This window comes from Heterodontus francisci, chromosome 37, assembly GCF_036365525.1.
Source record: "Heterodontus francisci isolate sHetFra1 chromosome 37, sHetFra1.hap1, whole genome shotgun sequence".
NCBI lineage: Eukaryota > Metazoa > Chordata > Chondrichthyes > Heterodontiformes > Heterodontidae > Heterodontus > Heterodontus francisci.
The window spans coordinates 41,076,875-41,221,053 of NC_090407.1; the positions used below are offsets into that span (position 1 = coordinate 41,076,875).

General features: G+C 43.8%; 1 protein-coding gene across 1 annotated transcript; it reads left to right on the forward strand.

The window, feature by feature from the left end:
• The first annotated feature begins 62,332 nt into the window (after positions 1 to 62,332).
• Positions 62,333 to 120,757, forward strand: si:ch73-206d17.1 (tyrosine-protein kinase STYK1). The gene is made up of 9 exons (XM_068016811.1): positions 62,333 to 62,372; positions 63,971 to 64,111; positions 71,260 to 71,493; positions 83,676 to 83,857; positions 88,614 to 88,697; positions 97,895 to 98,112; positions 106,028 to 106,068; positions 106,837 to 106,933; positions 120,586 to 120,757. The coding sequence occupies exons 1-9, from the start codon at positions 62,333 to 62,335 to the stop codon at positions 120,755 to 120,757; spliced, it is 1,209 nt and encodes a 402-aa protein (XP_067872912.1).
• The last annotated feature ends 23,422 nt before the right edge of the window (positions 120,758 to 144,179 follow it).

Genomic DNA, 144,179 nt, shown 5'->3' on the forward strand with positions numbered 1-144,179 from the left:
TTTTGCATCAAATAATAAGTTTATTTGTTTAGCTCATTATTGATTATAGTCATCTAAAGAATGGCTCAAATATGCTTGATATAGTAATTCTTGTGATAGGGTGCTGGATTCCCAGTTCAGATGTGAGTTAGTGCACTGAAGAAGCTTAGATGGACAGTCCCTGGAACAGTACATGCTGAGCAATGTTCTGTGATGGCTACGTCTTAGCACTAGTCACTGCCATTATTTACTGCATTCCTAAGACAGTTTTTATTTGGGACATTAGAACATTTAATTTCTTCCTGAAGATATAAAGAACCAAAGGCGTGAACAGTGTTCTGAATCAGTGCCAACTGAAATAAAAGGCTGAAAAAGTGAAACTTGATTTACCTGCTTAAAAAATATTTGTTGCCATTAAAAGCTGACTCAGGGAGGAACTTCTGACATCCTCTGCCACTTTTAACAGTATCTAGACCCTAATTGTCTCTCTTCACATTTGATCCCTCTATACCTCCATCCCCCCACCACGATGGCTCTCCGCTGCTTCCTTGAACAAAGGCCCAATCAGACGCCATCCACCGCCATCCTCCTCCTCTGCTTAGCTGAACTTGTTCTTCTTTGAACAACTTCTCCTTTGACTCCTTTCTCAGCCATTCGTGCCTTTTCATGGGGCATTTGGAACATTCTTTGCCCCAGTCCTACTCAGGTGCCCTCCCTCGCTTCTTTCTCTGATACATTGGTGACTGGATCGGAGTAACTTCCTGCTCTTGTCCTGGTCAAGAAAATTTCATCACCTTTGCTTGCAATTGTCCTCCCTCACTTTCGCATGCTCTACCTGTGATGAAACATCGGTATAATAGGCTTAATTGGGTAGAATTTAGATACAATTAATACATTATACCTTTTAAAATTAAAGATTGAATAAATGATCAGTTTTCAAGACTCACTGAAATTCCCTCTTAAGGGCAGAGTTAAAAATCCATAAACATCCCTGTTACAATAGAATGTGAACCAGAAACACATTTTAAGTTAAACAAATCCAGTCCAAGGTCTCTGTGACAATGGAATTAGAAGATGAACTACACTGAGACATGCTATACATGGTCCATACTGATAATTATAATAATTAGTTGATAGTGTTAGTGATGTAGACAGACTGACTGACTGAAGAGGATGGTACAAGGTACCATCACAGATGATCAATCACAAAATGGAATGGTACTTAGAAAAACAGATGCCATGTAAATCCAATTACAAACATTTTGAAGAGATGTGAATTCTCAGCAAATAAATTAAGTGGGAATGGTATTACCATATATGGATAACAAAAGTGGGGAAAAAACACACACAGAAAGGTAACACCTGCATTCTAAAAGATGAGATGATAGATTAGAAACAGTATAAACGTGAGAGTTTTGAATCGAAAGACCAGAAGTATTGAATTCCTCGTCAATACTTCTCAACCTATGGTAAGAACGGCTGACTGCATGACAAGAGAATTCTGCTCTTAACCGAGAGTGTTTTGTCTTGTTAAGTAGGAGGATTACTCTGGGAATTTAAGGTAACAGTTTACTTTGAATTTTGATGGATATTCCAAGATATTTTGCTGTAACATTGTCAAAGTTGAACGTTTGGATTCTATTTTAGAAATAAGATTATGTTTTACATCTACCATAGCAATCTTTGATATTCTAGTATACTTAACCACTTAAAGTGTATTGCATGTTCAATTCTTTAATCAATATATAAAAGTTAATAAACCATCTCATGTAGCATTCTGTATACAACTACACGAACCCCTTCTCTGTGTCTCCTTCAGTGGGGAGATACTTACTGGAGAGTTTCCCAGACCCTTATAATATCTGGGATATTTATGACAGCTGTAATTATTTTTTAAATAGGCTATCCAAAAGATAGTAATATTCTCTGTTAGTTTTCTTTCTTTGAGAGACTAGTTCAGTTCTTCAGACCCAAACAAGTGTTTGTTGGAATCTGTCTAGTTTGAACTTAAAGGAGACTCAGGAATGTACGCTTGATTTGGTTTAGTCCCTATATGGGGTTAAAGTCATATATCACTTTATGCCTTCCCTTCCTCTACTTCTCTATCTTCCTTTCTGTGTATAGGCAGTCAACCATTATCTACTGTAAGCCCACCAGCTTCCTCCCACCCTGCTTCCTGAAAAAGACTTCCATTATCCTAGATTTCCCATCTCCATCACATCTGTTCTGACAATGTCACCTTGTATGACAGTGCTTCCGATATGTCTTCCCATTTCCTCAACCAGGGATTCCCCTGCACCGTGGTTGACAGGGCCCTTGGCTACATTAATCCCATTTCCCGCACTTCTATCCTCATTCCTATCCCTCCCTCCCGGAGCCACACTAGGCATTCTCCTGTCCTCACCTTCAACCCCACCAGCCTCCACATTCAATGGCTCATCCTCTGCTCTTTCCACTATGTCCAGCATCATGCCAGCACCAAACACATCTTGCCCTTTCAGAATTCCAAAGGGATTGTTTCCTCCGCAACACCCCGATACATTCTTCCACTACTCCAACCTTCCCATGCAAGTGCAATAGATGCAACAACTACCATTTCACCTTCCCCCTTACACTGTCCAGGGCCTCAAACACCACATTCCAGGTGAAACAGCAATTTACTTGTATTACTTTCAAGTTATTATACTATATTTGGTGCTGTGATGTGGTCATCTCTACATTGATGAAACCAAATAGAGATTGTGTGATTGCTTTGTGGAACACCTCCATTCAGTCCATAAGCATGATCTTGAGCTTCCAGTCGCTTGGCATTTTAATTCTCTGCCCCACTCCCTCTCTATTCTCAGCCTCCTATGCTGTTCCAATGAAGTTCAAGAAACAACACCTCATCTTGCTCTTAGAAACTCTACCCCCCTCCTGGTAATTCTGTTGTTGCAATTTACAGCTACTCTGAACCCATCTTTTGTTTCTTCTCTTGTACCATTAACATCTTTTTCCTTGTACTGTCATCCCTTTTGTCATTTAATCTCTCCAGCCCTCCACCCTATCACAGACCTTCCTTTTTGTTCTTTCCTCCCCTCCCCCTATCCCTGCCACTCCTTGCTTAAAATCTGTTACATGAAGAACAAAGAAAAGTACAGCACAGGAACAGGCCATTCGGCTCTCCAAGCCTGCGCCGATCTTGATGCCTGCCTAAACTAAAACCTTCTGCACCTCCGGGGACCGTATTCCTCTATTCCCATCCTATTCATGTATTTGTTAAGATGCCTCTTAAACATCGCGATCGTACCTGCTTCCACCACCTCACCCGGCAGCAAGTTCCAGGCACTCACCACCCTCTGTGTAAAGAACTTGCCTCGCACATCCCCTCTAAACTTTGCCCCTCGCTCCTTAAACTATGTCCCCTAGTAACTGACTCTTCCACCCTGGGAAAAAGCTTCTGACTATCCACTCTGTCCATGCCACTCATAACTTTGTAAACCTCCATCATGTCGCCCCTCCACCACCATCGTTCCAGTGAAAACATCTATGACTTTACCTTGAAACATGAATTCTATTTCTCTACAGATGTTGCCGGACCTGCTGAGTATTTCCAGCATTTTCTGTTTTTCAGATTTCCAGTATCTTGCATGTGTCTGTGTGTGTGTGTGAATATGTCTTCTTTTTCGGTCTCCTTGTCTCGGGAGACAATGGGTAAGCGCCTGGAGGTGGTCAGTGGTTTGTGGAGCAGCGCCTGGAGTGGCTATAAAGGCCAATACTAGAGTGACAGACTCTTCCACAGGTGCTGCAGAAAAAATTGGTTGTCGGGGCTGTTCCACAGTTGGCTCTCCCCTTGCACTTCTGTCTTTTTTCCTGCCAACTGCGAAGTCTCTTCGACTCGCCACACTTTAGCCCCGCCTTTATGGCTGCCCGCCAGCTCTGGCGATCGCTGGCAACTGACTCCCATGACTTGTGATCCATGTCACAGGACTTCATGTCGCGTTTGCAGACGTCTTTAAAGCGGAGACATGGACGGCCGGTGGGTCTGATATCAGTGGCGAGCTCGCTGTACAATGTGTCCTTGGGGATCCTGCTATTTTCCATGCGGCTCACATGGCCAAGCCATCTCAAGCGCCGCTGACTCAGTAGGCTGTTTTAGCTGGCGATGTTGGCCGCCTCGAGGACTTCTGTGTTGGAGATACGGTCCTGCCACCTGATGCCAAGGATTCTCCGGAGGCAGCGAAGATGGAATGAATTGAGACGTCGCTCTTGGCTGACATACGTTGTCCAGGCCTCGCTGCTGTAGAGCATGGTACTGAGGACACAGGCTTGATACACTCAGACTTTTGTGTTCTGTGTCAGTACGCCATTTTCCCACACTCTTTTGGCCAGTCTGGACATAGCAGTGGAAGCCTTTCCCATGCGCTTGTTGATTTCTGCATCGAGAGACTGGTTGCTGGTGATACTTGAGCCTAGGTAAGTGAACTCTTGAACCACTTCCAGAGCGTGGTCGCCGATATTGATGGATGGAGCATTTCTGACGTCCTGTCCCATGATGTTTGTTTTCTTGAGGCTGACGGTTAGGCCAAATTCGTTGCAGGCAGACGCAAGCCTGTCGATGAGACGCTGCAGACACTCTTCAGTGTGAGATGTTAATGCAGCATCGTCAACAAAGAGGAGTTCCCTGATGAGGACTTTCCGTACTTTGGTCTTCGCTCTTAGACGGGCAAGGTTGAACAACCTGCCGCCTGATCTTGTGTGGAGGAAAATTCCTCCTTCTGAAGACTTGAACGCATGTGAAAGCAGCAGGGAGAAGAAAATCCCAAACAGTGTAGGTGCGAGAACACAGCCATGTTTCACGCCACTCAGGATAGGAAAGGGGTCTGATGAGGTGCCGCTATGCTGAATTGTGCCTTTCATATTGTCATGGAATGAGGTGATGATACTTGGTAGCTTTGGTGGACATCCGATCTTTTCTCGTAGTCTGAAGAGACCACGTCTGCTGACAAGGTCAAAGGCTTTGGTGAGATCAATGAAAGCAACGTAGAGGGGCATCTGTTGTTCGCGGCATTTCTCCTGTAGCTGACGAAGGGAGAACAGCATGTCAATGGTGGATCTCTCTGCTCGAAAGCCACACTGTGCCCCAGGGTAGACACACTTGGCCAGCTTCTGGAGCCTGTTTAAAGCGACTCGAGCAAAGACTTTCCCCACTATGCTGAGCAGGGAGATTCCACGGTAGTTGTTGCAGTCACCGCGGTCACCTTTGTTTTTATAGAAGGTGCTGATATTGGCATCGCGCATGTCCTGTGGTACTGTTCCCTTGTCCCAGCACAGGCAAAGCAGTTTGTAGAGTGCTGAGAGTATAGCAGGCTTAGCACTCTTGATTATTTCAGAGGTAATGCCGTCCTTCCCAGGGGCTTTTCCGCTGGCTAGAGAATCAATGGCATCACTGAGTTCCGATTTTGTTGGCTGTACGTCCAGCTTATCCATGACTGGCAGAGACTGGGCTGCATTGAGGGCAGTCTCAGTGACAACATTTTCCCTGGAGTACAGTTCTAGGTAGTGCTCAACCCAGCGGTCCATTTGCTTGCTTTGGTCAGTGATCGTTTCCCCTGATTTAGATTTGAGGGGGGCGATCCTCTTGATGGTTGGCCCAAAAGCTCTCTTAATGCCATCATACATTCCTCTGATGTTTCCGGTGTTGGAGGCCAGCTGAATACGACTGCATAGGTGTTGCCAGTAGTCATTTGCACAGCGCCTGGCTGTTATTTGTGCAGCACTTCTGGCTGTTTTAAGTGCTACGGATGTTAACTCGCTGGGGGCTTTCTTGTAGTTCAGCAGTGCAATGTGCTTAGCAGCCATGACAGGTTCCAGCTCTTCAAAATGAGATTGAAACCAGTCTGCATTCCGCTTCACACGTTTGCCATAGGTGGTCAAAGCTGACTCATCGATGGCGTCTCTGATGTGGGCCCACTTGGTCTCAGTATCCCCTGTGGGAGTGTTTTGAAGGGCTTTTTCAAGTGAATTTAGAAATTTTTCTAACAGCTGTGGGTAAGAAATTCTGCTAGTGTTGATGCACGGGTGGCCCTTCTACTAGGAGTGATGCAGCTTCTTTGGTTTGAGGCTAACCTTGCTGCACACCAGGGAGTGGTCGGTGTCACAGTCCGCACTGTGGAAGCTGCGTGTGATTTGAACGCTGTTTAAAGAGGCTCACCTTGTGATGATGAGGTCCAGCTGGTGCCAACGACGTGATCTTGGGTGCCTCCAAGAAAGCTGGTGACAGGGTTTAGTGTGAAAGAACGAGTTGGTGATGCAGAGGTTATGATAGGTACACAATTTAAGCAGTCTCTGTCTATTCTCATTGATCCTTCCAATGCCATAGCGCCCAAGGCAGGAGGGCCATGAGTCATGGTCGGCCCCAACCCTGGCATTAAAGTCCCCCAGCAGGAACAGATGTTCGGTATTGGGGATGCTACTAATGGTATTATGGAGTACCTCGTTGAACTGGTCTTTATCTTCAGGTGGGGAGCAGAGTGTTGGAACATAGATGCTGAGTAGGTGTACTGGACCAGAGGCGGTGAGCAGTCGGATGGACAGTATGCGTTCCGAGCCATTTGAAGATGGCTCTATCATGCTGAGCAAAGAGTTTCTGATGGCGAAGCCCACTCCATGCTGTCTTGGTTCTTCAGGATCCGTACCCTGCCAGAAGAAGGTGTAGTCTTGCTCTCTTAGAGATCCGCTTGCAGGGAGGTGTGTCTCCTGAAGTGCTGCAATGTCTACATTGAGTCTACTGAGCTCGTTGTTAATGATAGCGGTCTTCCGAGAATCGTTGATTTGTGTAAGGTCTTCCGACAGGCCAGGACACATAGTTCTGTCGTTCCAGCTTGCAAAACGAAGGGCTGGTACCTTCTTTCCTTTTTTCTTGCTGTTTTTTGCAGTGTTGCAGTCCGCTTTTCGGGCAATGACCCTGAGCTCCAAGCACCCATTGAAACAGGTGGACTGTGGCGGGACAGAACCTTATTGACCGGGGGCTACCCGGTTTGAGGCGGGCGGTAGCTGTCCAGTGAGTCGCGATGACCTCTCCCACCGACAAAGGCAACCCGTGGCGCCCAATCTCTACGCCAATTGAGCTGGACTTATAACCCGTAACTGCTGCCTTCCGTGTTGTTTCGGTTGCTGTGAGGCAACTATGGAGTGACCTCTCCATGGCGCATGCCTGGGCGAATGTATGGAGGTTGTGAGTTGCCCAAGCGTCAAAACCCCCCTCTCGGTCTTTCTGGTGGGGTCCAAAGGAGTGCAGAGCACGACGTCTGGCACCGGTATGGCTGCAGGAACTGCCAGAAACATGCCAAAGGTGACACGTGACCGCCTTCGGGGTTCCGCTCCGGATTATCTGTTAGGGTTTACTCCCTGAGCCTTGGACTCTCCCAAGACGCCCACAAGGCAGTGGGGTTGTTAGGGCCCCTGCTCAGGGATAGGTCGATGCCGGTGGGATCCACCTATCCCTGAGCAGGGGTGTGAATATGTACATCTATTTTATTCCTCATACCTCAGAATCACCCTGGACATATAACTTCTTTCCTCTTCAGTAAAGCTCTAATTCTTGGTGGTAAATAACACTGCGGAAAGTGGTGCTTTATCTTTTCCATTACTTCAGCTGCCTGAGCAGAATATCATGAATACAAATTTGTAACCCTGGGGAAATCTCAGCTCAACTCTGTGGAAACTCCTTCGATAACCCCTGAGACATATTTTAGCAAACAGTAGAGTCATAGAGTCGTACAGCATAGAAACAGGCCCTTTGGCTCACCGCATCCGTGCCGACCATAATGCCTATACTAATCCCACCCGCCTGCATTAATTCCATATCCCTCTATGCCTTGCTCATTCCAATACCTGTCCAGATGCCTATTAAACATTGCTATTGTTCCTGCCTCCACCACCTCCTCAGGCAGCTCATTCCAGATACCCACTATTCTTTGTGTGAAAACTTTACCCCTTTGATCCCCTTTAAACCTCCTCCCTCTCACCTTAAATCTACGCCCTCTAGTTTTAGTCACCCCTACCATAGGAAACAGACTCTGGCTATCTACCCTATCTATGCCTCTCATAATTTTATATACCTCTATCATGTCCCCTCTCAGCCTCCTTCGCTCCAGGGAAAACAGACCCAGCCTGTCCAATCTCTCTTTATGACTCAAGCCCTCCAAATCAGGCAACATCCTTGTGAATCTTTTCTGCACCCTCTCTAGCTTAATCACATCTTTCCTGTAGTGCGGCGACCAGAACTGCACACAGTATTCCAAATGCGGCCTAACCAACATTATGTACAACTGTAACATGACATCCCAACTCTTGTACTCAATGCCTCGGCCGATGAAGGCAAGCATGCCATATGCCTTCTTCACCACCCTGACCACCTGTGTTGCCACTTTCAGGGAACTATGTACTTGCGCCCCAAGGTCTCTCTGCTCAACAACATTCCCCAGGGCCCTGCCATTCACTGTCTATGTCCTGCCCTAGTTTAACTTCCCAAAATGCATCACTTCGCACTTGTCTGCGTTAAATTCCATTTGCCAATCCCTTGCCCACTTTCCCAGTTGATCTATATCCTGTTGTAACCTTAGACAGCCTTCTTCACTGTCCACTATACCACCAATTTTGGTGTCATCTGCAAACTTACTGATCATGCCCCTTGCATTCACATCCAAGTCATTAATATATATGACAAACAACAGAGGGCCCAGCACCGATCCCTGCGGCGCACCAGTGGTCACCGGTCTCCAATCTGAAAAACAACCCTCCACTACCACCCTCTGCCTCCTATCACCAAGCCAATTTTGTATCCAATTTGCTAGCTCACCCTGGATCCCATGTGTTTGAACCTTCCAGACCAGCCTACCATGCAGGACCTTGTCAAAGACCTTGCTAAAGTCCATGCAGACAAAGTCCATCACCCTGCCCTCGTCAATCCTCTTGGTCACCTCCTCAAAAAACTCAAACTCGTAAGACATGATTTCCCACGCACAAAGCCATGCTGACTATCCCTGATCAGACCATGCCTTTCCAAATGCATATAAATCCTGTCTCTCAGAATCCCTTCCAATAACTTTCTCACCACTGATGTAAGGCTCACCGGCCTGCAGTTCCCTGGCTTATCTCTGCTGCCCTTCTTAAATAAAGGCACAACATTAGCTATCCTCCAGTCTTCTGGTACCTCACCCGTAGCTAACGATGATACAAAAATCTCTGCCAGGACCCCAGCAATCTCCTCCCTTGCTTCCCATAGCATCCTAGGATACACCTGATCAGGCCCTGGGGATTTATCCACCTTAATGCACTTCAGAATCTCCAACACCTCCTCCTTTGTAATGTTGATATGCTCCAGGATATCGCTGCTCCCTCCCTTGAACTCACTAGCTTCCATGACCTTCTCCACGGTAAATACAGACGAGAAGTATTCATTTAAGACCTCACCCATTTCCCGTGGCTCCACACATAGATTACCACACTGATCCTTAAGGGGACCTACTCTCCCTAGCTACCCTTTTACTCTTAATATACTTATAGAATCTTTTAGGATTCTCCTTTATCTTATCTGCCAGGAAAATCTCCTGGCCCCTTTTCGCCCTCCTAATTTCCTTAAATGTAGTCCTACATCCCCGATACTCCTCAAGGGACTCGCTTGATCCCAGCTGCCTATACCTGACATATGCCTCCTTCTTTGTCCTGACCAGACTCTCAATATCCCTCGTCAACCAAGGTTCCCTGAACTTGCCAGCCTTGCCCTTCCATCTAACAGGAACATGCCGGCCCTGAACTCTTCCTATCTCACTTTTGAAAGCCTCCCACTTGCCAGACGTCCCTTTACCTGTAAACAGCCTCTCCCATTTAACTTTTGAGAGTTCCTGTCTGCTGCCATCGAAATTAGCCTTCCCCCAATTTAGGGCTTCAACCAGAGGACCAGTCCTATCCTTTTCCATAACTATCTTGATGCTAATAGAGTTATGGTCACTGGTCCCAAAGTGCTCCCCCACTGACACATCAACCACCTGCCCATCCTGATTTCCTAAGAGGAGGTCGAGTGTAGCCCCTTCTTTAGTCGGGCCGTTCACATGCTTCAGAAAACTATCCTGGACACACTTAAATCCTTCCCCATCTGAACCCTTAGCACTAAGGCAGTTCCAGTCAATATTAGGGAAGTTAAAATCACCTACTATTACAACCCTATAATTCCTAAACCTATCTGTGATTTCCCTACATATATGCCCCTCTGACTATTGGGGGGGCCTATAGTATAATCCCATCAAAGTGATCACCCCTTTCTTATTTCTAAGTTCTACCCATATGGCCTCGCTGGACATTCCCCCCGGGATATCCTCACTAAGTACTGCCGTGATGTCCTCTCTAATCAATAGTGCAACTCCCCCTCCTCTCTTACCTCCACCTCTGTCACGCCGGAAGCATCGGTCACCCCGAAACATTGAGTTGCCAGTCCTGCTCATCCCTCAACCATGTTTCCGTAAAAAATTCCGATAAGAAGGGTTGTAAGTGCTGGAGGAAGTTCAAGAGATAGGGAGTGTTGTCGAGGCTGGAGGAGGTTACAGAGAATGGGAGTGTTGTCGGGGCTGGAGGAGGTTACAGAGATCGGGAGTGTTGTCGGGGCTGGAGGATGTTACAGACACAGAGAGGGTTGTCGGGGCTGGAGGAGGTTGCAGAGATAGGGAGGGTTGTAACGGCTGGAGGAAGTTACTGAGATAGGGAGTGTTGTAGGGGCTGGAGGATGTTACAGAGATAGGGAGTGTTGTCGGGGCTGGAAGAGGTTACAGTGATAGGGTGGGTTGTTTGGGCTGGAGGAATTAACTGAGATAGGGAGTGTTGTAGGGGCTGGAGGATGTTACAGAGATTGGGTGGGTTGCAGGGGCAGGAGGAGGTCACAGAGATTGGGTGGGATGTAGGGGCTGGAGGAGATTACGGAGATAGGGAGGGCTGGAGGAGATTACAGAGATAGGGTGGGTTTTGGGGCTGGAGGAGGTTACAGAGATTTTTGTCTCTCTCAGTGGAGCCTGCCCTTATTATTCAACGAATTCTGCACTTACACATGTAGCAAAGCTGTGCTGGTGAAGACAGGGCTAATAACAGCAGTGAAACGTAACACACGATCAGTATCACATTTTTTGTGTTGTGGGACCAAATAAAAACTAGTTTACTATAATTTTAGTTAGTATGATCTGGGACCTGAGGCATCACATTATCAGCCTTGAACCTGCACCTTTCCAAATTACTTTCAACTCACAGAAGTTCAACACGATATGTAAACAACTTAAACCTAAGCTACCTCTAATTGGTTACAAATTATTTTACGTACTTGTCCATAAAAGCAGTAATTGAATATCTGTTCTGATGATTTATGAAAGGAAACTCCTTGCTATGCCAGCCGAACTCAATGAGATTACTGGTAGCCACCCAGTATACAGCATCCAAAATACTAATCAGTCTTTTCCTGTTAATTGTGTTGGAATCACTGGATGTTTGAGAAACAGCTAGATTCTTCTCAATGATTGATTTATCACTCAAAGTATACCAGAACTGCACAACCAGCCCAATATTTCTCAGTGCACCTTCATTAAAAATACTCAGTTGGCTCCCAGTATTATTCGCACCCTTTATCTGAATCAATCTCTCTCTCTCTGGGTGGTGGGCAGAATCTAGTGCTACTGCAGCAGCTGATGGGGTATTGAGCAGATTCACCAGAATGATACCAAGGGTTAAAGTATGAGGACCAGATACATAAACTTGGCTTGTATTCCCTTGAGGTAAGAAGGTTGAGGGGTGAGCTAATCAACATGTTTAAAATGATAAAAGAATTCAACAGAACCAAAGGTAGATTGAGCGACCGTTTTGCAGAACATCTCTGTTCAGACTGCAAGCGTGACCCTGAGCTTTCTATTGCCTGTCGTTTTAATTCTCCGCCTTTCTCCCGCTCTGAATTTTCTGCCATCCTCTGGCAACGAAGCTCAAAATAAGCTCCAGCAAAAACACCTCATCTTTTGATTAGGCACTTTACAGCCTATCAGACTCAATATTCAAAGAACAAAAGAACAGTACAGCACAGGAACAGGCCATTCGGCCCTCCAAGCCTGCGCCGATCTTGATGCCTGTCTAAACTAAAACCTTCTGCACTTCCGGGGTCCATATCCCTCTATTCCCATCCTATTCATATATTTGTCAAGATGCCTCTTAAACGTTGCTATCGTACCTGCTTCCACCACCTCCCCCGGCAGCAAGTTCCAGGCACTCACCACCCTCTGTGTAAAGAACTTGCCTCGCACATCCCCTCTAAACTTTGCTCCTCGCACATTAAACCTATGTCCTCTAGTAACTGACTCTTCCACCCTGGGAAAAAGCTTCTGACTATCCACTCTGTCCATGCCGCTCATAACTTTGTAAACCTCTATCATGTCGTCCCTCCACCTCCGTCGTTCCAGTGAAAACAATCCGAGTTTATCCAACCTCTCCTCATAGCTAATACCCTCCAGACCAGGCAACATCCTGGCAAACCTCTTCTGTACCCTCTCCAAAGCCTCCACGTCCTTCTGGTAGTGTGGCGACCAGAATTGTATGCAATATTCCAAGTGTGGCCTAACTAAGGTTCTGTACAGCTGCAGCATGACTTGCCAATTTTTAATACTCTATGCCCCGACCGATGAAGGCAAGCATGCCGTATGCCTTCTTGACTACCTTATCCACCTGCGTTGCCACTTTCAGTGATCTGTGGACCTGTACGCCCAGATCTCTCTGCCTGTCAATGCTCCTAAGGGTTCTGCCATTTACTGTATACTTCCCACCTGTATTATACCTTCCAAAATGCATTACCTCACATTTGTCCGGATTAAACTCCATCTGCCATTTCTCCGCCCAAATCTCCAACCGATCTATATCCTGCTGTATCCTCTGACAATCCTCATCGCTATCCGCAACTCCACCAACCTTTGTGTCGTCCGCAAACTTACTAATAAGACCAGCTACATTTTCCTCCAAATCATTTATATATACTACAAACAGCAAAGGTCCCAACACTGATCCCTACGGAACACCACTAGTCACATCCCTCCATTCAAAAAAGCACCCTTCCACTGCTACCCTCTGTCTTCTATGACCGAGCCAGTTCTGTATCCATCTTGCCAGCTCACCTCTGATCCCGTGTGACTTCACCTTTTGTACCAGTCTGCCATGAGGGTCCTTGTCAAAGGCTTTACTGAAGCCCTTCCTTCATCAATCATCTTTGTCACTTCCTCAAAAAACTCGATCAAGTTAGTGAGACACGACCACCCCTTCACAAAACCATGCTGCCTCTCGCTAATAAGTCCATTTGTTTCCAAATGGGAGTAAATCCTGTCCTGAAGAATACTCTCCAATAATTTCCCTACCACTGACGTAAGGCTCACCAGCCTGTAATTTCCTGGATTATCCTTGCTGCCCTTCTTAAATAAAGGAACAACATTGGCTATTCTCCAGTCCTCTGGGACCTCACCTGTAGCTAATGAGGATACAAAGATTTCTGTCAAGTCCCCAGCAATTTCCTCCCTTGCCTCCCTCAGTATTCGGGGTAGATCCCATCAGGCCCTGGGGACTTATCTACCTTAATGTTTTTCAAGATGCCTGACACCACCTCCTTTTTGATATTTTGATATATATTCAGTTCAACAATTTTAGACCAGAATCTCTGCCCCCACTTTGTTTCCTTTTTCTTTGCTGGTTTTGTTTCTTCTCGCTCACATTTCTCTTGTTTTTGCTTTCGGACAGCAGTTGTTCATGATTCTGCCGGTCACACCTCCTCTAGACACATCTTTAGTTTCTTTATTTGTCTCATTACCATTCCCTTGAACTTGCACCATGAACCCTTTTGTCATTTAATTTCTCCCACCTTTCACCCTATCACAGACCTTCCCTTTTGTTCTCCCCCTACCAGCCCCCCACCCCACTCCTTTTCACTTGCTTAAAACCTATTACATTTCTAACTTTTTGCAGTTCTGATGAAAGATCATCGATCTGAAATGTTGCCTCTGTTTCTGTCTCCACAGATGCTGCCAGACTTGCTGAATACTATGAAGAATTTGACATGGTAGTTATGGAGAAACTAGTTCTTCCATTGGGGGAATCCAGAACATTAAAATTAGAGCTAGGCCATTCATGAATGAAATCAGGAAGTATTTTATCTCATAAGAAATAATGAAAATCTGGAACTCTCTGCTAAAAAGGGCTGTGGATTCTAATCATATTGTCATATAACGAAATATTGGACAGTAAAGTTAAACTTCAGATTGTAGGGGCCATAGGGTCTGTTTAGGGGTAAGACTGGTACTCCAACAGGAGTAGGCCAGTTAGCCCCTCAAGCCTGCTCTGTCATTCACTGACTGATCTGTGACATAACTCCATATATATACTTTAATATGTACTTTGTTTTAAAGCCATGTGGATGTTCTTATTCAGAAAGGTAAAAGTGATATTTAAAAATATTGATATCATGCTGATTTTAATTAATAGGTGTTGTTCAGCTCTGAATTGTCACAAACAGGCACCAATACCTTTCTTTGAGGCATTGGTTCTATCAGCAGATAATGAGGCATCAGGAAAATGAAATGGAGTCTTGCTGTTATTCGCTCCCACCCCCAGTGGGTAGAGAGATACATAGGGGGTATTAGGTGAGGTCAGAGTAAGAAGGAATACAGTAAGGCCTAAATTAGGTTTACAATGCGTGTATGTAAACACATGGAGCATGGTAAATAAAGTTGATGGGCTGCAGGTGCAGAAAGCCACATGGGAATATGATGTTATGGCGATAACAGAGATCTGGCTCAAAAAAAAGGTAGGACTGGATACTAAATATTTCTGAACACAAGGTGTTCAGGAAACAGAAGCAAGGAGGAGGGGTTGAAGTATTGATTAATGGGAATATTACAGTGCTGGAGAGAGAGGATGTCCTGGAGGTGTCAAGGACAGAATCTATTTGGTTAGAGTTAAGAAACAATACACAGATGGGTGTATTCTATAGGCCACCTATTATTTGGAAAGGGGTAGAGGAGCAAATTTGCAGGGAAATTAGAGAGGTACAGAAACTAGAGTGTAGTGATAATGGGGGACTTTATCCTAATAAAGACTGTGATAGGAATACTGTAAAAGGCAGAGAGGGGGAAGAGTTTCTGAAATGTGTTCAGGGAAATCTTTCCGGCCCAATGAGGAAGGAGACATTGCTGGATCTGGTTCTGGGGAATGAGGTGGATCAAGTGTCAGGAGGGGATCATTTCGGGAACAGTGATCATAGTCTCATAAGGTTTAGGCAATGGAAAAGGGCAAGTAACAATCAACAGTAAAAATATTTGGAGGAGGGCCAATTTCAACGTGGTGAGAGCAGATCTGGCCCAGGAGAATTGGAATCAAAGATTGGCAGGCAAAACTGTAATAGAATAATGGGCTGCCTTTAAAGACGAGATAGTTCAGGTACATTACATTCCCACAAAGGGGAAAAGTAGGTCAACCAAAGCCAGAGCTCCCTAGATGTCAAAAGAGAAAGAGAGTAAGATGAAGCAGAAAAAAGGTGTGTCTGACAGATACCAGGTTGATCAGATCAGTGAGATCCAGGCTGAATATAGACAATTCAAATGGGAAGTGAAAAAGGAAATAAGAGGCAAAGAGAGAGAATGAGAGGAGACTGGTAGGGAATCCAAAAGTGTTCGATAGGCATATAAATATTAAATGGGTAGTAAGTTGGGGGGGGGGGGGTGAAATTAGGGATCAAAATGGGGATCTATGCATGGAGGCAGGGGCATGGCTGAGGCACTAAATGAGTGCTTTGAATCTGTCTTTCCCAAGGAAGAAGATGCTGGGGAATTGCAAATGTTACACCCTTATTCAAAAAAGGGTATAAGGATAAACCCAGCAACTACAGGCCAGTCAGTTTAACTTGAGTGTTGGGAAAGCTTTCAAAAACAATAATCTGGAATAAAATTAACAGTCACTTGGACAAGTGTGGATTAATTAAGGACAATCAGCATGGATTTGTTAAAGACAAATCATGTTTATCAAAACTAACTAGTATTTTGATGAGGTAACAGAGAGGGTTGATGAGGGTGATATGGTTGATGTGGCGTGCCTGGACTTCCAAAAGGTGTTTCATAAAGAGTCACACAATTGGCTTGTTAACAAAGTTGAAGCCCATAGAATAAAAGGGACAGTGGAGGCAAGGATGCAAAGTTGGCTGAGTGACAGGAAACAGAGTAATGATGAATGGTTGTTTTTCGGACTGGATGAAAGTATACAGTGGGGTTCCCCAGGGGTCGGTACAAGGACCGCTGCTTTTCGTGATCTATATTAATGACCTAGACTTGGGTGTACAGAGCACAATTTCAAAATTGGCAGATGATACAAAACTTGAAAGTATTGTGAACTGTGAGGAGGATAGTGATAGACAAGAAGACATAGGCTGGTAGACTGGGCAGACATGTAGCAGAAGACATTTAATGCTGAGAAGTGTGTGTGATGCATTTTGGTAGGAAGAATAAGCAGAGGCAATATAAAATAAAGGATACAATTCCAAAAGGGGTGCACGAACAGGGTGGTCTGTGGGTATGTGTGCACAAATTGTTGAAGATGGCAGGGCAGGTTGAAAAAGTGGTTAAAAAGGCATATGGAATCCTGGGCTTTATAAATAGAGGTATAGACTACAAATGCAAGGAAGAGCTGAACTCCAGAGGTGTGGTGAGAGTGACTGCCTTTGACATCAATGCAGCATTTGACCAAGTATGACATCAAGGAGCCCTAGCAAAACTGGAATCAATGGGAATCAGGGGGAAAACTCTCCACTGGTTGGTCATACCTAGCACAAAGGAATATGGTTGTGGTTGTTGGAAGTCATCTCAGTCCCAGGAGTTCCTCAGGATAGTGTCCTAGACCCAGCAATCTTCAGCTGCTTCATCAATTACCTTCCTTCAATCATAAGGTCAGAAGTGGGGATGTTCGCTGATGATTGCACAATGTTCAGCACCATTCGCGGCTCCTCAGATAATGAAGCAGTCCATGTAGAAATGCAACAAGACCTGGACAATATCTAGGCTTGGGCTGATAAGTGGCAAATAACATTTGTGCCACACAGGTGCCAGGCAATGACCATCTCAAACAAGAGAGAATCTAACCATCTCCCCATGATGTTCAATGGCATTACCATCACTGAATTCCCCACTATTAACATCCTGAGGCTTAAGTTAGTTCTGTGCGTTCCTGGAACTTTGCATGAGAGAGAGAGAGACAGAGAGAGGGAGTGCTCTCCTTGAAGTTCAGTCTCTTCCAAATACTGTTCTGTGAGCACAGTTCAATTAACTCCAGGTTGGCCAGCAGGTTGGCTCCCTTTTGGAAGAGCCTCACCTACAAGGTTGTGGATTCCTCACAGCTTACCAGACACTCCCAGTGGGGGGTGGGGGGGGGGAGCGGGGGAGGGGGGGCAGTGGGGGGGAATGCTCACTTCACAGATCGACTAACATATCATTTAAAACTTTCCAAATTAAAGAAAGGCCCAGCCAAATTGTACCATCTATTAACACCCCGAATGAGGCTAACCAAACCAGTTGTCTTTAAATCAACAAATTAACTCTTTAATTAGAAGAACTAAATTCTTAAACACTATGATGATATAAACAACATTTAAAATAGAAAATAGAGTCCGAAAATTTACAGTCTGATGTTCCTTGAAGTCCTCACAGAATGTTGCTTGAAGTCCACACAGAATGTTGCTTTCCTTCTCCAGCGAATTTCAACAATTAACGACTTGCAAACCCTTTCAATAGAATCAATCTGACTTTAGAGTTCTTGAGGGATAAAAGATTGTCACAGTCTAACTTCCCTCCCTTCAGTTTAAATTACCAGAGATCTCTGTTTTGGCTTGACTTTTTTTTAGAATTTTGAGAGATAATAATTAAACAGACTAAATTCCTATTCGTTCAGTTTAAATGGTTGCAAGCTCTTTTTCCAGATGCTGTCACCACAGCTGTGTCTGTGTGAGCTCTGTGTCTGTGTGTTCTGTTAGAACAAACTGTCTTCAACTAAAAGCCAGTTCAAAACTGAATTGTAACAAATGTATTGCATGAGGCTCACTCCCAGTGGCTGTATCTATGGTAACGAGAATGCACCCTTTGAATCGCAGTCTCCAAATGGCTGTTTCTAAGGCAACCGAAAATGCACCTTCGTATAACTCCTGAGGCTTGCTGGTTCTTAAAGCAATACTGATCCTTTGCAAGCCTTAAAGGCAAACTGCATATTGTGAAAAAAAACTGCAGGACCATGACACATATGACAAAATTAATATATTTCCATCTGGCAGGTGTGGTTTCTCTCACACAGGAGTGTGATGGAATACTCTCCATTTGCCTGGATGGGTGCAGCTCCAACAACACTCAAGAAGCTCGACATCATCCAGGACAAAGCAGCCCACTGGATTGGCACCCCATCCACCACCTTCAACATTCACTCCCTTCACCACTGAAGCACAGTGGCAGCAGTGTGTACCATCTACAAGATGCACTGCAGCAACTCACCAAGGCTCCTTTGACAGTGACTGTCAAGACAAAAGAATGTCAAGCCGATGTGACTGTGGAATTTACACCTGCTTTCCCTTGAAAATCACACCACTAGAAACCCCCAACTTATCTCGGTATCGCTAAAAGATTCTAAGTTCTGCAGGAACTTCTTGTATCGTCTCAGGCCGTCCTTTGACAATGATTTGGCATAGCTCCATTAAGACTGGGTCTCTAGGAGTTTCCCCCTGTAGTTCCTCACACTTCCTTTGTCCGAACTACATCAAATATATCTGGTGTACGTCTTCCAGCTCTATGCTGACTTCATCAACCAGGATGCCTAATGGAATGTCTTCACACTTTCTGGGATTGGGTAGTTAACTAAGGGCGTCTGAGGTCACCATAAGATTCCCAGGCTTATATCTGACCTCACAGTCATACCCTTGCACTTTTATCAATAGCCATTGTAGATGGGGTGGTGCACCAGTGAGCAGTTTCTGTCATATCATAGCCAGTGGTTTATGATCCGTCTCGACTACGAAACGCTTCTGAAAAAGGTAAGTGTGAAAATTGGTGATTCCGAATACCAGAGCTAATGTTTCCCTTTCTATGTTGGAATAACTTGCCTGTGTGGGTGACAAGCTCTTTGATCCAAAAGCAATTGGATGACCCTCTTGCAGCAAGCATGCTCCCAAACCATTCAGCAAAGTATCTACTTTAAGAACGGTATTCTTATTCGAGTCATAATACTGTAAACATGCCTCTGTTGACAGTGATTGCTTCAGCAAATCAAATGCTTACTGGTGATCCTTGTGCCACAGATAAGGTGTATCTTTTTTAGGGAGTTTCCGTAGAGATGAGTACTTGTCTGCCAGATTTGAGTTGTAGGGAGCTAGGAAATTAAACAGACCAAGGCATCTCTGCCCATCACCGCTATATTGTCAGCAATACAGACACCCTGGAACATGCTTCGTAATATGATCCATACATTGCTGAAACAAATCCCGGCTTACTGATAAGCCAAATGGTAGGCACAAAAAACATATCTCCCAAACGGAGCCCTGAAAGTCATTAACTCTTGTGAACTTACAGACAGATTGACTGACCAATATCTGTAATTTGCATCAAGCTTGGAAAAGAATCAAGCCTTTGCAAACTTTGGATTAAGTTCCTCCAAGGTGGGGATTTTATGAAGACATCGTTTTAATGCCCGGTTCAGCCCTTTAGGGTCTAAGCATACCTTGATGTTGCCATTGTTTTATGATCATTGTTATAGAACTGCACCAAACCACGTGCTGCTGAACGCACCTGATAATTCCTTGCTTCTCCATAGTATCCAGCTCGGCTTTGAGTTCATCCTTAATATGGACGCTACGTTTCCTTGGTGGATCTACAGAAGGAATGACATCATCCTTCAGATGCAAAGTGGCTACTCCTTTGAAACGTCCCACTGTATCAAAATGACCCGAGTACATTTGCTGTAAGTCTTGGACAGATTCAATGGGATCTACCTGTCCTTGGCATAGTGCTAATCTCATGGATTGTCACCATTCGAAGCTCACTACATGCTGGTAGCCCTGCAACTGCTGTACCATTCATATCGACAATGTAGAATGTTTGCTGTGACCACAAAGCATTTCTATACCTATATTCCAGCTTAGTGTTCCCATACATTTAATTGGGGTACCATTGTACGCAGTAAATCTTGCATTTGTAGGTTGCTTCATGGCTTCCCATCTTGCCAGGTATATGTTCTTCAGTATCCTCGGTGGCAAAATATTTGCACTTGCCCCTGTATCAATCTTGAGTCACAGTTTGTGCTGTCCAGCTTTCTCTGGGCAGATGATGTCAATGGTGGTGAATGCTTCCTGCTGAGTAACCGAGTCCATCTGGTAGCAATTGTTACTGTGTGAAAAAGTTGCTCATCATCAGTGGTCTCTGTCTTACACAGGTCTATGTCAATCTCGTGGACTTGTCTGCATTTAGACTGGTCTCTTCTGAATGTATCCCTGTTCCTCTCACAAGATGGTGTTTGTTTCTGGTCAGGTCGTGGTCTGTTTTTTTTATTCGTTCGTGGGATGTGGGTGTCACTGGCTAGGCCAGCATTTATTGCCCATCTCTAATTGCCTTTGAGAAGGTGGTGGTGAGCTGCCTTCTTGAACCGCTGCAGTTCTTGGGGTGTAGGTACATCCACAGTGCTGTTAGGAAGGGAGTTCCAGGATTTTGACCCAGCGGCTGTGAAGGAACGGCGAGATAGTTCCAAGTTAAGATGATGTGAAGGGGAACTTGCAGGTGGTGGTGTTCCCATGCATCTGCTGACCTTGTCCTTCTAGGTGACAGAGGTCACAGGTTTGAAAAGTGCTGTCCGAGGAGCCTTGGTGAGTTGCTGCAGTGCACCTTGTAGATGGCACACACTGCTGCCACTGTGCGTCTGCTGTGACTTCTGGCCAGTTTTCCAGAACTAGACCTGTTGCACAACCTTGTCCAGTGCCCTTTCTTGCCACACACCTTGTAGTTGTCTGTGTAAGTGGGACAATTTCTCGGTTAGTGCACTAGTCTGCACTTGCCACATATCTTGCCTTGCTGAGGTGATCTGGTTACCTTGCCTATGATCGTTGTTCCAAGTGCTCGTACATACTGCCTCCGTGCAGCAATGACCTCAAATTTCCTGACTCTCTCAGGACATTCTATATTATACCCTTTTTCTTTGTCTAGTAGCTGTTTCTGAAAAGCGTCTATCGGAGTACATGCAATGACCAGTTTCATGTTCCTTTTGGATAACTCCATTTCCGAAAAATCACAAATGTTCTTTTATCATGGCATCAGCTTACATCGATGGTCTCCATTGATTGCTGCCTGTACACCATTAGTTTAAGACGATGAATTCGAAAATCAATCATGATCTTCAGCTGGTCCTTCAGAGTAATCCAGAGCCTTGCTGCTCCCACTAGTCCACCTCAGATAATCCCGAGGTGTTAATACGATGCAGCCCCTCGTTGCCGATTGCGATTTTTATTTTGATCGTTTGCTTGTCTAGCTCAGTGACAGCAACATCCAAGAAATACAATCCCATGCGTTGCCTGAAGAGTTGGAATTCATGGAGAAGGTTTTGGGCTTTCCAATTCATTGACGGGTATTTGGTAGTCATAGTGCCAAATTACTAGTCTGCAAGAATCCTTGGCTGGAGCTTTCCCCTTTAAATAACTCCCTCTTTTTTTTTCTTGAGGCTTTCCCTGAAGGGAAAAAAAAATCGCAGGTCTCCTGTGTGCACAGCATCAGATTTCAGACACACGCAGTGTTCAGTGCCTGCAGTGTGAGCAATCAGGAGGCTCTGCCCATGAAACGGTTATGACAGGAAAACACCTCTGATTCCCCGACGTGAACCGACTCTGCTCGCCTTTCCTCAGCACGATTCTTGCTTTTTCGCACCGACAACCTTCGAAGTAACAACCCGCCTTTGTGCACACACTTACTCTTGAGCACCAAATTCAGCAGCTGGTCTTCGAACCCGACAGTGTCATACCGTCACTGCTACCTCTGATGGACTTCAACGGGAGAAATCGCTGTTCCCAATGTACACCGCTGCTGAGCCTCTCTGCTACTTCAATGCGTCTGCTGCCTCCATGCTGTGGTCTTCAACTACGCCTTGACGCAACTCGATGTGGTTGGTGTGCCCAGATTTCAAAAAACTTCGAGCTGCCACCATTTTATGTTATTGCCTTCTTCAGTAATAAGGTGCCAATCTTGAGTTGAAAGGTAATGAAAGAGTGGGTTATTTATTATTAAGTAGCAGGTTTACAAGAGAGCTCAATAATGCATGTGTGACTAGATGACTGACACAACTCCAACTGAACTATCACATGTTGGTTAATGTCACTTCCTGTGATGATGTGTGAAGTCCTCAGACTGTTAAAGTGGTATCACAACAATTCCTATTTCCAACTAATTGAAATATAACATCAATAGCAAAGGTCCTAGCACTGTACTTGAGCATACTCCACTGGTCACTCCCCTTCCCTCACACAGAGCTCCAATGCACCACTACTGTCTGTCAATCTTGATGCTGACACACTTCAACAACTACTCACCCAATCTCTGCTTTTCTACTTTATGGAGCAGCCTCCCATGTAGCACGATATCAAAAGTCTTACTGAAATCTAGATAAACAATGAGTTCCTTTTATCTGCAAGCACTGATAGCCCCTCAAAGAATTCAAACAAATTTTCCAAACATGATCTTATTATAATGAGGCAGAAGGAAGCAGTTCGGGACTTCATTGTCAGCCTGTAAAGCCACGCTGACATTTCCATAACACTTCATCCTTCTTTACATGTTTCATAATCCCCTTCTGTAAGATACCTTCTACCATTGTATTGAGGACAGATGTCAGCTGCAAAATCGTCTCGTAAAATTACCTTCATCTCCTTTGTAGATATGATAATGAATGAGCTGAGAGATAGCCTACAACAGAAACACTAGTCTTAAAAGGTTTCTTAGTCTAGGTTTTGACAAGCAACGGAAAACCTACACCAATGACCACAAGTGTGGACCAATGCAATGTAGGAAACAGTAAACAGCTCAAGGGCGCAATGAATGAAGACTGGATACTGCAAAATGTTATGCAATCAATGAAGTCAAGTCAAGGAAAGGGTGCAAGGTTCCAAGTATAATTTACAAATAGGTAATAGGCACAGTCTACCAGTAACAAGTAAAGAGTAAGATCAAGAATTTTAATTGTATGAGTCAAACACACAAGCCCAAATTCCGGCATGACATTGAATGTGGAAAGAGAGGCCAATTAAAGGTTTATAATTAGACCTTTAGAGAAATGACACAAACATGCTCAATTCAGTTCAAATACTGGAAAGGATGATATACTAAAATGAATAGAAATTAATTAAATGGATTTCAGTCGCAGGAAAGGTTAACTGATGTGGAAGTGGAAAAGTATAAGTTTATAGAGATAACATTAGGGCTCAAAGTTGTTGAAGATCTTGCACCTGTTGGAAGGCAATTAGAAGAGCCAGACCCTCAGAAATCCATTATAAAAACAAAATACTGTGGATTTTGGACATCAGAAATAAAAACAGAAAATGCTGGAAATACTCAGAACAAACACACGGTGCAGTCAGTCCTTGCCAGTAGGTTCCACATGACCCTCCTCCCACCTGAAATCTTTCCATTCCTTTCTCCCTCATGTGCTTATCCAGTTTCCTCTGAACTGCATCTATGCTATTCAGCTCAACCAGTCCCTGTGGTAATGAGTTCCACATTCTCACCACTCTCTGGGAAAATAGATTTATTCCCGAATTCCCCTATTGGATTTTATTAGTGATTATCTTATATTGATGGTCGATAAACAGAAAATACTAGAAATACTCAGCAGGTCCGGCAGCGGGTGTGGAGAGGAACATCAAGCTAACATTTCAAGCCAGTGACCCTTGGTCAGACCCAGAAAAAGGTAAGGACGTGACAGTTAATCAGCACCAGGAGCCCTGATTGATTTTGCTCTCTCTAATCAGGAGCAAGAACCCAGGCTGATTTCTCCCCTCTCTTTATCCCAGGATCTCAGTAGACAGTTATTTTTTGGTCTTCCCTCCTCTGCCTCTCCCCTTTCCCTGCCTCTGTATTTTCTTAAAACCTGTGACATCTCAACATTTTCCAGCATTTTCTGTTTACGTTTCAGATTTCCAGGGTCTGCAGTGTTTTGCTTTTGGAATTAAGACCCCCTAGTTCTGGTCTCCCCTACAAGTGGAAACATCTTCTCTATGTCTACCCTGTCGAAATCCTTTCATGATTTTAAAGGTTTCTTTCTTGCTATATATTTATGAGCTAGTCTTGGGTGTGCAAGGTACAATTTCAGAATTTGCTGATGACTCAAGACTTGGAAGCACTGTGAACTGTGAGGAGGATAGTAATAGACTTTAATAGGATGTAGACAGGCAGACATGGGCTGATGAAGTTTAATGCAGAGAAGTGTGAAGTGATACAATTTGGTATGAGGAACGAGGAGAGATAATATAAACTAAAGGATACAATTCTAAAGGGGATGCAGGAACAGAGAGAGACCTAGGGGTATATGTGCACATATCGTTCAGGTGGCAGGACAGGTTGAAAAGGTGGTTAAAAAGGCATACAGGATCCTGGGTTTTATAAATGGAGGCATGGAGCACAAAAGCAAGGAAGTAATGATAAACCTTTATAAAACATTGGTTCAGCCTCAAATGGAGTATTGTGTCCAATTCTGGGCACCGCACTTTAGGAAGGATGTGAACGCTTTGGAGAGATTGTAGAAAGGATATATGAGAATTGTTCCAGGGATGAGGGACCTCAGTTACTTTGATAAATTGGAGAAGCTGGGGTTGTTCTCCTTATAGCAGAGATGGTTGAGAGGATTTGATAGAGGTGTTCAAAATCATGAGGGGTCTACGATGGGCCAAAGGGTCTGTTTCTGTGCTATAAAACTCTATGACTCTCTGACTCTAGACATCGTGGATAGAGAGAAACTGCGCCCGTTGGTGGCAGGGCTGAGAACCAGAGGACACTGATTTAAGGTGGTTGGCAAAAGAACGAAAGGCAACACGCTAATTTCCGCAGTGAGGATAGGATTGGAGTGCACTGCCTGAGAGTGTGGTGGAAGCAGATTCAATTGTGGCTCTTGAAAGGGAATTGGATGAGAACCTGAAGAGAGAAATTTTGTAGGGTTATGGGGAAAGGGCAGGGGAGTGGGACCAGCGGAATTGCTCTTGCAGAGAGCTGGCAGATAGGAGAGGCTAAATAGCCTCCTTCTGTGCTGTAATCATCTATGATTCTATAATTCCAGGACAGGCAGCATCTATGGAGAGAGAAAGAGAATTAATATTTCAGGTGATTATGAGTTCTGATGAAAGGTCATTGACCTGAAACGTTAACCCTGTTTCTCTCTCCACAGATGCTGCCTGACCTGCTGAGTTTTTCCAATATTTTCCATTTTACTCTAGAAATCTACACTTGCTGTAAAACTGCTGAGTCTCAAGAAACAGATTGCACCAAACTGACTGAAATATGTAGATTTGATGTAACCAAATTCTAACATCCAGCAAAATGTACAAATAGCACCCTATATAATTTCAATAACCATAATCCTAAAATTGAGAAATGTAGGAAAACTGGGGTTGAATGTATGACGAAAAACAAAAAAGCAGAAAACAACCAAAGGAATGAGGAATTCAGTGATCAACCAGAAAGATAAACAGGAAGAGGAAATGAGTAAAACATTTTAATTGAGAAGTTAGTGAAGTAGAGGAACAACTAACGGTAATGACTTGTATTACTATAGTGCCTTTGATGTAGTAAAAGTCCCAAACTCCTTCTCAGCAGTGTAATCAGAGTAAAATGGACACTAATTGAAAGACATTAGGACAGGTGACCAAAAGCTTGATCAAAGAGGTGGATTTTAAGGAGGGTCTTGAAGGAGGAGAGAGAGGTGAAGAGGAAAAGAGGTTTAGTGAGGAATTTCCAGAGCTTAGGGCTAGATGGCTGAAGGCACAGCCGCCAATGATGGATTTTACGATGCACAAGGCCAGAGTTGGAGGAACACAGAGTTCTCAGAGGCTTCTTGGGCTGAAAGAGGTTATTGAGATGGGGAAGGGCAAGGCCATAGAGCGATTTGAACATTCGGATGAAAATCCTCTATTTAAGACAATGTAGATCAGCAAGAATAGAGGTGATGGATAAACAGGACTTGGTGTGAGTACGATACGGACAGCAAAGTTTTGCATGAGCTGAAAATTATGAAAGGTGGAAGATGGGAGACCGACCAGGAGAGCATTGGAACAGTCAAACCTGGAGGTGACAAAGGAAAAGGCAAACAGTCTGCCTACACAGAGGCAGTAAAGGAGCCAAAACAGGTGGTGGAGAGGTAGAGCTGGGTGGTGTCAGCTGACCCCCATGTCTGCAGATGATTTCTTCGAACTATAGAATGATAGACTAATACAGCATTCGGCCCACTGTGCCTGTGCCAGCACTTTGAAAGAGTAATTAATGCCATGCCCTGCCCTTTCCCCATGAGCCTGAAAATTATTCCCCTTGAAATATTTATCGAATTCCCTTTTGAAAGTTACTTTTGAATCTGTTCTCATCACCCTTTCTGGCAGTACATTCCCGATCACAACAACTCACTGCGTAAAAAGTGCTTCTACATGTCACCTGTTTTGCCAAACATCTTAAATCTGTGTCCTCTCGTAACTGACCTTTCCGCCACTGGAAAGAGTTTCTCCTTATTTACTTGATCAAAACCCTTAATGATTTTGAATGCCTCTGTTAAATCTTCCCTTAATCCTCTCTGCTGTATGGAGAACAATCCCAGCTTGTCTGGTCTCTCCACATAACTGAAATCCCTCAATCCTGCTAGCATTCTAGTAAATCTCTTCGGCATCCTCTCTAAGGCCTTGATACCCTTTCTAAAGTGTGATGCCTAGAATTCAACACAAATTTCTGGCTGAGACCTAAGCGGTGTTTTATTAAAGTTTAACAGAACCTCCCTGCTTTTGTACTCTATGCCCCTGTTAAAGCCAAGGATCCATTATCTCTTTTTTAACAGTCTTCTCAACTTGTCCTGGATTTTTGTATACCCCATATACATATACCCCACCTCTGACCACCCCCAGGCAGCTATGTTGCTTAAAATTGTACCATTTAATTCATATCGCCTCTCCTCATTCTAAAATACTAAAATTCATCACTTCACACGTGTTAAATTACATCTGGCATATGTCTGTCCATTTCACTATGTCCTCCTGAAATCTGTTCCTACCCTCCTCACTGTTTACTACATTTCTAAGCTTTGTGTCATCATTTTGCTAAAGTCTTTTGTGAACTAGCTATTGAAAATTAAGCTCTGAATTGATGGAGTTGGCATTTGTTTGTTTTACTCAATTTTCCTCAATTGAGCAAATTGAGGAAATTTGTTCAAGCTCTTATCTAAAAAGTATCCAAGGATGCTTTCCAGAAGGCATATGATCTGATAAGGTGCCACATCAAAGGTTATTATGGAAAATAAAAGTTCATGGTGTAGGGGGTAACATATTGGCATGGATAGAAAATTGGCTAACTAACAGAAAACAGATAGTAGGCATAAATGGGTAATTTTCTGGTTGGCAAGATGTAACGAGTGGTGTGCCACAGTGATCTGTGCTGGGGCCTCAACATTTTACAATATATATAAATGACTTTGATGAAGGGACTGAAGGTATGGTTGCTAAATTTGCGGATGACACAAAGATAGGTAAGAAAGTAAGTTGTGAAGAGGACATAAGGAGGCTACAAAGGGATATAGATAGGTTAAGAGAGTGGGAAAATACCTGGTAAATGGAGTATAATGTGGGAAAGTGTGAAATTGTCCACTTCGGCAGGAAGAATAAAAAAGCATATTATCTAAATGGTGAGAGATTGCAGAGCTCTGAGATGCAGAGGGATCTGGGTGTCCTACTGCATGAATCACAAAAGGTACTAACTATGCAGGTACAGCATGTAATTAGGAAAGCTAAAAGAATATTATTGTTTATCGCGAGGGGAATTGAATTCCTTAGACAGCACCTTCCAAACCCACGACCTCTACCAACTAGAAGGACAAGGGCAGCAGATGCATGGGAACACCACCACCTGAAAGTTCCCCTCCAAGTCACACACCATCCTGACTTGGAACTATATCGCCATTCCTTCACTGTCGCTGGGTCAAAATCCTGGAACTCCCTTCCCAACAGCACTGGGAGTGTAGTTACCCCAAATGGATTGCAGCGGTTCAAGAAGGCAGCTCACCACCACCTTCTCAAGGGCAATTAGCGATGGGCAATAAATGCTGGCCTGGCCAGCGACGCCCACATCCCATGAATGAATAAAAAAAATACAAAAGTAGGGAGGTTATGCTTCAGCTATACAGGACATTGGTGAGACCACGTCTGGAGTGTGTACAATACTGATCTCCTTATTTGAGGAAGGATGCATTGGAGGCAGCACAGAGAAGGTTTACTAGACTAATACCTGGAATGGGCGGGCTGTCTTATGAGGAAAGATTGGACAGGCTTGGCTTGTATCCGCTGGAATTTAGAAGAGTAAGAAGTGACTTGATTGAAACATATAAGATCCTGAGGGGTCTTGACAGGCTGGATGTGTAAAGAATGTTTCCCTTTGAGGGAGAATCTAGAACTAGGGGTCACTGTTTAAAAATAAGGGGTCACCCATTTAAGACAGGGTTGAGGAGAAATCTTTTCTCTCAGAGGGTTGTGAGTCTTTGGAATTCTCTTCCTCAAAAGGCGGTAGAAGCAGAGACTTTGAATATAATATTTTTAAAGCAGAGGTAGATTCTTGATAAGCAAGAGGGTGAAAGGTTATCGGGGGTAGGAGGAATCTGGAGTTGAGGTTACAATCAGATCAGCCATGATCTTGTTGAATGGCGGAACAGGCTCGAGGGGCCGAGTGGCCTACTCCTGCTCCTAATTTGTATGTTCGTATGATCTGTGCAAAAAAATTTCCGATTACATTTATTCAATGAAGCTTTAAAATCCTTGAATAATGAACTTTACAGAGTGCTCCTCTAAATTTTAAAAAACAATCTCCAAAACAGTGAGTACAAACAGTTGATTATCTACCTGGATTCTAACACATCTTCAATAAACAATTACAAAATGACAAGCAAGAAAAAAGATGATTAATTTACCCTAAACTGCATTTAAGTAGCAACTTTACACCAGATAAATGAATCTGCCCCCAAACCCATCTTACCACAATTAAAATTTACAGCAGTGGGAAAACAGAAACATAGAACATAGGAGCAGGAGTAGGCCATTCAGCCCATAGAGCCTGCCCCGCCATTGGAGGACATGGCTGGTGTTGACTGCACTCTGTGAACACTTAAGTTTACTGAAGATAGGTTTAAAAGGTGTCCAACATGCAATGAGGATCCCTGGATACTGTTCCATAAACAGGAATGTGATCATGATCAGATAATCTGCTCTCGTGATGTTGGTTGAGGGATAGTGGCAAGAATTTCCCTGCATGGGATCTGCAGGGTTGAATTCGCTCAGTCTTTTCTTCCACAGCCTCGAGTGTGCCTGGGTGACCCGAGAGATGGAACACACAAAACCCAGCAGATAGCCCGAGGCCTTCCCTGACTGATGGGTCCACAGGATATTGATCTGCTTCATTGACCATCAGCATGTGATTTAATTTTATTTTGGGCTTCTTTGATTTTGATTTAACCATAAGAGTGTTATTATTGGTGCTGCCTCAAAATTGAGGAGTGGCTTGTTTTCATCGCCCAATGACATCCTTTCTTGGTCCAATTATAACAGTCCCAGACAGGAGTTCTGTCTGGCACCCAAAAAAAAATCCAAGCTGCAAATGAATTGGGATTGTAATTGCAATGTGGATTTAGGGTTTTGATCAGTAAAATGCCACAAAGATGAATGACTTGTGCAATTGTACCACAAAGAGACTCCAGAGCCACACCCTTACACAGTGCGTCACATCCTCCAAAAGGTGAGCTGATAAATGGGGAAGTGTACCCTCCCACATCAGCTTTACCTGTGGTTGATGGTTTAATGAAGTATTTAATCTCTCCAATGGTGTAAATTACATCTAGATAAAGAAAAGGAGCAGTAAAACAAGAACATATTCAGTGTCCAGGATATACATCTCCAACTACAGACTCTGCCGTGAACATTAAAGCAGCTTTTAAAACAATAGTAAAAGTGTAGCTTTTGCGGACCAGATGTGTTTTGATTGGATGGAAACTGACGAGAATCCTGAGCTTCCTTGATGCTGCTTACAGGCTGGATTGAGAAACCTCACTGTGGATGAAAGGTCCATTTCTCCCTCTCCGAGGCTTGGTACTGTGATGCATGCTACTTTTTCATTTAAAATTTTTTTCCCCAAAGTTTCGCACTCGTGCAATTGTGAATTAAAAAATAGCGCACTTCCACCTCTGTTAGGAAAGTGAGGACAATCTGAACGTGTAAAACTGTCCAGGTTCAACCCGCATCAGTTAAAGCTCAATTGAATCTTGAGGCTGTGAACAGCTGCTGCTGAATTTTTGCACCAAGTTCTGTTTTGGCCGAGCTGCCATTGAAGGATGTTAAGTTTGCCAGAGGTGCCGGAGATTTCTTTATCCTATTTCTAGAGGATCAGATTGTAACCTGTCTCTGCGTCCGTTTGAGTGCCCGGGTTTCGAAATTGGGAAGGGTTTCTGCCCCATTTTCCAGGTTGAGATTGACCCAGGTTGCTATTAACAGCCATTCCCAATCAAATTGTGTATCTGAAGTGTGTGTGTAATTAATGTGTGTTAATTTCCAGATCATTCACGCCCATGGATTAAATTTAACGACTCTTGTGCCCCCACCCTGTGTTTCCAACTAATAGAAGGTTCAATGCAAAGACGAAGGTTTTCGAGGGAAGCTTTCAGTCCTGATGAACGAGAAGTACAAATAACTGGAGGTAGAAGCCGGAGATTGGTCTGGGGTCAAACAGATGGAGTTGATAAAAGTCCCGAGGGCTTGACTGGTTAAAGATTAAAGTTAGGGTTTTAGCCTGAGTGGGGTGTTTGCCGGAATCCGCATCTCCTGACGGCAGTGGTGGCTGAAATCCTTCATTCAGGTTTTGGGCTGTAGAAATCGAGTATCATTCTGGATCCAGGGGAGGAGAAAGCAGCCAGTGCGATTGCAGATCAACCAGTATAATATCTACTGGACTGTTCTGTAAGATGTACTGTTCCCAGTTATGCTTAGATGTTGTTGGAAATCTGAATATGGTCATGAGTGACCAAGGGATGGATTAATTGTAGGAACAGGAGGAGGCTATTCTGCCCCTCTAGCCCATTCTGCATTTCAATTATGTCATGGTTGATCTGCACCTCAACTCCATGTACTGGCGTCTGCCCCATATCTGTTGATACCCTTCCCTAACAAAACTGTTTTTATCTCTGTCTTGAAAGCTGCAACTGTCCCTCAGCATCCCCAGCCTTTTGGTGACATTAGTTCCTGATTTCCACAAGCCCTTGTGTGGGAAATGTGCTTTCTGATTTCACTCCAAAATGGCCTAGCTTTCATGTTAAGATAATGCCCCTTGTTCTGGATCCCCCACAAGCATAAGTCGTTTCTCTGCATCCAGCCCTTCAAATCCCCTTGTCATTTTCAAGACCTTGATTAGATTGAGGGAATGCAAGCCAAGTTTTTGCAATCTGTGCTTTATAATTTAATGTGTTAAGCCCTTGTATTATTCTAGTGTATCTGCTGTATCTCCCTCCAAAGCCAATGTATCCTTCTTGAGGTTCATTGCCAAAAACTGAATGTGGTTCTCCAGACGCATCTGACCGAGGTTCTGTATGTTGTAGCATTATTTTATCACTTTTAAATTGCAGTCACCTTGAGACACATGGGCCCACATTCCATTCGCCTCTTTATGCCTTTTTGTGCCTTTGCACTACCTGGACACCTAAATCCCTCTACTCCACAGCTCCGAGTCTTTCATCATTCATAAAGTATTCCAATTTCTCTTTCTCAGATCCAAAATCCATGACCTCACATTTCCCCATGCTGAATTCCATCTGCTGTAATTTTGTTTGCTCACTTGATCAGTCTGTCTCTTTGTAACTTCCTGCTCTCAACAACACAACTTACTGTGCATCCTAACTCGGTGTCAACTACAAACTCTCTCTTCCTTCATCCAAGTCCTTCTATAATGAAAAGCTGAGGCCCTAGTACTGAAACGCCACTTGTCACATTCTGCCAATCTGAGTAAATTCTCTTTCCCCATTCTCTTTTTCTCCTGATTCCCAACCAATCATGTCACAGGATTTGCCCAGCTTAATTCCCATTATTTACTCCTCGACTTGACTTTTAGCTCTTTAAAAAATCCAATATGCTCCTCTTCATTTATTTTTCAGTTCCCCTGTACCACTTGTATTTGTCCTCTTCCTTTACTGTGAAAATGGATACAAAGGGGTCAGTATTAACCCCCTGCACCCCATGCTGTTGGGAGCCTTAACATTGAGAAAATGTGTCTCCAATCTGTCATGTGACTGCCATTTTTATGGCGAACTTGTGTCCTGTCTTGGAGAAACAAAATACCTCATAATATTTAAATCAAGCTCCTGCAGTGCAGTTTGGAACCTGATATAAACTCAGTGGTTGTCGGCTGGATCTCCCAGGGCTCAGAAAACCCACAACTAAATGGAGATGGGAGCAGTTAGTAAGTGCCAAGCACTCCTTTTGGGGCAGAAGAAGCAGGAGTGCCCCATCCCCAGCTCCTGGTCCAGCCCGGCCAGCAAACGTTATGCTGATTGTGGCCTCTCCTCACTGCCGTGATGAGTCTCCCTGTTCTGCAGCTTTCCCCCAATTGATTGGGACCATCTCCAAGGGATCCTGGCTGGGACCTCCTGCTGCCTGCTTTCCCACTGTCAAGTTGGTCGATTGCTGGGAGAGAATCAAATGATAATGAGGTCCTGCTGTTACATTAATTAGGATCTCTGCCTTCCCAGGATTTCCCGGCCCCCTGCTCCGTACTCCTTGTAAACGAGCTAAAATAACTCATTGAACAAGTCTGCTATTTTCTTATTCGTTATATTCTCACCTGCATCTGCCTTTAATTGGTCCACATTGCCCCTTCCCACTCTCATTCCCAATATATTTTACTCTTGGCTTTGATATCTGTTGCAAGTATTTTTAATATTTGAGTTCAATGTCATTACTTTATTGGTATGCCTCTATTGCCTTTTATAGCTTTCCTGGTCTGCTAGTTTACAGTATCTTATAGGGTGTCTCCAACCCCCTTTTGTTGCTCAGTTGTTTGAGCTGCCCCATATCAACTCATTTATACTGGCACTCGTGTGTCAATAATCATCTGAACCTGCTTTGCATTGACGTGGAAATGCAGCAGGACTTCATCCTTTTTATGATTTCAACTGGAAATGGTACAAATCTGTTATTGTTAGAATTTACTTTTATTCTACAAGTGCTATTGTCAAATGAAAAATTGGTTTTCCATGAAGACCATTGGAGGAGGGAGGAGGGGGGAAAGACTATTGAGCGTTTTGTACCTTATTTCCACACTGCCAATGTCCCAAGTTACTGATGTTTGACAGAATAGTGAACCGTGTGGGCAATGCTGTGGTATTGGAAGACATCGTTGGGTGAATTTGGGCTCCGTAGCACCCATTTATTGAGCACTGAGACCCTTAAGTATCCAAAATGGTGTTTAGGGTACCCGCCCAATAAGAAGTGTGCCAGATGCTACATTGGTAATGGAGTTTAACTCTTGCGCACCTAACGTCCACCAGCAGCATGTAGAGCAGGCAGCTCAGGTAGTCAGTCAGTGTGCAATGTTGACTTTAAGCTACAGCTGATGCCCCTTCTTAACCTCATGCAGCTGAAAATGATATTAAGCAGCATGACGGATCCCCCACCAGTGTTATTTAATGGAATCATCAACTACTTACAGGTTAGTTGCTGTTTTATTTCTTCGGGCTGTTGTTGCAATTCTGCGAGTTTTGGATGCTTTCCATTGTTGGTTAAAGTTTCAGTAGTGCACAGGGAGTGGACTGGCTGGTGCTAAGTACCTTTTATGGTGATTGAAAGTCTTGGGCACAAACTAGTTGCTTCCAGATGTGGGTGGCCGAGTTGGTTCTCCTCTTGGCATTGAGCATGACTGGGAATGAGAATGAAGAGAGGCTGTGCAGAGCAAGACAAGCTGCTAGAAGAGGGAGGAGGAGCAGAAGGACTCTCAGCAGGGTGCCATATCTACAGAATCTGGAGCAGATCTGTAGGAGAAAAGATTACTCTGATGCCCTGGAAGCCCCTTTGCTGCTGCCATAGCTTTGAATACAAGCGTGCAGTCTGAGCTTCCATGGCAGCACTCGAGACGTTGGGTTTGTGCTGCAATGGAAGCAGAGACATCGGCCATTAGACAGTGCATAATGATTGGTTGCCTCCAGCAGCCGCCGATGGAACCATCCATTCTCTATGGTGCAAAGGATGGACTCCAAGCTCTGCGTAAAGCCTTGTCTCGAGTTAGGATGGACATCTCCATGCTTTTCTGACATTGAACACTGGCTTTCTGGTAGGCCTTCCAGCGCACCAAACATTTGATTGTGTATATCCATCAACTGCTTTCTGTAGCCCGGCCTGTCGGTCATCACTCGACTCCTCTGCAACAGAACTAGTGTGTGACCTCGCCTTCCGAGTTGGCACCTGTGCTATCCTTTCACCTGCCCTGGCTGCACCGCAATTTTTCCCGGAGTTTCACCATGTGCAGGTTCTGCCTCTATCCTATCCTCTAAGTGACCTGCAGTGTCAGTATCTGAGCTGGTGGCTGTGTCAATAACATCAAGTTACAGTGTTTCTTCATCTTCTCTGTCTGCTTGCTCTTCCTCCATTTCCTTGGGGAGATTGCAGTTCTTGTTTCTGGAAGGAAACTGGGACAAGGGTTTTGTTGTGGTGAGGGGAAGAGGAGAAAGAAAGAGGTGTGAGCTTCCACTATCTTCAGCTTGTAAGTCAGAAGTGATTGAGGGAGAATTGGGACATGAGGAGGAGGATTTGGTATGCGGATACCCTCCTCTTCAACGGCTTCAACTCCTTCAATAGCTGTTCCCATAATGACCACCACTATCCCTCCATGGGGGTTAGGATGTGCAGATGCGTCTCTTCTCCCCCCCCCCCCCCCCCCCCCCCCCCACTAGTTCTTGCTGCCTTCAGATGTGTGCTACCTTTTCCTGCAAGAGAGAGGGAAATGTGTCAGTGAGTGTTGTACAATATTTTTGGATGTCATGGTTGAATAGCTGGCATTATGTGTACACTGTGAGGTTTTTGCAGCAGTGCTGCGTGTGGGAGGATGAAATGCAGCTCTTAATGTCTATTAATCAGGACTCATGTTGACATTGGTAGGTGAGTGACGGGAGTGTAGTGACTGAGGCTCATGATGCACTTGGTAGGAGAGGCATTTGAAGGTGCATCACTGACCTTGACCACTCCTGTGACATCATTAAACCTCTTCCTGTATTGCATCCATGATCTTGGAGCTATATTCCTGGCATTGACCTCCTCCTCAATCTGCTGCCACTGCCTTCTGAGCAAGTGCATGAAGGCCTCGGGGGCCCCTCTGAAGGTACGAGGCATTTCTCCTCCATTCCACCACCTCCACCAAGACCTCGAGTGCAGCTTCGGAAAACCTGGAGACCCACTCACTTCCGTGGCCAGCCATTCTTCACTCTTTCCTGGGTAAGATTCATTTGTATTAGGACTCCCAGGACCTGCTCCAGCCATAATGCGCCTTGCTTTAAGTAGTGCAGGCTAGCTTTAAGTGCTGCTAGCCAGTCACGATACTGGGCTCTCTGCTGCTGAGTGCAGTCAAGGAACAGCGTGGGGTGCATGCAATCATGATTGAGTAGGTGGCAGCAAGTTGCCGTGCAGTCTGCATTACACTGAATGTGGGACAGGTTAATCGCACAGCGCTATCCAATTTACCATTCCTTGATGTTCTGTGGATACATTTACCTGTTCACACCTGTAGTGTGGGATTTATTGGCAGCCGTGTGATAGTTTAGAAATGCCTCTGAGATTGCCCTGGTTTCATTTGAGATGCAGCTGTGATTTTCATCACTCTTCTGTTTTTTGATTTGTGTCAACGAATTTCCTGTAGGATCCTTCTCTTTGTCGTGATGATCCCAATCTTCAGTTTCCCCACCTCCAATACAGTGATAAAAGGGGAAAAGTAAATGGTGTTTTGAGAAATAAGATGTAGATTTGGTGGGAAGCAAAGTAAAATCTAAAATTAAAAAGGAGTTGTAATGAAGAAAAGGGACAAGAATTGAGAATCAAGCTTTAAATCGAACATTTTTGAAAAGGAAAAATATTTTTACAGTTTGTGATTTGTTCGCAGTAAATCACTCGTCAAATTACTGGAATGCGTGTTTCGGTTTCAAGTACGGGAGCAGTCATTTTCCTGGACTTGCTGGTGGCCTAAGATCAAATCGGTTTCTGTTGTTTTAAGCCAAGTAATATGACGAACTAGTGGCAGTCATTTACAGAGGCCAGATTTTTAAAGTCTGTGGAAGAATCTGTTTTTTACTTGATGTGTACAGTTCCAACATAGGTGAATCGATGGGAAGATTGAAAAGACTTGGTTGCACCCTTTCACGTGACTAACATATTCTTGTGCAATATTTATGTTGTTTGCACTTTAACTCTATTCAGTGTTTTAATTAGTCATGCTTAAGAGGCTGTTTTTGTACACCCATAAGATTGCTGATTTTGTTGTTCTTAAATGTAGATATGAGTGGAAATAATTAAACTGAGAATAAGTCCTCCTTTATAGGCAGCAAATACAGAGGGTTCACCTCTCAGTGTGGGTAACCCTTCCCCAGAGGAATAGCAATGGGACAGTCAGTCCCTCGAGCTGTGTACTGCCATTCAATGAGATCGTGGCTGATCTGTGACCTAACCCCATATACCTTAATACCGTTCGATAACAAATATCTATCGTTCTCAGATTTAAAATTACTGTTTTGAGGAAGACCGTTCCAAATTTCAATCACCTTTGCGTTTCTAATTTCACTCCTGAAGGTTCAGCTCTAATTTTTAGGCTATGCCACTTGGTCCTCGTCTCACTAACCAGTGGCGATAGTTTTTTTTCTCGCCCTACCCTATCTGAACTAAAGAAAAAACAAACAACAGTACAGCACAGGAACATTCGGCCCTCTTGCTGCCTGTCTAAACTAAAACCTTCTGCACTTCTGGGATCCATATCCCTCTATTCCCATCCTATTCATGTATTTGTCAAGATGCCTCTTAAACGTCGCTCTCGAACCTGCTTCCACCACCTCCCCTGGCAGCAAGTTCCAGGCACTCACCACCCTCTGTGTATAAAAAAAAAAAAAAAAAACTTGCCTCCCACATCCCCTCTAAACTTTGCCCCTCGCACCTTAAACCTATGTCCCCTAGTAACTGACTCTTCCACCCTGGGAAAAAGCTTCTGACTATCCACTCTGTCCATGCCACTCATAACTTTGTAGACCTCTATCATGTCGCCCCTCCACCTCCGTCGTTCCAGTGAAAACAATCCGAGTTTATCCAACCTCTCCTCATAGCTAATACCCTCCAGACCAGGCAACATCCTGGTAAACCTCCTCTGTACCCTCTCCAAAGCCTCCACATCCTTCTGGTAGTGTGGTGACCAGAATTGTACGCAATATTCTAAGTGTGGCCTAACTAAGGTTCTGTACAGCTGCAGCATGACTTGCCAATTTTTATATGCTATGCCCCAATTGATGAAGGCAAGCATGCCGCCTTGACTACCTTATCCATCTGCGTTGCCACTTTCAGTGATCTGTGGACCTGTAATGTCTTGAAAACTGCAATCAAATCACCCTTAACCTTCTAAATTCTAGGGAATACAACCCTAGGTTGTGTGATCTTGCCTTGTAATATGACCCTTGGAGTCAAGGTATCTTTCTGGTAAATCTACACTGCACACCCTCCAAGGCCAATATAGCCTTCCTAAGGTGTGGTGCCCAGACAGCTCACAGTACTCCTTGTGTGGTCTAACCAGTGCTTTGTATAGCTGAAGCATGACTTTCTACCCCCTTGTATTCTAGTTCTCTCAATATAAAGGCCAACATTCCACTAGCCTTTAAGATTATTTTCTGTATCTGTTCATGACATTTTAATCATTTGTCTACCTGTTCTCCCAAGTCTCTACCGACTTCCCACTGTTCCTAGCATTTCAGCATTTAGAAAGTACCTTGTTCTATCCTTTTAAGGTCCAAAGTGGATGGCCTCGCATTTGCCTACATTGAAATGCTTTTGTCACAATTTTGCCCATTCACTTAATCTATCCATATCTCTTGTAGTTTTCTGCTTGCATCTCCACTGCTTACAATGCTTTCTGTCATTAGCAAATTTGCATATGTGACTTCTCTATTCCATCATCTAAGTTAATGAATATGGTGAATTGTTGAGGCCCCAACACAGATCCTTGTGGCATACTAATCACATCCTGCCAGTTGGGTATCTGCTCATTATGGTCTGTCTCCTGCCACTTAGCCAATTTCCTAACCAAGTCAATAATTTGTCTTCATTTCCGGGAACTTCAACTTTAGCTAACAGTCTCTTATGAGGGACTTTATCAAAAGCCTTCTGTAAGTCGGTATAAGTTACATCCATAGACATTCCCTGTCCATTACTTCAGTCACCACTTCAAAAATTGTCAAGTTCATCAGGCATGACCTACCCTTTACAAATCCACGCTGGCTCTCTCTGATCAGCTGAACACTTTCAACGTGTTCAGTTACTCTAGCCTTAATTATAGACTCCAGTAATTTCCCAACAACAAATGTTCGGTTAAATGGTCTATAATTCCCTAGTTTCCCTCTGTCACCTTTCTTAAATAGCGGAATGGCATGCACCAATTTCCAATCTGAAGGAATGGTTCCTGAATCAAAAGGACTTTGGAAGATTATAGTTAGGGCATCTGCAATGTTCTCACCTACTTCCTTTAAAACCCTGGGATGGAAACCATCTGGTCCTGAGGATTTATCACTAGTGCCATTATTTTCTTCATGACAGTTATTTTGTTTACCTTAATTTTGTTGAGTCCCTGACCCTGATTCGATGTTTGTTTTGTTGGGATGTCTGGCATGCTGATGTCTTCTTCTGCTGCAAAGACCGTGCAAAGTAATTATTCAGCATATCTACAATTTCCTTATTTTCATTGACAATATCACTTAGCAAGGGGCCAGCATTGCTCTTGAACAGCCTCTTTTTCCTAATGTTGTAAAAAGAAGTCTTGAATTTGATATCCTTTGCAAGTTTCTTTTCATATTCCCTTTTTGTAGCCCCTACTGTGTGTTTTGTCACCCTTTGCTGTTCTTTGTATCTTTCCCATTCATCCGGATCTACATTTTCTTTGCATTTTTGGATGCTTTTTCTATTAATTTTTTGTTGTCCCATACCTCCTCAGTTGATCCTGACTTTTTTTCTTAAACAAGTAGAGCCCTCGCCCCCTTAGGGGTATAAACTGGTTCTTTACGATATTAAATCTATCAATGTCTGATATATATCACTGTTAGTTTTTAATATTTAGGTGATTTAATTCAGTGGTAGTGCTCTAGTTTTTTGAGTCAGAAGCTTGAGTTCAAATCATCTGACTCAAGTTGCAAGCGCATAATTTGGCTGACACTTCAGTGCAGTACTGAGGGAGTGTTGCACTGTTGGAGGTGCCACTTTTCAATGAGACATTAAACTGGGGCTCCACCTGCCCTCTTAACTGGATGTAAAAAAACATCCTATGGCACTATTCAATGAAGAGCAAGGGAGCTCCCCACCACCCGCCCAGTGTCCTGACCAATCTTTATCCCTCAACTAATATTAGAACAGATCAGCTGTGAAATTTGGAAGACAGAATAGTGGGCTTCCCCATGGTGCAGGGTGCCATCAATTGTGCGCTGGCATCAATGCATCTTAAGGAAAATTATAAAGCAGACCATTGGGGTGCTGAAGAAACAGTCCTGCTGCCTGGACAACTCTGGAGGAGCCCTCCAGTACTTAGCGGAATGGGTGTCCTGATTTTTTGGTGCTCAGCTGTATCCTGTGCAATCTGACCATGAGGACATAGCCCTTGCCGCCAAGGATATCATGAACACCTCAGGCAGAGGCAGCCAACACATTCCCGTTCCAGACAGTTGTTTGTGATCCCCTCATTGGACTATGGTTCCTGTGAACACGACCCCAAATCCCATTGTACAACAGTCCCATGCATTGCCATCCCTCTGTTACAAACCATCACAATGCCCTCTTTGTCACAATGCTGAAATAGAGAACCGCAGAACAAACATTTCATACCAACTTTATCCAACAAATCATCAGCTATTACTTAGCAACACAGGAGCAGGCGTAGGCCATTCAGCCCATTGAGTCTGCTCTGCCATTTCCCACACGATCCCCCATATCCCTTGATGTCATTAGTATCCAGATATCTGTCAATTTCTGTCTTGAACATGCTCCATGATTGAGCTTCCACAGCACTCGGGTAGAGAATTCCAAAGACACTGAGTGAAGAATTTCCTCCTCATCTCAGTCTTAAATAGTCTGCCCCTTATTCTGAGACTGTGTCCCCTGGTTCTCGACTCACCAGACAGGGGAAACATCATATCTAAATCTACCCTGTCACGTCCTGTAAAAATTTTACAAGTTTCAATGGGGTCACCTCTCACTCTTCGAAACTCAGAATGTAGGGCCAGATGTAAACGGGTATAATATAGTCGGGATTACGGAGACATGGCTGCAAGGTGACCAGGGATGGGAAATGAACATCCAGGGGTATTCAGTATTTAGGAAGGACAGACAAAAAGCAAAAGATGGTGGAGTTGCATTGCTGGTTAAAGAGGAAATTAACGTAATAGTGAGGAAAGATATTAGCTCTGACGATGTGGAATCTGTATGGGTAGAGCTGAGAAACATTAAGGGGCAAAAAATGTTAGTGGGGGTTGTATATAGACCCCAAACTGTAGTGGTGATGTTGGGAACGGCATTAAACAGGAAATTAGAGACACATGCGATAAAGGAACATCTGTAATTATGGGTGACCTTAATCTGCATATAGATTGGGCAAATCAAATCAGTCACAATACCGTAGAAGAGGAATTCTTGGAGTGTATACGGGATGGATTTCTGGATCAATACATGGAGGAACCAACGAGAGAACAGGCCATCCTAGACTGGGTATTGTATAATGAGAGAGGAGTAATTGACAATCTAGTTGTGCGAGACCCCTTGGGGATGAGCGACCATAATATGATAGAATTCTTCATCAAGATGGAAAGTGACATAGTGGATTCTGGGACGAGGGTCCTGAATCTTTGTAAACGAAGGTATGAGGCGCGAGTTGGCTGTGACGGATTGGGAAACATTACTTAAAGGCATGACGGTGGATAGGCAATGGCAAACATTTAAAGAGCGCATGAATGAACTGCAACAATTGTTTATCCCCGTCTGGCGCAAAAGTAAAACGGGAAAGGTAGCCAAACCATGGCTTACAAGGGAAATTAGAGATAGCATTAGATCCAAGGAAAAGGCATATAAATTTGCCAGAAAAAGCAACAGACCTGAGGATTTTGAGCAGTTTAGAATTCAGCAAAGGGGGACCAAGGGATGGATTAAGAAGGGGAAAATAGAGTACGAGAGCAAACTTGCAGGGGACATAAAAACTGACAGTAAAAGTTTCTATAGGTACGTGAAGAGAAAAAGATTGGTGAAGACAAATGTAGGTCCCTTACAGTCAGAAACAGGGGAATTTATTATGGGGAACAAAGAAATGGCTAACCAACTAAATGCATACTTTGGTTCTGTCTTCACAAAGGAGGACACAAATATCATGCCAGAAATGTTGGGGAACACAGGGCTTAGTGAGAGAGAGGAACTGAAGGAAATCAGAATTAGTAGAGAAATGGTGTTGGGGAAATTGATGGGATTGAAGGCCGATAAATCCCCAGGGTCTGATGATATGCATCCCAGAGTACTTAAGGAAGTGGCCCTAGAAATAGTGGATGCATTGGTGGTCATCTTCCAAGATTCTACCGACTCTGGAACAGTTCCTGCAGATTGGAGGGTAGCTAATGTAACCCCACTATTTAAAAAGGGAGGTAGAGAGAAAGCAGGGAATTATAGACCAGTCAGCCTGACGTCAGTAGTGAGGAAAATTGTAGAGTCCATTATCAAAGATTTTATAGCAGAGCACTTGGAGAACAGTGGTAGAATCGGGCAGAGTCAGCATGGATTTATGAAAGGGAAATCATGCTTGACAAATCTACTAGAATTCTTCGAAGATGTAACTAGTAGAGTTGATGAGGGGGAGCCAGTGGATGATGTTTATTTGGACTTTCAGAAGGCTTTTGACAAAGTACCACATAAGAGATTAGCATGTAAAATTAAAGTGCATGGGATTGGGGGTAGTGTATTGCGATGGATAGAAAATTGCTTGGCAGACAGGAAACACAGAGTAGGGATAAATGAATGTTTTTCTGAATGACAGGCAGTGACTAGTGGGGTACCGCAGGGATCGGTGCTAGGATCCCAGCTATTCACAATATATATTAATGATTTAGATGAAGGAACTAAATGTATTATCTCCAAATTTGCAGATGACACAAAACTGGGTGGGAGGGTGAGTTGTGAGGAGGATGCAGAGAGGCTTCAGGGTGATTTGGACCAGTTGAGTGAGTGGGCTGATGCATGACAGATGCAGTATAATGTGGATAAATGTGAGGTTATCCACTTTGGTAGCAAAAACAGAAAGGCAGATTTTAAACAGAGGGGAATATGCAGCGAGACCTGGTGTTCTCGTACACCAGTCGCTGAAGGTAAGCATGCAGGTCCAACAGGCGGTAAAAAAGGCCAATGGTATGTTGGCCTTCAGAGCGAGAGGATTCGAGTACAGGAGCAGGGATGTCTTGCTGCAATTATACAGGGCCTTGGTGAGGCCATACCTGGAATATTGTGTGCAGTTTTGGTCTCCTTATCTGAGGAAGGATGTTCTTCCTATAGAGGGAGTTCAGCAAATGTTTACCAGACTGGTTCCTGGGATGGTGGGACTGACGTATGAGGAGAGATTGAGTCGGTTAGGATTATATTCGCTGGAGTTCAGAAGAGTGAGGGGGGATCTCCTAGAAACCTATAAAATTCTAACAGATCTTGACCGGGTAGATGCAGGAAGGATGTTCCCGATGGTGGGGGGTCCAGAACCAAGGGCCATAGTCTAAGGATACAGGCTAAACCTTTCAGGACTGAGATGAGGAGAAATTTCTTACCCAGAGAGTGGTGAACCTGTGGAATTCGCTACAGAAAGCAGTTGAGGCCAAAATACTGTGTGTTTTCAAGAAGGAGTTAGATATAGCTCTTGGGTCTAAAGGGATCAAAGGGTATGGGGTGAAAGCAAAAACAGGTAACTGAGTTGGATGATCAGCCATGATCATAATGAATGGCAGAGCAGGCTCGAAGGGCCGAATGGACTACTCCTGGTCCTATTTTCTATGTTTCCTCAATCTCTCCTCATAAGACAGTCCTGCCATCTCCAGAATCAGTCTGGTGAACCTTCATTGCACTCCGTCTATGGCAAGTCTGTCCGTCTTTAGATGAGGAGACCTAAACTGTAAACCGTACTCCAGGGGTGGTCTCACCAAGGCTCTATACAATTGCAGCAAGACCACACAATTGCAGTATTCCACACAAGTCAATATTCACTTCATGTATATTCCATTAGCGCCAATGATGTGGATGCCTTTGCCTGATTTAGTGCTTTCATGCAATGCAACCCCAGTGGTTACAGGATGGCTGGTGAAAGGCTGCTGACTTTCACTGGGGCAGACTGCAGATGGCCTTGCAGGATGTCCTCGAGCAGCTCTCTGCCTAGAAGCCTGGCTTCGGACTGGCATGCTGACCTGGGCGGCAACAGTCTGGGCTGGCTGGCTGATGGGCAAAAGCAGGGGCACTGGCGGCGTGGCAATGGTGGGAGCATGAATGCAGTCATCCTGAGCAACGACAGCACGTTCTAACTCCATGGAACCACTGCTACCCAACTGGAGAGGCACCTCAATAATCCTGGTAATCTTTTGGAGCACAGATTGCTGGGCTGCTGTGACACCCTGGAAGCCCCTTTAAACACTGGTTTCCTCAGCCATGATGGTGGTAGTCTGAGCCTCCATGGCAACAAACTGAGATTTCATGCCCTCAGTCTGAGCTTCTACTGCAGCACTTGGGTGTTGCATAGCTTCTGTTTGTACTGCAGAGGAAGCTGACACATTGACCATCAGACACTGCATCACGGTTGGGTCCGCAAGTATTGTGCATGGAGTTGTCCACCACTTGCACACTGGAAAGGATGGGCGACAAGCTCTGTGCTGAGCTGGTGCTGGACTCCTCTCCCATACTCCTAGACAGTGGCAGAAGGCTTTCTGGCAGGCCTACCCGTGCACCAAGCAGTTTTGTGCGTGCCCATCAGCCTTATTCTGTAGGCTGCCCCATTGAAGTCCACATCTGAGTCCTTTGCAGCAGAACTCGTGCGGCCTCGGCCACTGGTTAGCTGGCACATGTGCTACCATTTTCCCTCTGCCCTGGTTGCTGCCAACTCATGCCCGGTGACTCACCACATGCAGATCCCGCCTCTATTGCCCTTTAAAATTCATGTGATGTGAGTATCTGAGCTGGTGACTGCGAGTGTTGGTGTTTCTTCATTATCTGTGTCCTCCTGCCCTTGGCCTTTATGCACCCACACATTTGCCTGACCAGGTGGCAGTGCTTGGGTATCATAAAAGAGTAAGGTATGAGGATATGGTGATGGGAGGGAGGTGGAAGAGAAAGAAAGAGTTGGATGCTTACACCATCTGCAGCTTGTTTTTCAGAAGGGAGTGGGATGTGAGAAGGTGGATTAGGTATGAACATAGTCAGCTTCATTGGTTCGAGCCCTGCTGCTGGCTCAGAGACTGTTGTTCCAACATTGCAACTGCCATCTCTTCCCTGGTGGGCAGAATGTGCAGCAGTGCCTGTCCCCTGCCGGTTAGGTGCTGCTCTCTGCGCTTACATTGCCCTCTCTCTTGCAAGACAAAGTGGCGTATATCAGTGAGTATGGTACAATGCGTTTGGGTGACCTTGCTGTCGTGGTTGAATAGCTGGTGGTGTGTGCAAGCTGAGCGATGTGGGTGTTGAGGCTTGCATTGCTGAGTGTGAGGGTGAGGTGAAATGATGAATATCAGGTTTGAGTTGTGATTGAGATTGTTGGTAGGTGAGTGAGGGGGCATGTGGTGCATTGAGCAGTGGCTGAGGCAAGTGGAGTAGTTGGTAAAATATGCTATTTGAAGATATATTCACTGACCTTGACCACTCACGTGAGGTCATTGAACTTCTTTCAGCACTGCTTCCAGCTCCTCGGGGTGACATTATTCACTTTGACCTCTGTGGCTACCTGCTTGTCTTGTGAGCCTCCTGGCCCCCCTGTGCATACAGGACATTGTTCCTCCTGCACAATGGCTGCACCAGGGACTCGAAAGCAGCATCAGAAAAGCTGGGAGCCCACCCCCTCTGCCATATTGTGTCATCTACACTCTTCTACAGCAATTTTCAGAATCTGCTGCAGCCAGATCACACCTCACATGAGCTTTGCTTCCCCAGCGCTGAGGTGTGTAACCTTCCAACAGTTTGTTCAGTGCTGGGCTGCAATGCACCAGCATATAAATTAACAGGCAGCACGAGGTTTGCATGCAGTGCGATCCTCTCGCCCTTTTTCAAAGCTACCGAATTCTTAGCTTATTATCTGGTCATTATCTCACTGCTCTGTGTGGGAGATTGCAGTGAACAAATTGGGTGCTGTGTTTCCTATATTTTGCAATGACTACAATTCAAAAGTACTTTCTAGACTGTGCAACACTCTGGGAGATGCTAAGGAGCTATATAGAAGCAAACGTTTTGTTTTGCTTTTCTTATCCACAGCTGTGCCCAGGGGGTTCTCGAGGAGTATGTTGCATAGTATTCTGTTTGAACTTTGAGAGAATTTCAGCTCAGAAATGTCCTGAATAAGAGGTTGGATTCATAAAATGAGCCTTACTGTAGACGTCAATTGGATCTTACACTCTATAAACTGGTATCATAGACACAATCGCAAAGAACTCCGTGGCCATTCTCTTCATAATACACACGAGCCATTTCCTTGAAGTTATGGTCTATTCTTTGTGTCTTTTGGCATTTTAACTCTGGAGCATTTCCCAAATCCAAATTGTCTTGATGGTTCAAAGTCCAGATATTGTGAAGAATGCAAATTTTGACTGAATTTGGGGATATGAAATTTACAATGGCCTGTATTTCTGAACAAAATCAGACTGCACACACATTTGAAAAACTTACTGATTTTTTTTTGTTGTTGTTGTTGTTTGGGCACTTATTGCAGGAGCAACGTTTTATGTTTGTCTGTTTGCTTCAATAAGACATGCCAGTCAGTATTTTGTTGTTCGATTACCATGCTCAATGTGTCCATGGCATTGCATTCCCTGGATGATCAGTAGGTTGTCGGTCTGGGATATCTCCAGTGTTCAGTTCTCTAGTTGTGCAGCTAAACTCTCCTCTTTCACATTTTAGATCACTATATAAAATCAATTTTAAAGGGGTTCTAATTTAGATGGTTTACATTTCAGGGAGACCGAATCTAACTGAATTAATTTCAATGGTCATCACTTGTGTTTCTTGTTCCACAACCATATTGTCGAGCTAAGGTATTGGTGATGGCATTTTCTTTGTTCATTTAGAAGTGTCCAATAGTAGATCCATCATTGGCAAAGATAGCCTCCGGTGTAGTTAGCCTGCTCCATCTAGGTGTTCCTTGAGTGGTGTTGGCAGCAATTAATGAGAAGTCTTCAGATGATACATTTCTGCCGTCTCAACTGGGAGAATTGCTTGGATTCATAAATTGCAAATTGCATAAATGCTTAAATGTGGGCGGCCCAGTGGCGCAGTGGGAGTGGCGCAGTGGTTAGCACCGCAGCCTCACAGCTCCAGCGACCCGGGTTCAGTTCTGGGTACTGCCTGTGCAGAGTTTGCAAGTTCTCCCTGTGACCGCGTGGGTTTCTGCCGGGTGCTCCGGTTTCCTCCCACAGCCATAGACTTGCAGGTTGTTAGGTAAATTTGGCCATTGTAAATTGCCCCTAGTGTAGGTAGGTGGTAGGAGAATGGTGGGGATGTGGTCGGGAATATGGGATTAATGTAGGATTAGTATAAATGGGTGGTTGTCGGTCGGCACAGACTCAGTGGGCCGAAGGGCCTGTTTCAGTGCTGTATCTCTAAATAAATAAAATAAAAAAACACTGACCCCTGGGGAACTCCACTACAAACCTTCCTCCAGCTCAAAAAAACATCCATTAACCACTACTCCCTGATTCCTGTCACTCAGCTAATTTTGTAAGGCGGTGCAGTGGTTAGCACCGCAGCCTCACAGCTGCAGCGACCTGGGTTCGATTCTGGGTACTGCCTGTGCGGAGTTTGCAAGTTCTCCCTGTGACCGCGTGGGTTTTCGCCGGTTGCTCAGGTTTCCTCTCACAGCCGTAGACTTGCAGGTTGATAGGTAAATTGGCCATTATAAATTGCCTCTAGTATAGGTCTGTGGTAGGGGAATTGAGGGAAGGTGGGGATGTGAGATTGTAATGGGATTAATGTATAAATGGGTGGTTGATGGTCGGCACAGACTCGGTGGGCTGAAGGGCCTGTTTCAGTGCTGTTTCTCTAAATAAAATAAATAAATGCCGATCTTTCACCAAAAATGTAGCTGGTTTTTTTTATTCACTCAAGGGATGTGGGTGTTGCTGGCAAAGCCAGCATTTATTGCCCATCCCTAATTGCCCTTGAGAAGGTGCTGGTGAGCTGCCGCCTTGAACCGCTGCAGTCCATGTGAGGTAGGTATACCGACAGTACTGTTAGGAAGTTCCAGGATTTTGACCCAGCGACAGTGAAGGAATGGCGATATAGTTCCATGTCAGGATGGTGTGTGACTTGGAGGGGAACTTGCAGGTGATGTTCCCATGTATTTGTTGCCCTTGTCCTAGTTGGTAGACGTCACATGTTTGGAAGGTGCTGTCTAAGGAGCCTTGGTGCATTGCTGCAGTGCATCTTGTCGATGGTACACACTGCTGCCACTGTGCATCAGTGGTGGAGGGAGTGAATGTTTGTGGATGGGGTGCCAATCAAGCGGGCTGCTTTGTCCTGGATGGTGTCGAGCTTCTTGAGTGTTGGAGCTGCACCCATCCACTCAAGTGGAGAGTATTCCATCACACTCCTGACTTGTGCCTTGTAGATGGTGGACAGGCTTTGGGGAGTCAGGAGGTGAGTTACTCGCTGCCGGATTCCTAGCCTCTGACCTGCTCTTGTAGCCACAGTATTTATATGGCTATTCCAGTTCAGTTTCTGGTCAATGGTAACCCCCAGGGTGGTGTTAGTTTGGGTTTCAGTGATTGTAATGCCATTGAATGTCAAGATGAGATGGTTAGATTCTTTTTGGAATGGTCATTGCCTGGTACCTGTGTGGCGCAAATGTTTCTTGCCACTTATCAGTCCAAGCCTGGATATTGTCCAGGTCTTGCTGCATTTCTACACGGACTGCTTCAAAATCTGAGGAGTCACGAATGGTGTAGACCCAGCAAAAACACATAAGAACATAGTTGAGACGAAGGGCCTAGTTATAAATAATTACATAGTGTGTTGAAACACACGGGGTGTGGGGGGGGTGGCGGGGGGGGGGTTGGGTAAAAAAGGGGAACAAGGACACTGATGTCCAAGGAGTTGCAGACAATAACAGGACAAACATGATGACACCAGACAGTGTCCTTGCCCGTATCAGACAAATACGTCGCCTTGGATACGAGACATAATTAGACTTGTGCTTAGACATTAGAATTGAGAAAGGGGAAGTGCTGACCAGGCTGTCACTGAAACAAATAAGGAATTATCATTGTACCAGACCCCTATGAGTAAGTAAGAGGGAAACAAGTCTTGGAAACAAGATTGAACCCCTGACCGAAACTAGGGACGACACGAGAACCCTGGGAACAACACTCGAGAAGGTACCCCTGAGTTGGGGATGCAGAGAATGTAGGAGAGCAGGCGCAAGTCCGAGACTGGTCGTCTCGTGCCTTGATGGGTAGTATACTGTGCAAGTCGTGAGAGCTTGTACTTGATTGTGTGTGAATAAAATATTGATATAATTTTCACCAGTTGCTGTTCGTGAGTTCATTAAGAGTAAGTGCGTATTAGGCACAACAGTGGCACTGAACATCGTGGCATCGTCAGCAAACATCCCGACTTCTGACCTTATGATTGATGGAAGGCCATTGATGAAGTAGCTGAAGACGGTGGGGCTGAGGACACAACCTTGAGGAACTCCTGCAGTGATGTCCTGGAGCTCAATTGATTGACCTCCAACAGCTCCAACCATCTTCCTTTGCGCTAGGTATGACTCCAACCAGCGGAGCCTTTTCCCCCTGATTCCCATTGACTTCAGTTTTGCTAGGGCTCCTTGATGCCATACTCTGTCAAATAGTGCCTTGATGTCAAGGGCAGTCGCTTTCACCTCACCTCAAGAGTTAAGCTCTTTTGTCCATGTTTGAACCAAGGCTGTAATGCAGTCAAGAGCTGAGTGGCCCTGGCAGAACCCAAACTGAGCGTCATTTGAGCAGGTTATTGCTAAGCAAGTGCCGCTTGATAGCATTGTTGATGACATCTTCCATCACTTGACTAATGATTGAGAGTAGACTGATGGGGCGGTAATTAGCCGGGTTGTACTTGTCCTGCTTTGTGTGTACAGGACATACCTGGGCAATTTTCTACATTGCTGGGTAAATGCCAGTGTTGTAGCTGTACTGGAACACCTTGGCTAGGGGCGTGGCATGTTCTGGAGCACAGGTCTTCAATACTATTGCCGGAATATAGTCGGGGCCCATAGCTTTTGCAGTATCCAGTGCCTTCAGTCATTTCTTGATATCACGCGGAGTGAATCGAATTGGCTGAGGAATTGAACTGACTCATCTGTGATGCTGGGGACTTCAGGAGGAGGCCGAGATGGATCATCAACCCATCACTTCTGGCTGAAGATTGTTGCAAATGCTTCAGCCTTATCTTTCGCACTGATGTGCTGGGCTCTCCCATTATTGATGATGGGGATATTTATGCAGCCACCTCCTCCAGTTAGTTGTTTAATTGTCCACCACCATTCACAGCTGGATGTGGCAGGACTGCAGAGCTCAGATCTGATCCGTTGGTTATGGGATCACTTAGCTCTGTCTATCGCATACTGCTTACGCAGTTTGGTATGCAAGTAGTCCTGTGTTGTAGCTTCATCAGGTTGACACCTCATTTTGAGGTATGCCTGGTGCTGCTCCTGGCATGCCCCCCTGCACTCTTTGAACCAGGGTTGGTCTCCTGGCTTGATGGTAATGGTAGAGTTGGGAATTTGCCAGGCCATGAGGTTACAGATTGTGGTTGAGTACAATTCTGCTGCTGCTGATGGCCCACAGCGCCTCATGGATGCCCAGTTTTGCATTGCTAGATCTGTTCAAAATCTATCCCATTTAGCACAGTGGTAGTGCCACACAACACGATGGACGGTATCCTCAATATGAAGGCAGGACTTCGACTCCACAAGGACTGTGCGGTGGTCAATCCTACCAAATCTGTCATGGACAGATGTGTCTGTGGCAGGCAGATTGGTGAGGGCAAGGTCAAGTATGTTTTTCCCTCTTGGTTCCCTCACCACCTGCTGCAGACCCAGTCCAGCAGCTGTGTTCTTTAGGACTTGGCTAGCTCAGACAGTAGTGGTGCTACCAAGCCACTCTTGGTGATGGACATTGAAGTCCCCACCCAGAGTGCATTCTACGCCCTTGCCACCCTCAGTGCTTCCTCCAAGTGGTGTTCAACATGGAGGAATACTGACTCATCAGCTGAGGGAGGGCAGTAGGTAGTAATCAGTAGGAGGTTACCTTGCCCATGTTTGACCTGATGCCATGAGACTTCATGGGGTCCGGAGTCGATGTTGAGGACTCCCAGGGCAACTCCCTCCCTACTGTATACCACTGTGCCACCACCTCTGCTGGGCCTGTCCTGCCAATTGGGAGAACACCTGAGGAAATTCCGGGTGTAGGGGATCACAGTTGTTGTTGATCCTCAAACTCCTTTTTAAAGGGCTGTAGTGACTCTGTATTTGTCATGTGTTCCCGAATGCAGCAACTTTCTGAGAAGAAATACATCTAGGCAACTAACCTAATCTTTGTGGATTTGGCAGCATGAACTCTTGGTGAACTATATCCCTACTTATTTCAAATTTCATATCTAACTGGACTGTATCCAATCCCTTCATCACTTCAAAGTTGCCATATTTAATGATGCATTTCTTAAAAGTAAATAACACTAATTCTTGGAGCCTAACCTCCAAACCAAGTGCTGTAAGCTTTGGTGTCGTCTCTCGCCTCTGCTCCCTCCCAGAGCATCATTATCCTTCACCATGCTCGGGATCACTACGGAACTCAATACTTTTATGTGTGGACGCACAAGAGCTTTGAACATAAGAAGTAGGAGCATGAGTAGGCCATTCACCCCCTCGGGCCTGCTCCACCATTCAATATGATCATGCCTGATGTGATTGTGGCCTCAACTCCACTTTCCTGCCTGCTCCCCATAACCCTTAACTCCTTTGCAGATCAAAAATCTGTCTAACTCAGCCTTGAATATATTCATTGACCCAGCCTCCACTGCTCTCTGGGGAAGAGAATTCCAAAGATCTGAAAATAAATTTCTCCTCATCTCCATCTTAAATGGGAGACCCCTTATTCTGAAACTCTGCCCCCTACTCTAGATTCCCCCACAAGGGGAAACATCCTTTCAGTATCTACCCTGGCAAGCCCCCTCAGAATCTTATCACCTCTCATTCATCTAAACTCCGATGAGTATAGGCCCAATCTGCTCAACCTTTCCTCATAAGGAATCAACCGAGTGAATCTTCTCTGAACTGCCTCCAATGCAAGTACATCCCTCCTTAAGAAAGGAGACCAAAACTGAATACAATACACTAGATGTGGTCTCACTAACACCCTGTACAGTTGTAGTAAGACTTCCCTACTTTTATATTCCATCGCCTTTGCCATTAAGGCCAACATTCCATTTGCCTTCTAATTACTTGTACCTGCATGCTAATGTTTTGTGATTCATGTAAGAGGACACCCAGATCCCTATGTCCTGCAGTATTCTGAGGTCTCTCGTCATTTAACTAATCTGCTTTTCTATTCTTCCTACCAAAGTGATAACCTCACACTTGCCAACGTTGTACTCCATCTGCCAAATTTTTGCCCACTCACTTAACCTATCCATATCCCTTTGCAGACTCTGTGTCCTCCTCACAACTTGCTTTCCCACTTGTTTTTGTATCATCAGTAAATTTGGCTACAGTACATTCTGTCCCTTCATCCAAGTCATTGATACAGAATGTAAATAGTTGAGTCCCCAACACTGATCCCTGTGGCACCCCACTAGTTTCAGTTTGCCAACCTGAAAATGACCCATTTATCCCAACTCTCTGTTTCCTGTTAGTTAGCCAATCCTCTGTCCATGCTGTTAAAGTGAGATGGGGGTCGAAGGGCTTCTCTCTTTTTTTCCCTCTGCTTTTTTGACGACAGCAAGTTTAATTCTTAAAGTGGATGTACTGGCTAATTCAGTAGGTGTTTGGTTCTTGTTATGATCATTGTAAGTAATCGGACAGGTTTTCTTGAGTTTAACAAAGAAAGAGGTTAACTTTATTGTACTTAAATCAAGCTAATTAAAATAATCTACTTGCCAACACACTAGAGGTTCACACACAAATAGATTACAGCGCGGGGAAGGGTAGATTGTTTGGTTTCGTTAGAGTCCATAGAAAAAGGGTTATATACTCTATGGAGTTTGGGGATTCAGCTGGCTTTTAGCTGAATTCGGTGGTCCTGAGGCTTTTAGTTTGAAGTGATATTTGACTGATTCGGGGGTCTCTTGGAGACAGCGATGTGGATGATTTCCTCCAACGGGGTTGGGTTTCTGATTGTAGCTGGAATATGCAAAGGTGGCCAGTTAACAGGCAGGGCTCGAAGCTTGCAAGCTGGAATGGAGACAGAGGAGGGATCCCCACTTGGGTCTGCACGTGTCAGAGTCCAGATGCTTCTCCTTGCAGCTGCAGAGAAAGACCAGCTTAAAACCAGGTTTGGGGGGGGGGGGGGGGTGGTGGGGGGGTGGTGGTGGGGAGGGAGGTTTGTCACATGACAGTCACCCAGTGATTCAAGCATGGTCATTAGCAGTATATTTCTTATTGCTCAAAGGAACAGGCAGTTCCCTTAAACTTCCTGGGTCTTGGCTCTTGCTAGGATGAGCAGGCATTTTGTCTCCACCTCACAGGCCTTGCAACATGTGATAGTGTTGCAAATTAGGCGGCCATCTTAAGCTGTTAGCAAAGTCATCTTTTATCTGTTCCTTTTTAAAATTTCTTTAAAAAAAAATATATAAATTCAGATCTCCAGTCAGTGGATTAAAGAAAATTATCATTCAACAAAGTACGTTGGTGTGACAATGCTAATATATTACTGCCACCGCCATAAGCTCTTTGTATAGTGCTGTTTATTTTGTACTCAGCAGCAGCGATCCTTCTAAATTTTCTTTGTGTGTGACCTGTTTATTTCAATTCACGGTACCCACTCACAGTATCTTAAAGGGGACAGCTTGTGAGCGGCCTTTTTGGTACCTTCAAAATTGCACGGCCTTGCACATGCGCAGCTTAGAGGGGAGAATTGCTCAGTAGTACTAATGATAACAGTCTAAAATCCAAATTGCTTTCCCTGTACCTTCCTTCCATTGTGCATCTTTTCATGAGTGACAAACTGCTACCTCAAGTCTCTTCCTTGACCTGATACCTTCAACCTTAACCGTGCCCTAATATCAAAGTGGATGAAACTTTCTAAACGAAACTACACCTGTCGGCGTTAAATGCCATCTGCCACATAAGGTACATTCACACAAATTACTTCAGTAAGCTTGATTTATTCTAAATTACTAACGCAGTTCATACTTTTACAGTACCACAAATCTGAGTGGTTCTATTTCAGCTCTCCTCTAGACCATGAATACAAATAACAAACAGCAATGGTATAAAGCCTCAAGAAGCTTAGTACTACATCTAGTCAGATCCATTCTCCTTCTAGGAATCCTCTGCTGATCTGATTGCCACCAGCTACCTAACAGCAACATAAAACTCCTACAATCCCATAGGGTCTAAATTTTCCTAAAAGCAGTCTGGGCTGCTTTATTCACCTTTTTCTGGAAGTCAAGGTACACTCTAATTTGGTCACTTCCTCAAAGAACTCTCACTTCTGTGTGTGTCAGGGTTTAATAGATCAATGATGCATGGTGCTTATTTTTCCAGACACCTATATCCGTTAGTAGTCAACAGTGTTTGCTTCGCAGACTTCATTCTGATGTACTTCGAGCAAAGCCAGCAGATGAGAGAACCTGTCAGTACGTCGTGGTTACAGAAGCCATTTTGAAAGTGATGCCTTTCATACAGGAACCTATCTTTTTTAAGCTAAGAGAATACAAAGATAACTCAAACTACAGATAGAAATACTCTGTTCTCACAGTCTCTGAACAGAGATGATCTAATGTAGGAACGTTTGAGATGTGCACTAAATTCATTGTATTCTGTCTCCCTGTGGTGCCTGTTGTATGCACCAGGGACCTCTACAACCATTTTTTAATTTTGCGAAATTAAGTGATGAATTGAGCAATTCTGATTAAGGCAAGGTAACCGTGAAAGCATCATTCGAAATTCCAGCTGCTGTGGTTGATTATTAACTGATATTTTACTGCACTTATTAAAGATGCAGTGTCATTGTTTAAACACCTTTGTATCAAATCTGACCATGTGACCCAAAAGGAAAACAATTATTTGCCAAAGAAAAATAAAGACTTTTTTTTATGAAGCTTCTTGTTTTAGTTGCACACAAAGGGTTTCCTTATCAGCTTTACTGAAGCCTTGCCCAATGAGATTTGTTTTCCGAATGTTTACCGGAAAATTTACCCACTTTCTCCAGCATTCTTTATCCTGTCCCCAGGTCCCTGGTGTACAAGAGTGTCTGTCTGCTTTTGAAAAGGACAACCATAACCAAGGGGCATAAAGCATCAGTTTATAAAAATATAATTTAACATTACGGTTGTTGATTCTTCCACATTCGTTCAAAGCGCGAAAGAACAGTTCCATCGCATGGGCATGGTCAGTAGTGTAGGAAGCACATGGGAAACCTAAGTTTGTACCTCATTGGTCTGATGGTCTCCCCCACATTGTATCGTGTGCAATTTTGGGCTCTCAGTATATAACAAATAAATAGGAGAGAGAGAGAGAGAGTGTAGATTCATCGAGGGTGGGGTTGGTAAGAGGCTTGAGGATTTCCATTAGAGCAAAGATAAAATTTTATTGGAGGTTTTTAAAACTATGCAGAGCTTTGAGATGAATAAGGAAAGACTATTTCCATTGGTTGTTGGTAAGTAATAGGTCATCAATTTAAAACAGTCACTAGGAGAGTCACGAAAGAAGTTGGGAGAGAGAGCGTTCATGCAGAGAGATGATAAAGAAGGGAAAACTTCACTTCTAGAGTAGTTGAAATTGTCTGGACACGAGAAAGAAATCTACCTCCTGAAAGGGATTATTTTTAAATTTAAGGAAGTTCATTCCATATAATTCAAGCCCTGTGATTTTTCAGCCTCCTTTTTGATTTACTGCTGATAATTGTCAATAGAGGCTTTGTTTGAAATTCGTCATCCAAGGTTGTATTTTTACAAAATTTGTCCAGAAGAGTGTGAATAGTGCACAGCTAGAAAAATGTGTGCTATCTCCTTATAGACTGATGTGTTGGACTTCTTACTGGGTTTTAGCTATTACTATGCATTTTTGTACTTGTAAATTTATCAACTGGTTTTTGCCTGAATATAGCTGTCCTACACTACGTTGTCGCTCCCATCTTTGCAAAAATTCACTGTCTCCCTGCTCCCTCAATGTAGTAAATGTGAACTCTTCATCTTCCAATCTCTCTCTAGCCCTGCTCTGCTCAATCTCTGCAACCTTTTCCTGGTATGCTTTTCCCCCTATGTCCTTTAGTCCTCCAATCCTGGCCTTCCCATTGATTTCCCCCTTGCCTTCATTCCACCTTTGATGACAGAGCTTTGAGCTGCCTTGTCCCTCCTTTCTTTCTTCTGGAACTTCCTACCTAAACCCATTCAGCAGTGTGCTTCTCTCTTTTTTTCAAAAACCTTGAAGGCCATTTTTTTGCTTAGCCCTTCAGGAATTCTTTCTACTAGCTTGATGTGCTGTCCTCTTTTTCTGTGGGAAGTGCTTTGGGGTATTCTGTCTATTTACAGGTTCTCTATAACTGCATGTTGGGAGTGTTGGTTGAAAATTGGGATAATGATAAAAAGAAATGAAGCAGGTAAAGGGAAGGTTAAAAACATGCAGATAGTTATCACAGACTGTAGTAAACATCAGTAATCTCGAAGGTGGTAATGCAGGAGGTAAACACATTAAAAACAAATTTAAGTGCATCAGTAGTTGTTGATGATGAAAAAGTAGACCTCTAAATGAATATTCGCTTCATTCTTTGCTTTGGAAAATGAGGATACCAGAGGCACTTGGAAAGAAAGGGTTAATGAATGAAGGTCAGCACAGATTCGTTAAAGGCAACTTGTGTCTGACTAACTTGGTTGACTTCTTTGGAATAACGGAGTGGGTTGATGAGGACAGTGCAGTAGATGATGTTGTGCATATGGACTTTAAAACAGCGTCTGCCAAAGTACCAAATAATAGATTTGTTTGCAAAATTAAAACCCATGGAATTAAAGGACGGCAGCAGCGTAGATACAACATTAGCCAAGGGGCAGAAAGCAGCGAGTAATGGTGAGCAACTCTTTTTCACACTCAGAGGTAAACAGTGCTGTTCACCAGGGTTTGGTATGAGGTCCATTGCTCTTTTTGATATATAATTAATGACCTGCACTTGGGTATACAGGGCAAAATTTCAAAGTTTGCAGATGATATGGAACTTGGAAATGTAGTAAACAATGAGGATGTTAGTAACAGACTTCAGAAGAATGTAGACAGACTGATGAAATGGGCAGCCGTGTGACTGATGAAATTTAACACAGAACTGTGAAGTGATACATTTGGTAGAGGCAATATAAAATAAATGGTGCAATTTTAAAGAGGATATAGGAACAGAGACACCTAGGGGTATGTGTACATAAATCTTCTGAAGGTGGCAGAAAAAGTTGACCTGCTTTTACGAAAGCCTACGGGATCTTTTGGCTTCATTATTAAGGCATAAAATACAAAAACAAGGAATGTATGCGAGACCTTTAAATAACACTGGTTAGGCCTCAGCTGGAGTATCGTGTTCAATTCTCAATTCTGGGCACCACGCTTTAAGAAGGATGTCGAGGCTTTAGAGAGGGTGCAGAAAAGATTTCCGGGAATGGCACCAGGGATGAGGGACATCAATAATGTGAAGAGACTGGAGAAGCTGGGTTTGCTCTCCTTGGAGCAAAGAGGGTTAAGAGACGATGTTGATGGAGGTGTTAAAAAAAAACGTAGTCAGGAGAAACTATTTCCAGTGGCAGAAGGGTCAGTTGCCAGAGGGCACAGATTTAAGGTGATTGGTAAAAGAACCAGAGGCGACATGGAACAAAGTTTGCGCAGTGAATTATTTTGATCTGGAATGCAAAGCAGATACAATCGTAATTTTGAAAAAAATAAATACTTCAAGGAAAAATTACAGCATTCTGGGGAAAGAGCAGGGGAGTGGGATCATTTGGATTGCTTTCAAAGAGCTGGCACAGGCGCAACAGGCTGAATGGCCTCATTCTGTGCTGTCTCTCACTAATTCTATAGGAAGCACCAGAAATTAATTGAGAAGATGGCGAGGACACCCTGGAAGCCCCTTTCTGCACTGGTGTCCAGAAGCACAATGGCAGCAGTCAGAGCTGTTAATGCTGCGGTAGAAGCTGTGATATCGGCCATCAGAAGCTGCATCATGGTGGGTTCCACAGGTGTATGTTGGTGGAGGCGACAACCCATCCCATATTAGAAAGGATGGGCTCCAAGCTCTGTGCAAAGTCCTATGCCAGGTTGGTGCTGGACGTCCCCATGCCCCTTGACATGGAACACGTTTCCAGACAGGTTTCCCAATGCACCAAGCATTTGGTTATATACACCCATCAGGCTTCTTCTGTAGCCTGGCCCATTTGAAGTCCTCATCTGACTCCTGTGCAGCAGGGCTAGTGTGTGGCCTCTGGCAAGCTGGCACCTGCACTATCCATCCCCCCGCCCGGCTCTTGAGCACTTGTGCTTGGTATCGCACCACATGCAGATCCCTTTAAGAAGTGCAGGCTGCCTTTAAGTAGTGCTAGACACTCACAGTATTGGGCTCCCTGCTGATGTGTGCTGCCAATGAACAGCGCTGGTAATGCTGCCTGCAATGCACTGAATGGATCTGGATTAATAGTGTACTGCGCACACACCCATTTTCGAGCGTTAGCCAGTTTAATCCCCATATACTTCTATAGGTTCTGTTGAAATATTATTCAGCTTTCCAATCGCTTTACACTCAGCAATTGTGCTCACAGGTAGAGTTGATTCAGTGTGAGAATGCTGCATGTCACATAAGCACTATTGACTGAGTCATTCACCACACAGTACACGGGGCTTATTTGCTACAGTTTGCATTCACGCTCCAGACCATAATAACAATGCCATCAGGTGCCCTCTGGGAGAAGGAACTGCAGCACCGATAACAATTCAAACCATCGAGGGATTTCATTGTGTTTAATGTGTAATACACTCTCTGAGATGTATTGCGGTTTGATTAGGTTTATTCATCAAACAGAATTGTGAGTAAGAGTGCGAGTAGGACATTGAAATGAGTGGCTGGTTATCTGGGTTCTGCCGGGTGGGGCCGCCCTTAGGGGCCAGGAAATGTCATGCAGGAACGTGAACCAGGATAGCTCACTAATTAACAAGGTGGTGGACCAATCAAGCCACATTCTGTGGTTGCCCTAGCTTTCCTTGTGACATCGCTGTAGATTAGCAACTTTTTAAATGAGGAACTCTTACTTATGTTGCATACAGGTGCAGAGGGGAAAGACTCTCTACACCAGGATCTGGGTGAAGGAATAACTTCAGACAAAGACTGAGGGAGTAAAGGGCTTTGTCGTACATCTTGGGTACGGATGGAAAGCAATTGCAGCACTTGAACATAGTGAGTGAGGGAGGGAATGTGAACTGTCGTCGTTGGGGAATGGGGTGCGGGTGGTAAGAAAGGTAGAGAAAGGGTGCATGGCTTCTCTCACCTTTGACAGACTGTTGGCAGCATTGTGTTGCTGTGGGTGGAGCTGGCGCTGGCAACCCTGGTACCCATTGGCATTGATGTGTACTGCTTTTTGCTGATTGATGCTGCTATAGAGTTCCAAATAGCTACTCCCGTCTCTGCCTAATTTCAGTTGGAGGTACTTGTGCTGCCTCACTAGAGAACCTGGAGGCTCTTGTTTATTCTCTTTAAACTTTCAGACATCTTAACTTTCAGAGCTGCTTGAAGTTTGATTGTCAGTTGTTGTTCCTTTTTTAAGACCTTCAGACCATGAGGTTTATCCTGATTTCAGTGAACCGTTTAGGCAGGTACTGCCCAATAATAAAGTGCTTGAGGGTGTAAATTCTAAAATGAAATGCCCAGAAGTCTTATCTTTCAGTGCAGAAAAGAGGATTTTGAGAGCAGAGGGAGTTCAAGAATATGATCAAAGTGTGCAAAGTAGAGATTAGAGTCACAAAGCCCTTTCAGAGGGTTGCTGTGCAATAGGGCAAGAATTCTCCTTCAACTCCACTCACTTCCTTCAAATAAAAAGTGTTGCTATAGGTACTTGTATGGGTCCCAGTTATGCTTGTCTTTTTGTGGGATATGTCAAACATTCCTTGTTCCAGTCCTACTCAGGCCCCTCTCCCAACTCTTTTTCCGGTACATGGATGACCGTATCGGTGCGGTTTCCTGCTCTCGCCCGAACTGGAAAACTTCTTCAACTTTGCTTCCAATTTCCGCCCTTCTCTCCTTTATATGGTCCATCTCCGAAACTTCCCTTCCCTTCCTCGACTTCTCTGTCTCTGGGGATAGCCTGTCCATTAATATTCATTATAAGCCCACTGATTCCCACAGCTACCTCAACTACACTTCCTCAAACCCTGCCCCCCCGTAAGGACTCCATTCCATTCTCCGATGCATCTGTTCTGATGATGTAACCTTCCACAACAGCGCTTCTGATAGATCTTCCTTTTTCCTCAACCGAGGATTCCCCCCCACTGTGATTGACAGGGCCCTCAACCGTGTCCAACCCATTTCCTGCATCTCTGCTTTACCCCTTCCCCTCCTTCCCAGAACAGTGACAGGGTTCCCCTTGTCCTCATTTTCCACCCCACCAGCCTTCACATCTGAAGGATCATCCTCCACCATTTCCACCACCTCCAGCGTGATGCCACCACCAAATGCACCTTCTCTTCCCCTGTCAGCATTCCGAAAGGATTGTTCCTGGTCCACTCCTCCCTTACCCTTGAAACCTTGCCCCCTTCCCATGGCACCTTCCCGTGCAATTGCAGGAGGTGTAATACCTGCCCTTTTATGTCCCCCCTCCTCACCATCCAAGGCCCCAAATACTCCTTTCAGGTTAAGCAGCAATTTGCTTGTACCTCTCAATTTATAATACTGTATTTGCCACACAATGCTGTCTCCTCTATATTGGGGAGATCAAACGCAGATTGGGTGACTGCTTTGCGGAACACCTCTGCTCAGTCTGACAGCATGACCCCGAGCTTCTGGTTGCTTGCCATTTCAACACTCCTCCCTGCACTCATACCCACATGTCTGTCTTTGGCCTGCTCCAGTGTTCCAGTGAACATCAACGCAAGCTCGAGGAGCAGCACCTCATTTACCGATTAAGCACTCTACATCCTTACGGACTGAACATTGAATTCAATAATTTCAGAGCATGACTGGCCCCCTTTTTTATTATTTTATTTTGTCGTTTTTTTTAACCATATGCCTGCCTTTAACTTGTTTTTTTTATGTTTATGCTTTTGGACAGAGCTGTTCATTATTCTGTCATTAACACTCTGCATTAATGCTTTGTCTTTCACCACACCATTAGCACACTCTCTTTGCCTTTGCCTCATGAGCTCCTTGTCAGTTAATCTCTCCTGTCTTCTAACCTATCACACCTTCCCTTTTTGTTCTCTTTACCCCCTACCACCGCTTCAGTTGCTTAAAAACGGTTACATTTCTAACCTTTGTCAGTTCTAATGAAAGGTCACAGACCTGAAACATTAACTCTGCTTCTCTCTCCACAGATGCTGCCAGACCTGCTGAATATTTCCAGCACTTTGTTTTTATTTCAAGAATTCTGCCTGGTGCTCTGGCCTGCTGTTGACCCCTCCTGAATTAAGAGTGTGGGATCATTTGAATATTGAGGTGGCTATTTGTGCTTCATTAGCGCAGTTGAGGGGCTGGATGGCAGAATGGCATCAAGGTGCCCTGGCAGGGGGACATCGAGGGCCAGAAGAGGCTGGAGAGGAGGTCCCAGACTTTGTAGCACATAATATCTGGCCCTGTCTGCTGGCTGGCTCTCTACAGTAATCGATCACTTGGGGATCAATACATCTCCCCTTGACTCGTGGGCTTACCTGGCTTTCATGGTGTGAGCGTGTCGGTGTTGAGCTGGGATTGGTTGTGACGGCCTCAGATGCTTACTGAAAGCTGTGGATGTAACTGGGGTGGTGGCGGGGTGGGGCATAGGAAGAACCTGCCCTCTTTGTACTGGGCAAGGTATGTAGGGGTAGATGTTCAACTTGCCTGGCATTGTGGATTGGAAATAGGGCAGTTTCTATAATGGGCGGCGGATTGCAACAGCAGTTTCTCCAGGCAGTGGATCAGTGTTCCACCCCAAATAACCCCTCTCCTGGCTGGGATTGCACCTCCGTTCTTACCCCAACACCAGCTGATGGAAATTTTTATCCCCTTGCCCACCAATGGATTATCTGATCTATGGAACAGATTCCCAGAAATGCAGCCGTTGAATTTGAAGCTGATAAATACCTGATTGGCTACCTCTTTCTCTTACCTGCTGATACTTGCATGTTTTTCAGATCCGGTAACCGTGTGCTCAGTTCCAATGACCCTCCACTGCAATTTCACTGTCTCAAACCGATGTAGTAAGTCTCTTACCTTTAGTGTTTAATTCTCCTTTTTTTTTCAGGAGTTGCGTGGTCGATGGTAGATTGTAGGTTTGAGTCCCACTCCAGAGACTTGAGCACAAAATCTAGGCTGACGCTGTGGTGCAGTACCTAGGGAGTGCTGCACTGTCAGAGGTGCCACCTTTCAGATGAGGCGCCAAACTGAGTCCCCATGTGTGTTCTCAGTTTTTATGTAAAAGATTGCATGACATTTTGAAGAAGAGCTGGGGTGTTTCCTGGTATCCAAGATGATATTTATCTTTTAACTAAAAATGATCAGTCATTATCTCATTGGCTTTTTGTGGGATCATCCTGTGCACAATTGTCACATTGCAATAGGCACTATATAAATGCAACTCTTCTTTTCTGTATTATACAGTTTATGAATATTTATGCTTCTCATTTTCCAGCAGCAGGAAAATTATTTTAAGCAATTTTTATCAATTGAGATTACAGTGGTATAGCAAATGCATGCTTGGGTAGTTGAGCTCTTTTGGGTTCTGATTCCAATATTGACTCTTGCTAATATTCAGAATTTTGTGATTGGCATCTTTCCATCTGCAAGAGGTGATGGGAATGCAGCCTCAGAACTTTGAGGTCAGATGAGATCATCTGCACTTCTTTTGATGGCTGAACAAGCTGATTCTGGAAAGGCAAAGTCTGCTACAAGTGCCACACAAAGTTGTCCGTTGCCAGTGGTGTAGGATGTTCTCTGCTGATGCCTTGTTTGCAAGGTTGGCATCTGCTTTGGGGCTTCTGAAATTCCTGCCCACAGCTGGTGTCTCCGTTGGCATCGACCATCAGGTAGCGTTTCCCACCTGTCGTGATTGATGTTGAGGGCTTTCATGTCTCTTCGTCCTTGAATCAGAGCTTTGGGAGAGGGCAGCCAACAAAGCTATTTTGTAGTTTGAGCTGACTCCATCAGCTGGGCGGCGCAGTGGTTAGCACCGCAGCCTCACAGCTCCAGGGACCCGGGTTCAATTCTGGGTACTGCCTGTGCGGAGTTTGCAAGTTCTCCCTGTGACCGCGTGGGTTTCCGCCAGGTGCTCCGGTTTCCTCCCACATCCAAAAGACTTGCAGGTGATAGGTAAATTGGCCGTTGTAAATTGCCCCTAGTATAGGTAGGTGATGGGGAATATGGGATTACTGTAGGGTTAGTATAAATGGGTGGTTGTTGGTCGGCACAGACTCGGTGGGCCGAAGGGCCTGTTTCAGTGCTGTATCTCTAAATAAATAAAATAAAAAAATAAAAAAGTCTCTTTAGGACATGGCCCCAAAGTGTTGAACTGTCTTATCACAGCACTGCCAGTGAATTGGCAATCTCTTGAAGAGAAGGTACACCATGGCAAATGTGCCAAATGGTAAATGTATTGATGGGACAGAGTGGAGGGAACGTTCCTCATTACAGCTAACTGTGCTGTCCTGAGCCATTATAACCCACGAGAAAATAATTGAATAGAATAGAATTGAATAGAAAATAATGTCACAAGAAAATAATTGAATAGAAATTTCTGGGATTGTGTGGTTGAGGTTTTGTCAGAGTAGTTCAACAGATATCTGTCGCTTCCTCCCCTCAGATGTGAATGGTATAAACAATGGGGTCATTATCATCCCAGTGATCCTTGGCTTCTCGTCAGTGGTTCTGATCGCTATAGTCGTATGGAAGACTTGTAAAATGAAACAAGAGAGGGAGCGCGCTCCAATCATACTGCTGCAAGGTAGGTGATTCTGTTATCCATGACTGCTGATGTGGTGCATTTGCAAATGTTGGAGCTTTTCTGGTCACCTTCTCCTCTTGAGTCCTGTGGCCAATCTTCAATGTCATGCAGTACACTTAAAATAAATTACTTCACTTCTTCAGGAGAGTAGGAGTAACCACAGTTTGGATGCGATAGGAAAGGAATTCCTGAAGGGAAATAATATGAATTTGGAATCTTAGAATATGAAGGATTTTCAGGTTGACACCAGGAGCAACTGTATGAATGAGCAGAAAGCTTCTCTAACCTTATCAAAGAATCATAGAATGTTGCAGCACAGAAGGAGGCCATTCGGCCCATCTAGTCTGCACTGACTCTTTTGAAGAGCATTCCAGTTAGTCCCACTCCCCCACTCTTTCCCCATATCCCTGCAGTTTCTTCTCTTTTTCAATTATTTATCCCATTCCCCTTTTGACAGCTACTGTTGAATCTGTTTCCACCACCCTATTGCTGCATTCCAAATCTTAACCACAAGCTGCATTTAAAAAAAAAATTTTCCTTCATTTGTCTCTGGTTCTTTTGCCAATCACCTTAAATCTGTGCTCTCTGGTTTATTGACCCTTTAGCCATTTGAAATAGTTTCACGTCATTGAGTGTGTATCTAAACCCTTCATGGTTTGAAATACTTCTTCTATCAAATCTCCTCTTAATCTTCTCTGTTCTAAAGAGAACAACCTCAGCTTTTCCAGTCTCTCCACATGACTAATCCCTCATCCCTGGATCCTTTCTAGTAAATCTCTTCTGTTTCTCTCCAAAGCCTTCACATGCTTCCAAAAGTGTATAGCCCCGAATTGGACACTATACTTCAGCTGGGGCCATACTAAGTGAACTGATATTTTATATAGGTTTAGTTACCTTCCTGGCTTTTGTATTTTATGCCTCTGTTTATAAAATCCAGGATCCTCTATATTTTATTAACACAGTGGCGCAGTGGTTAGCACCGCAGCCTCACAGCTCCAGCAATGAACTTCGGATCATTCGGGAGGCGGAGGGGGTTATTGAGAGGAGTTATGGGGAGGTAGTCACACCTCAGGTAAAAGAAGTAGGTAGGTGGGTTACCGTCAGGGGAAGGAGAGGGAACCAGCAGGCAGTGCAGGGATCCCCTGTGGCCGTTTCCCTCAACAACAGGTATACCGTTTTGGATACTGTTGCGGGGGACGACTTACCAGGGGTAAGCAATGGGGTACAGGTCTCTGGCACAGATTCTGTCCCTGTTGCTCAGAAGGGAAAGGGGAAGAGGAGCAGAGCATTAGTCATTGGGGACTCCATAGTTAGGGGAACAGATAGGAGGTTCTGTGGGAACGAGAGAGACTCACGGTTGGTATGTTGCCTCCCAGGTGCCAGGGTTCGTGATGTCTCGGATCGTGTTTTTGGGATCCTTAAGGGGGAGGGGGAGCAGCCCCAAGTCGTGGTCCACATAGGCACCAACGACATAGGTAGGAAGAGAGATGGGGATTTAAGACAGAAATTCAGGGAGCTAGGGTGGAAGCTTAGAGCGAGAACAAACAGAGTTGTTATCTCTGGGTTGTTGCCTGTGCCACGTGATAGCGAAGCGAGGAATAGGGAGAGAGAGGAGTTGAACACGTGGCTGCAGGGATGGTGTAGGAGGGAGGGTTTTGGTTTCCTGGAGTTTGCAAGTTCTCCCTGTGTCTGCGTGGGTTTTCTCCGGGTGCTCCGGTTTCCTCCCACAAGCCAAAAGACTTGCAGGTTGATAGGTAAATTGGCCATTATAAATTGTCACTAGTATAGGTAGGTGGTAGGGAAATATAGGGACAGGTGGGGATGTTTGGTAGGAATATGGGATTAGTGTAGGATTAGTATAAATGGGTGGTTGATGTTCGGCACAGACTCCGTGGGCCGAAGGGCCTGTTTCAGTGCTGTATCTCTAATCTAATCTAATAACTGGGGCTCTTTCTGGGGTAGGTTGGACCTCTACAAACAGGATGGTCTTCACCTGAACCAGAGGGGTACCAATATCCTGGGGGGGAGATTTGCTAGTGCTCTTCGGGGGGGTTTAAACTAATTCAGCAGGGGGATGGGAACCTAAATTGTAGTTCCAGTGTACAGGATGTTGAGAGTAGTGAGGTCAGGGATAATGTTACAAGGACGCAAGAGGGCACTGGCAAGCAAGAACCTGGTTTAAAGTGTGTCTACTTCAACGCCAGGAGCATCCGGAATAAGGTGGGTGAGCTTGCAGCATGGGTTGGTACCTGGGATCTCGATGTAGTGGCCATTTCGGAGACATGGGTAGAGCAGGGGCAGGAATGGATGCGCAAGCTCGAGGAACAGCATCTCATCTACAGATTAGGCACACTACAGCCTGCCGGACTGAACATTGAGTTCAATAATTACAGAGCATGACAGCCTCCCATTTTACTTTCATTTTTAGTTATTTTTTCTTTTTTTTTTACATTCCTTTTTACATTTTTTACAATCTTTTTTTGCATTTATTTCATTTCATCTTAGTTTGTTCAGTTTGCTTACCCACTGTTTTTTTCAGGTTGTTTTTCTTCAGGTTTGCACTTGCTGCTGTTCAATATTCAGTGTATTCACACCTAATCTGTACTAATGCTTTGTCTTTCAACACACCATTAACATATTGTTTGCCTTTTCTCCGTGACCTTTTGGTCAGCTATGTGGCCTGGTCCAATCTGCACCTTCTCCTTTGTTATCTCTTGCCCCACCCCCACCTCAATTGTTTATAATCTGTGACTTTTCTAATATTTGTTAGTTCCGAAGAAGGGTCACTGACCCGAAACGTTAACTCTGCTTCTCTTTCCACAGATGCTGCCAGACCTGCTGAGTGATTCCAGCATTTCTTGTTTTTATTTCAGATTTCCAGCATCCGCAGTATTTTGCTTTTATTACAGGAATGGATGTTGCAGGTTCCGGGATTTAGATGTTTCAGTAAGAACAGAGAAGATGGTAAAAGAGGGGGGGGGTGTGGCATTGTTAATCAAGGAGAATATTACAGCGACAGAAACGACGTTTGAGGACTCGTCTACTGAGGTAGTATGGGCCGAGGTGAGAAACAGGAGAGGTGAGGTCACCCTGTTGGGAGTCTTTTATAGACCTCCAAATAGTTCCAGAGATGTAGAGGAAAGGATAGCGAAGATGATTCTCGACAGGAGCGAGAGTAACAGGGTAGTTGTTATGGGGGACTTTAACTTTCCAAATATCGAATGGAAATACTATAGTTCGAGTACTTTAGATGGGTCAGTTTTTGTCCAGTGTGTGCAGGAGGGTTTTCTGACACAGTATGTAGACAGGCCAACCAGGGGCGATGCCACATTGGATTTGGTACTGGATAATGAACCCGGCCAGGTGTTAGATTTAGATGTAGGTGAGCACTTTGGTGATAGTGATCACAATTCGGTTAGGTTTACCTTAGCGATGGGCAGGGACAGGTATATTCCACAGGGCAAGAATTATAGCTGGGGGAAAGGAAATTATGATGCGATTAGGCAAGATTTAGGATGCGTAGGATGGGGAAGGAAACTGCAGGGGATGGGAACAATCGAAATGTGGAGCTTATTCAAGGAGCAGCTACTGCGTGTCCTTGATAAGTATGTACCTGTCAGGCAGGGAGGAAGTTGTCGAGCAAGGGAGCCGTGGTTTACTAAAGAAGTTGAAGCGCTTGTCAAGAGGAAGAAGAAGGCTTATGTTAGGATGAGACGTGAAGGCTCAGTTAGGGCGCTTGAGAGTTACAAGCTTGCCAGGAAGGATCTAAAGGGAGAGCTAAGAAGAGCAAGGAGAGGACACGAGAAGTCATTGGCGGATAGGATCAGGGAAAACCCTAAGGCTTTCTATAGGTATATCAGGAATAAAAGAATGACTAGAGTTAGACTAGGGCCAATCAAGGATAGTAGTGGGAAGTTGTGTGTGGAATCAGAGGAGATAGGGGAAGTGTTAAATGAATATTTTGCGTCAGTATTTACAGTAGAGAAAGAAAATGTTGTCAATGGGATTGAGGTTCACAAGGAGGAGGTGTTATCAATTTTGGAAAGTGTGAAAATCGATAAGTCCCCTGGGCCAGATGGGATTTATCCTAGGATTCTCTGGGAAGCTAGGGAGGAGATTGCAGAGCCTTTGTCCTTGATCTTTATGTCGTCATTGTCGACAGGAATAGTGCCGGAAGACTGGAGGATAGCAAATGTTGTCCCCTTGTTCAAGAAGGGGAGTAGAGACAGCCCTGGTAATTATAGACCTGTGAGCCTTACTTCGGTTGTGGGTAAAATGTTGGAAAAGGTTATAAGAGACAGGATGTATAATCATCTTGAAAAGAATAAGTTCATTAGTGATAGTCAGCATGGTTTTGTGACGGGTAGGTCGTGCCTCACAAACCTTATTGAGTTTTTCGAGAAGGTGACCAAATAGGTGGGTGAGGGTAAAGCAGTGGATGTGGTGTATATGGATTTCAGTAAGGCGTTTGATAAGGTTCCCCATGGTAGGCTATTGCAGAAAATACGGATGTATGGGGTTGAAGGTGATTTAGAGCTTTGGATCAGAAATTGGCTAGCTGAAAGAAGACAGAGGGTAGTTGATGGCAAATGTTCATCCTGGAGTTTAGTTACTAGTGGTGTACCGCAATGATCTGTTTTGGGGCCACTGCTGTTTGTCATTTTTATAAATGACCTGGAAGAGGGTGTAGAAGGGTGGGTTAGTAAATTTGCAGATGACACGAAGGTCGGTGGAATTGTGGATAGTGCTGAAGGATGCTGTAGGGTACAGAGGGACATGGATAGGCTGCAGAGCTGGGCTGAGAGATGGCAAATGGAGTTTAATGCGGAAAAGTGTGAGGTGATTCACTTTGGAAGGAGTAACAGCAATGCAGAGTACTGGGCTAATGGGAAGATTCTTGGTAGTGTAGATGAACAGAGAGATCTTGGTGTCCAGGTGCACAAATCCCTGAAGGTTGCTACCCAGGTTAATAGGGCTGTTAAGAAGGCATATGGTGTGTTAGCTTTTATTAGTTTGGGGATCGAGTTTCGGAGCCACGATGTCATGCTGCAGCTGTACACAACTCTGGTGAGACCGCACCTGGAGTATTGCGTGCAGTTCTGGTCACCGCATTATAGGAAGGATGTGGAAGCTATGGAAAGGGTGCAGAGGAGATTTACTAGGATGTTGCCTGGTATGGAGGGAAGGTCTTACGAGGAAAGGCTGAGGGACTTGAGGTTGTTTTCATTGGAGAGAAGGAGGAGGAGAGGTGACTTAGAGACATATAAGATAATCAGAGGGTTAGATAGGGTGGTTAGTGAGAGTCTTTTTCCTCGGATGGTGATGGCAAACACGAGGGGACATAGCTTTAAGTTGAGGGGTGATAGATATAGGACAGATGTCAGAGGTAGTTTCTTTACTCAGAGAGTAGTAGGGGCGTGGAACGCCCTGCCTGCAACAGTAGTAGACTCGCCAACTTTAAGGGCATTTAAGTGGTCATTGGATAGACATATGGATGAAAATGGAATAGTGTTGGTCAGATGGTTTCACAGGTCGGCGCAACATCGAGGGCCGAAGGGCCTGTACTGCGCTGTAATGTTCTAATTCTAATTAACCCGGGTTCGGTCCTGGGTACTGCCTGTGCGGAGTTTGCAAGTTCTCCCTGTGACCGCGTGGGTTTCCGTCGGGTGCTCTGGTTTCCTCCCAAAGACCTGCAGGTTGATAGGTAAATTGGCCATTGTAAATTGCCCCTAGTGTAGGTAGGTGGTAGGAGAATTGTGGGGATGTGGTAGAGAATATGGGATTAATGTAGGATTGGTATAAAAATGGGTGGTTGTTGGTCGGCACAGACTCGGTGGGCCGAAGGGCTTGTTTCAGTGCTGTATCTCTAAATAAAATAAAATAAAAAATAAATAAGTAAAATAAAAATAAATACTTCGTTAATTTTGTCCTGCCACCTTCAAAGAGTTGTGCACACACCCCATGTCTCTCTGTTCCTGCACGTCCGTTAAAATTGCACCATTTAGTTTGTATTGTCTTTCCTCATTCCTCCTACCAAAATGTATCACCTCACTTTTTTTCTGCATTGAATTTCATCTCCCATGTGTCAGTTCATTTCACCAGCCTGTCTACAAGTGACCCTGAGCTTCCGTAGAGGGAGAAGGAGTGCATGCTGGAGATGTTTGCAGAATCTGAATTGTATGGCTTAGGTTTTACTAATATTAAGCTGGCAGAAATATTGGTGCTTTCTGATCTGAAATGTGCCAGCGGTGGCTCAGTTGGTAGCACTCTTGCCTCTGAGTCGGAAGTTTTTTGGTTTGAATCCCACTCTCGAGCCTTGAGCACACAATCTAGGCTGACATTCCAGTCCAGTACTGAGAGAGTGCTGCACTGTAGGAGCTGCCGTCTTTCAGATAAGTCGTTAAGCTAAGATCCATCTGTCCTCTCAGGTGGGCGTTAAAGATCCCACGGCAGTATTTCTAAGAGCAGGGGCATTCTCTTAGTGTCCAAATTAGCTGTTGTGTTTCCTTATATTCCCCGACAGGTGCTTTATAAATGGAAATCCTTTCATTTTCCTTTCCGTAAATGTTTGAAAGGCAGCTGGAGAAAATGATATGGGCCATGAAACTGATGCAGGAGGTTGAGGCAATGCAGGGTGTTATCATCATCTCTGTGAAGGCTGACCCCATGCTTGACTATACCACCAAAGGGTAGCCTACAAATCAACATCTTCCATTTATATAGCAACTTTAACATTGATGTGCAGTGGATCAAAAGGAACCTCATGGTCACATGCTAAAGACAATAAAACCAATGTCAATTGTATTCTATCCTCTCTGCTTCCAAAACACAATGGTGGAAACTATTTGTTGTCTCTCTGTGATAACCTCATTGGGAATATCACCTGATGCGATTTAATTGCTGTTTGTGTTTCCTCAAAGTGATCACATTCCACCAGTTTCAAGTAATGTTCATTGGCTGCTTAAGTTTTGTGTTTTTGGATTCTAAAATATTCCGAACCCTTGCACCAGTCCTGTAGTTCCCTTCCAGGCATTGTTGCATAATTTTCGCCAGAATCTGATCCATTTCCTGTATCGTTTTACTTGTATGGTCGCACCCTGTTTAACATTTTGAGTAATTGTGGTTTTTGAACCTGAATCTTTCTGCAGACAAATCAGAGCCCAGGAAGCAGTTGGAAAATGATTACGGATTAAAGACAAATACAACAGAACGGATTCTGGCAGCCATTGATCCCTCTCTAAAAAGGTGGGAAATCCCACCGGAAAACCTAACTGGGAATTTGGAATATATGCAGAGTGGGAGTTATGGCCCAATATACAAGGCCAACATCCTCACCACTGACGGGGCTGGAGAAGTGAAAGCTGTGTTCAAATCTCTCCATGGTAAGTGAGGAGTATTCCTTCATGCTTTCCATTCACTTTTTTTTCCAGTAACTCATTCCCACATTTTACTGTTGCCTTTAAATGGTGGGATAAATGGTTCTCTTGAAAACTTGCCTTGACTAGAGGAGTCTATTTTGGACTGTAAATAGAAATACTTCTTTTATAAACGTGAACTTTTAGTGAAATCAGACCAACATTGTCCTTACAGAAGCTGACATTCTTGCCTAGTTGGTTGCTCTAATACAGTATTGAGTGTCTGACGGGAAGACTCAAATTGGAATGCAATCTTTAATATTCCAAATCTTACTGTTGCTCAGTTTCAATAGTTTTAATCTATCCTATAGACTTAAGCACAATAGTGAGGAAAGAGGAAAAATTCCATATCACCACCAATGAAGCATTCCTAAATTGAGCTGAATCGGGAGGCACAATAGTGAGCTCTAAATGGTAACTACTTAACAGTAGTACTGGTGGTGGTGGGTCTGAAAGGATGAATGCTGACTGATATTAAATGTTTCGTGCTTGAGCTTTTTTAAATGTCAGATTCTTTGTAGTTATGAAATACTGGTGTGATTTGCACAGTTTGACAACGTCTAGTCAAGCCCAGTTCATTGCTTGTAGCTGCAAATGTGAATAGAATGCCAGAGGGTTAGATTCTTCATATTCGCGTAACAAGATTTTTGCTGGATTTCCGGTGCAGTAGTGGCAGTGGAGCAGGAGCAGCTCCGAGAAATTTCCAAGCCATTCTCTTGCACTGCATTAGGAGAAACAAGCTAACGGTAAATATCTAGCTGACAAGCTAAAATTCAACCAAAATGGGGACATGTTGATTGAAGTACAGCGGGTGCAACGTATACTTGATTAAATCCGTTGATTTCTATTGAAAGGTACTTGCTGTCACCTTTTGCTGGTGGTAGTGTTTTGTACGGCACCTGTTTATAAACTATACATGTCCCAGTGGTATATCCCTGAACTGTAAACAATGTGCCGGGAAATCCATTGCATCATCTGAATCATCAATTAGGTGCCTTTTCATATGGAAAGGAAAGTGTGTTGGTCTGGTCCAGGGGGCATGAGGGCTTTATGCGATGTATGTGTGTGCGTGTTTTATAATTTTGAAATGATTTCTTGGTCTCGCTGTCATTTGGGTGACGACATGAAGCTGGCAGTTTGGATGCTTTTTTTATGGTGCTCTGCAGCCTTAAACGTGGAAATTATTCATGTCTAGATTAGGCTAAGATTTGCATTTACTGGAATAATTTAAAATTAACTTTCACTAGCTTAGACAGTAAGCAATGAGCATTGACTATGTGCCTGCTCCAGTAATTGGGAGAGTCGTAGGTCAGACTGTGGCACTGGTGTAACCAATTAATATAAATTCTCATCTCCATGCTAACCCTTGCTCAGTAAAGGATCTGAAATTGTCCCTTTCTCATTTACACTTTCTCTGAAGCAAAACCTGATCCCCTTTATAAATCAACAAGTATTTCTGTGTATGTGTGTGTCTGCGTGAGAGGTGGCAGGAAAGAGAGAGAGAGAAAGTCCAGGCCAGGCCACCAGAGCGGACTGACTGCGTTCTGAAGGACAAACAAAATCAAAGTGTGACATTACAAGAAAACAGTTACAAAAACAAGAAATGCTGGATTCACTCAGCAGGTCTGGCAGCATCTGTGGAAAGAGAAGCAGAGTTAACGTTTCGGGTCAGTGACCCTTCTTCGGAACAGTTAGTTGGTTGGTGAGAGATTTTCTCATTTATCTTTCAAAAATTCGGGTAACATTAGTAATTGGAAGGTTTTATTTGCTAATAAAGCTTCATAGATTGGCTGGTGAGTATTTCCTATTGATTGATTGTGCTTTAAATATTTATTTAATCAGGATGACAGGGCACATGATGTGTTGCAGCTGCAATACGTGGAAGCTCGTGGACACCAGTGTGATTCACGGCAACCACGTCTGCAACAAGTGTCTGCGACTCGAGGAGCTTCGGCTCAGAGTTGATGAGCTGGAGGCCGAGCAACAGACACTGTGCTGCATCAGGGAGGGAGTAAGCTACCTGGACACTTGGTTCCAGAAGGCAGTCACGCCCCATAGGATAGGGTCTTCTGATTTGGTCTGTGGTCAGGATCAGGAGGATGTGACTGCGAGTGAGGCAGGAGAAGGGGACCGAAAAGGCAGAAGTGGAAAAGCCTCAGCCTTGGCAATTGTCCAACAGGTTTGAGGTTCTTTCAGCTTGTATGGACGAGAGTGAGGGCTGTAGGATGGATGAGCAAATGGACCATGGCACCGTGGCACAGGAAGCCATTCAAGAGGGGGGAGTAAGCGGGAATGTAATGGTAGTAGGGGACAGTATAATCAGGGGGATAAACACAGTTCTCTGCAATCGAGAGTGAGAATCCAGAAGGCTATGTTGCCTGCCCGGTGCCAGGGTTCGGGACATCTGCTCGCGGCTGGAGAGGAACTTGCAGTGGGAGGGGGAAAAGATGCAGTTGTCGTGGTCCAAGTGAGTACCAACGACCTAGATAGGACTAGGAAAGAGGTTCTGTATAGAGTGTATGAGCAGCTAGGGGCCAAATTAAAAAGCAGGACCTCAAAGATGGTAATCTTTGGATTACTACCTGAGCCACGAGCAAATTGGCGTAGGGTAAATAAGATTCGAGAGTTAAATGCATGGCTCAAAGATTGGTGTGGGAGAAATGGGTTTCAATTCATGGGGTACTGGCAGTAGTACTGGGAAAAGTGGGATCTGTACCGTTAGGATGGTCTTCACCTGAACCGTGCTGGGACCAGTGTTCTGGCGAGTCATATAACTCGGGCAATAGAGAGGGCTTTAAACTAAATAGTAGGGGTGAGGGATCAAGTGAGAGATGATTTGATGAAGGAAAGAGAGTAAGGAAGCAATAAAGGAAATAATCAGAGCAGGGCAGGAAGGGACAGAATGTACAAAAATAAGACTGTGCAATCAGCTAAGGCTAGAGGTTGTGTAAATGGTAAAAAGACAGAATGAAAGGCTTTGTAATTTGCATGCAGCATTCATAACAAATCAAATGAATTGATAGCTCAAATGGAAATAAATATGTATGATCTGATAGCCATTACAGAGACATGGCTGCAGGATGACAAAGGCTGGGACTTGACGATTGAAGGAAGTTCATGACATTTTGGAAGGACAGGAAATTAGGAAAAGGTGGAGGGGTATAATTCAGGATGACATTAGTACAATAGAGAGAGTGACAGTTCTAACAATCAAGATGTAGAATCAGTTTGGGTAGAGATCCTTTTGGGCCTCCTTATCTCGAGAGACAATGGATACGCGCCTGGAGGTGGTCAGTGGTTTGTGAAGCAGCGCCTGGAGTGGCTATAAAGGCCAATTCTAGAGTGACAGGCTCTTCCACAGGTGCTGCAGAGAAATTTGTTTGTCGGGGCTGTTGCACAGTTGGCTCTCCCCTTGCGCCTCTGTCTTTTTTCCTGCCAACTACTAAGTCTCTTCGACTTGCCACAATTTAGCCCTGTCTTTATGGCTGCCTGCCAGCTCTGGCGAATGCTGGCAACTGACTCCCACGACTTGTGATCAATGTCACACGATTTCATGTCGCGTTTGCAGACGTCTTTATAGCGGAGACATGGACGGCCGGTGGGTCTGATACCAGTGGCGAGCTCGCTGTACAATGTGTCTTTGGGGATCCTGCCATCTTCCATGCGGCTCACATGGCCAAGCCATCTCAAGCGCCGCTGACTCAGTAGTGTGTATAAGCTGGGGGTGTTGGCCGCTTCAAGGACTTCTGTGTTGGAGATATAGTCCTACCACCTGATGCCAAGTATTCTCCGGAGGCAGCAAAGATGGAATGAATTGAGACGTCGCTCTTGGCTGGCATACGTTGTCCAGGCCTCGCTGCCATAGAGCAAGGTACTGAGGGCACAGGCCTGATACACTCGGACATTTGTGTTCCGTGTCAGTGCGCCATTTTCCCACACTCTCTTGGCCAGTCTGGACATAGCAGTGGAAGCCTTACCCATGCGCTTGTTGATTTCTGCATCTAGAGACAGGTTACTGGTGATAGTTGAGCCTAGGTAGGTGAACTCTTGAACCACTTCCAGAGCGTGGTCGCCAATATTGATGGATGGAGCATTTCTGACGTCCTGCCCCATGATGTTCGTTTTCTTGAGGCTGATGGTTAGGCCAAATTCATTGCAGGCAGCCGCAAACCTGTCGATGAGACTCTGCAGGCACTCTTCAGTGTGAGATGTTAAAGCAGCATCGTCAGCAAAGAGGAGTTCTCTGATGAGGACTTTCCGTACTTTGGACTTCGCTCTTAGACGGGCAAGGTTGAACAACCTGCCCCCTGATCTTGTGTGGAGGAAAATTCCTTCTTCAGAGGATTTGAACGCATGTGAAAGCAGCAGGGAGAAGAAAATCCCAAAAAGTGTGGATGCGAGAACACAGCCCTGTTTCACACCACTCAGGATAGGAAAGGGCTCTGATGAGGAGCCACCATGTTGAATTGTGCCTTTCATATTGTCATGGAATGAGGTGATGATACTTAGTAACTTTGGTGGACATCCAATCTTTTCTAGTAGTCTGAAGAGACCACGTCTGCTGACGAGGTCAAAGGCTTTGGTGAGATCAATGAAAGCAATGTAGAGGGGCATCTGTTGTTCACGGCATTTCTCCTGTATCTGACGAAGGGAGAACAGCATGTCAATGGTCGATCTCTCTGCACGAAAGCCACACTGTGCCTCAGGGTAGACGCGCTCGGCCAGCTTCTGGAGCCTGTTCAGAGCGACTCGAGCAAAGACTTTCCCCACTATGCTGAGCAGAGAGATTCCACGGTAGTTGTTGCAGTCACCGCGGTCACCTTTGTTTTTATAGAGGGTGATGATATTGGCATCGCGCATGTCCTGGGGTACTGCTCCCTCGTCCCAGCACAGGCATAGCAGTTCATGTAGTGCTGAGAGTATAGCAGGCTTGGCACTCTTGATTATTTCAGGGGTAATGCTGTCCTTCCCAGGGGCTTTTCCGCTGGCTAGAGAATCAATGGCATCACTGAGTTCCGATTTGGTTGGCTGTATGTCCAGCTCATCCATGACTGGTAGAGGCTGGGCTGCATTGAGGGCGGTCTCAGTGACAGCATTCTCTCTGGAGTACAGTTCTAGGTAGTGCTCAACCCAGCGGTCCATTTGTTTGCGTTGGTCAGTGATTCTGTCCCCCGATTTAGATTTGAGGGGGGGCGATCTTCTTGATGGTTGGCCCAAGAGCTCTCTTCATGCCATCATACATTCCTCTGATGTTTCCGGTGTCTGAGGCCCGCTGAATATGACTGCATAGGTGTTGCCAGTAGTCGTTTGCGCAACGCCTAGCTGTTCTTTGTGAAGTACTTCTGGCTGCTTTAAGTGCTGCGGATGTTAAATCGCTGGGGGCTTTCTTGTAGTTCAACAGTGCAATGCGCTTAGCGGCTATGACAGGTTCCAGCTCTTCATTATGAGATTGAGACCAGTCTGCATTTCTCTTCGCACTTTTGCCGTAGGTGGTCAAAGCTGACTCATAGATGGCTTCTCTGATGTGGGCCCACTTGGTCTCTGCATCCCCTGTGGGAGTGTTTTGAAGGGCTGTTACAAGTGAATTTAGAAATTTTTGTAACAGCTGTGGGTGAGAAATTCTGCTCGTGTTGATGCGCGGGTGGCCCTTCTGCTTGGAATGATGCAACTTCTTTGGTCTGAGTCTAACCTTGCTGCACACTAGGGAGTGGTCGGTGTCGCAGTCCGCACTGTGGAAGCTGCGTGTGATTTGAACACTGTTTAAGGCGGCTCGCCTTGTGACAATGAGGTCTAGCTGGTGCCAACGACGTGATCTTGGGTGCCTCCATGAAACCTGGTGACAGGGTTTAGTATGAAAGAACGAGTTGGTGATGCAGAGGTTATGATAGGTACACAACTCAAGCAGTCTCTGCCAGTTCTCATTCATCCTTCCAACGCCATAGCGCCCAAGGCAGAAGGGCCATGAGTCATGGTCGGCCCCAACCCTGGCATTAAAGTCCCCCAGCAGGAATAGGTGTTCGGTGTTGGGGATGCTGCTAATGATGTTATGGAGTTGTTCATAGAACTGGTCTTTAGCTTCAGGTGGGGAGCAGAGTGTTGGAGCATAGATGCTGAGTAGGTCTACTGGACCAGAGGTGGTGAGCAGTCGGATGGACAGTATGCGTTCCGAGCCATTTGAGGGAGGCTCTATCATGCTGAGCAAGGAGTTTCTGATGGCGAAGCCCACTCCATGCTGTCTTGGTTCTTCAGGATCCCTGCCCTGCCAGAAGAAGGTGTAGTCTTGCTCTGCTAGAGAGCCACTCGCAGGGAGGCGTGTCTCCTGAAGTGCTGCAATGTCCACATTGAATCTATTGAGCTCGTTGTTAATGATGGCGGTCTTCCGAGAATCGTTGATTTGTGTAAGGTCTTCCGACAGGCCAGGACACATAGTTCTGACATTCCAGCTTGCAAAGCGAAGGGCTGGTACCTTCTTTCCTTTTTTCATGTTGTTTGGTGCGGTGTATCAGTCCACCTTTCAGGCAATGACCATGAGCTCCAAGCACCCATTGAAGCAGGCAGACTGTGGCGGGACAGAAATAGTAAAGGTTGGAAGTTACTTGTGGGAGTAGTTTATAGGCCCCCTAATAGTAACCACACTGTAGGATGGGATATCCAGGAAGAAATAATGGGGGGCTTGTGAGAAAGGTACGGTGATAATCATGGGTGATTTTTAATCTATAGATTTTCAAATCAGATTGGCAAAGGTAGCCTGGAAGATGAGGAGCTCATGGAGTGTTTTTGGGACAGTTTCTTACAGCAGCATGTTCTAGAGCAAACCGGAGAGCAGGCTACTCTAGATCTGGTAATGTGTAATGAGACAGGATTAATTAATAACCTCATAGTAAAGGAGCTCCTAGGTAACAGTGATCACAACATGATTGCATTTCACATTCAGTTTGAGGGTGAGAAGAGTGGATCTAAGACTAGTGTTTTAAACTTTGTTGCAACCAGGTGAGAAAGCTGTCCAGGGATCTTTCTCAGCCTTCACCTGGTCTTATTGTAACAGGATTTAATTTTAAACACACTGTGTTTTGAGCTCCCCCTTGGTGAATCCCTGTTCACCACTTTCCAATTATAAGGCAAAGAAATGAGCACAAACAGGCCTCCTTGAGTTTAAAGAAGCAGAGTGAAATTTTGTTAAACTTAAACTCTAATTCAGTTAACGCCTACGGATACATGCCGTGCCCCACACTAGCATGCATACGCGATAAGCCCATGCAGATAGAGGCAGAAAAGAGAAGAAAAATAAAGTGAAAAAGTTTGAGGTAATATCAGAAGAGTTTCTTGTTACTGTGCTTCGAGCTCACTGTAGTCCTTTTGTAGGTAGTGCTTACTTGTAGGTAATTCTTGCTTTTCTTTGGGGCCCAGTATTTTTCTTAAACCTTGTTCACTAAGGGACTTTTCTCTCTTGGGGTTCATATATCTTCAATGGGTCTTCAGTTCCATGAGAAAGAGATAGGAGCAGACAGGAGAGAGGTCTTTTCAATGCAGGAGCAGACGGCTTTCTCAGTTTAAATTCTCTCTGGCAAGTTCAAATTCAAAAAACTCCACAGCCACTTAGTCATGTGACTAAACTGGTCTGATAACTTCTGTTTGTGTATTCGGCTATCTTAGCAGTTAACCTGGAATGCTAGCCTCTCCACCTTCGACGTCTGGTAATCAAAAGTCCATTGTGGATTAAATTGGAGCAAGGAGTGGCCCCTTTGTCCTTTCCAAGTACTATCTGTTACTATGCAAATGTCCTTCCAGTCAAGGGTCTGTTTTTTTTTTAAAGTTATTTCTTTACCCCACTAACAGTTTAAAAATCATTGTGCACATGGCGAAATATGTGTCTCATTCTTGGCAGGTGGGGGCCTACATGAAAACTTAAATAAGGTTAATTATGAGGGCTTGAAGACGGAGCTGGCTAAAGTAAACTGGAGATTAGGTTAAGGGATAGGTCAGTAGAGATGCAATGGCAGACATTCAAGGCGATATTTCATAACACTCAGCAAAGATACATTCCAGTGAGAGAGAAAAATTCTAGGGGAAGGACACACCATCCGTTGCTAACTAAGGAAGTTAAAGATAGTATCAAATTGACAGAGAAAGCCTACAATTTAGCAAAGAGTAGTGGCTAGTCAGAAGATTGGACAGAATATAAAAACAGCAAAGAATGACAAAGAATAATGAGAGAAAAATTGAGTGCAAGCAAAAGCTAGCTAGAAATATAAAAACAGATAGTAAGAGTTTCTACAGGTATTTAAAAAGGAAAAGAGAAAGTAAGGTGAGTGTTGGCCCCTCTTGAGAGTGTCTGGGGAGTTAATAATGGAAAATAAGGAAATGGCAGAGGAATTGAACGGATTTTTTTGCATCAGTCTTCACTGTAGAGGAGACGAATAACATCCCAGAAATAATTGTGAATCAAGAGTTGAAAGGGAGTGAGGAACTTAAAACAATTACCATCACCAGGGAAAGGGTACTGAGAAAATTATTAGAACCAAAAGCTGACAAGTCCCCAGGTCCTGATGGACTTCATCCTAGGATCTTCAAAGAAGTGGCTGCTGAGACAGTCGATGCATTGGTTTTAATTTTCCAAAATTTCCTAGATCTGTAAAGGTCCCATCAGATTGGAAAACAGTAAATGTAACTCCGCTATTCAAGAAAGGAGGGAGACAGAAATCAGGAAACTACAGTCCATTTAGTTTAACATCTGAAATAGGGAAAATGCTGGAATCTATTATTAAGGAGGTTGTAGTGGGTCATTTAGAAAATCTCTGCAATCAGGCAGAGTCGACATGGTTTTGTGAAAGGGAAATTGTATTTGACTAATTTATTAGAGCTCTTTGAGGGAGTAACAAGCAACGAGGATAAAGGGGAATCTGTGATGTGGTGTACCTGGATTTCCAGAAAACTTGACAAGGTGCTACATCAAAGATTATTAATCAAAATAAGAGGTCATGGTGTAGAGGGTACCATATTAGCAAGGGTAGTGGATTGATTAGCTAACAGGAAACAGAGAGTAGGCATAAATGGGTTGTTTCCAGGTTGGCGAGCTGTAACTAGTGGAGTGTCACAGGGATCAGTGCTGGGGCCCCAACTATTTACAATCTGTCAATGGCTTGGATGAAGGGATGGAATGTATGGTAGCGAAATTTGCTGATGACACAAAGGTAGGAGAGTAAGTTGTGATGAGGACATTACGGGATATAGATAGGTTAATTGAGTGGGAAAATATTTGGCAGATGGAGTATAATGTGGGACAGTGTGAACTTGTCCACTTTGGCTGCAAAAATAGAAAAGTTATTTACGGCTGCGCTTGCTGACAATGCAACCACTAGGTGGTGCTGTACTGGCACATGCGCAAATGCAGCCTGTTCCACTAAAACGTCTCAGCCTGTGACGTTCAGGCAGCTGCCAGGACTAAAGATGGCATTGCTAAAATAATCACAGAACGGCAACGTAAACCCATTGCAGCACACAATGGGCGTAGAGAGCGGGGGTGGGGGGAAGAGAGCCGAGCGGTTGGTGGGGGGGGGGTGGATGTGAAGTGGGGGGTGGGGAAGAGGACGGTGTTTTCAGAGTGGGCAGAGGGGGGAAAGCGGAGTGTGGGGGGGGTGGTGGGTGGGAAGTGGGTAGTGAGTGGGGGGTGGGGAGGAGGACGGTGTTTTCAGAGTGGGCAGAGGGGGGAAAGCAGGGTGTGGTGGGGGGGGGTGTCAAGTGGGGAGTGAGTGGGGGGTGGGGAGGAGGATGGCGATTTCAGAGTGGGCAGAGGGGGGGAAGCGGGGTGGGGTGGTGGAAGCAAGGAGGAGAGCTTTTCTTGCGCATGCGCCACTTAGTCTTGCCATAGCAAGACGTTCCGCTCTCCAGCCAACCCCCACACCTGCCGCAACCAAGGTCTTCGGCCGCTCTCTCCCTGCTCTCCCCACCCCAACCCCCCCCCCCCCCGCGCTCTCCCTGCGTTACGCAATGACGTCATCTGCTCATGCGCCAACCAGTCCTGGCAATGCGGAACACCACGCACGCGCAGAGAGCAGGAGCCCGTTTGCGCAGCCTGCCGCAGTCTAATGACGTCAGCAGCCGCATCCGTTGTCAGGAATCGCTTTGATTATTTAAATGGAGAGAGATTGCAGAGGGATCAGGGTGTCCGAGTACACGAAACACAAAAAGTTAGTATGCAGGTACTGCAAGTGACTAAGAAGGTAAATGCAATTTTGTCATTTATTGCAAGGGGAATTGAATATAAAAGTAGAGATGTTTTGCTGCATTTGTACAGGGCATTGGTGAGACCACATTTAGAGAGTACCTTGTACAGTTTTGATCTTTTACTTAAGAAAGGATATAATTGCACTGGAAGCAGTTCAGAGAAGGTTCACTCAACTGATTCCTGGGATGAGAGGATTATCTTATGAGTAAAGGTTGGACAGGTTGGGTCTGTATTTCTTGGAGTTTAGAAGGATGAGAGGTGATCTTATTGAAACTTATAAGATCCTGAGGGGCCTTGACAGGGTGGATGTTTTAAGGTGTTTCCCCCTGTGGGAAAGACTAAAACTAGGGGGCACAGTTTAAAAATAAGGGGTCCCTCATTTAAGACCAAGATGAGGAGAAATTTGTTCTCTGAGGATCGTGAGTCTGTGGAACTCTCTTCCTTGGAGAGTGGTGGAGGCAGGGTCATTGTTTTTAAGGCAGAGGTAGACAGATTCTTGACAAACAAGGGAGCCAAAGAGTATCCGGGGATCAGCAGGAAATTGGAATTGAGTCCACAAACAGATCAGCCATGATGTTATAGAATGGCAGAGCAGGCTCGAGTGGCTGAATAGCCTATTCCTGGTTTGTATATATGCTTATATACGGAAGGTTTTTTGGGGAAACATCTTTTGCATTTTAAGCCTTTCATCAGCTACAAAATCAGGAGAAAGGATGATTTGCAGTTTCAATTTGCTGTGTTTTTCTGTGAAGAGAACGTTGTTGATGTGCAATCTGGTGATGTAATGTGTAGCAGGTCTTTTTCAAAGTGTGTGAAGGACCTTTAGTGGCAGTAAAGGGAACTGCAAGCCATGTTCTAATGCTTTACAAGCACATAAGATGCAAAGCAACAGTGGCTTTACGTAACATCAACCAGTTAACTGATGGCTGTATAGTTTATGACCATGAAATCCTTTTTCGCAGTGACTTGAGCACATCTAAAACTCTGCTGCCTGTACCCTAACTCGTGCCAAGTCCCAGTTACCTGTCATCCCTGCTTACTGACCCACATTGGCGCCTGGGCTGTTAACACCTTGATTTTTAAAGTTCCTATCCCTCCCTGGCCTTGCTGTTCACTATCTCTGTAACCTGCGGCATTCCTTCAACTTTGACCTTTTGTGCATCCCTGATTTCCTTCACCCTGCCAGTGGTGGGGGTGCCTTCAGCCATTTAGACCCTAGGCTCCAGAATTCCTATTCCCCTCTGTATCCCTCTCTTCCTTTAAATAAAAGCAATCCTGAAAACTTCTTTGACAATGCTTTTGGTTACCTGTCCTAACGTCTTGTCCCTTTAGCTTGGTGTCAATATATTTCTGCTAATGCTCCTTGCTGTGGTATGTTTTACTACATTACAGGCCCATGATAGAATAATCATTCAAGGACACTGATGGGCTGAATGGTCCCTTTTATTCCAGACTTTGTTCTGCTCTTGCTCAGATAGCTTGCAGTGGAAATTTATATTTTTTCCAACCATGTACATGGAATGTTGCTCTGATGTTGGGACTGAAGCACCTTTTTGTCAGCAGAGAATGCTATATCCTCACTTATGCATGAGATTGATTTACCCATTGGAAACCAGGCGGGTGAGCAGTTGAGAGTGAGTTTGCATGGAATGAATCACACTCCTGCCCCCCCAAAAAAGGCAGGGATCCACGCAAGTGGAAATGTAATTTTTAAAAAGCTTTGTCTGCAACCAGCTCCCATTTAGATGTATTTGCATTTTTTGAAAATTTCTGTCGACTTCTCTGATGGTTTGTAAAACACAACCATGAATCATGGATTATCTCTGAACCATTTTGACAAAGGCCTTATAGCATATGTTTCTCCAGCTTGAATTCATCAGTAATGTACAAAATTGAGTGTTTTTTTTTAAATGGCTTTTGCTAGATAACGCAAGCGCAAAGGAGATGTTAGACTTCCTGGACCTGCTGAAGTTCCACATCGAAGTCTGTAACCACGAATCCATTGTGAAGTTGCTTGGATGTCGGACGGAGAGACTTCCCCTGCACCTGTTACTGGAGTATGTGAGTGGGGGCTGCCTATTGCACTCCTTGTGGCAATTACGTGAGGTTTGTGAATTACTTTTTTTTTGTCTTTTTTTTTTAAGAAAAAAGCTTTCGAAGTTAATTGTTGAAATGGTTTCACTCAACCTGGGAGGGCTATTATTGCTTCATTGTAAATAATTATATCATTTTGGTGCTATAATTGAGCATTTAATGAGGTATATCTGAAAGTGTCCATTTCTTAATTATAATTAAATAATGATCAATGGCATCATCAGCACCAAATCCCCACCATTGACCAGAAGCTTATCTGGACCAGCCACACAAGTACCAGGGCGGATCTGAGGCTGGGAATCTTGCAGCGAGTGACTCACCTCCCGACTCCCCAAAGCCTGTCCACCATCTGCAAAGCACAAGTCAGGATTGTGATGGAATACACTTCACTGGCCTGGATGCGTGCAGCTCCAACAACACTCGAAGCTCGACACCATCCAGGAAAACCCCCCACTTAATTGGCACCTCATCCTCCACCTTCAACATTTGTTGCCTCCGCCAGAGGAACACAATGGCTGCAGTGCGTATCATCTACAAGATGCACTGCAGCAACTAGTCAAGACTTCTTTGACAGCATCTTCCAAACCTGCGACCTCTACCACCTAGAGGGAAAAGGGCGGTAGGTGCATGGGAACAGCATCATCCTGAATTGGAAATATGTTGGTGTTCCTTCATTGTCGTTGGTATCATATTTATGGTATCAAAACTCATGATTGTAAACACCTCTATTAAATCTCTGCTCTAAGGTGAACAATCCCAGCAAATTGATAGTCATTAGAAGGGAATGAAATCATTAGTTTTGTATCTAAGTTCCTACCGTATAAAAACAAGGTGGTAGCAATTTTTAAAAAGAAAAAATATGGGGTCCTGGGCTAGTACAGGCATAGAGTACTAAAGTAAGAAAGTTATGCTCAAACCTTTATAATTCACTGGTTAGGCCTCAGCTGGAGTGTTGTGTGCAATTCTGGAAGGAGAGGGTGTAAAGGAGATTGACAAGAATGTTATCAGGAATTAGCGAGTTCAGTTATCTGGAGAGACTAGAGAAGCTGGGATTGTTCCCCTTAGAGCAGAGATTTAATAGAGGTGTTTACAATCATGAGTTTTGATAGAGTAAACAAGGAGAAACTGTTTCTACTAGCAGGAGGGTCAGTAACCAGAGGGCACAGATTTAAAGTACTGGTAATTAAAGAACCAGAGGGGAGATGAGGAGAAATTCATTTTTTATGTAATAAGTTGTGGTGATTTGGAATTGGTAACAATGATACAATTTTAGCTGTCCTCCAGTCTTCTGGCACCACACCTGTAGTCAGAGAGGATTGGAAAATGATGGTCAGAGCCTTTGCTGTTTCTGCTCTGGCTTCCCTTAACAGCCGAGGATACATTTCATCCAGGCCTAGTGATTTATCCACTTTCAAAGATGTTAAACCCCTTAATAGTTCCTTTCTTGCAGTTAATTTCATCTAATATTTTACCCCCCTGCTCCCTGATTGTAATGTCTGTATCGTCTCTTTCTTTTGTGAAAACAGATGCAAAGTATTCATTAAGAACTATGCCAATGCCCTCCACCTCTGCACACAGGTCTTATGGTCCCTAATGGGCCCTACTCTTTCTTTAGTTATCTTCTTGCTCTTTATGTATTTACAAAAAAAAAATCTTTGGGTTTTCTGTGATGTTTGCTTGCCCATATTTATTCATTTTAATTTCCTTTTTAATTTTGCCCCTACAGGTTTTATACTTGTTTAGGCATACTATAATATTGAGCCCTCTGTATGTGTCATAAGCTTCCTTTTTTTTTCTTTATTCTCTCCTTTTAAGGCCCTTGACATTCAGGGCACTCTGGATTTGTTAGTCCTATCTTTGCTTTTTCAGAAAATACTTGCTCTGAACTCTCACTATCAGTTCCTTGAATGCCTCCCATTGCTTTGGCATGGATTTACCTTCAAGTAGCTGTTTCCAGTTCACTTTAGCTATATCACATCTCAGCTTAGTAAAATTAGCTTTTCCACATTTGGGAACTTTTATTCCTGGTCTATCTTTGTCCTTTTCCATAACTACCCTAAATCTAACTGAATTATGATCATAGTTTTAGGAATGGAGCTAAGTCCAGATCCACCCTCTCTCTTGTGTTGGGCTTGCTGCATACTGGCTAAAAAAAGTTTTCTTGAATGTATTTGAAGAATTCTGCTCCCTCTTTGCCTTTCATACTAATTCTATCCCAGTTCATATTAAGGTAGTTGAAATCCCTCACTATTATTGCCCTATTGTTTTTGCACTTCTCAGAGATTTGCCTATATATTTGCTGTTCTATCTCCCTCTGACTGTTTGGGAGTCTGTAATACAGTCCCAGTAGTGTGATTGTCTCCTCTTTGTTCTTCCGTTCAACGTATATAACCTCATCTGATGATCCTTCTACCACATCATCCCTACTCACAGCTATAATTGTTTCTTTAATCAATATTGCGAACCCTCTCTCTCTATTTTGTTTGAAAACCCTGTAACCAGGAATGTTGAGCTGCCATTCTTGCCCTCCTTCAGCCATGTTTCAGTAATAGCTATATATCATAATCCCACATGTCAATCTGTACTCTCAGCTCCTCTGCCTTATTCCCTAGTCGTCTTGCATTGAAGTATATACCATTTAGCACTGTCAAGCTCCCTTATCCATTTTCTAGCCTTTGTTTCCTCTGCCTTCCAAACACACTTTCTAGTTTTCTGCCTTCCATTTCCCACTTTTCTTCTCTTCCTTCTAAATCTGCTGTCAGGTTTCCATTCCCTTGCCAAGCTAGTTTAAACCCTCCCCAACAGCACTAACAAAACCCTCTGCGAGGATATTGGTCCCGGTCCTGTTGAGTTGCAACCTATCCAGCTTCTACAAGTTCCGCCTCCCCAGAAACTGTCCCAATGCCTCAGGAATCTAAAGCCCTCCCTCCTGCACCATCTCTACAGCCATGTTTTCTTCACCTTGATCTTCCTATTTCTATATTTACTAGAACGTGGCACTGGGAGTAATCCAGAGATTGCTACCTTTTTGAGGCCCTGCTTCTGTCTCCTAGCTCCTTAAATTCTGCTTGCAGGACCTCCTTCCTCTTTCTGCCTATGTCGCATTTGTGCTGATATGGACCACAACCTCTGGCGGTTCGCCCTCTCCCCTCAATATCCTGCAGCCGCTCAGTGGCGTCCCTAATCCTGGCACTAGGGAGGCAACGTATTATCCTGTAGTCATGTCTGTGACTGCAGAAGCTCCTGTGTGTTCCCCTCACAATCTAATTGCTTTTCCACTCTTCTTCCTCACTTGTGCAGCTGAGCTACCCATGGACTTGGCTGCCTGAAAGGGTGGAGGAAGCAGCTTCAAGAGTAACTTACAAAGGGAAATTTAATAAGTACCAGTAAAGGGTAATTTGCAAGGCTTTGGGGGAAGAGCAAGGGCAATGGGATTAATTGGATAGCTTTTTCAAAGACCCAGTACAGGTGTGATGGGCGGGATAGTCTTTTTCTGTGCTGTATGATTCTACCTAATGTTGAGCTTGTGCAAGACCTTGGTTGCAGTTCTAAAATTGTTAATCGTGAGTCAGATTATTTTCTCCATTAACGTTGCTTAGTTATTAGTTCAGTAAGTTCCTCCCCTTGACTATTTTTAAGGTTCCTTTTTACTGCAGGTGTTTTGTTCTCTTCTACTGTGAGAATAGATGCAAAGTAATCATTTAACAAATCTGCATTTTTATCTGTTACAGCTTCACTTGCATCTGTCTGTAATGGGCCCACATCCCCGTTACCATTCTGTTTCTCTAAATATATTCCTGAAAAGTTTTTTCGATTAGCTGTGATATTCATTGTAACAACAACTTAGATTTATATAGCACCTTTCACGCAAGAAAATATCCCCAGGCGCTTCACAAGAGCATAATCTTGGTGTATTCCCTTAAATTTAGAAAGTTGAGGGGTGACCTAATTGAGATGTTTGAAATGACAAAAGGATAAAATAGGGTAGATCAAGAAACTATTTTCAGGTTGGAAGAGTTACAATAATGGAGGCAGAATTGGGATGTTGGGGCTTTTTCACTGGAGCTGAGAGGGTTAAAAGATGACATGCTGGAAGTCTTCAAGATTTACCGATGGGACTCTGATAAAATGAGTAATGGTAGATTTATTCTCATGACAGAGAGACAGTAATGAGGATCGCACTTAGGATAATCACAAAGAATTAAAGGAGAGGGTAGAAATATTTCTTTACAGAGAATGGTTAGAATTCACTTCCACAAACCATTGTTCAAACAGAGCAGATAAATACTTTCAAAAAGGGAAACTAAATTGAACGCAAGAGTCAAATTGGACTAGGTAGCTCATGCAGAGAAAGACGGTGGCATAGACTTGATGGGTTGAATGGCCTGTTTCTGAGCTGGACTGTGTTATACCTGATAGTTCTCTCTGATTTTCTGACTACATTTGTCTTACAAATACTAAGGGAGAATATACATCTTTCCCCTCTTCACACACCTGCTGTTCATTTCTAGACCATGAATGAGAATTGTCTTTTGCAAAAGTTGTTAAAACCACTAACTGCTTATATTCAATGTAATGAGCGTTAAAATACTCTGCAATGAGCATTTTGTTTTAATTCCAATTTACAGTTTGCACACTCTTTGTATGTGATGGGAATAAAACCAATATTCTATATTCATGGAATTCAATGTTTGGATCACTGAAGACTTTACCTGGAGTACCCTGTTTATTTATCTAATGTCTATTGAATTGTCTTTTCTATTAATAGACTGAAGCTAGATCTGGAGGAGTGGTACTGAACCTCACGGAGAAAAGTGTGTACAGCATTGCAAAACAAGTAGCATGTGGACTGGTAGGTTTACTGTTGGAATTCCGCTTTAACTTGTGCACACCAGAGGTCACGGTCAGATCCATGATGAATTTCTGCTCTGCATTTTTACTGGTGAAACTGGGTAGATACAACAGTTAGTCACGACCAAAGATTTACAGGCAGCGAATTTTAAGTTAGAACTGCTTAGTCTGACTGGGTAGTACTGGTTCATGTTCTTTTATATGAGGCTTGAGTTTGAATCTAGCCCAAACTCTGGGAGGAAAGCCTTCTTTCTTCACCAGCTGGCCTTAAGGGTCTGAAGTAAAATAAGTTTGGGAAGTTTCAGGTAAAATCTCTAATCGGATTTGACCCTCGAAAACAAAGCTTCCCATAATGTGGATTAACTACAGTTTAACTAGTGTAGCAAATAATCACTTTCAAACTTGTTGCGATTTGAGACATCTAATCAGATTAGAGGTAGTTATTCTGCACGCAGTATTTTGCTTTTATTTTAGTGTTTAATTCACTGCCACTTGTCTTCCTGGAATGCCTACCTTGAAGTTCTGCTCTTCTCTCTGATGGGATTTTCGTTTGTCTCTTTTACCTTGTTCACCTTCATTGCTTTCTATTTCCCTCCTGGTGTTTGATAAGGTGTCTACCAAAACTCGTTTTCACAGCCACATCTCCTTCCTCAGTGACTGTCTCCGGCTCCGACTTATTCCACGTGGATTCCAACTGCAGTTTCACCCATCATGTTTTGAATCCATCCAGAATTACAGGTATCTCCGAGAAATACAACATTCCTCGGACTGTTATTCTCGCCTCATCCTGAGATCCACACTCAGTGCTATGTGCCGCCACATGTACACACTGGACCTCTCTCTCCAGCAGCACCGCCTCACCTTATCTCAAAGCTGTTCTACTCCGCAGTTTCATTTCATCTTTCATCTTATCCGACGCATGAACAAAAAACTTTTTTTCTTCCTTTCAGGCGTTAAGGAACGTAAGCTCCAGCAGCTGATGGGGACTAATGCCCCTCCATATCCTCCTTCCCCTTCACTATACCCTCTGGCCTCCCCCTTTCTGATGCTGAACACTCTGTGCTCAGCAAAGGATTCAGTTTTATCCCCTTAGGCCCCCACCTCAATGAATTTCGTGCTCGGCATGATGTTGAGCTCTTCTTTCATCGCCTCCGCCTCCCGGCTTACCTCTTTGACCAGGAGTCCTCCCCCCGATCAGCAGACCCATTCATCCGCCTCCAGCATTCTCCCTCTACCTGGACCCCTCCCCCTGGCCTCTTACCCGCTCTTGATCTTTTCATTGAAAACTGTCTTGAGACATTGGTCATTTCAATTTCTCTGCCCCCCACACTCACTCTAACCTGTCCCCCTCTGAACTTGCTGCACTCCGTTCTCTCAGGTCTAACCCCGACATGGTCATCAAACCTGCAGACATGGATGTTGCTGTTGTTGTATGGTGTACCGACCTCTACATTGCAGAGGCTCAGCGCCAACTCACAGACACTTCTTCCTACTTTCCCCAGACCATGACCCCACCACCGAACATCAAGTGACTGTCCACAGGACTGTCACTGACCTCATCTCCTCTGGAGATCTTCCCTCTACAGCTTCCAACCTCATAGTCCCGCTTCTACCTCCCACAGTATTTTGCTTTTATTCTGCACTCAGCCCAGGCTACAACTAACTAATTCAAAACTCTGCAGATGCTGGAAATCTGAAATAAAAACAGAAAATGCTGGAAATATTCAGGTCTGGCAGCATCTGTGGAGAGGGAAACAGTTAACATTTCAGGGCTGTGGGCTTTCATAGGACATGACAGATGCTGAGAGTTGTTGAGACAAGGAACACCTGATCAGAAATGGGGTGGGGAAGCAGAATCCGTAGTAGATTTTAAAAGGGGAGTGGATAAATGTTTACAAAATGAAAAGGGGAAAGGGCAGGGGAATGAAACCATGTGGGTGGGTTACTGTTTCAGAGAATCAGCACAGATGCCATGGTATGAATAGTCTCCTTCTGTGCTCTAGAATTCTGATGGAATTTTGAAGCTTTTTGGATGCCATTACATCTTTGAGGAAAGAATGTTAATTTTTGAAAGGCCAATTCATCAAATAATGATTCCAAGTTTATAAACTGGACTCAGTATTAATCAACATTAGGCATTTAGGGTTAATCATGGATTTGTAAAAGGTCTGTCTGACTAACTTGATTGAATTCTTTGAGGTATCAGAGAAGGTTGATTGAAGTAGTGCAGCAGATGATGTATATATGGACTTTCAGGAGGCATTCGACAAAATGCCGCACAGGAGGCTTATTAAGAAGGTGGAAGCCCATGGAATTAAGGAGAACATGGGAGTATGGATACAAAATTAGCTCAGTGACGGGAAGCAAAGGATGGTGTTGGATGGATGATTATCAAACTGGGCAGTGGCCATTTTATTTTCCATTTTTCTGAACAATCTAGACTTGGGTGTAGAGCAGTATTATAAAATTTGTAGATGCTATGAAACTTTCCAAAGTTGTAGGTCATGATGAGGATAGTTCTAGACAGGGTAACAGACAGGATGGTGAAATGGTCAGAAACATGGCAGATGGAGTTCAATGTGGAGAAGTGTGAAGTAAAGCACTTTGGGAGGACTAATATGGAAAGACCATTTACTATAAATGGCAGGTTTTGAAAAGTGTAGATGAGCAGAGACACCTTGGTGTTCATCTACATAAAACCCTAAAGAGTGGCGGGCAAGTTGATAGTCTGTGAATAAAACATATAGATTAATTGGGTTTGTAAATCACTGGTTAGGCCTCAGCTGGAATATTGTGGAGAATTCTGGGCAGCACACTTCAGGAAAGATGTAAAGGCCTTTGAAAGGCTGCAAAGGAGGTTTATCAGGTTGTTAACAGGAATAAGAGACTTCAGTTATGAGGAGAGATGGGAAAAGTTAGGACTGTTCTTCTTGGAACAGGGAAGGTTAAGAGATGACTGATTGGAAGTTTTGATGAGAGAAAAACTGTTCCCACTAGGTAACAGACTTGTCGATTGGTAGTACTCTTCCCTTTGAGTCAGCAGCTTGTGGGTTCAAGTCCCACTCCAGGATTTGAGCAGAAAAATCAAGGCTGATACTCCAATACAGTACTGAGGGAGTGCTACATCATTGGAGGTGCTGTCTCTTTCAAATTAGATGTTAAATCGAGGCTCCATCCACCCTCTCAGGTGGACAGAAAAGGTCCCACAGCACTATTTTAAAAAAGAACAGGGGAGTTGTCCCTGGTGTCCTGGCCAATATTTATCCTGAAATCAATATCACGAAAAATTGATTGTGTGGCCATTATCGCATTGTTGTTTGTGGGAGCTTGTTGTGTGCAAATAGACAGCTGTGTTTCCTACGTTATAACAGTGACTGCACATCAAAAAGTACTTCTTTGGTTGTAAAGTGCTTTGGGACGTCCAGTGGTTAAGGTGCTATATAAATGCAAGTCTTTTCTAGGGATTGGGCCAATGACAAAAGATCTAGAGGGGAAATGAGAATTATTTTTCTGAGTTGTTGGAATCTGCAACCCTCTACCTGAACAAACCCAGCTGATTCCATAAATAATTAAGAGTTGGTCAGGCTCTTGGGGATGAGGAACTTAACAGGGTTCGGGACAAAAAGATGGGGATGTGGAACTAGCATGACTGCACTTTCAAAGAGTCAGCACAGGCACCTTCACTGTCACTGGGTCAAAGTCCTTCCGAACAGCAATAAGGGATGGGCAATTAACATACTGCATGTAATTGTATTGAATTTGATTGGGAACCACTTTCAGCAAAGTAATTATAAACTAAAATATTGAGTCATGCCTGTAATCCTCTGTCTTTCCTAATCCCCGGACTTTCAAGTGGGGAAGATTAAATGTTTATAATTCTCTGAATTACTGAATGCAATTTGGCCTCTTGCAGTGCCTTTGTAAACCTCTGGGTGGTGCTGTGTTAACACGTTTGAACAATAGAACTGAATAAAGAAACTAATGCTAAAATGGGAAGCAAGGAAAAAATAAAACCGCAATCTTAAAACTTCCCTGTTTTTATGTACATAGCTATTTTGTCCATTTCTGCACAGTTAAAGGAATGCTTTCTCCACAGATTCATAAGCTGCTGTCCCTTTAGATATTAGCACACACCTGAAGTCTTCCCATACTTGGCTGTAACTGGTCTTGTTCTGGGAACAGAGCCCTGTATCTTCCAGTCTGCAAAAGACTTTAGCTCCGTTCCATTGCATAGCAAGTCCTTTGTAATGCTTTTCCTTTTAGGTTTTTGAACATTAATGTATGAAAGCTCTTTTGAAAGTTTTTTTTTCCCCTGTGGTTTTGTTTTTCAAGCTTAGTTCAGTGTCCCTTCTAGTGATGTCTTTGTGCCTTGGCCTACTGAGATGTGATGATTTGGAGATGGTTGAATAGGTTCTGGCTTCTTGTGATAATGGCTGGTTTCAGGATTTCAGTGAATATCGTGGAATCTTGCCTATGATCAATCACGTTTTCATTTCTTCTTTTATGCTAAGTTCCAATAATTCATGTCTTTAAAGATGTTTAGCTTGATCCAATTCTTTCCCTTGTCTAACTGTCTGCTGTATTGGCAAGAATGCCCAACAGTGATTTCTTGAGGCTGAAAGAGCTCCTGGTGGCTCTACCCTTTAAGGAAGCCTTGTTCAATCACCAGTACAGCCGGGGAGGACTGGTGGGTGTGACAATCTGAAGATGTACAAAGAAAGCAATGTGTGAAGCCAACTGGTATGTCTAAAGGAGGAGGTACAGTTGTCCTCTTCACTTTCAAAGCAGCAATGTTGGTCAGTCGGTCCAACATTAACTGTTTCCAGTACCTAGAATGAGGCTAAGGCATAGAGGCTAATGACTAGCATTGCTACAGCACTATTATTATCTTGCAAAAAACAAGTATTTTTGTATCAAACATCAAAAATGAAATATTTAGATGTCAATTGTGGCTCCGTTGCCTGCACTCTCCTGAGTCAGACGGTTGTGGATTCAAGTCCCATTCGAGAGACTTGAGTGTAAAATCTAGGCTGACACCCCAGTATGGTACTGAGGCAGTGCTGCAGTGTCTGAAGTGCTGTCCTTCTGTTAGACATTAAACCCCAACTATTTTCTCAGATGGACATAAATGATCCCACGGCACAATTTCAAATAAGAGCAGGGGGCTCTCCCCAGTGTCCAGCTCAACATTTATCCCTCAACCAATGTCACTTAAACACATTGGGCTGGATTTTACCAAGGCCATGACATCGGGCTCCTTGGCGGGGCAGGGTGGAAGATGGTTGCAGCAGAGGCCCGCCACGGAGCACGACGCTGGGAGGGCTCGGCCCATCCTCCCGGTGGTGGCTGCCTCCCATCACCGCCCCTCGCCACTGGGCGACGGGACCTCAATTTCAATACTTAAATTTGAGATGAATAAATCTAAATGAACTTACCTGCAATCTTGCAGGCCCGCCACGAACCTCAGTGCGGCAGTTGGCACTCCCACGTCTTCAATTCCCCGTCTGGGGAAAGCTGGTGTGACATTGGAGGGAGGGGGGAGGAATTGAGATTTTCAGTGCCGGGGTGGGGGTAAGCAGATAGGGTCAAATAAACGTAATGAGTGTAGGGGATGGTGGGAAGGGGTGAACTTTAACCTTTGTGCAGTCTGGTATGGGGAAAGGTCAGATTTAAAATGTAAGTGTTTTGGGAGGGGAAGAGCAAATAATTAATGTAATTTTTATTGGGGGTGGGAAAGGGGCATTAGAATTTTATTTGATAAATTTGTGGTGGGGGGGGGAGATATATCTTTTAAAAACTTAAATATATCAGCAAGGCAGTCTGCCCTTTACAAATGGTGTCAGCGCCTGCCCACAAGCAGCTAATGCCATTGCTGGTGTCAGACAGCCCGCCCTCTCCACGTGATTGGTGGGGTGGGGGGGGTGGGGGGTCGTGCCGACCAGCTATTTAAATGTTCTGCCGTGCGGGCCACAATTTGTATTGAGCTCGCTGCCGGGAGTGACGGTGGGCTGTTAAAATCCAGCCCATTATCTGGGTAATTATCTAGCCTTTTGTGGAATATTGCTGTGTGTACATGGAAAGCTGAATTTCCCTAAATTACAACACTTCAAAAGTGGTTGCAGCAATTGACTCACCTCCTGACTCCCCAAAGCTTGTCCACCATCTACAAGGCACAAGTTAGGAGTGTGATGGAATACTCTCCACTTGCCTGGATGGGTGCAGCTCCAACAACACTCAAGAAGCTCGACCATCCAGGACAAAGCAGCCCGCTTGATTGGCACCCCATCCACAAACATTCACTCCCTCCATCACTGGTGCACCATGGCTGCAGTGTGTACTGTATACAAGGTACACTGCAGCAATTCCCCAAGACTCCTTTTGACAGTGCCTTCCAAACCTGCAGCCTCCACCTCCTAGAAGGCAGCAGGCACGTGGGATCGCAAACGACTGCAAGTTCACCTCCAAGTCATACGCAATCCTGACTTGGAAATATATCGCCGTTCCTTCATCATTGCTGGCTCACCACCATCTTCTGAATGAGAACAAATAAAAAATATACCTCCTAAAGCATCTCAGGACATCCTGAGAAATGGTAATAATATCAATACTGATATATTAATATTCACATCCTTACAGTGAAAAGTGAGGGTGGGAGAGGGCATATGCATCAGCATCAACCAGTGGAGGTATAATAATCTGATGTACCAGAAGAGCCTTTTTTAGACCATGGCAGGATTTTCTATGGGCACTCTAGAATGTAACAATTCCATTGCTTTGCTTTGGGCAAAGTTTTTTTTTGAGTGGATTTAGTAGATCTAGCAGCCTAATGCATCCCTCCTGACTTGTGTCTTGTTCCCCATATATGGTCCACGACAAAAGCAATTTCAGAGGACTTGATCCATGGCAAGATAACCTTGCATTGTTTTAAGATGTAAAAATGTTATATAATTGAAGCGAACAATTGCTATCTTTACCAAGAAGCCTCCTTTCAACATTTGTGTCTCTTACTAAACAACATCTCTATCTGTCTCTAATTCTAAACTGGGACTGGTTTGTACAGATTATCTATTTCACCTATAGGTGCTCTACTTTCGATTTCCAAAACAACATTGTATGGTTTTGATCATCTGTTTCCAATGACTGCCAGTTCCATTACTTGATTTGGTTTTTGGGCTTCTGTTTCTGACTTATATGATTATAATAATGACGGAAAACATTGGCAGACTGCCTCCCGTTCCTCTCCGCAGATTTTACAATTTTTGGTATGTAATGTTGTTTGGGCCACAAGTTTTGCATGCATGGAGAAGGGAACTCAGAGCTACACCATAGAGTTTACATTGATTAGTCAAAGACCTACTTAATACATTCATAGGCTGCAGAGATCCTCCGAATTCAGCTGGCAAATTCTTCATGGATAACAATTAAGAGTATGCTGCCAAGGTAAAGAAAGTGTTTTACCCTTTGAGTCATGTTCTACTGGAGGTATTTGGATCACAGCAATCTGATTGATGGAGGATTTGAGATTTTTCATAATTAATTGAGACTATATTGCAAATTATTCACTTTGACCTGAAATTATTTCTTCCTGTGTGTTAGAATGCTGTTTGTGAGTCAGGTCTTTGATGATGTTTGTTTGGACTTCAGTCACCTGAAGTTTGAACAACCAATTGTCTGTTCTTGTTTGGAAGCACATTCCACATCCTGGATTCTTCATGGTATCGTGAAATATAGCTGCAAAAATCACCAACCAAAGTCCGGGACAGGAATCGATGCATCTTTGATAAACGTCATTAGTTATGGTAAAAGATTCAGATACCACCACTCCCCCAAGGGCATCGAAAGCATGACACAAACCTCCAAAGCCCTTCTCTGTTCTTGATACCAAAGGCTTTGGTTAGATCAGTGAATATGGTGAAAAGAATATTGAAGTTCTGAAGATTTCTCTTGGGTTTATGACCACCAATCTTGAATAGAGTGAAGCTGACTTGACCTTTGAATAAAAGGACAATTAATGTCACTTTCGGGGCACTGGGTGCAGTGGAGTTGCTTGGAGACCATAAGGTGTCTCTAGCTCCAACACTTGCCATGATTACAGCCCACTAATATTGACAAGATGATCAAAATTCACATTCTAGCCCCGGTTGCATTAGGCTGGTCATTGTCAGTCATTTCAGACGAGGAGGAGAGAACTGATTGGACAACAACACTCGAGAAGCTTGACACCATCCAGGACAAAGCAGCCCGCTTGATTGGCATCACGTCCACCACCTTCAACATTCCCTCCACCACCGGCGCACTGGCAGCAGTATGTACCATCTACACGATGCACTGCAGCAACTCACCAAGGCTCCTTAGACAGCACCTTCCAAACCAGCAGCCTCTACCACCTAGAAGGACAAGGGCAGCAGATGCATGGGAACACCACCACCTGTAAGTTCCCCCTCCAAGCCACACACCATCCTGACTTGGAAATATATTGATGTTCCTTCATTGTCACTGGGTCACAATCCTGGAACTTCCTTTCAAACAGCACTGTGGGTGTACCTACAGGCCAAGGACTGCAGCAGTTCAAGAAGGCAGCTCACCACCACTTTCTCAAGGGCAAATAAGAATGGGCAATAAATGCTGGCTTAGTGATGCCCACATCCCACAAATGACCGAGTTTTAAAAAAAAAAAAATTAGCAAGGAGCTGCGGATTTGTTTTTGGGGGGATGGGAAAATTGGAAAGAAACATTTACAAATGTGACATTTCATGTCTCCTTCCTGCCTTACAAAATAAAAAGTTCTCCAATTTGTAGGCAGGCGGTTCTGTCATTTCTGCAAAAATGTTAAGCTGTTGTCACTGAGTCAGATTAATAGAATGTCAGGGACAAATTCACTGGTAATTTGTAAATCGCTACTATAGCTTAAAATAGTTTCAGAATTAGTTAGTAGATCAGTTAGGTTTCTGGAACAAAACCTCTTTAGTATCTTTGTCGTTTTATGATAGCTGGATCTTTTTTGATGAAATAATTGGTATAAGCTGGTCTTTGAGAGAGATTGGAAATCCTGGCTCTTGTTGGTGTCATCTGCAGATTAACTGTTGTTCAGTTTCTTTAGCAGAATCGCAGTTGTATTCTCATTGAAACCCAGTTGAGTAAGACTTCAAACACTGTACATCCAAAACATTATTCAGACTGTCTATCCATTTGGAACAGGATTATCTGACTACAAAGCACAGACTAATCCATGGGGATGTTGCTGCCCGGAATATTTTGATCTATGAAGATCTGACTGTTAAACTCACTGGCCTGAGTCTGGCCTTTGATGTTTACAAAAGTGGAACTCTATCGTCCTACAAAGCAGCCCAGGTTCCGATTAAATGGCTTGCGCCGGAGAGGGTCATAAAGCGGCCAATCACAGAAAAGAGTGACACGTGAGTACAAGAACCTTTTCAACTGGGAAGGAAGGAGACAGTTCCATCAGATCCAAGTCATTGAGAGATGCAATATGGGTGCATGGTGGGAAATGGGTACTTTATCGTGTTACGACCTCAGTGAGACTATTGGCGTTAAAACGCAAAATATGAACTTCCCAGACCAATTTAAAGAATTACGTGACAAGATTTTGCATTTTAAGGCTTGTTTATAGTGACTAAATTAAAAGAAATTCCCATTAACTAAATAGTACTTTGTAAGCAGCTGATAGCTCAAATTACAGAGAAAGGTATTTTCTTCACTTATTAGAACACTTGAAAAACCTATAATCTGTGTAAACAATTATTTCCCCTTGCTCATTGTTGATGTGTACATCAAAATGTTGAAGAGCCAATATGAGACCTAAAGCCTGCTTTTCAATAGTGGAGTAACTGTGCTCCTACTTCTATATCACACGAATGCATGAGCAAGGAGCAGGAGTAGGCCACTCGGCCCCTTGAGCCTGCTCTGCCATTCAACAAGATCATGGCTGATCTGTAAAACCTCAACTCCACGTTCCTGCCTACCCCTGATAACCTTTCACCCCCTTGCTTAACAAGAATCTCGCTACCTCTGCCTTAAAAATATTCAAAGACTCTGCTTCCACCGTCTTTTGAGGAAGAGAATTTCAAAGATTCATGACCCTCAGAGAAAACATTTCTCCTCTTCTCTGTCTTAAATGGGTGACCCCTTATTTTTAAACAGTGACCCCCTAGTTCTAGATTCTCCCACAAGAGGAAACATCCTTTCCACATCCACCCTGTCAAGACCCCTCAGAATCTTATATGTTTCAATCAAGTCACCTCTTACTCTTCTAAACTCCAGCGGATACCAGCCTAGCCTGTCCAACCTTTCCTCAAGACAATCCACCCATTCCAGGTATTAGTCTAGTAAACCTTCTCTGAACTGCTTCAAATGCATTTACATCCTTCCTTAAATAAGACCAATACTGTACAATGCCAATATGTTACCCACCCCCCCTCCCCCTACACCATGAGCTTTTATTTTCCTCAATAATCTTTGATGTGGTACCTTATCAAATGCCTTCTGGAAATCTAAGTACAGTACAGTCACCGGTTCCCCTTTATCCACAGCAGATGTTACTACTTCAAAGAACTCCAATAAATTGGTTCAACATGATTTCCCTTTCACAAAACCATGTCGACTCTGCCTGATTACCTTGAATTTTTCTAAGTGCCCTGCTATAACGTCTTTCATAATAGCTTCTAACATTTTCCCTAAGACAGATGTTAAGCTAACTGGCCTGTAGTTTCCTGCTTTCTGTCTCCCTCCCTTTTTAAATAAAAGAGTTGCATTTGCTATTTTCCAATCTAATGGAACCTTTTCCTGAAGCTAGGGAATTTTGGAAAATTAAAACCAACTATCTTACTAGCCACTTCTTTTAAGACCCTAGGATGAAGTGCCTCAGGACCCAGGGACTTGTCAGCCTGCAGCTCTAACAATTTGCTCAGTACCACTTCCCTGATTGCCATTTTCTTGAGTTCCTCCCTCCTGTCCATTTCGTGATTTACAGCTATTTCTGGCATGTTACGTGTATCCTCTGTCGTGAAGATCGATGCAAAATACCTGTTCAATTCATCTGCCGCCATCTTATTTTCAATTATTAATTCCTTAAATTCACTTACTATAGGACCGACACTTTCAAATATCTATAGAAACTCTATCTGTTTTTATATTTCTAGCTAGCTTTCTCTCGTACTCTAATTTTTCCCTCCTTATTAATCTTTTAGTCATTCTTTGCTTTTTTTTGCTTTTTTTGGCATCAATAGTGAAAATTTGGTGCCATTGGGATGGGTTCATTCATTAAAATGGCCTTTAATTTTTCAAATATTTGATATGATTCTGCCCACTGGACCGTCACACCCTTTAAAAAAAAAAATTAGTCAGTCGGGTAAGTACTGTAGTGAAGTTGAGAACAAATTTCCGGTAGAACCCACACATTCCTGGGAATTACAGTTTCTCCTTTTTGTGTTGGGGACTGGAATATCGCCTGAACTTTAGCTTGTCTAGGCAACACTTGACCTTGAGTGCCCTAAATAGCCTGAGCAAATTCGCTCCTCATTAAGTTTACTACCAAATTGGCTTTCTCTAACCTGTTGAACAGAGCCTTTAAGTGTTCAACCTGATCCTCCCAAGTGCCACTGTATACCAACAGATCATCCAGGTATATAGTACAATTGTTTAATCCAGTAATCACCTGGTTAGTCAACATTTGAAATGTGACCTGTGCATTTTTCATGACCTTACACTGAATAGGCCATCGGTATCACAAAGGCAGAAATTTCTTGAGCTTGGTTAGTCAAGGGGAGTTGCCAGTATCCTTTCAGTAAGTCAATCTTGCTAATAAAGGCTGAATTCCCCATTTTGTCAGTACAGTCCTCAAGTTGTAGGATTGGATAAGAGTCTGTTTTAGTTATTGCATTGACATTTTGATAATCAATATAAAATCTTTTGGAGCCATCCACCTTTGGTACGAGCACCATAGGAGAACTCCAGCTACTTTGACTAGTTGCAATTATATCATTCTTTAGCATGTATTGACCCTCCTCTCTGCCCTGAGCCAATTTATCAGGAATTGAGTCAATAAGGGTTCTGTTTATTGGATGTAGCTGTCCCTACATCAACCCCATGAATAGACAGGAGTTTGACTGTGTTTATCTGCACATGCTGTTTTAAACTCTTAACAGCTAAACTATGTCCCTTTTGATGCTGTTCAAATAGTGTAGAACTGTATCAAAAATTTCTAACACGTCTGTGTTTGCCGGTTTCACCACAGGGGGTTCAATCTGAGAGTTCTCAATCTCTGCCCCTTCATCTAGTTCATTAAATGTTTTAATCTGGTCTTCTGTTATTTGACATACATTTACTGGCTGACAAGGATCGCGGTCATAGTATCTTTTCAGCATATTCATGTGACATACTCTTTGCCTTTTCTATCTGTCTGGGGAGTAAACAAATAGTTCACCTTCTTAAGTTTCCTCTTAATGAAGTAAGGTCCACTGAACCCGGTTTTCAGTGGTTCCCCTGACAAAGACAACAAAACTAACAACTTGTCTCCAGGTTGAAAACTGCCTGTCGTAGCTGTTCTGTCCACTTGGGTTCTCATCACTTGCTGAAAAATCTTGATGTTCTCTGGCTATCTCACAAGCTGTTGACAGTATCTCTCGAAATTCCAGCACATAATCTAAGAGGGCATTTCCTCTTCCTTTGCTAAAATTCTCTCCTTAATGAGTTCAAGGGGATCCCTAACTTCATGCCTATAGACTAATTTAAATGGTCTGAAACCATTGGGCTCACTTGGTGTGTCCCTGGTGGCAAATAATAAAAATGATATCCCCTTATCCCAATCATAAGGATATTCAAAACAAGAAGCCTTTATCATGCTTTTAGGGTTTGGTAATGCCTTTCCAAAGCACCTGTGACTGCGGGTGATAAGTGGATGATTTGAGCTGTCTCACTCTGAAATTACTCATGACCTCTTGAAATACCCCTGACATGAAATTTGACCCCTGGTCTGACTGAATTTCTTTTGGCAATCCATATCTAGCGAAAAACTGAATTAACCCCTCAATCACGACTTTTGCTGCGATCTCTTCTGCCTAGTGGACAAATTCATGATCGTTGGGAGAAACTTGTGACCTGACTTTAGTTGTGGGTAAGGGTCCGACACAATCCACAAGAATCCTATCAAACGGTTTGTCAAAAGCAGGTATCGGGATCAATGGGGCTGGCTTAATCGAAGGCTGTGGCTTCCAAAATACCTGACGTGTATGGTAAGTTCTGCAAAATTCAACCACATCCTTATGCAAGCCTGGCCAATAAAAATGCTGCCTTGTCCTTGCCTGAGTCTTTCGAATACTCACATGACCTGCCACTGGGATCTCATGGGCAATTCTCAAAGTTTCACTACGATACACAGGTAAAAGAACAATCTGATGAACTGTAGCCCAGTCCTCATCAGCAGGGCTCTGGGGAGGTCTAAACTTTCTCATTGGAATATCAATGGGCGGCACAGTGGTTAGCACCGCAGCCTCACAGCTCCAGCGGCCCGGGTTCAATTCTGGGTACTGCCTGTGTGGAGTTTGCAAGTTCTCCGTGTCTGCGTGGGTTTTTGCCGGGTGCTCTGGTTTCCTCCCACCACCAAAAGACTTGCAGGTTGATAGGTAAATTGGCCATTATAAATTGCACCTAGTATAGGTAGGTGGTAGGGGAATATAGGGATAGGTGGGGATGTGGTAGGAATATGGGATTAGTGTAGGATTAGTATAAATGGGTGGTTGATGGTCGGCACAGACTCAGTGGGCCGAAGGGCCTGTTTCAGTGCTGTATCTCTAAATAAAAAACAAAACAAAAATCATTCTTAATAAAATAGCATTCGGGGACCTTTTCAGCTTCTGCCTCAGAACACACCATCTGAGACAAACTTAAGTCAGGTCTGTCTGTTGTGCCTCAATCAAAGACAATCTGCCAAACAGTTCACCATTGCTAGCCTTGGAGGCTTTTCCACCAACATCTGCATGCAAATCCTTGAGAAAGTTTCAGTCAACGAAACACCCAAATTTTCTTCCACAACAATTGAATCCTTCTCATCTTGTTTAATCTTATAAACCTGGGATCTTGTCACTAAACAATCTGGGAATATTCCAGGAAATTCTTCCTGCAAAACTTTGATTTCAGCAACCTCAACTGGCTTTTCTGAAACTACTGGAGACACCAATACCTTATCTCCAGCTAAGTCATTCCCTAGCAACAAATCGACCCCTTCAATATGCATATCAGGGACGATTCCCACTGTTACCAGACAGGTGACTAGATCACATAAAAATTAACTTTATGCAGTGTAACAGATAAATAACCCCCTCAATGTCCTGCATTATAATTTTCACATTCATTGCACTACTTGAGGGAAAATCTGTATCCTTGACTATCATTAATGATTGGGTTGCCCCTGTAACTCTAAGCAGCACAATCGGCTTGCCTGCCTCATCTGACAAATGTGGGAACACCCTTACCCCTGAGCACATCTTCTATAACCTTTAGGGACCTGATCTAGTTCATTAGCACACAGGTGAGCGTACCTCTGCTCACTATTCAATAGCACCACCCATTGGGCCATCCTTTTAAGGACAGGCTTTCTGTAAACCTACTACAGTTTGCCTTTTAACTTCCAGCATTCTGATTTTATATGCCCTCTTTTCAAAAATAACATGTTGGTCTCTTGACTCAACCCTTGTCTCCTCACTATCTCTCTTACCACTCTGAGGGTTGCCTGTTTCCTCTCCTTTACTCTTGTTTTCTCACTAAAACCAAATCTCTTCTCATTATCAATCCTATCTTTCCAACTTCTCTGAAAGTTTCCAAACTTTGGGCTGTAACTACTGCTTTTGTGAGTCAATTCATAATCATCTGCCATTGCTGTGGCATTCCTTATTTTATTCTTTCCATGTGCGACCTTATTCTTGAAAGGATACTATTTTTAAATTCCTCTATTAAGATTACTTCCCTGAGGTTTTCAAAGCCTTGTTCAATCTTCATGGACCTATACCATCGATCAAATATCATTTCCTTCTCTCTAACAAATTCCAGAAATGTCTGACCCTGTGTTTTTTAAATTCCTGAATATTTGTCCGTAAGCCTCTGGTACCAACTCCTAAACATTAAGAACTGCAATTTTAACCATTTCATAGTCACTTGACTGTTTCTCTGAAAATGTTGAATATACCTCTAAAGCTTTACCACTAACACACTTTGCAATAAAATTGTCCAACTTTCTTTCGGCTATTGCAACTTTGTAGCAATTTTTTCAAAGGACACAAAAATACATTTCAACTCGTTTCCCTAAATCTCTAAATTTAGGCACAAAGCAAACATTCCTGGCCAAATCAATACCAGGAGTTCAATGGGATTCATCCTCAAACCTTCCTGCCGCTCCCTGTTCACATAATCTAAGCTTTTCCATTCTCACTTCGTAGTCGCATCAATTTTCAGAATTCTTCTTTTTTCTTTTTCCTCCCTTTCTCTTTCAAGTTCAAGTTTTCTCATGTCAAATTGTAATCGTCTGTCTTTTCCCCTTTTCCCCACTTTCCTTTTTCGCTTTCTTTGTTTGCTTTTTCTCTTTCCAGTCTCAGCTTTTCTAACTCAATTTTGGCTAGTTCCTCTTGAACACTAGCAGAAACACCCTCCTCTTTTACCAGCTTCAAGCAAGGAATTATCTCCACTTTCCTTGCCCCTGGGCTTATACTGACCCCCACGTGTGCTGCCATCACGACTAAATTGACCTTTCTCAAGATTGGCAATACACTGAGAGTCAAATCTCTCAACAAATTCTTATATATTAATATACATATTGATTTCCCACTGAACCCAGCCAATATAAATGTGAAATCTTGTTCATTTAAACTCTGGAAAATTCCAGACAACTTGTTTTACAGCCTCTGAATTTATATGCTGTATTAGTCCCCAATTTGTTATGACTTCAGTGAGACCATTAACGTTAAAACATGAGATGTGAACTCCAAGACCAATTTAAAGAATTACATGTCAAGATTTCATGTTTTAAGACTTTTATTATAACAACTAAACTAAAGGAAGTCCCCATTAACTAAATAGTACTTTGTAAGTAGCTGACACCCCAAGTTACAGAGAAAGGTATTTTCTTCACTTATTAGAACACTTGAAAAACCTCACACCACTCTTTTATATATTACACAGTCCTCCTTGATGGTGAAATCTTTGCAGTTAAAAGTCCAAAACTCCTCCCAGTTGCAATGTGCTGGATCTCCCAGATCTTTCTCAAAGTCAGCCTCCCCCTTTGTTCACTTCTCTGAGCACTTTCAACCTGGATGTCCGTGAATAAGACGATCCCTGATGGTCCTGTTGGTCTTTTACTTCTCCGCAAACCTCAACTTTCAAAACAGGTTTAAGTCTTCACAGCTTTTTGCTGTATCTGTCTTCTAAGCGCAGGTGTTTTTCCCCCCCCACCTCTCTCCATTGAGGCTGCCACTGCTGGGTGGTCTTCCTCACAGCCTGTCTGTCTTCAGAAAATCAGTTGAATTTATTTCACATCAAAAGTCAATATCTAACTATCCTTTTCCAAGATGCAAAGTCCACAAGTCTGGCTACAACAGAGCCACCCAGGCTTTCCATTTGCTCCCGGAGTTAGCAGCTGACATTCATTTGCATCCAGGATCACTAACTCCTTGTTTATGATTTGAAAGTCTGGGAGGATGAAACCCATTGTTCTTCACATATTATACCCCTGCGGTCTCTGCTTTTCAACAAAAAGTCTTTGATCTGGTATCTTTGTTGTCCTGGTAACCAAGATTCCTATCTTGTCCTTAAGCAGAGTTGATGTGAGGTCACTTGACTTCTATGACTCCATCTTAAACTACATTTTAAAAAATCGCAGTTTTTAAAAACATAATCATGTTACCAAATCCAGCATTCATAACAATAGATTCTGGACACCACTGAGGCATTATTGAACTCTGTGGTAGGAGAGCTGCTGTTTTTATTTCTGGACTAATTATCGTTTGTGGACTAGTTCATGACACATGCAGAGGCCATGAGGTGGAGAACTCAGTCAAAGGTAGTCAAATGTGCCAGTGCCATGTCACAGATGTTAAATTGTCTGTCAGTGATCTAAATTCCTAACTTTTTGTTAACTGCAACCCATTTGTTTGAAACTGAGGACCATTAAATAATGCTCTGGAGGAAGTCACTGGCAAGCGTTTGCGATCCTAACACTATATTGAATTTTGCCGAAATATCAATTAATGCTTTAAGTAAGAATGGCCTTGCTCCAATATAGAGGGTGAAGAATTGTATTTAAACTTAGTTTGTTTTTATTCACAGGTGGTCTTTTGGGATTCTTATCTATGAAATAGTTACCCTAGGTATGTTGCTTGTTAAGCCAACTAATTTAATGAATTTTAAATTCATAATTATGCTATTTTGACTCCTTCACCCCCTCTTCTGATTTAACTGATGGACTCTACCCTGATGCTGATAATGTCCCTGAGCAGTTTTAAGGACTGCATCTAAAACTTCTCTTTGAAACTATTCAGAAATACTTTTACAACAAAAAGCTTTGAGGCCTCTATAATATTCTGTCGAATTGAATTGGTCTCATGGAGTTTCTATACTGCCAGCTGTTTAGGCGCCATTTACACAACAATAGTAGTACTTGTATTATGCTGCAGCATCGCCACAGTGGTGTCGATCCAGCCGTGATCCAGATTCAATCCAGAATCGGGTCAGGTCGTGTTGCTGGATTTACATAAATCCAGAGTCAAATCCTGCCCTGATTCTCGAACAAGACTCCTTCCTCCATGCTGGGATGTGACTTTGGATTTAGCCTGCTTTTAAAATGCTACTGAAAAATTATGAATTTAAAATTCCCTATGAAAACCACTTTGCATTGATGCTGATCCTGTGGTATAAAGGTACTCTTAATCCCTTCATTTGAAAGGTAGGAAGTTACATTTAATATGTGCTTGAATGTAGTGGTTACCACATGTCCTAAGTGATGTTTAAACTGCTGACTGAAAGCATGGCTTTGGTTAAAGTGCTGTCACCTTAAAAAAAAAAGTAGATGTTTCACACACTATCTAAATTCTATTTTTACACTAGGTATTTGAACCTCTAATCATTTTGCTTTGCAGGTTCTCCTCCATATCCTGAGTTTCAGCCCCTAGAAATTTTTCCAAAGCTGCAGAGAAATTACAGAATGCCCAAACCATCAAACAGTAGCACTGCACTGTAAGTAAATCACCATTTGCTATCTGAATAGAGAACTTTCACCTGTTTTTATTGTAAATATTTGGTTACCGTGTAGGAACAAGCGTCGGCCATTTAGCTGCTCCGGTCTGTTTTTCCTCTCAATTAGATCATGGCTCGTCTGTACCTCAACTCCATGGCAGCTAGTCAGTTTTGGCTGGTGAATAAACAATGCCGTCCTGCCACGTTGGCTGGTGGTGAGGAATTAGTATTTTCTGAAACATCATTAGGGTGGTGGGTGGTGGAGTGGAGCCTGAAGCAGCAGTGACCCAGACTTAATTTGTGGAGTTCTGAGAAGGCACTCCTGCTCCTCCTGACCCTGAAATCATAGAATCTTAAGGAGGCCATTCAATCCGTATGTCTGGTCCTAGCTCTTTGAAAGAGTCCAATTAGTCCCATCCAAAGTGAGTGGACTGCTGCGAAATTCACTCCTATCCCACCCAGTTTGTGTCAGGTAGAGGGAGTTGAAACTCTCCCAGTAGCGACTGAATGGAGGAATACAGAAACTGTAGTTAAAGGTTGAATGAGCATTGAACAATTACGATTTAGCAAATACTGTCCGCATCAATATATTTTGTGCAATAAGACATGCATCTCTGGATGTGGCACCACTGGCTGCATTTACTGCTGACCCCTAGTTGCCCTGAAAAGGTGATGGTGGGCCTTCTCCTTAGACTGCGGAGATCCATGTGCTGATGGCACTCCTGTGATGGTGTTAGGTAGCCAATTCCAGAATATTGACCCAGCGATGATGAAGGATTGGTGACATATGTCCAAGTAGATTATGCCTGAGTACTTTGCGCAGAAAGTTTCCTCTTGCCTTCCTTTTTCTCCTCCTATTTAAAGTGTAATTAATTCAAAGAGTCTTTCTTCTTTGTCAGGGACACTTGGCTTCCAATAACTTGAGCATCCCTCAATTATATACTCATTCTAGGATTGTTCTGTAATCTCCAGGAATTAAACTTTAGGACAGTGCTGTGAGTGATCCAGGAGATAAATCAAAGGGACATTTTAATAAGAAGTGTTTTACTCATTTTCTTTTAACACTTTCATTTATTAGCTGTAGAAATATTGGAGATGGGGTAAGAATGGCTGTTTCACTAAGTCACGATGAATCCAGTCTTAATATCTAAGGAGTCTGTTTGCTTTCCAGTTGGCCATGGAAAGGCAGTGTGCCTGGAGGATGGACCAATGGTGGGAGTGTGGGGGTGGGGCATTTTGAGGCAGAAGGTCATGTAATGAAACCTCCAGCGATGCACCCAACCAGAGTTGCCAACCCAGTTAATTAAATGCTAATTAAATCTAATTAAATGTTTCAAATACACTCTGGTGTGTTGTCTCCTGTCCCCATGACTTGCACCCATTTCTCCCTTTCCCTGGCAGATGTACAGGTCACCTTTTTACAGACCTCAAATGCTAGTCCCATACTGTGTGTGTATTATAGCAGCTTAATATCCTGCTGTTACTTTCCTGAATTCCTTTAAGGCTTTTTTTTCTATCTAATGGACTAAGGGGTGTGACTCTTCCATTCCCTGGTGTCCTTGGCAGACTTATTTTATCCCACTTTATTTCAGTTGATTTCTACCGTGGTTAACACTCTACTTTTGGACATCTTCCTCCTGTGAAGAAAGCAGGCAGCTGACCTGCTCCCAGGATCTTGACCACTCTGCCTTGTTGATGCATTTATCAGCACAGTTTAGCACTGCCCATGTCACACATCAGAAACTTGCTGTTTCTTCTGATCCTGTGACTTATTTTGCTCTCATTTTATTTCATCTTTGTGGTTTTTGGATTCCAAGTACCCATTTCCAGACCAGTTTACTAGTCAATGATTTAACGATAAAATATTAAAAGTGACAGTGTTTAAATAACTTATAATCTAATAAATTAACTGTGTTTTAAGTTCCATAAAGTATTGAATCCGGTCCTTTTATCATTAAAGTGCTCGCTATTTGATGAAATATTTAGTTTATTGGGAAGCAGTGTAACTCTACCTGAACTTTAAATGTTTGAGGTGCACCATTGCATTGTTGAACACTAGGGGGCATGATGAGGTATTGGAGAGATCTATAGTATCACTTTAGACGTGAGCATTTTGCAATGAGCAAATATTTCTGGCATTTTGCTTGCAATTAAAGGACAAATACCTTTTCACAAAATTGCAACATTAACTCTCCCTTTCATCCATTTCTGTTTTTTTGTTGAGACTAATGTTTTTGTTTTAAGCATTAAGCACTAAAGACTTTATGAAACCAGTTTGGACTAATTGTTGAACCCAGTGAGCTGAGTGCACATGCACAATTGAAATTAAGTAATCATTGGAACAATCCAGGTTAATGAGTTCAACAGATATTCAGCTGTCACATCGCTGAGCTCATCCAAGACTATTCGTTCCCATTCTTATGTTATCATCAGTGTTTCATGTTTAAAACAGTGATCTTTTTCTTCTGGTTGATAATGCTGATCTAGGAATCATTTTTCAATTTTAATACATTAATTATAGAATATTTTTGGTGCATAGCAAAGATATGAAAAGTAGAAATGGTGCATTTTTAAAATGCCTTTTCTCTAATTTTCACCCCTCCCTTTTTGAATTTATTCTGAGGATGTTAATGGGTAGGGTTTGGTTCTGTAGGCTGCTGGTTAGTGCGGGTTGGTTTCACAGGCTGTTGATGAGTGCAGTTTTGTTCTACTGGCACCAGCATCCTTCTGGTACCTTGCTTAAATGGTCATTCTTCATGTGTGACCCTCAATGTTGGCAGACTACCTGACTAAAGGGAAAGCTCACAAATGGGCCAAAATGGGTCCTCAACTTACATCCATGCACACATTCTCCAGTAAAAGGACATGCATTTTTTTTTTCATTCATGGGACATGGTCATCGCTGGCAAGGCCACCATTTATTGCCCACTCACAATTGCTGTTGAGAAGGTGGTGGTGAGCTGCCTTCTCGAATTGCTGCAGTCCATGTGGTGTAGGCACATCTAAAGTGTGGTTACAAAGGGAGTTCCAGGATTTCGACCCAGTGACAATGAAGGAACTGCAATATAGTGCCAAGTCAGGATGGTGTGTGACTTGGAGGGGAACTAGCAGGTAGTGGTATTCCCATGTGTCTGCTGCCCTCATTCTTCTAGGTGGAAGAAGTCACAGGATTGGAAGGGGCTGTTGAAAAAGTCTTGGTGAGTTACTGCAGTGCATCTTGTAGATAGTACACACTGTAGCCAAAATACACTGGTGGTGGAGGGAGTGAATGTTTAAGGTGGTGGACAGGGTGTTCATAAGATCAAAGGAGCTGCTTTGTCCTGGATGGTGTCGAGCTTCTTGTGTTGTTGGAGCTGCACTCATCCAGGCAAGTGGAGGGTATTCCATCACACTCCTCACTTGTGCCTTGTAGATGGTGGGCAGGCATTGAGGAGTCAGGAGCTGCAGAATTCCCTGCCTCTGACCTGTTCTTGCAGCCACAGCATTTATGTGGTTGGTGCAGTTCAGTTTCTGGTCAATGGTGACCCCAGGATGTTGATAGTGGGAGATTCAGCGATTCTCTGTGTTTGACATAGTTATTACCTGTCACTTGTGTGGCGTGAATGTTGCTTGTCACATATCAGCCCAAGCCTGGATGTTGTCCAGGTCTGGCTGCATAAGGACACGGGCTGCTTCAGTATCTGAGGAGTCGTGAATGGTGCTGAACATTGTGAGTCATCAGCGAAGATCCCCACTTCTGACCTTATGATGGAGGGAAGGTCATTGATGAAGCAGCTGAAGATGGTTGGGTCTAGGATACTATCCTGAGGAACTCCTGCAGTAATGTCCTGGGACTGAGATGATTGATCTCCAACAACTGCAATCATCTTCCTTTGTGCTAGCTATGACTACAGCCAGCAGAGTGTTTACTCCCTGATTCCCATTGACTCCAGTTTTGCTAGGGCTCCTTGATGCCTAGTTGGTCAAATGCTGCCTTGGTCAAGGGCAGTCACTCTCACCTCATCTCTTGAGTTCAGCTCTTTTTTGTCCATGTTTGGAGCAAGACTGTAATGAGGTCAGCAACTGAATGGCCCTGGCGAAACCCAAACTGAGCGTCAGTGAGCATGTGCTGCTTGATAGTACTGCCAACGACCGCTTCCATCCCTTTGCTGCTACAGAAGTGGGGTTGTTCTCCTTAGAGCAGAGAAGGTGAGGGGAGATTTGATAGAGGTGTTCAAATCATGAATAATTTTGGAAGACTAAATCAGGAGGAACTGCACAGCAGGATGCTCGGTAACCAGAGGACACTGACTTAAGATAATTGGCGCAAGAACCGGGGGAGATGAGTTATTTTTATGCAGCGAGTTATGATCCGAACTGCACTGTCTGAAGGCAGGAGGAAGCAGATTCAATAGTAACATTCAAAAGGGAATTGGGTAAACACTTGAAAAGGAAAGATTTGCAGGACTATTGGGAAGGAGCAGGGTGTGTGGGACTAATCTTTTAAAGAACTGACACAAACACAATGGGCTGAATGGCCACCTTCTGTGCTGTATCAGTCTATGATATTAGCAATTAAAAGGTTAAGTTTTTTTATTCATTCGTGGGATGTGGGTGTCGTTGGCTAGGCCAGCATTCATTGCCCATCCCTAATTGCCCTTGACCACTGAGTGGCTTGCTAGGCCATTTCAGAGGGCATTTAAGAGTCAACCACTTTGCTGTGGGTCTGGATTCGCATGTAGGTCAGACCAAGTAAGGATGGCAGATTTCCTTCCCTAAAGGACATTAGTAAACCAGATGGGTTTTTACAACAATTGACGATGGTTTCATGGTCACCATTAGACTAGAGTTTAATTCCAGATTTATTAATTGAATTCACATTTCACCATCTGTCATGGTGGGATTCAAACCCATGTCCCCAGAGCATTAGCCTGGGGGCTCTGGGTTACTAGTCTAGTGATGTTACCACTATGCCACCACCTCCCCCCTGACAACATCCTTGATATTGGAGCAGATACCCAGATGGCTCATGGTATATGTGTGTCTGAAATATACTCCTACTGCACATGATCTGAGCTTGTGCTATCATTGCACCCTTCTGAGCAAAAATTTGGAAGGCTGAAAAGTATGATGGCGCTTTTGATCCCTGCTCGGTTTATCCACATTCCTACATTACAACCATGACTGCACTTCAAAAGTACTTCATTGGCTGTAAAGCACTTTGGGTTGTCCTGTGGTTGTGAAAGGCACTATGTAAATGCAATTTTTTTTCATGATCAAATACCCCTGTTTCCTCTCCCACCCCCTCACCAATCCTGGAAGATTACACAGATTTGTGAAACAGTCGCACTAGCTGCACGAGGATGTATACCGACAAGGTAGAGCACTATCTTCCCCATAACCAATAAAATGGGTGCAACACATAGGAGATATGATAGTGAGAAGATGTGAAAAATGCATCCTGCCTGGAACTGGGATGCAACAATAACCTGGAGCACATTCCTAGAAGTCCACACAGACCCAGATTACCACTCCAGAAAGTAAATTAGCAATGCACAGGTCAATACCCAAACCCTCTCATGTCATTGTCCTTTTTTCAAGAGACTTGATGTTACCAATTTGGCCAAATCCCAGGGACTGCCATTAAGTCAGCTTTGTCCACAAACAGGTGCACAATGTACAAACTACCCTAATGAAGGAACGTATCCAAGTAAGTCCTATATGACGCACTGTACAATGACTTAAAGATTTTCAAGATTACTAAAGGTTTCAGAGAGTAAATAGTGAAAGGTTGTTTCCATTGGCGGGTGTATCTGTAACGAGTGGTAATTGATTCAGGATTATCTGAAAGAATGAAGGGGCTAGTTAGAAAAGGTGTTTACATGGAGGATTGTTATTAACACAGAACGCTTTACCACAATTGACAATTGAGGCAGATATTATTACACTGTTGAAAATGGCATTGGGTAAGCTTTTGAAAATAGAATCTAGAAGGATGAAAGGAAAGATTAGAGAACTGACCGGGCCTAATGGCCAAGTATCATTGTCCTGTGCTGTAATTTCTGTGTTTCCATCTCTACAGATGAGATTAAGTTACTAATGAAAGATGATAATGGGATTTGGACATCAACTATGAGATGTGGAACATGCTTGGCTAGATGTTAGAAGTTATCACAGTAAGAGTGTGCATTAGCTTTATGATTCAACAATGATTTCTTGTAACCATGGATTTCTTGGGGTGACCATGACTAGCTGTGCCTGTCACCAGAAGCAATCCTTCTTCATTTCTCCTTCCAGTTTAATGGAACAAATTAATCTTGACAGTTGATCAACAAAACCAATATCAGTGAACACATCCAGCACTAAACAACCATTGATCCAGTTTGTTCACATGTGACTCAGTATCAATCACCTTGTGGGTGGAATCAAAAGTTGTTCATTTTTCATCTCTGTTAAAATCTAGTTATTAAGCCTCACAGCTAATAATTCTTCATTCATGTGTAAACTTTGTGGAAGAATTCTGCAAAATGTTCTGCACTGTTTGTCTAGGTTTCTGAAATTCGAATGTTTTTGAATTGTTTTGGTATTTGAAGCTTCCAACGTTCTCTGTAGAATTTGATGTTCAAGGAACAGTAATTAGAAAATTTTGCCTGTCTGGTCTGGAGCAACCATTCCAAATGAAAATGTTTTGAGACAATCTGCTCTGATTGCTAAAAATAAGAGGCATGTGTTATATTCACCGCTCTGCGGCACAGTGGCGCAGTGGTTAGCACTGCAGCCTCACTGCTCCAGGGACCCGGGTTCAATCCTGGGTACTGCCTGTGTGGAGTTTGCAAGTTTTCCCTGTGACCGCGTGGGTTTTCGCCGGGTGCTCCGGTTTCCTCCCACAGCCAAAGACTTGCAGGTAATAGGTAAATTGGCCCCTAGTGTAGGTAGGTGATAGGGAATATGGGATTACTGTAGGGTTAGTATAAATGGATGGTTGTTGGTCGGCACAGACTCGGTGGGCCGAAGGGCCTGTTTCAATGCTGTATCTAAATAAAATAAATAAATAATTGAATTTGCTTTTCTTAGCCATTATACTCTTTCTGATCTGGAGGGACACATTCAGTAATACACTACTCTAAGCAATTGTCCAAGTTTAGTCATATATTGGACAAAAACAACGGAAGAAAATGGCTGCAATGTAGCACTGACTGACTGACTGACTGACCCAGGAGCGTGATGCTGAACTCTTTTTGTGAAACCTGAATGGCTGGAATTAGGAGGCTTTATTGGCCCATGCCAGGTGGGACTCTATGTCCCTTCTATCAGAAGGAGCTAATTAGTTGTATTCACTGTCATTTCCCACACTGTAACTGCCCACTGTTCTGATGTAACAAAATCTACATCTGATTGCAGGAGAAATTAGAAAATTGGCATCCAAATCACAGATCAATTGACCTGCCCTGAGGTGGTATTGCCAGACCATGAAGTGGGGACTGTTTTACTCATATTTGTTCTCTAAACCCTTTATGTGCATAATTATTCATCTTTGCATAATTATGCATAATCAAGCTCATTTTAAAATATTTAATTTGATCTCTGAGGGCTGAAAGAATGTATGGGCTACATAAAGAACATTCACCCCATCAGACCCAATCTATCTACACATAACTTTCCCCTCATGGATTTACCCAGTTTATTTCATCTCCCAACTGACCATAGGGTCATAGTCATTGTGGCATAGAAGGAAGTCATTCAGCCCATTGAGTCCATGCCGGCTGAGTGTGCAACAATCCAGTCTATCCCATTCCCCTGCAAGCTAATTTTACTCAAGTTCCCATCCAATTTCCTTTTGAAATCATTGATCATCTTTGCTTCGACCACCCTCATAGGCAGCGAGTTCCAGGTCATTACCACTCACTGCATAAAAAAGCTCTTCCTTACATTCCCCCTGTATCTCTTGCCCAGAACCTTACATCTGTGTCCCCTAGTCCTTGTACCATCAGATAATGGGAACAGCTTTCCTTGCCTACCTTATCTAAACCTGTGATACTTGTTGCCCTCCATCAGATATCCCCTCAATCTCCTTTGCTCCAAGGTGAACAACCACAGCTTCTCCAACCTAACCTTGCAGCTAAAATCCCTCATCCCTGGAACCATTCTGGTAAATCTCTGCAACCTCTCAACATACAAACATGGAGCAGGAGTAGGCCACTTGGCCCCTTGACCCTGCTCCGCCTTTCAATAAGATCATGGCTGATCTGATTGTAACCTCGACTCCACATTCCTGCCTACCTCAGATAACCTTTCAGCTCCTTGTTATCAAGAATCTGTCTTAAAATATTTAAAGACTCTGCTTCCATTGCCTTTTAAGCAAGAGTTCCAAAGACTCATGACCCTCATAAAAAAAAATTTCTCCTAATTTCTGTCTTAAATGGGAGCCCCTTATTTTTAAATTGTGTCCCGTAGTTCTAGATTCTCCAATAAAGGGAAACAGCCATTCCACATCCACCAGAAACTGAACTGGAGTAGCCATATAAATACTGTGGCTACAAGAGCAGGTCAGAGGCTAGGAATCCTGCGGCGAATAACTCACCACCTGACTCCCCAAAGCTTGTCCACCATCTACAAGGCACAAGTCAGGAGTGTGATGGAATACTCTCCACTTGCCTGGATGGGTGCAGCTCCAACAATACTCAAGAAGCTCGACACCATCCAGGACAGAGCAGCCCGCTTGATCGGCACCCCGTCCACAAACATTCACTCCCTCCACCATCGACGCACAGTGGCAGCAGTGTGTACCATCTACAAGATGCACTGCAGCAACGCACCAAGGCTCCTTAGACAGCACCTTCCAAACCCATGACCTCTACCAACTAGAAGGACAAAGGCAGCAGATGCATGGGAACACCACCACCTGCAAGTTCCCCTCCAAGCCACACACCATCCTGATGTGGAATTATATCGCCGTTCCTTCACTGTCACTGGGTCAGAAACCTATAACTCCCTTCCTAACAGCACTGTGGGTGACCCGACTCTGCATGGACTGCAGCGGTTCAAGAAGGCAGCTCACCACCACCACCTTCTCAAGGGCAATTAGGGATGGCCTAGACAGCGACGCCCACATTCCATGAATGGATAAACAAAAAGCCCTGTCAAGACCCCTTAGGATCTTATATGTTTCAATCAAGTCGCCTCTTACTCTTCTAAACTCCAGCGCATACTAGCCTAGCCTGTCCAACCTTTCCTCGTAGCACAACCACCGCCACCGCACCCCCCTCCCAAATTCCAGGTACTCGTCTAGTAAACCTTTTCTCAACTGTTTCCACCACACTTACATGCTTTTTTAAATAAAGAGACCAATACTGTACACAATACTCCAGATGTGTTCTCACCAATGCCCTGTACAACTGAAGCATAATCTCCCTACTTTTGTATTCAATTCCCCTCCCAATAAACAATAACATTCCATTAGCTTTCCTAATTACTTGCTGAACCTGCATACTAACCTTTTGCAATTCATGCACTAGGACTCCCAGATCCCTGTACATGTCAGAGCACTGCAATCTCTCACCATTCAGATAATAAGGACCCTCACATCCTTCCTAAAGTGTGGTGACCAGAACTGGACGTAATACTCCAGTTGTGGCTGAACCAGAGCTTTATAAAGGTTCAGCATAACTTGTACTAAATGCCTGTATGAATGAAGCCCAAGATCCCATATGCCTTGCTAAGCACTTTCAATATGTCCTCCTATCTTCAAAGATTTATGTGCATGAACCCCCAGGTCCCTCTGTCCCTGCACACACTCTTTAGAACTTGTGTCATTAAGTCTACATGGCCCCTCTCTGTCCCTTCTGCCAAAATGCATCACCTCATACTTTTCTGTATTAAATTCCATCTATCATTTGTCTGCCCATTCTGCTAGCCTATGTGTCTTGTTGCAGTCAATTGGTAACATCCCCATATAAAATGTCCAAAACAAACTGCTGTGAAATTTCTTTGATCCTATAAATCAGTGATACTCCACTTTGCAACCTCACAGTCATCTGATACCAGCTGGATTCTTTAGAGCACATCTCATGGACCTAGTAACATAGGCATCATTAGAATTTGCAGGAGTATTTTGGCATTCTTTCTCTCTATTCCCATTCGTAATCTTTGAATTCTGTTTGTAACTAGATATTAATCCAGCTTTATTTTTTGAAGCAGTTGATTGACATAGAATTTGTTGTGTCTTTGTCATAAATTTGCCATTCTGAAGACAATGAAGGGGGGAGGTTTTTCTCTTCCCTGTGCCTGAGAATCAACATCCCAGGAAGAAGGAAGAGGGGCACGAAGCAGTTATTCCAGGTCTCTGGATTCATTGTGCTGACATTCCCAACCTTCTGCTTCATTCTTCCTCCACTTTTAATCATTGAGACTAAAAGGAAAAGACACATCAACTGGACCTCTATTCCCTTGAGCATCGAAGATCAAGGGGCGATCACCTAATTGAGGTATTTAAGAAGGTTAAAGGATATGATAGGGCAGACAGAGAAATTGTTTCCTCTGATAAGAGTTCAGATCGAGGGGGCGGGGGGCAAAACCTTAAAATTAGAGCTAGACCATGCAGGTGTGATGCAGAGAAACATTGGTTTACACAATGTCAAGTGGCAATCTGGAACTGTGTCCCACAAAAAGTGTGCTGAGGCCAGGGGTCAATTAAAAATTTCAAACTGTGATCAATAGATTTTTGTTGGGCAAAGGTAGTAGGAATTATGAACCAAGATGGCTAGATGGAGTTAAGATACAGATCAGCCATGATCTAATTGAATACCAGACCAGACTGGAGGGGCTGAATGGTCGGCTCCCGTTCCTTTTGGTTGCCCCAGCAGAGGGGCTTCTGAAGAATCTATGTGTAGTTGACTGCACACAGACTGTTGTTGACTAGAGGTTCTGCAGGGGTCATGGGGGCAGGCTGGAAACATTACAGGCAAGTTTCAGAATTTCTTTTGACAATTTCCCTGTCCCCTGCCCTCCTACACCCAGCAACCAAAGATAGTCTAAAGCCCCCAAAGTCTTTTGGTTGCTGATATCCAGCCAATAAGACACTGGTGGCGGAATATACCTGTATTATACTGATATACTGTTGCAAGGCCCAGCCAAGGGATGGACCTGGATTGCACCCAGACCACGGAAACAGCTTGAAAGAAAGAAAAGAAAGGCTTGTATTTATTTAGCATCTTTCACGGCCGCCAGACACCCAAAGCGCTTTACAGCCAATAAAGTATTTTTGAAGTGTAGTCACTGTTGTAATGAAGGAAGACACCAATGCCTGCTTCAACCTCTGGGACCTGTTTATGCCCATAGTGGAAAATCAGACCTTGGTTCTTTTCTTTTATTTGCTGGTCTTCCTTCTGGTTTGCTGACTGGATACTCGTAGCTTCTAGTTCCACCACCCTGTAGCTCAAGGTTAAATAAAAATCTGTTTACATCTGCACTATATACCTCCCAGTATTTTGTCTCCTGTATCTTAAACCCTCAATTTGTTTTTCTCCCCCATGAAAAAATAGTTTGTTTTATCATAACTGAATCGTTGTAAGTGGCTCTTTTCCAAAATATCATCTTTGGTTCCCTGAAGATCATCTATCTAAACCTGTACACAGTATTCAAAATGTGGGCTTGCCAATGATTAGAACAGCTGACTGTAAGAGGGTATAATTAAATGTCCTTCAGTATTTAGCTGTTCGATTAATTCTCCTGACAGGAGCTTTGGATTTATTGGATAACTGTTTTGTGCATCAGTGTGCATTTTATTCATATATAAATTCCGATCTCATTTCCTTAGCCTAGCCACTTAATTTATCCATGATGCTTTCAATCTCTTATACTCGTGACCTGATTATTTAACACATTTCATTATGTTTTCAGAAATATTCTCTTCCATGATTTGACGTTGGGTCGAAAACAAAACTCATTAGATTTTAGACAAGCAACTCTTGTCTGAGAAGTATTGGGGGTGGGATGTGGTGACGCGTATTAAATGCAGTTAGAGCTCTAAACTAAAAGAAAACTGCAAAAGTTAAATATACCTTTGATGGCAGCTCGGGAGACTTCCAGTCTTCTTGGGTCAGCCATTTTTTTTTTACCTTTCAGTTCATACACTGGAAGAAATACTAATATTAAAGTGACAAAACTACTGAGACTTTTGAAGTGATTTTTTTTTTTCTTATTATTGACCCTGTACAACCAACATGAACACTTTGAAAATGCTGTTTTGGATATCAGCTGTGGCTCAGTGGGTAATACTTGCGCCTCTGAGTCAGAAGGTTTTGGGTTCAAGTCCCACTCCAAACCTTGAGCACGTAATCTAGGCTGGCATTCCAGTGCAGTACTGAGGGAGTGCTGCACTTTTGGAGATGCCACCTTGAGCAGAGAAGCTCTTCTCAGTGTCGTGGCCGATATTTGTCCTCAACCAGCATTACCTCATTGCTGTTTGTGGGCAAATTGACTGCACAGCTTGAGATGGGAGTCTCAATATAGTAAGTAGACTCTTCAACACTCACTCTTATAGAAATGGACTAGGCAGTGAATGGTTCAGGCTATCTAAGTGGACAAGGAAAAACTGAAGAATTACTGAGGAACGATGTGACTAAGCTGATGACTTTGGCCTCTTGGAGAGTAGGGCATGACAACGTCTGGAATAAATTTGAAGAGGTGAAATAATTAGTATTTTGGCCCTTGTTTGGTGAAGCCCCTCTTCAAAATCTGGCACAAACTTAGTGGATAATTGGAAAGTTAGGCATTTATTCAGAGGTGACAGATGGGAAATTGTTATTGGGAGATGCAGAGTTTGTTACACAGTGAGTGGTTAGGATCCAGAATGCACTGACAGTCAGTGTGGTGGAGACAGATTCAATCAGGGCTTTCAAAAGCGAATTAGATAATTATCTGAAAAGAAAAAAATTGCAGAGCTATGAGGATAGGGCGGGGGAGTGGGACAACAAAGTTGCTCCTGCAGAGAGCTAGCAGAGAGACAAAGGGCTGAATGGCCGACTTCTGTACTGTAACTATTCTATGATTCTATTGGTTACTATGATCATTGGTGTATGAAATCTGTCTGCCACTGAATGATCAGAAAGCAAGTAGTTTTCTGCGGCTGTCCCCTGGAATGTGCAGAAATGGGAAACTCTTTTGACATGCCTGGGACCTGGATAAGGTGAGCAAAGTTACACTTCGGTTAAGTAGGTTTGACCATGTAGTCACAGTGTGGTAGAATAGGCTGGAAGTGATTAAGGCCTGAGGAAGCGTTGCTTGAACTAGTAGAGAGCATGAGTAGAAAATAAATACTATGGAGAGGGGTTTCTTGAGTGGACTTAGAAAGGAAATCCTACAAATGAGACACGATGATCCTAAATCTACCTCTAACGTTATAGTGTTGACATCCTCCAGTTGCTGAGCAATTGGTATTAGTAACAGGAGGTCCTGCACTATTGCTCAGAAGTGACATTTGTTCTTAAAAGGAATTTGATGCCACAGAGAACAAAGGAGAGATTGTACTTCCCACTGTTAAAAGGAATGACCATACCGCCCATGTTGATTACTTTGCATATAGTAACATAGAATCCAAGATCCTCACTACCAACCTGAAAAATTGATCAGTAATCTTTTAAATTAAACTTTTTTTTTCTCTGCTTCCCCTCCAGATATGACCTGATGAAACACTGCTGGCAGTGGAAACCCTATGACAGGCCAAGCTGGTCACAGTTGATCAATAAACTGGATTCCTTAATGAACAATGCTGATGGGGTTAAGTTGCTGCAAATAGCTGATGATCTGGACCTCAACCAATACAAACAAGCCGCTGGGGTTTTTTAATGAGAAACACTACAAAGACAGCAAGTCTGTGAGCAATTCATAAACAAGTGTCTGAAACTAAGTGCTCACTGAGGGCCACAGCTGAAAAGTAAAATTCTTACCCAGCTGAATAAAATGGGAATCGCATACTAGGTGGCCAAATGAAAACTGTGAGTACAATCTACCAGGTTGACTGCTGCTATTCTGATCGAAGACTTCAAGGTGCGATCATCAGCTGAGGTAACTTGGCAACAGAAAGTTGCTTTGTTGCCAGGTGAATTTGCTGCGACTGCTGAACCTTGAATTTAATATGAAACCAGTTGTTCTCTTCCAAAAGCAGCACTGATGCTCTTTGTTGATGTTTGGCAACCAAAGAAAGTGGAATGTTCTAGAAGAGATTGTGATTGTCGCAATGATGGCAGTAACAGTTGCCAGAGATGAAGAAAAATGCCATCTCCAAAGTACTAGGGTAATGATCAGCAATGAAAAGAGTCCACAGCTCTCGGTTAAGTAATGCAAAAGTTTGTTGTAAGCAATTATCTGTACTTGTATCAATATTTTTTCTCTATCATATCTACACTAAACTTTCTAACTTGGGGATGGGGGTGGAGACGAGGTAGTGTCCATGTTGCTTCCTCCATTCCACTTGTCAACAAGGTTTCCGCCAAGCCTCCAGCAATGGAGCACGAGATGCCTTGAGGAAATTCAGCACCATAGTCTCTGTAAAACTAAGGCACTTTTTTGGGGAGGGGCAGTTACAAATGAGGGGGGCGGTCGGTCACTCTGTACTATTAATTAGCCTGGAAGTGTTCTGTATCTACAGGAATGCATGTGTTTTGCAGGAAAACATCTGTACAAAGGTACAGAAAGGAAAATTAAATTGGGTTAAAGAGAGTTAAATTAAATTTTGTTACTCCCCTTGGTTGGTTTTAATATGTTTGAAATTGGAACATTGCAGTCAGTATGAAACAGAGCCAATGGGCACGTCCATCTATGTCAATTCTCACCTTTCTTTACCAATTTCCTCCCCTTCCACCCCCTTGTGCTCTCTCCCCCACCCCCCTCCACCCCAACCACCTTCTCCTGAAGGTACTGACAATGAAGGTATCACAGTGGAGCCTGACCTACCCTTATACAATGCAACAGAATGCCTCAGCTGATTTTATTTCTCTTTAGCCTAAAGGACTGCCCAATAGTGATCCAATTCCTGACCCACCAAAGGTCAACCAATGCATCACAGACCAGGAATGGTGCCTGGGAACTGGAGGTCTGAATAAATTAGTACTACACTGGTGCAACCTCACTCACTAGGAGATGGAGAAATTTGTTTCAGACTTGAGGTTTCTATATGGAGTATGTGTGTAGTCATAGAAAACATCCAACCTTAACCTAAAAGCAATGCTATGGAAACTACAGTACAGTAAAGCTTCACATTTGCCAAGCAAGGTTCCCCTAAAGATGGACAACATGTTGGACTGGATCAGTATCTTATTTTGAAGACAAAAACAGATTATGAAAATTGAACATTTCTCAGTTTACTGCGATTCTTGCAGGACTTCCTGCATTAAGGACACTTAACTCCAGTCTGCTGGTTGTCTTCAATAACCTGCAGGATGTTATCCCAAATTGGTGAAGGCTCTTTGTTACCAACTCTCCATCTGAAAACAAAATAATTGGTGTCACTAAAGGTTGATAGAGATAGCTTGGGCAATGGATGAACACAATGGGTTATCTTCAGCATTGAAAATCTGACAGAAGAATGTAAATGTTAAATATTAATACTAAAATAAACAAATAAAAAGAAACCTTAGCTTGAGTTTCACAACTGGAACTTAATGTTGCACAAAGTGTTCCTTTCTCTAATGATATAATTGTAACTATTCTGACAGGCTTTAGAGAGATCATTTTTACTTTTGGACCCTGCTACTCAAAGCCTTGCTGATCAATGTAGGTGGTTGATTCCATATCAGAGTTCATATTTCACACTAGAGGGCATGTTGGACAACTTTGTTTATTCATTCACGGGAAGTGGGCATCTCTGGCAAGGCAAGCATTTATATTGCCCACTCCTAACTGTCATTGAGAAGGTGGTGGTGAGCTGCCTTCTTAAACTGCTGCAGTCCATGTGGTATAGCTACACCCACAGTGCTATAAGGAAGGGAGTTCCAGAGTTTTGACCCAGTGACTATGAAGAATCGGTGATATAGTTCCAAATCGGGATGTGACTTGCAGGTGGTGGTGCTCCCATTCGCTTGCTGTCCTTGTCCTTCTATGTGATATAGGTCATTGATTTAGAACAGGGTTGTTCAACATACAGCCTGCAGGCCAGGATCAGGCCCACCAAAAGTTTCCATCCAGGGCTGTTCCTCATCCTCACCGTGACTGGAGATGGGAAATTTCCCTTTTGTCTTCTAACAGAGTGGCCTTTTAAAAAATATCGTGCTGTCAGTTTCACAGCTGACAGCTGCTGGCATCAGAAACAACTTTAAAAAAAAAAATGCCCGCTGGAAAGCCCCAAGTCTGTTGGGAAACGGCTGTTCCTGATTTCAGCAGCTGTCAACTGTGAAACTGACAGCGATCTTTTTTTAAAAGAACTGACCAACTGCCTGCTGAGCATTCCACTCTCTGCAACTATATGACGGGGAGGGGGAGCGACAGAGGGAGAGTGGGGAGCAGAGAGAGAGAGGGGCAGGGAGAGAGGGGAGGACAGAGCGAGCGGGGAACACTGACCAGGCAACACTGAGTGGAGAGTGGGGAACACTGGAGACACTGGTGGGGGGAGAGATAGAGAGGGGGGGGGGGGGGGGGGGAAGAGAGAGAGAGAGAGAGTCGAAGAGTCATTTACTTACAGCACAGAAGGAGACCATTCTGTCCATCGAGCCCATGCCAGCTTTCCAGGGAGCTATGCAGTCAGACCCACTCCCTGGCTTGATTGCCATAGCCCTGCAAGTCTATTTCTCTCAGGTGGCAAACTGCCTTCCTCTTGAAGTCATTGATCAACTTTGGAAGCTTTGGAAAGGGTGCAGAGGAGATTTACTAGGATGTTGCCTGGTATGGAGGGAAGGTCTTACGAGGAAAGGCTGAGGGACTTGAGGTTGTTTTCGTTAGAGAGAAGGAGGAGGAGAGGTGACTTAATAGAGACATATGAGATAATCAGAGGGTTAGATAGGGTGGATAGTGAGAGTCTTTTTCCTCGGATGGTGATGGCAAACACGAGGGGACATAGCTTTAAGTTGAGGGGTGATAGATATAGGACAGATGTCAGAGGTAGTTTCTTTACTCAGAGTAGTAGGGGCGTGGAACGCCCTGCCTGCAACAGTAGTAGACTCGCCAACTTTAAGGGCATTTAAGTGGTCATTGGATAGACATATGGATGAAAATGGAATAGTTTAGGTCAGATGGTTTCACAGGTCGGCGCAACATCGAGGGCCGAAGGGCCTGTACTGCGCTGTAATGTTCTATGTTTTATGTTCTAACTCCACTTCCACCACACATGTGGGCAGCGAGTTCCAGGTCATTGCCACCCACTGCATAAAAAAGCGCTTTCTCATATTCCCCCTGCGTCTTTTGCACAAAACTTTCAATCTGTGTCCCTTAGAGTGGTGGTGGTGGGGGAGGAGAGAGAACAAGACATGTGCATAAACAACGCGGGGAGAGGAGGAAGAGAGATCAAGATCTCTCCTGAAAGATGTACATCTATCCAGAATACTCTGCATCGCTACATCATGTGTGTGGGCAGAGATTGGCTACTTATGCAAGCAAAATCAATGCCAGGTATGTCACTAAATCAGTTTTCAATATAGTGACGAGAAAGTAAGTCAATAAATTAGTCTTTTTATTTAAAGCTTCTTCACGAAGATGCACATTTGTTGTTTTTATTAAGATAAATTTTTAATGCCTTTATCTTTCAAAATTTGCTCACCGGCCCCTCGGGCCAAGCAAAAATTGTAATGCGGCCCTCTGCCTGAAAAGGTTGCACAACCCTGGTTTAGAAGATGTTTTCGAAGAAGTCTTGGTGAGTTGCTGTAGTGCATTTCGTAGATGGTACACATTGCTGCCACTGTGTGCCCATCATGGAGGAAGTGAAAGTTTATGGTGGCAGATGGGGTGTCACTCAAACAGGCTGTTTTGTCCTGGATGGTGCTGAGCTTCTTGAATGTTGCAGCTGCATGCATCCACCCAAATGGAAAGTATTTCATCAAACTCCTGTCTTGTGCCTTGTAGATGGTGGACAGGCATTGGAGAATCGGGGGTGAATCACTCACCATAGAATAACAAGTTTCTTACCTGCTCTTGTAGCCACAGTATTTATGTAGCTGGTCCAGTTAGGTTTCTGGTGAGTGGTGACTCCAGGATGTCGATAGTGGGGGATTTGACGATGGTAATGATGTTGAATGTCAAAGGGAGATGGTTAGATTCTCTCGGAGATTGCCTGTCGCTTGTGTGGCATGAATGTTACTTGTCACTTAACAGGCCAAACCTGAATGTTGTCCAGGTCTTGCTGCATGCAGGCATTGACTCTTTCAGTAGCTGAGGAGTCATGAATGCAGAATGTTCAGTACCAATCATCAGCAAACATCCCCACTTCTGACCTTATGATGGAGGGAAGATCATTGATGAAGCAGCCGAAGATGGTTGGGCCTAGGAAACTACCCTGAGGAGCTCCTGCAGTGATGTCCTGGGGCTGAGATGAATCGCCTCCAACAACAACAACCATCTTCCTTTGTGCTAGGTATGACTCCAACCAGCGGAGAATTTTTCCTCCTTATTACCATTGACCTCAATTTTGCTAGGGCTCCTTGATGCCACGCTCTGTCAAATGTTTCCTTGATGTCAAGGGCATTCGCTCTCATCTTTAGAATTTGGTTCTCTTGTCCATGTTTGGACCATGGCTTTAATGAGGTCTGAAGGCGTGAGATCCTGGCAGAACCCAAAATATACATCGGTAAGTGTCACTTGATAGCACTGTCGATGACATCTTCCATCACTTTGATGATTGAGAGTCAACTGATGGGGCAGTAATTGGCTAGAATAAAAACAAAGTGCTGGAAATACTCAGCAGGCCAGGCAGCATCTCGAGAGAGAGAGAAGCAGAATTAACGTTTCAGGTCTGTGACCTTTCATCAGAACAGTGATTGGCTGGATTGAATTTGTCCTGTTTTTTGTGGACAGGGCAAACATGGGCAATTTTACACATCGTTGGGTAAATGCCAGTGTTGTAGCTGTTCTGGACCAGGTTAGTTAGAAGCATAGTTAGTTCTGGAGCACAAGTCTTCAGCACTATAGCCGGAATGTTGACCGGGCTCAAAGCCTCCTTTGCAGTATCCAGTGTGCTCAGCCGTTTCTTCATAGCACGTGGAATGAATCGAATTGGCTGAAGACTGGCTTCTGTGATGCTGGGGACCTCAGGAGGATGCTGAAATGGATCATCCAGTCAGCACTTCTGGCTGTAGATGTTGGCAAATACGTCGGCCTGTCTTTTGCACTTGCATGCTGGGCTCCTCCATCATTCAGGATGGGGATGCTTGTGAAGAGTTTCCTCTTCCCTTTATTGTCCACCATTGAGGTTTCCTTGCCCATGTTTCATCTGATGCCCTGCGACTTCATGGGGTCTGGAATCAATGTTGAGGACTCCCAGGGTCTCTCCCTCCCAACTTATACCACTGTGCCACCATCTCTGGTGGGTCTGTCCTGTCAGTAGGATGGTGATGGAGGAGTCTAGGATGTTGGCTGAAAAGTATGATTCTGTAAGGGCTGTTGCTTGACTTGTCTCTGGGCCAGCTTTTCCAATTTTAGCATAAGTATCCAGAAGTTAGGAAAGAGTACCTTGCAGAGTTGACAGGATTGGGTGTGCTTTTTTGTGTCAGAATCGGTGCCTAGGTCATTGCCAGGTGGTCTGTTCAATTTTGCCATTTTAGATTTTTTTGTAGAGGTTTTTGATACAATTGAGTGGCTTGCTAGGGCAGTTAATAGTCAAGCACATGCCAGACCAGATAAGTATGGCAGATTTCCTTACCTCAAGGACATTAGCAAGCCAGTTGGGTTTTTACAACAATCGTGTAGTTTCATTATCACAAATACAAAAGTAAAATACTGTGGATGCTGGAAATTTGAAATAAAAACAGAAAATGGTGGCAATATACTCTGCTGCCAGAGGCTGCATGATCTGCTGAACAGTCACAGACCTGAAACATTAACTCTGTTTCTCTCTCCACAGATGCTGCCTGACCTGCTGAGTATTTCCAGCACTTTGTGTTTAGTTTTATGATTACCATTACTGATACTAACTTTTTATTCCATATTTATTTAGTTAACTGTATTAAATTCCAAATTAAACTGTTATGGCTGTCTAAGAGTAGGAGTTTACAGCCAGCAAGAGTTGCTTGAGCCAAAGTCTGAATTTTATATTCATGCTAGTAACAAACAATGGGAGCAACTTTCAACTTTGGCAGTCCAAGAAGCTGGCAGTATCTGATCGGCTGCACATTGCACATCCCGCCAAGAGAATGGAAAGGAAAAGCGGGTGGGAAATTCAAAATTCCGCCCGATATGTCTGTACAGACTCTGTCATTGAAGATTGGCATCTTGCAGTGCACTCTCCTGAATACATGCTCTTGTCTGGAAATCCATTCCTTACACACAGGTCAGTCGCAAAGTTAATAATGCCCTGCTGGACTAGCATTATGAGAGGATGCATTGGAGATGGGAAATCTGTGGCCAGCTCATGGGTATACAGATACAATTCCTGCAAACCTTTGTCCGTGCTCCCAGCATCACCAGAGTTATTAATGAAATGCCGCCCTCACTGCAATTGTCTCCAGCTATACCTCATAAGGCACCTAATAATCTTTTTGCATGGCGTTTATTTCATAGTTAGTGATCAGTAATCTATTACAAAGATAATGTTCAAAAGAACACTTGGGAATGAAAGTCAGTTAGCAGTTTAGCAGTGATGTTGAGATATTGAAGATTTTATTACTAGACTCAAGTGCAATTAATTTTCAGTTTCTATCGAGCTGTTGCACATAATTCATTCCGGATCCTGGACACATGCCATCTTGGCTTTCTTCAAAGCTTTACACAAGGAACTTTAACCAACTGGAATCTGTATTGGTTACTCTCAAACTTAAAATCACCTATTGTATTGGATGCCCAAGTTGATCTAGAACCAGCTGAGTAATAGTTTGCCTCTAATTTTATTGACTACATGGAATGCCTACTTGATATTGATATAATGAGGTTTACAGGAAAATTTCTGAACAAACTGCTTTAGTGGCAAACTATGATGTGTTAAGAAAATATGAACTATCGCAAGAATAGATTATTTACAATAGGCAGCTTTTCTCTCTCCCTATTGAATGAAGTTAAATCTTCCAGTCAACGACATATGTTTCTGGCCAGCTTGGAGCTGTGCTTCATTAAATTGCACTTTAAAGCACTGTGAATCCAGTAGTCATAAGGGCCCTGAGCTGACACAGATTCTGCACAACTCCGCTGTGTCTGTTGCTGTTGCTAAGCTGCCAAAGGCATACTAATTGGCCAGTTCAGGGTCAGGAGAGGGTAGCCAACCCGTATAACACATTGATCAGTTCTTTAGGAACTGGAGGGGTGTGTGTGTGGCACAGAATATGGGCACTTTTGGGAGCTGGGAGAGATCACTGGAAGATCACTAGAGCAGTTGGAAAGGAGTAGAGATCACTGGAATAATAGAGGAAGCACAAGGATCAGCCAGAGGGAACAGACATAATGAAATGGAGTGAAAGAGAAGGGAAGAAAGTAACTGACATCAAAGTAAAAGGGAATAACAACCACTGCAGAGAAAAGGAGGGGATGACATACCAGTCAAACAGCAGAAAACACCGAGTAAGAGAACTAAGAAGAGAGAGTAGCAGGGAAATGAAAATAAAGAGGGAATGAATAGCAGATACAGGAGAGCATAGAAATCAAAAGAGGAAAGGGACATTAATAGACAGAGATGGAGTACCAGATAGGAATTCTTCAATTGATTTCAAAAACCAGGATTGAATTGGTAGCCCATCTGGACCTTGATAAGATTGCTAAGTGAGTAGCTGAACTTTGCGTATACTTGCTTTATCATTTTATAGTTACCCAGGAAGCAAAGCACATCCCTAAACAGAACAGGGGAATTTACCAGATGGATTGCACCATTTTGAATTTATGGGGGCTGTGTTCCTGGAATAACAGCGAACAGCATCAATACTCAAGTAGTACAATCTAGGAGGGTAAGGGGCCTACACAGCAGCCCTTACAGGCCCCCTCCCCCAACATCTTGAACCAGCCCTGAAAGCTGTACTAGAGATTGTTTAAATATAAATATAGTTATTACTGAAATGTTTTCAGTTCTCTCGCTGGCGTTCAGTTCCACACTGCTGCTTTCATCAGAAAACTCTCAAAATTCAATGCTCTGGGCATGTCGTGAGGACAAGTGCAATATAAATAACAGAAGAAAAATATATAGTCCATTCACAATGAGGAAAAAGAGTGAAACATAGTCCAGTTTTTAATCTGGAATTCACATCCAGAATTAACCATAACCTAATCATTCACCTGTCATTTTGCATTAAATTTCAGCCACTCCAATGTGTGGGATCTAGTGAGTTTTGGTTCCTGCTATTGTCTTTAATCAGCTGACAGTGTTTAGATTGTCAAGGAACCAGCACATAACAAAATCACAATGTGGAGTATCTCTCCCAACCTATCTCCTAGCAACCTGTCCCTTTTTGTCAATGATTTTGTTCCTGTTGCTATTTTCCTGGCACTAACAGCCAGTGATCATTTGGTACCAGTTCTGCAACTGGCTGAAATCAGTCTTCCCGCGAGCTCCCCATTGTGCCATAGTGGGGAAAGAGATGCTCAACCCAGTGGCTTCTTCAAGACCTGACTCAAAGCTGAGAGTTAGAGCAACAAGGAGTGCTTCTGATGCTCCATTGGTCTCTTTACGAATGGTAATCTGGGAGGTTGGGAAGTAGGTCGTGGCTACCACTCTCAGCCAAAGATTATATTTGGGGTGTGGTGACCAGGGTACATTCACTTGGCTCTGAGCTATCTTCAACTTGATTTTCAACTGTTCCTGTTATGATTTTTGTGGCTTACTTTGTCCAGATTAGTCAAGGTTGCTTGTTACAAATAAGGATTCTAGTGGATTATGCAATGAGGTTGTAATTCTTAGAGGAGAGTCACACTTTACCCTGTCTATAAAGCACAGGATGGAATGTGGCTCTCTAGGTATCTAGCAACAGAAATCTTGCAGATTGTTTTCTGTTGAGCTGCTAAAGAATCAAGCTATCGCCTCTCTGGAAAAAAAACTTTTATTTTGTCTCAAGTTCTGTAAGGTTTTTGAAAGATCAGATCTGATCTGGTTTGTGAATTTGTGAAATTCTCACCATCTACAGTACATGGCCTGATTCAACATCTTGCTTGTGTTGATGAATTTTTTAAAAATCCATTCGTGGGATGTGGGTGTTGGCATGGTCAGCATTTGTTACACATCCCTAATTGCCCTTGAGAAGGTGGTGGTGAACCCCCTTCTTGAATCACTGCAGTCCATGTGGGGTAGGTACACCCACAGTGCTATTCGGAAGGGAGTTCCAGGTTTTTTGACCCAGCGACAGTGAAGGAACGGTGATATATTTCCAAGTCTGGTTAGTGTGTGACTTGAAGGGGAACTTGCAGGTGGTGGTGTTCCCATGCAACTGCTGCCCTCCTCCTTCAAGATGGTAGAGTTCGCAGGTTTGGAAGGTGCTGTCGAAGGAGCCTTGGTGAGTTGCTGCAGTGCATCTTGTAGTTGGTGTACACTGCTCCTGCTGTGTGCTGGTGGTGGAGGGAGTGAATGTTGAAGGTGACGGATGGTGTGCCAATCAAGCGGGCTGATTTGTTCTGAATGGTGTCGAGCTTCTTGAGTGTTGGAGCTTCACGCATCCAGGCAAGTGAAAAGTATTCCATCACACATCTGACTTGTACCTTGTAGATGATGGACAGGCTGGAACCCTGAAGTTCTGAAGAAGGGTCACTGATCTGAAACGTTAACTCTGCTTCTCTCTCCACAGATGCTGCCAGACCTGCTGAATATTTCCAGCATTTCTTGTTTTTATTTCAGATTTCCAGCATCCGCAGTATTTTGCTTTTATTTTAGTGGAATCAAACACATTGGCTGTTAGCAGCAACAGGTCCATTGTCCACCCAGGGTTTGCCTGCGCAGATTACTTTGTTCTGTAGATCATGGTTCAGTTCATAGGAAATGAGGGCTTGCCAATGGAAGCAGTCTTTGTCTTGGAAATGAAAACAAAAAATAGCAGTAGTGGGCTTGAATCATCACCTCTAAGAGCTATGTGGCATCAAAGAATAAAAAAAAAGCAAGACATAGCACAACCAGGGCTAAAGTTAGCAATGATGCAGAGTTAAACAAAGGTTGTGAAGCCAGAGGGATAGGAGTACCACCTAAGGGAAGATAGGATTGCACCTTGGGATGCAGGGAACATTTTAGGTAGTCGTCATGCATGCATGTATGGGCAAACTGAACTTCAAAAGGTGCTGATTTCAAAAGTCAGTCCTATTATTGTATTAAAAAGATTGAGGTGTAGTTCTGAATGTCCAAGCCCAATGCGTTTGTTGCTATGGTTTTTTTTGCACTAGACATTCACCTTGTGTTCAGTATCACTAGCTACTCCTGTAAATGAATCCCAGTCCACTGTGGACTAGAGTTTCCTTCATCTGTGAAATATGAAGGTCAAATTTTGGTAGACGCTAGTGAAAGAAAACTATAAATTAACAGATAAATCTACAGCCACTATTCACAGTAATTATAACATTTATTCTTTGAATTCTCCAGCGTGTTGTCTTGAGATGGATTCGGAGGTGGACATACCAGCCATTTCTCACTACTGGCTGGCATGCTGGTCTGTCAACATGTTCCCCCGCCCCTTCCGATCCACCCCCCCCCCCCCCCCCCCACTAACCCAACAACAACCTGGTCTGTTGTCAGGATGACTGTTACCTGCCCACCATTGGTGAATAGGCAATTAGGCAAAATTAAGTGCCACTGACGGTTCTCCACACAGTCTGGATTTTCCAGACAGCGGACAGGGATCCCCTCCTGTTATGGCTGGAGCCTGTAAATGGAATGGTGGTGGCTTCCCAGTAGCAGGTCGAGCGAGGGGGCCAGAGGTGCATCTTGAAAGCAGCCCAGCATGGATCCATTGGGCCGGGAGGGCCACAGACACAGCCGCAAGCCATCTGTGGAGGAGTTTCCCCCCCACCATTGTCGTGATGGCCTGGCAGCTGTGGCCATAGTGTGTATTTTATTCAGTTACAGGTCTTCAGAGGATGCCTCCATCTTGAGGTCCCCTCACAGTCCCCCACCTACAGCAGCAATGCCCACTTACCCTGGTAGGGCTGCCGGCCGCCCAGAGCCCTGGACGCTCCCGTTGGCCTTCCTGGCTGCAAAGCCCACCTGCCAACCATATTTGGACAGAGCTCCTGGAAGCTGCCTTTTAATTGGCTGCCTCCACCAACATCTGCTCCAGGGTCCTGCCAAAGCTACTGCTGGGTTACCGATCTGGAATTCAGCCCGGCATCAGGATTGGGACCCTGGAACTAAAATTCATCCCATTTAAAGGGCGACATGTATTTAAAGGGGTGAGCGAAGAAAAATTGTTGGACTAGCAATATACTGTTGTTGAAAATTTTCCTGAACACACTCTAGGAACGCTTGCCTTTTACACTATTATCCCAGTCTATGTTTGGATAATTAAAGTCCCCCATTATAACTACCCTATCATTTTTGCCCCTCTCTATAATTTCCTTGCAAATTTGTTCCTCCGTGGCCTCCAGACAACACAGAGCAATATAACCGCAGCTTTTTTTGTTCCTTAGCTTTAGCCAACCGGCTTAACTTCTCTACCACTACCTTAGCAGAAATTGTTCTCAAGGGAATGGCTTCTGGGAACTGAGTAGCCATATCCATGATGGTGAGTATATATTGGTGTCCTGCTTTTGTTTTCGGTTTTGGGGCAGTACAGTGGTTAGCACCGCAGCCTCACTGCTCCAGCGATCCACTGCCTGTGCGGAGTTTGCAAGTTCTCCCTGTGACCGCGTGGGTTTCCGCCGGGTGCTCTGGTTTCCTCCCACAGCCAAAGACTTGCAAGTTGATAGGTAAAATTGGCCATTGTAAATTGCCCCTAGTGTAGGTAAGAGAATGGTGGGGATGTGGTAAGGAATATGGGGTTAATGTAGGATTAGTATAAATGGGTGGCTGTTGGTTGGCACAGACTCGGTGGGCTGAAGGGCCTGTTGCAGTGCTGTATCTCTTTTTTTTAAAAAAAAGGTCCTATGCAGTCTATCAACAGCCTACTAAATCATTCCCCAAAAACTGATATGGGAATTGGAGGTGCCGGTTTTACGGCAGGTTGTAGTTTTCCCACAATCTGGTATGTATGACCCGTTTTACAAAACTGCACCGCATCCTTGAAAGGACCTGGCCAGTAAAAATGTCGACCTTTACATGATTGGGTCTTCTGGATCATTACATGTCCTGCCATAGGAATTTCATGGGCTATCCTTAATATTTCCCAGTGGTACCGCCCAAGTATCATCATCTGGTCTGTTCTTCATTCACAGGTCTGTGAGGAGGTCTCCACTTCCTCAGCAGAATCCCATTTTTAAAATAGTAGGCTTCCAGAACTCCCTCTACTTCAGCTTCCGTTAGAGCCGATTGTGCCACTTTATGTAACTCTGGATCAGCTTGCTGAGTGTTACGTCCCAGTGAAAAAGGAGTCGAGGGTTCCCTCTCAGCTTTCACTGTAACAGGGTTTAATTTTAAACACATCGTATTTTCTGCTCCCCCTTGGTCAATCCTTGTTCACTAACTTCTAATTATAAGGCAAAGAAACGAGCCAAACAGGTTTTCTTAGCTTTAAAGAAAAAAGATTGAACTTTATTAAACTGAAACTCTAATTTGGTTAACGCCTACGGATACGCAACATGCCCATGCGAGCATGCACGCGCGATACACACATGCAGATGGAGACAGAAAAGAGCAGAAGAAATAAAGTGGACAAGTTTGAAGCAATATCTGAAGATGGTTTTGGTTACTGTTCTTGGAGCTCAGTGTAAAGTCCTTGATTGTAGGTAGGTCTTGCTTTTCATTGGGGCCCTGTACTCCTCTTAAACCTTGCTCGATGTAGGAGTCTTTTCTCTCTTGAAGTTCATGTGTTCTCAGTGGGTTCAGAGGCTTGTGAAAAAGAGATGGGAGCAGACAGGAGAGGTCTTCTCACTCCCGTGGCAAACAGTTTTTCTGAGATCAAAAACTGTGTGGCTAGTTCAAAAAACCCTGGACCAGCCAGTTCGTCATGTGACCAGCTGGTTTAACCAGTCCTAGCTTTTGTGGATTGTGTCACCTTAGCAGTCTCTGGAATGCTCTTCCTTACACCTTCAATGTCTGGTGATCAAAATCCATTGTGGGTTGAATGTGTCCTTTTGTCTCCACAAGCACTGTCTGTTAGTATGCAAATGTTTTTCAGCTAAGTGTCTGACCTTGTAACATGTCTTTTCTTCCCAGCAAGTTTAAAATCAATGTTCATATAACAAAATTAATATCCCTCATTCTTGGCAGGTGGGGGCCTGCAAGACATGAGCCTTGATCAGAGAAGATTTATTGAATATTTCCTTTGGATTATCCAAATCCCCAAAGAAAGCTTCAGTTATCTGTCTCTGGTGCCAATTTGACCTCTGACAAAGGAACTTGTTTAGCCATTGCTCAGGTCACTGCACCTGAGGGAAAAATTCCCGGAACATTTTTCCTGCAACTGTTCTGTCTCTCTAACTTCACTTGGTTTTTCCGTGACTACTGGAGAAGCTACTACCTTCACTCCAGCCAAATCATACCCCAGGAGTAAGTCAACTTCGTCCATGGGCAAACTATGGACAACTCCTGCAGTTACCATTCCAGACATTAGGCCACGCTCCAGGTGCAGCCGATAGAAGGTACAGTTGTACACTCCCCGCCGATACCATTCACTAAAACCTTGGCATTCGGTGTGCTCTCTGGTGGAAAGGTTATGCCTTTCCCTAGCAAAAGAGTTTGGGTGGCTCCTGTATCCCTAAGTATACCTGTAGGTTTACCTACCTCACTTGAGGGATAAGGAGTTACTTTTCCTTTTGACAAGAATTCACTATAGCTCTCCGGTATCTTATTCATGATCCCTGCACTCACAGCAGGTTTTGTACTTGGCCTTCTAGCTGCAGTCAGAGCTACAGCCTGATCTGTCATACTCTCGGCCAGGGACCCTTTCTCTGCATTGGCCTTGTGTAGCCCAATAAGTCCCATGGGTTTACCCTGCAAATTCCAGCATTCTGCACAAAGGTGTCCCACCTTGTGACAATGGTAACACTTAGGCTTTCGGACCTCACTTCCATCCTCAGCATCTTCCTTTCTGACCTGAGGAGGAGATCCCGGGTGTTACCAGCTGTCCATTCTCATCCCTGGCTACTCGCCTTCCTTTCACCCTCCCACCATCTATCCTTCTTGGGTTTGTGGGGGTGACGGACAAAGGGTTTGGGCTTGTAAACATGCTCGTAATCATTAGCAATCTCAGCTACTTGTCTGGTTGTTGAAACCTTCTTGTTCTCTCCATGGGTTCTTACTAACAGAGGGAGTGAATATTTAAGTTCTTCCAGGAGAATTATTTTTCTAAGGTTTTCCTACCTGGTCTATACTTTAGTGCCTGCATCCAACAATCAAAATTCATTTGCTTTACCCTCTCAAATTCTATTTAAGTCTGCCCAGGCTGTCTCTAAAGGTTCCGAAATTTCTGCCAGTAAGCTTCAGAGACTAACTTGTAAGCAGTGCGAATAGTCTTTTTTGCCATCTCTCAATCTTCAGAAACCTCCTCAGAAAGCATGGCATGCACTTCATGAGCTCCGCCTATCAACCTGCTTTGCATAAGCAGTGTCCAGCTTTCCTTCGGCCACTTCATCTGTCTACCTTTTCAAAATAAATGAAAAATGCCTCTACGTTCCTTTCCTCAAACCTCAGGAGGAATGCACAAATTTAAACAGCTCTCCACTGGATCCTGGACTGGAGTCAGATCTTTTCTCAACAAACTTTTTCTTGGAGCCAAGGTCACTCTTTTGACTTAGTTCCAGCTTTTTAACTTCAAATTCCCTTTCTTCTCTTTCTCTTTGGAATGCTTTCTCTTTTGCCCTTTCCTCCCTGTCAAGTTCAAGTTTTTTCATTGTCAATTATCTTTCCTGTGCAAGCTTAAGTTTTTGCAATTCTTTTTCCTGCTCAAGCTCAAGTTTTTTCAATTCCAATTCTTTTCCCGTTTCCTTTTCAAGTTCAAGCTGATTCAGCTGCACTACCATCTGGTTCGTCTTTTCTTCCAGTTTCAAATGCTGTGCTATTACTTCAATTTTAATTCTAACGCTAATTTTTCTGCCAATTCCTTTAGCCTAACCTTGGTTAAGTTTCTTAAATCACTCGGGGATAAATCTCCCTCCCCAGAAATGTCATAGCAACTGACCAAGACATTCCGGTCATGCAAACTTTGCTCCAATGCACAAGAAACCTGGTTTTACCTTTTCCTCTTTTCAATTATTATTATCCCACTTACAATTGCTTGCTGTCAGCTTTGGGCTATCCCACACAAAGCCCCCGATCATAATGAATGACTGAGGTGACAGAAGTGCATTTACTAAGGAGCCTTGGTGCGTTGCTGCAGTGCATCTTATAGATGGTACACGCTGTTGCCACTGCGTCGGTGGTGGAGGGAGTGAATGTTGAAGGTGGTGGATGGGGTTCCAAACAAGTGGGCTGCTTTGTCTTGGATGGTGTCGAGCTTCTTAAGTGTTGTTGGAGCTGCACCTATCCAAGCGAGTGAAGAGTTTCTCTCTATCTACTCTGTCCAAACCCTTCATGATATTGAATCCCTCTATCAAATCCCCTCTCAGCCTTCTCTTCTCCAAGGAAACCAGTCCTAACTTCTCCAGTCTATCTTCATAACTGAAATTCCTCATCCCTGGAATCATTCGCATGAATCTTTTCTGTACTCTCTGCAATGCCCTCACATCTTTTCTAAAGTGTGGCGCCCAGAACTGGACGCAATACTCCAGCTGAGGCCAAACTAGTGACTTATACAAGTTCACCATAACTTCCTTGCTCTTGTACTCTATGCCCCTATTAATAAAGCCCAGGATACTGTATGCTTTATTAACCGCTCTCTCAGCCTGTCCTGTCAACTTCAATGACTAATGCACATATACACCTATGCCCCTCTGCTCCTGCACCCCCTTTAGAATTGTACCCTTTATTCTATATTGTGTCTCCATGTTCTTCCGACCAAAATGAATCACTTCACATTTCTTTGCATTGAACTTCATCTGTCACCTGTCTGCCCATTCCACCAACTGGTCTATGTCCTTTTGAAGTTCTACACTATCCTCCTCACAGTTCACAATGCTTCCAAGTTTCATATTATCTGCAAACTTCGAAATTGTGCCCTGTACACCAAGTTCCAGGTCATTAATACATATCTGGAAAAGGAAAGGTCCCAATACTGCCCCCTGTGGAACTCCACTACAAACCTTCCTCCAGCCCGAAAAACATCTATTAACCACTACTCTTTGTTTCCTGTCACTCAGCCAATTTTGTACCCATGTTGCTGCCGTCCCTTTTATTTCATGATGATCTACAAGTTTGGTCACATGTCTGTTGTGTGACACTGTATCAAATGCCTTTTGAAAGTCCATGTACACCACATCAATAGCATTGCCCTCATCAACCCTTCCTGTTACCTCCTCAAAAAACTCCAGCAAGTTAGTTAAACATGATTTTCCCTTAAGAAATCCATGCTGGCTTTCCCTTAATTAACTCACATTTGTCCATGTGACTATTGATTTTGTCCTGAATTATTTTTTCTAGAAGTTTCCCCACCCGAAGTTAAACTGGCCTATAGTTGCTAGGCTTAACTTTACACCCTTTTTTGAATCAGGGTGTAACGTTTGCAAATCTCCAGTCCTCGGGCACCACCCCCGAGTCTAAGGAAGACTGAAAAATTATGGCCCGTGCCTCTGCGATTTCCACCTTCACTTCACTCAGTATCCTTGGATGCATCTCATCTTTATCCACTTTAAGTACAGAAAGCCTATCTAATACTTCCTCTTTATCAATTTTAAACTCCTCTAGTGTCTGACTTACCTCCTCTTTCAACATTGTCTGGGTTGCATCTTCTTCCATGGTAAAGACAGATGCAAAGTATTCATTTAATACCTCAGCTATGCCCCTTGCCTCCATGTGTAAATCCCCTTTCTAGTCCATAATCGGCCCCACTCCTCCTTTTACCACCCTTTTACTATTTTATATGCCCATAGAAAACTTTGGGATTTCCTTTACTGCTAGCTGCCAGTCTCTTTTCATGCTCTCTTTGCTTCTCTTATTTGCTTTTTCAGTTCCCCTCTGGACCTTCTATATTCCGCCTGGTTCTCAATAGTATTTTCTACCTGCCATCTGTCATAAGCACACTTTTTCTTCTTTATCTTAATCTCTACTTTTTGTCATCCAGGGAGCTCTGGATTTGTTTGCCCTACTTTTCCCCTTCAAGGGAACATACCTTGACTGTGCCCGAACTATCTTTTCTTTGAAGGTAGCCCATTGTTCATCTACCGGTTTTTCTGCCAGCTTTTGACCCTAATTTATTTGCCCAGCTCCATTCTTACCCCATTGAAGTTGGCCTTCCCCCAGTTAATTATTCTTACCCTGGATTGCTCTTTGTCCTTTTCCATAGTCAGCCTAAACCATATGATACAATGATCACTATCCCCTAAATGCTCTCCTACTGATACTTGATCCACTTGGCCCACCTTGTTCCCAAGAACCTGTTCTAGGTATGCCCCCTTTCTCGTTGGACTAGCAACAGACTGTTGTAGCAAATTTTCCTTAACACGCTCTAGGAACTCTTGCCTCTCACTGCCCTTTACACGGGCTCTGCTGGCTCCGATGCCCTCTAGTGCACCACATCTGCCACTGGCCCTGCAGCAGAGACAAGAGGGTGCTGTTAATGACTTCCCAATACAATCCCTTCCTCCTGGCTGTAAATGCTCCTGAGTTTCATTTTGTTAAGGACCAATAAGGCTACACAGGAATGTCAAATGAGAAGGATTCATCTCCACTGCCATTGTATCGCTCACTCTCTCTGGGCTTCACACCTGCCTCACCCTCTGCGACAGCTTGGCCTGCTGCCACCTTGCCAATCTCCATCACCTCGCCCTCCATCTGCGTTATCATAACAAGAAAAGGCACCCCACCACCTGTCTATCTCCACTCTTTGGCATTATGCGCTCTCTTCTACAACACAAAGTGTATGACACAACTCTCCTGGTCCCTGTGATGCTCATAAGGCTGTGCCACTGTGAACAGCTATCATTGCAGCACTGGAAAGCCTGCTGTATGCGTTCATCTATGTTTGCCACAACATTAATTGCTAATGATCGGCCATAGTGCTCTGGTGTGTCTGTCTTGATGCACACATTGGTCCTTGTTGAGTCCCTGTGCATGGGTTGTCCACGATGCTGCACATGTCATGATTGCCATATTATACATACAGGCTTGCCACCTTGCCAGCATGCATGCCACTCACGTTGCCAGCCCTCACTAGGTCATTGCAGCACTTCCGATTCTACACACATGCTCATGCTACAGTCCCGCGGCTGCTCACTTCTTTGGCCAACTCCAGCCAGGCCGCCTTCATGAGCCATACCCTATCACTATAGCTCTCCCACTCTCTTTCCTCCCCTCCTGTGCCACAGATTTGGCCCTTGCTGCATTCCCCTGAGAAGCTATCTCCCCAACAGTATCCAAAGCAGAAAATCTGTTAGAGAGGGAGATAGACCCGGGGGCTCCTGCAGTACCTGCCTAGTTGTTCTACTCTGCCTGGAGGTCACCCATTCCCTTTCCTGCCTGAGCAGTCTTTACCTGTGGTGTGACCACCTCCCTGTACGTGCTATCCACGATGATCTCAGCCATGCGGATGCTCCACGGTGTACCAGCTGCTGCTCCAGATCCGAAACATGGATTTCGAGTAGCTGCAGCTGGAGTCACTTCCTGCACACGTGTTCGCCCTGGACACTGGAAGTGTCCCTGACTTTCCACATTGCGTAAGAGGAGCACTCCACACTGCCGAGCTGCCCTGCCATGACTTACCCTTAATTTACTCCCTTAAATTACTCAAAAATTAGATTATTTACACGAAGGACCTTGATTCTCCCTCCCAAAAAACACTACCCACTATATTAAAAAAAAACTGTAGACCTTTCCTTTACTTTTAGTTACTGACCCAGTTATTTAGAGTTCTTCCCTAACAGCAGTTACTCGCCAACCAATCACCTTGCAGCTTTCCTGTGATGTTACTGACTTTTTTTCCTTTTTTTCAAAACTCTGGTGGGCCTGGATTCCTCTCCGCTCCCAGTAGGTAAGTGTCTAGGCCGCGATCCTCTGGCTCTATTTATCCGCTCCTCTCTCGGCATTCTCCCCTCAGGTCCGTTGTGCTCCAGGAAGGCAAGTCATGTGGCTGCAGGGTGCCCAAGACTGGGAACTGAACATTCAAGGATATTCGACATTTAGGAAGGACAGGCAAAAAGGCGAAGGAGGTGGTGTTTCACTGATAAGAAGGGATGGGATCAGTACATTAGTAAGGGAGAATCTCAGATCAGTAGAACAAAATGTGGAATCTGTTTGGATGGAGCTAAGAAACAGCAAGGGGCAGCAAACATTGGTAGGAGTTGTTAATAGGCCGCCAAGCAGTGTGGTAGTGTGGGGCATGACATTAATTAGGAGATTAGAGAAACATGTGGCATGGGTAATACAGTAATCATGGGTGTCTTCAATCTGCATATCGACTGGGTAAATCTAATGAGCACTAATGCTGTCGAGGACGAGTTTCTGGAGTGTGTGAGGGATGGTTTTCTGGAGCAGTATGTTGAGGAACCAACTAGAGAACAGGGTATTTTAAATCTAATATCTAATGAGAAAGGGCTAATTAATAATCTTGTTGTCAAAGAACCTTTAAGGATGAGTGACCATGATATGATAGAATTTTGCATTATGCTTGAAAGTGAGGTAGTTCAATCTGAAGTCAGGGTGTTAAATTTGAACAAAGGAAATTATGAAGGTCTGAGGGGCAAATTGGCTAAAGTGGATTGGGAAAATACATTAAAAGGTATGACAGTACATAGGCAATGGATAGTCTTTGAAAAAATATTACATAGTTTACAGCAACTATACATTCCTTCAAGGCACAAAAACCCCAAAAGTAAAGGCAGTCAACCATGGATAACAAAGGAAGTTAAGGATTGTATAAGATTAAAAGAAAAGGCCTATAAAGTTGCCAGAAATAGTAGTAAACCTGAGGACTGGGAGGATTTTAGAATACAACAAAGGAGGACGAAGAAACCGATAAAGGGAGAATAGAATATGAATGTAAGCTAGCAAAAAATATAAAAATGGACAGTAAAAACTTCTATAGGTACGTAAAAAGGAAATGTTTGGCTAAGACAAATGTGGGTCCATTACAGGCAGTCAGGAGAATTTATAATGGAGAATAGAGAAATGGCAGAGAAGCAAAATGATTACTTCATGCCTGTTTTCACTGAGGAAGACACAAGAAATCTCCCAGAATTAGAGATCCAAGGGATTAAGGGGAATGAGGAATTGAAGGAAATTAGTATTAGTAAGAAGGTTGTATTGGAGAAATTAATGGGGCTGAAGGTTGATAAGTCCCCTAGAACTGATATTCTACATCCCAGATGTAGAGAGATTGGCTAGGCCAATGTTGAAAGAGGTAGCTATGGAGATAGTGGATGCATTGGTGATCATCTTCCAAAATTCTATAGATTCTGGAGCGGTTCCTGCAGATTAGAAGGTCGCAAATGTCACCCCGCAATTTAAGAAGGGAGGGGGAGAGAAATCAAGGAATTATAGACCTGTTAGCCTTACATCAGTCATTGGGAAAATGTTAGGATCGATTCTAAAGGATGTGATAAATACACTTTCTAATAATGGATAATAATGATCTGATTGGGCATAGTCAACATGAATTTATGAATGGGAAATCATGTTTGACAAACCTGTTGGAGTCTTTTGAGGATATTACTAATAGAATTGATAAAGGGGAGTCAGTGGACGTGATATACTTGGATTTTCAAAAGGCCAGGAGATTGGTTAGCAAAATTAAAGCACATGGGATAGGAGGTAATATACTGGCATGGATTCAGGATTGGCTAACAGGCAGAAAACAAAGAGTAGGAATAAATAGGTCATTCTCGCGTTGGCAGGCTGTGACTAGTGGGGTACCGCAGGGATCAGTGCTTGGGCCCCAGCTGTTCACAATATATATCAATGATTTGGATTTGCGAACCAAATGTAGTATTTCCAAGTTCACGGATGATGCAAAACTAGGTGATGCAAAACTGTGTTGTGAGAAAGATGCGAATCAGCTTCAAGAGGATTTGGAAAGACTGAGTGAGTGGGCAAGAATGTGGCAGATGGAATATAATGTGGAAAAATAATGAGAGAGATTCATAGAGCCATACAGCATAGAAACAGGCCCTTCAGCCCACCGCGTCCATGCCGACCATAATGCCTATCTATACTAATCCCATCTGCCTGCATTAATTCTATATCCCTCTATGCCTTGCTCATTCAAGTACCTGTCCAAATGCCTCTTAAATGTTGCTACTGTTCCTGCCTCCACCACCTCCTCTGGCAGCTCATTCCAGATACCCACTATTCTTTGTGTGAAAAATGTACCCCTCTGATCCCCTTTAAACTTCCTCCCTCTCACCTTAAATCTATGCCCTCTAGTTTTAGTCACACCTACCATGAGATACAGACTCTGGCTATCTACCCTATCTATGCCTCTCATAATTTTATATACCTATATCATGTCCCCTCTCAGCCTCCTTCGCTCCAGGGAAAACAGACCCAGCCTAGCCAATCTCTCTTTATATCTCAATCTCTCCAAAACAGGCAACATCCTTGTGAATCTTTTCTGCACCCTCTCCAGCTTAATCACATCTTTCCTGGAGTGTGGCGACCAGAACTGCACACAGTACTCCAAATGTGGCCTAACCAACGTTATGTACAACTGTAACCTGACGTCCCAACTCTTGTACTTAATTCCGAAGAAGGGTCACTGACCCGAAACGTTAACTCTGCTTCTCTTTTCACAGATGCTGCCAGACCTGCTGAGTGGTTCCAGCATTTCTTGTTTTTATTTCAGATTTCCAGCATCTGCAGTATTTTGCTTTTATTCTTGTACTTAATGCCTTGGCTGATGAAGGCAAGCATGCCATACGCCTTCTTCACCACCCTGTCTACCTATGTTGCCACTTTCAGGGAACTATGTACTTGCACCCCAAGATCTCTATGCTCAACAACACTCCCCAGTGCCCTGCCATTCACTGTATATGTCCTGCCCTGGCTCAACTTCCAAAAATGAATCACTTCGCAAGTCTGTGTTAAATTCCATTTGCCAATCCCTTGCCCACTTTCCCAGTTTATCTATATCCTATTGTAACCTTAGACAACCTTCTTCACTGTCCACTATACCACCAATTTTGGTGTCATCTGTAAACTTACTAATCATGTCCCCTACATTCACATCCAAGTCATTAATATATATGACAAACATCAGAGAGCTCAGCACCGATCCCTGCAGCACACCACTGGTCACCGACCTCCAATCTGAAAAACAACCCTCCGCTACCAACCTCTGCCTCCTATCACCAAGCCAATTTTGTATCCAATTGGCTAGCTCATTCTGGATCCCATGTGTTCGAACCTTCTGGACCAGCCTACCATGCAGAACCTTGTCAAAGGCCTTGCTAAAGTCCATGTAGACAATGTCCATTGCCCTGCCGTCGTCAATCCTCTTGGTCACCTCCTCGAAAAACTCAACCAAATTCGTGAGACGTGATTTCCCACACACAAAGCCATGCTGACTATCCCTAATCAGATCATGCCTTTCCAAATGCATATAAATCCTGTCTCTCAGAATCCCTTCCAATAACTTACCCACCACCGATGTAAGGCTCACCGGCCTGTAGATCCCTGGCTTATCCCTGCTGCCCTTCTTAAATAAAGGCACAACATTAGCTATCCTCCAGTCTTCCGGTACCTCACACGTGGCTAACGATACAAAGATCTCTGCCAGGGCCCCAGCAATCTCCTCCCTTACTTCCCATAGCATCCTAGGATACACCTGGTCAGGTCCTGGGGATTTATCCACCTGAATGCGCTTCAAAACCTACAACACCTCCACCTCCTCCTTTGTAATGTTGATATGCTCCAGGATATCGCTGTTCCCTCCCTTGAACTCACTAGCTTCCATGACCTTCTCCACGGTACATGCAGACAAGAAGTATTCATTTCAGA

Coding starts and splice junctions, on each gene's coding strand:
- si:ch73-206d17.1 (XM_068016811.1), top strand. CDS start 62,333: ATGACCCTCCACTGCAATTTCACTGTCTCAAACCGATGTA. Junction 64,112..71,259: donor TCCAATCATACTGCTGCAAG/GTAGGTGATTCT, acceptor ATCTTTCTGCAG/ACAAATCAGAGCCCAGGAAG. Junction 106,934..120,585: donor TCAAACAGTAGCACTGCACT/GTAAGTAAATCA, acceptor CTTCCCCTCCAG/ATATGACCTGATGAAACACT.